This window comes from Etheostoma spectabile, chromosome 11 (genome assembly GCF_008692095.1).
Source record: "Etheostoma spectabile isolate EspeVRDwgs_2016 chromosome 11, UIUC_Espe_1.0, whole genome shotgun sequence".
In the NCBI taxonomy this organism is placed as follows: Eukaryota; Metazoa; Chordata; class Actinopteri; order Perciformes; family Percidae; genus Etheostoma; species Etheostoma spectabile.
This window is the reverse complement of record NC_045743.1, coordinates 34,083-176,559: the sequence shown is the minus strand read 5'-3', so window position 1 is coordinate 176,559 and position 142,477 is coordinate 34,083. Positions and strand designations below refer to the sequence as shown.

Below are 142,477 nucleotides of genomic sequence, written 5' to 3'. Positions count from 1 at the left end.
ACATGTTAATGTCAGTAAAAGACACGTTTAAAAGAGAGAATAAAAGTTTCCTTTGAGATTAAAAATACTCATTGTAAATCTATTCAAATAATTAACTGCTACGCGCCTCTATCGACAGACAGCATCATAATCCTCCTGGACTCCACTCTCTCCCTCCGGTCCCACATCAACATCACCAAGTCTGCCTTCTGCCCCCTCAGACACATCTCACAACTCTGGCTTTTACTCACACATTCAGAAACTGAGACACTATGCCTTCATCACCTCCCGTCTGGATTACTGCAATGGTCCCTGTCTGGACTGCCCCCCCAAGGTCCTTAGCAGACTCCAGTATGTCCAGAAGTCTGCTGTCAGGGTTCTGACCCACACTAAGCCCTGGCACCGTGTCACTCCCGTCCTCCAACAGCTCCACTGGTGCCAGTCAAGTCACATTTCACCTACAAGATCCTCCTGCTCACCCACAAATCTCTCAATGGACTCTCACCAAAATACCAGATCTCCTCCACCCCTACACTCACAGTCCCATTCCCTGCGGTCTTTTGACAAGGACCTGCTGGACACTCCCTGCACCAGGTTGCAGACTTTTGGGGACAGGGCTTCCTCTGCCAATGCTCCCAAACTCAGGGACATGCTACCCCTCCACGAATGCTCTGCCCCATCCCTGTTCATTTTCAAAAAGCAACTCAAAACATTTTTCACTAAATTCTTTGACCCCTAACCCCCCCCCCCCCCCCCCCCCATTTTTTGTTAACTGACCTTGGGTACCTTGAAAGGCACTATATAAGTCCAATTTATTATTATTATTATTATAACTCCACTGTAGCAGAGATAATTTCTTTGTAGTGTTGTGCATGGGCTTGAGCAGAGCAGTCTTTCCATGCCGAGCTCCATTGCAGAGCCCTTTAACCCCCGGTTAGTGCACTGAATCTAAATTGGACCAGCTGCATTTTGTGACGACATGCTGGGATTCATTCTTAATCGAACCTGCATCATTGACTTCACGTAGAGACATTTCAAAGAACGCTTTTCAACAGTTTCCTAAGAGAAGATACTCACCCAATGTCAAATTTCAAAGGGCGTGAGGGTTTGAGTACACACTTAGAGAGACCTTTCCGTGAGTCTGCATCAATGCAGACGTCTCCCATAGGGAATTACCCACAGTTCAGAGCAAGACCAGAGGGAAATCCAGAAATTACAAAAGGTAAACAACAGCACTACACATGACCACGGAACAGAACGGACCTGCTGTCCAGCTTGTAAAACAAGAGTTTGAAAATATTTAGAAGCAGTCATCTCCTGAGCCTTGGCCGTGTGGAAAGCAACAAACTTAAAATGAAAACACCCAAACCGGCAAGGGTCAGCAACATCTTTGTTACTAAACGTCGCCAAGGTAACATGTGATCTCGGGAAGTGCTGTCCCAATCCCATTTATACCTATCTGAGCCCATGTGGCCTCACACACCCACTCACTTAGCACCTGAGATCAATTAAGACTGAGTCTTTAGTCCTTAATCCTCGGGGCTCACTTTGGGATTGGGCCATTGGCTCTGAAGCCAAAAACACAGACTTCCTCATTAATGTTTATAAAATCTATGTAGTGTCATAACATTTCATAAGCTTTCAAACTGGACTTCTTGGTTCATATTTCATCATCTTCGATAGTATACTGTAGCAGCAAACCCACATCATAGAGACCCTCATTGCATTGTTAGATTGAAACTAAGTGCACTCAGTTTCAATTCAATTTTATTTATAGTATCAAATCATAACACTTTTCTCAAGACACTATACAGATAGAGTAGGTCTAGACCACACTCTAATTTACAGAGACCCAACAATTCCAATAATTTCATTGCCCCACTGCAACAACAAGGTGCAACATGATGCACATCCTTATCCAGAACAGGTGCATTGAATTGTAGTAGTAGTCCACTTACATACTGCGTCAAACAGCATGACATCAGTTTTTTGGACATGCATCAGAGCCATTTCACAGCCTGAGAAACTAACTAAAGTTGTAAATATGGGAGATAAAATGGTTCTGAATATCTTGAGGTAAAATGTTGTGGTTTGATGTTGACGTCAACTCTTCTTCAACTCCAGGGAAGTGAAGTGACCCCTGATTAACGGCAGCCACACGGCACCTTTACTCAGATTTCTGAGGCTGAAGGTTAAGTGTAAAGAGGCCCTCACTTCCAGGGGAAACACTCTCCCTCCTCACTCTTCTCCTGAGACGTTTGATAGCGCTCCTGCATTCCTTCGAGTGGAGCGGAGGGACTGAACGCCAAAAAGGCCCAGTTGGGAAATCCACCTGATATTTCAACATTTCAACGTGAAGGCACGCGTTACGTAACCACAGGGCTGTACACTTGGCAGAGAAGAATTGTATTGTATTACATCTAAAAGTTTATGGCACTCTTTACTTCATTAAAAACATTCCTGACTGAAGGAGGCAGAGCAGATTCGTACATCTGCCCCACATCCGTCTGTCTGCCCTCGATTCTGTGTTTTCTCGCACCCTCTCAATGCCACCTCAAAAAATTCCTTCATGTGTCCACATGAACTGTGTGTTGTCCTGTGCATTACGCTGTGATGTTTGTATTACTATGTTGCTGTCTGCATATATCATTTTCAAGGAGTGCGTGTGGCGGCGCTTTTATTAGTAGCGGCCCGGATGCATGTTCCAAACGGTATTTCGTTGCCTTGTACTTGTACATGTGTAATGACAATAAAGTTATCATCTATCTATCCGAGTGAAGTGGCAGTGAGCAACACTTGCTGAGACCCCAACGTATTCCTACTCTGCGTTAATACAAACTACAATACATCCTCTGTCCCTCTGCTTCTTGTGGATGTCTCACACATTCACACAGTAGGGGTTTAAAAATATATCGTGGCACAATATATTGCAACACAAAAATGTGAAAATAGGATAATGGCAATAAAAAAAACATCCATGCCATAAGTGTCAATTGCTTCCTGTAAATCTTAAGCTTACAGAAGTTGTCCTTTACCTAAAATGACAGTTTTGTGAAAACACGCCAAAAACCTATTCACCCAAGCTGACATTTGTTCTTTTTCATTTCCTATATGAGGACATTCTCATCCATTCACATTTGTATTAATTCATATTTTACTTTAGTTTAATGAGATGAAGATAAAAGAACCTTTATGTTTTCAGGAATTTTCTTTAGGAAATTCCATCATATGAATTTTCAGTGCATTGTAAAGTTTAAAAGATAATTTCATAAATAAAATCTCCAGTTGGAATTTGTTTTTTTGTGGCTAATAAAAGTTAGAAATTCTGTTAATATAATATTGCAATAAAGCAGACTTACTCACTGAGTTACAACATAGCTTACGAAGCACTAATACCAACCCAGATATTAAAGGGATGGTTAGACTGGTATAGAACAGTTAAGAAGAGCGCAGCATCCGAAGAACATCCTCATGAACAAGAGAGGACCATACAAACCACACACACAAACCTCTCTCTCTCTCTCTCTCTCTCTCTCTCTCTCTCTCTCTCTCTCTCTCTCTCTCTCTCCTCTCTCTCTCCTCTCTCTCTCTCTCACACACACACACACACACACACACTCACCTGGTCACAGCCGGCATTAACCAGCTCCTGCAGCATCTGCCGGTTGACCTCCCCGGCACCTGCAGGGTGCCCTGACCCGGAAGATGGACCAGACTCATTGGCAAAGGGCATGAGGGACCTGCGGATTTCCCGCAAGGCATTTTGGTAGTTGTTGAACTTCTGCGGGGGTCGGATCTGCTGCTGTCGGCTGGCTGCGTCTTTCCCGCTCTTGCAGTCGGCCCCTCTGCCCCCGTCTGTCCGGGAGCTGACCCCATGCAGGGCCTGACTCACCAGCTTTGCCGGCTGCTTCAAACCCTCCTTGATCTCCTGAAGCCTCTGGCGTGTGTTGCCCACATACGGGGCTGCTGGGAAAGTCTTGGGCCTCATGGCCTCAGTGCCCAGGACAGGCACCTACTATAAAAGGGAAACACACACACACATATATATATATATATATAATACACATATACATACACACACACACACACACGCGCACTCCCACACACCCTCCAAAAGATCCTTTTCAAGCTGGCTGACCTAAATAGTAAAGAGTCTCCAGGAGCACAGATTGGAGGCAAAGATTTGGAAGTCCTCCTCTGTGTCCCTTATTTGTTTGTGTCTCTCTTTGTGTTTTGGATTCCTGCTGATGCTGGTGGGCGGGATGAGGGGAGGTGTGGTACTACAGGCATTCCATGGTGGGACTTTCAAGGCTCAGGTTCCAGCTTATTCCAGGAAATGCAGCCGGTCACCAGGGCGCCACAGAGCCAAACCATGATGCTGCCAATCTTCGCCTGTGAAGAAGGGGATGGAGTTAGAGTCTGGAGACGGTGGTCACGCATTGTGTTCATGTTTTGGTTTTTTTGCACAGGAAAGTTGTGTATTTAAAAAGGACCAAATATGTAGAGGTGAACCAGATAGGACACTGCTGAGGGTCTCAGCTCTTCTACTGTAATAGAAGTTAAATTTTAAATATGTTGGTGGCTCAAATCCTTCTACTTTTAATGTATCATACACGTTGCTATCAGTGCATTGCAGGAAGATATTGATTAACAACACCAATATAACATGTGTTTTATATTTAAATGAAAAGGTTTTGAAATTTGGCCACTTGTATTCACTATCAGGTTTTAACAACTTCTTCTGTGGCATCACATCACACGTGCATAACGTCAGCTGTAATCTAGTATTTAAAACAAGCTCTATCCCAGCCTGATATTAGAGTAACCTTACTTTTAAACTTCACAACAAAATGACTTGAGCTTTAGTAATGGTTACAGAATTTGACAAACGTCACATGGGACCGTTGTGAGACTGGTAAAACCTGGAATTCTGATTCAGTTTTAGTAGTGCATGAGCAATACTGGTGCATACTGCATAATTCAGGAATTCTAGGGGTCATGAAACACCACCTGCCCCCATCCACACCCAATCAATGCATAGCAGTGGTTGCACAAGTCAGCCCGTCACTACATACTTCTGCTACGTGGTCATTGGTAAACACCCTTGTGACAGCGAGCTCCGACATGGGGTCAAAACCAGTCAGCGGCCCTCCCTGCAGCTCTCTCTGGCTGTGATGCTCCCCTGTGATGAGACATTTAACACCATTTGACATTTGTCTTATCTGGAGGGGCATACTCCGCATTCTGCCACAGCGGCGTCGCTTCTCCAGGGCAGATGGGATGACATGTGGAGTAAATGCACATGTTCCTGTCACGAGCCTCACGTGAGGACCTGCAGTCCCATGTGGAACACTAACACAATGAGATGTCGGGGGGGGTTGTGAGATTTTTGCTGCATTCAAAAAGAGAGAACGAGAGGACGGGGATCAACATTATTAAGCTCCAAATTCCCAACAGACACCGACGGACAGCGGCGCAAGTTATATGTTGTTATAATCGTGAATCTAGAGCTCATGAAATATGACAAAGATTGAGTGTTTCCCACAGGAATTTACTCTTGTCTGGATGAAAAAGTCTCTGAATGATACGTAAACCATTGTAGGGCAATAAAACTCCCCAATGACACAATTATCTTAGTGGTAACAGCAGCAGGATGAAAAAGAGACTAAGAATCTACAGCCAAGCTAGTGGCTCTGTGGAGCTAGTTGTACTTAGGCACAGCTGGTTGAGTTACTTCCATTTAAACCAAAAAATGTCAACCTCCTGTTGAGTAGAAGTCAGAGGATCACCAAATCAAAAGGATTTATCTTCTGCCCCACACGAGAGCGTGTACAAAAATGGGCAAATAAAGATAATTAACTGCCTAAAAATGTTTTGTTTGTTTGTTTTGGTCAAATACTTTACAAATGTCTGTCAAACCTGAGATGCCATGGTAGGTTTGATATTTGCTGTAATAAGGGAGTGGACGATGGGGCAATGTTAGACCACACCTGATCTTCTCAAAAGGCCAAAATCCTATTTTATTTATATATCTGTCACTACATGCCCATCGTTAAGATTGATCAACAGCTTGCATAGTAAGACAAAAAGGAGATTATGTAATGTTTGCATTTCTAAGTTAATGAGCTTGAATGCAAGTGATAAAACCAAACCTGAAAGAAGAAGAAAAGATTTAATCTTTGCATTCACTTTTTAACCATTTAATTATTTACTTACATTTGGGATCCACTAAACTAAAGTCCCACTTTAACCAAACCCCTGCTGCTGCTGTTTTGCTTTGCCCGTTTGTCAGACTGGGGTCCGCTTCAGGAAGAAGATTTAACAAACTCCGAGTCTAACCGTGAACTCTGGCTTATCCTAAAATGGGAAACTTTTTTGGAAAAGTTTTTGGTTGCAGAACAGCTGATTTGAAAAAAAAAAAAAAAACATTTATAGCCTGCCTAACACAGTTAATAAACCAACCTTGATTTTTTTTTTTATTCATGCAGATAAAAAAACTGCACCTGAAACAGAATGAATGAATTAATGAGGAAATTAAAGAGTGCTGTATCAGAGGGAGGAGACTGAGAGAAGAAAACCTGCTCCTGACCAGCTTAGGTTCACAGGCTCAGTTACCATAGTAATAAACTCTGAGGTTTAAGATATATCTCTTTCTAAAAACGGGCTGGAGTTCCCCCTCTCTCTCAGGTTTGATTATCCTTCCTTTCTGAAACAGAAAACCCTAAGATCCCCTCATCTCAGGGTTAACCCTCATGTTGTCCCCGGGTCAAATTGACCCGTTTTCCTATATCAATGTTCTTTTTAATTCCCCAAAATAACATGATTGATTCCCCACAACGCTCTTTGCCAAGTACACATCTCTACTTTCATTCATTCTTATTCAGTCTTATTCAATTTCATAGCATTTTGAAAAAAAAAAATTGAAGTGTTTTTGAAATAGTGTTGAGTAAAAGTTGACATATTCCAGTCTGGGATTATCATCAACATCCATTCCTTTAATTCTAAATAATTCCTAATTTTGGTTTTCTAACTCAGACATTAGGTATAATTTCCTATAAATGAGGTTTATTGACCATAAATTCCAAAAGTAACTGAAACTAAAGTTAATAAGTTAGAGTTACGCAGTGTTGAACATAAAAAAGTGACAAAAATTGAAAAAAAAAAAAAAAAACATCAAAAGTGTTTAAAAAAGGGACATTTTTTTTTTTTAATTTAACACAAAAAAAAATCAATAACGATTACAACAAAAGTGTTGATTTTCAATTGTGACGGGAAGACAGCACAAGGGTTAACTAACTCAGAGTGCCTATAATGGTAAAACTGCCAGACGCAGTCACATCTTGGCAGGTTTCGACACAGCTGTGGTTCGTCTGCTATTTCAAGCATTTTGTTAAGCGATTAACATTTAAATGATCCGGTTGTATTTCAACAAGTCTGATTGGCAGCTAGATTAGTAAAAGAACTTTTACAATTATCCTGCCACGTGAAAATAACGGATGAGTGGAAGACGTTTCCGCCACCAATCAGTTTTTTTTTTAACCCTTGTGTTGTCCTCCCGTTAACAATGAACTTGCCCTTCCAGGTCAAAATTGAAAGTGAATATTTTTTTGTGCTTTCTCAATGTTTTTGTCGCTTTTTCTGATTTATTTGTCACTTTTTCCAGCTTTTGGCGCTTTTTTAAAAACCTGAGCTGGTTTAATGATAGATTTCACAGTTATTCTTGGAATTCATGGTCAACAAAACCTCACTTATATCCAATTATACATAAGTTTTTAGTTAAAAAAGCAGAAATTATGAATTATTTTGACTAATAGTTAAGATCAGAGGATGTTGAGTGGAGCACAGACGGGTAGATGTCAAAGTTTAGTCCGGATACTGTTTTGAAACCATAAAAAAAGAATTTAAATGCTATAAGATTAAATAAAAACACCCCAAAAATTCAATAGAAGTAATCATTCATTTTACCTGATGAACGTTGTATGAAATCATCCATGTTATTTTTGGGCAATTTGGGTTGAAAGACATCCATATTTCTGATATAAAACACTTTGAAACGGGTCAGTCTGACAGTCAGTCTTACACCTTTTCGTGTGACACCATGCCGACAGCCATAAAGATAAGCCGTTAGTCATTTTTCAAACTTGTTTGTAGTCTGTTTAACCCGTTACTTATATTTATTAATATTTTATAGTTACCTTAACTGCACATAGCAGCTGCAGGAAGTTCTCTCAATCCCCCAACAGTGATTCAACTTTCTCCAGACATTGTCGCAACACTGTTTTTGTGCGACAACTAGCGGTTTAATATGCCTTGCACAGTGATTTACAACGGTCGTTAAAATGTTGACTAAAGGGCTTTTGTTAGACGGTAAGACACACTGATCAGCGGGGTCTCACGGGAACAGACAGGTAGACCAGGCGATCGACGCGTGGTAACCATGGGAATTCTGACGTGAAGACGTTAGCCGACTCTAGCATCATATATCCCTAATCATATGTTGACTCATAACAACTTGTGTCAATCCTAGTCTTTCCTAACCACAGACCGTTATTGGTGATAGCTAAAGTTAGCTAACGTAGCATAGTCATGAATTAATTCTCTAGCCTCATTTAAGTTCAAACGTGACATTACTCAATAAATTGCGTCTGAAAAGACCTTAATGCGTACGGTTAAAACAGATTTATCGGAATTCTGCGAGCCAATCAGCCGATCAGCCGATCAGCCAATCAGCCGATGTTGTTGCCTTGTGCAGAGTTACTAAGTGGAAGGAGTTATTTTGGTTGTACAGGTTTCCGGAAATAAAAGCAATTCAATGTCGCTAGCTGAAAAATAAATCTAGATTCACACCTTTGACTGGCTTCTTTTTTATAGCAAATGTCGGCTGAAGCACATGGATACTGTGGTATTTAGAGCTACTCACCATGCCAAACATTAAAAACATGATTTCTCAGAAAATAAGTTGAAAAACGAAAATAAATAAATTATAACATAACATGGACTAATGGTACAATTACAGTGTCCAGGAGACTCCTGCATGTCTGTGTTGAATAACTAAACTTACCATCAAAAGAAAACTTCCAAATGGGAATTTACAGTGAGTGAAAATGTGAAGATTTTTGGTCTTTTGTGACACCAAACAGTGGAAAACCGTCCATAACAGGAAACATGAATTTGATTACTTTACGTGATTTTGCGTCCATTTACCGTGTTATTATATATTTTCTATAGATAGATTCTCATTAACGACAATCTCAACCATATCACCCAGAGCTTTTCAGTACAAGCAGTACAGGAGATAATAAGACTCCCTTGAACTACACTCCCAGCCGCCTCCGCCCTGGCAGACTTCATCACTTTGGGCTATTTCTAAGACGCACACAGCCCTCACTGTTTGTCCAGATAAAACATCGTATTGATAGAAACAAGTTTCGTTTTTTACATGGTGGGTGGTGGGGTAGGGTGGGGACACGGGTGCCAAGCAGCATAAATGTTTCCCCATCTCCGGGATCTCTTGCCTCCATTCCTGTGATGCTTTAGGCGCCATGTCCAACCAATGAGCCTCCCATTCCACAAGTAACTACAACTCATACCCCTGTGGAATCATGGGACCGTCTGGGACGAGTCTACGCTGACCAAAATAAACCAAAAAAACCAGATGATCTCAAATTTACCAGAAACAAATGTGCATTGCTCTTCCGGAAAAAGAAAAAAAAAACTCATACGCACATCCACAGACAGACAGACAGCATACTTCCATACTTAACCCTAACCTTCAACAACACATACCTAAGACTTATCTTCATATTGAACTATCTCTCATCTTAACTGACTCTAAATTGAACCACACTCGACCTTCAAATAGGCACTTCCATTGTTCAAAAAGACGCACACTTTACACTACAGTTAATGTGCACTGAAGAAAAAGCCCACTTCTGTCTTTTACTCTGATACTGTCTCAAATTCTTGATTTAATATAAAAAAAATCTGCAAATGGATAAAGATAATTTGCCTAAAACGTGTTTTCAAATAAAGATCACATCACCAAATGTTACAAAAAAAAGTCAGTTCAACACTTTTATTAAATAAGTTGACTTGCATAGGAAAACCAGTGAAATAATCTTGTATCCAACTAATTTTTTTTATATTTTGTTTTGGAAAACAAACAGTGAGAGTCATTTCAACCTGCAACTCCTCTGATGGCCACTAGATGTTGACTCCTACTACACTAAAGTCAAAGGAAATGGACAACCTTTTTCTGGCTTTACTTAATAATACCGACTGCGTTAGTGTGTTCATGTTAAAAGGGTACAAATATATGTATATATGGGGTCAATTCTTAGTGTTAGAATGAATATTTCTAATAATGCCCCAGGTTAGAGTGCTCCTTATATAATATATATTGAATATTGAATCAAATTATGACCCTGTAAATTGATTTTGGACATAAGAGGTGGTAGTTTTGTGGGCTGACATTTAAAAAAAAAAAAAAATCTAGATTGAGTGCTTGGTGCCTTGGCTATTTAAAAACCAGGGTTGTGCAGGATGTCCTGTGCTAGTGACGATTCTCTCGCAGCGTTTACCTTCCCTCTCCAGTATCGGCTCAGCTCGCTCGGAACCTCGAGCAAGGCGGTACCAAAAAAAGTGCCAGGTCCTATCCACAACTTTTGCTAATGAAAAACCAAAAAAAATAGCCATTCACGTAGAGTCGTGAAGTGGAGAAGCAGCATCACAAAGGCTGTCACACACTTGCTGTGCTGGTTGCTACACCCTACTCTTCCTCCCCCTTTTCCAAAATGTACTGTAGTCGTTTGTTTTTCTCCCAAAAAAAAAAAAAGACCTCATTATCCCCTTCTGACAAAATGCTGGGGAAGACATATGTTCTGGTATGTTGGTAATATTTGGTAACATTTACAGATTCAAATCTGACCAATCCTGACTGCTGCCGGACTCTACCAGCGCTACCCAGATAATATCTTACCCGTTTAAACAGGTTTGAGAAAATGTGGATGTTTCTGATGCATTTGGGGCCACAGCTAACATGTGTAGTCCGGTGGTGACTTCTCTCTGCAGTCCTCCCTGTAGTTCTTCCCTGAGAGATAACTCCACGCTGCCTGACAGAATCAAACCCAGCTGTGGCCTGATACCCGACCACACACTGTAGCGCCATAGTCAAACTATAATATAGGCCTAATAATTGGTCAAAAAAAATGTGACATCCCGCTTCAGGGGATGGGCTGGCAAGAACACAGTGTCTAAATAAAAACCTGGATGTTATGATTTCGTTTGCAAAACTCAGACCTGCTGCTCCTGCTGCTGGTCGAGTCTTAACAAAACACAAACATCCTGAACTGATAAGACCAATAACACTGCTGGCAATGAAATGTTTGAGCATAGTAGAATTAGTACATCTGAATAAAAACACTTGGTTGCATCAGTGCCAAACTGTGCAGGCCTTTAGGCTTGGAAAAGAGTGAAAATATCACATGATATGCATACATCCTGGGCATTTCTTTCTACTCTTTCTCCTATATTTTCACCCCTCTTATACCAACAGACATGCATACTATTTGACCCATTGTGTTATCTGTGAAAACTAAATGAATTCGGAATCTCTAAAACTTTGAAATGAATGCAAGGTGTTCTGATACACAAAGTATACACACAATATGGACAGCTGGATGTCCTTTACTATACCTCAGTGGTCCCTAACAAGGAGTTTGGGCCCCGTAGAGACTCGTAAAGTAGGGGGTTTGCAACAAAAACATGGGGATTTCAGCATAACTGATTTAACAATTTAGAGGTTTACTTTCCACAGTCGTGCCAAAGCTTTGAAGCTAGAAAACGGTGTCTCACGGTGTGTATCTTTACATAACAGTTCTTGCCGGGGGCCCCTGGCATGCAGACGGTCGGAAACCCCTGTTTTAACGTCCTGTGGCCTTCCCAACTGTATCCAGGCCGGGGCTGGGGGCTGAGAGGAGCAACACCAGAACATTCCTCTGCAGAAAGACCTGAGCTATTCAAGTTAACCCTCAAGAAAAGAAAAAAAAAAATAGCCTATTCTATGTTCTCCTCACTTAAACATACACCATGAACACACCGTTACGGATCTTTTACTCAGCAACAAGTCGTGCAAATAAGTTTAGACCACCACTCCCCTCCACAAAAAAAGTAAGTCTCAACTTACCATGTGATAGAAGAAGCAAGAACAACTCGGACTGAAGAGTAAATCCCGTCAAAGAGTCCCTTTCTCGGCTGATGGGCGCGTGGAAACAACCGAGGAGTTCCGTAGAGACAGAGGAACTAGGTAAATATGATGAAATGAGCCTCCATTTTCTCAGAAATGCAGCACAAAGTTGGACACTCGCTGCATTGTTCGCATTCCACAGGTCACGTGACGGACCGACGCACGTCATCACCGAGCCAAAGATCGTCTATTGCGCTGACCGCTCACTCCGCGAGGCGTTTGGGTTAGTTTTTAGATAGGAGCAACTACTGATCCCCTCAGGGAACTGGTTGCTCACAGTCCAATTTAAGGCAAAAAATAATAGTAAGAAAAACTGCTAAAGTGCAAGAAATAAAAAGGTTAAGTAAAAGTTAGGTAAGATTAGGTTATTATGTTGCTATACAATGAATTGTGCTAATGCTATTTAGATAGATAGATAGATATTTATTTATTGATCCCAAAAAATGGGAAATCACAGTGTTACAGCAGCACACAAAATATACATACATACATACAATATACATGAAATAATAATAATAATAGCAAAATATAAGAATAAAATATAAGAAAATAAGAATATTTAAATATATACAAGATGGGAAAAACAAAATGTGCAACTGTTTAAGTGAGTGTAGTAGTAGCTTATCTACTAGTAGTTAACTAACAATTATGTTTAGTTAAATGTGATATGAGCAGTCGTGAAAGAAGTATTCAATTAGGCTAATAAAAGTTGCAACTACTGAAAACAATTCATTTTAAATCGCACAAACCCAGTGTGACTACCGTTAGGTCTGATCAAAGAAGACGCCAAGAAAAAGGGATTAGCGTTGGCAGTCGGATACAACAGAAGAACATTTCCAGGATGGTTGCCTGACTTCCGGCGCGTGTCCCTCACCTTCAGCTCTCTGTGCCGTTCTCAAACTCAAACTAACACGCTACACGCTAGTTTTGAAGAATATTTGTAATAAAACAGGCCTGCTTGGTTTTTTTTCGGGGAATAACTGTTAAGATTGACAAAGCATCTGTTCATGGCATTGAGGCCTGCTATCTAACTGGGACGTTTTGGGACAGGTGGACGGGATGGCTGTGGACGAAATACGGCGATGCACTCGTATGAGCAAATTATGTTTTAGCCATGTATGTATGTAGCCAATTTATATACGTTGATGTTTTGTGTGAATAGTTCGTCAGTTCATTTAATATTGCATGTTGGGTTTTCTTTTGCGGTGTGCGAATGTTCAACTGAAACTATTTCTTTCCCCGAGACTATTTCCCCGAGCCTGTGTCTGGAGCTCAGTGCCACCCAAGAGGATTGTGATTGGTTTAGAGCAGGGGTCTTCAACGTTTTCCAGGCCAAGAACCCCCAAACTGATGGCGAGATGGAGCGGGGACCCCCTAATTATATATATTGTATAACATTGTGTTATATCAAACTGGTCCTATAGTGCCATGTGTGCATTGATGACTGAAAGACATCTTCTGCCTCCATTTATCTGTTTACTACAGTGTGTTGAATTCATGTTAATGTGTATTTAAAGACATTTCAATTAGTGGAAAAAATTGCAAGGGGGGGGGATATAAAAAAAGGTCTAATCAACCAAAACTTTCGCGACCCCCATGCAGTACCTCCGCGGACCCCCTGTTGAAGACCCCTGGTTTAAAGAAGAAATGCTGTGGAGATAGGTCTGGCAACGCGAGACTATTTAAAACATAACAAAAATAAGCGCACCTTTCGGCCATATCGATATATCGGCATATTTGATGTGTTGTGTTGCCTGTCGTACTTGAATACATATGGAATTTGCACTGACAGTCTCTTGCACTATGATACCACATCGCTCCTTTAACCATGCTACAATCCAACTTTACTGTAAGTGCACACTACTGATATCTTTCTTTGTGTTTTGTAGTGTGTGCGTGGATGTCATAGGTCTGTGTACCAATGTGTATGCATGTTGTGCATAAGCTATAGGACACCTTAATTTCCTTTGGGATAAATAAAGTGTATCTCTTATGCATCGCTCATTTTCTCAAAGCGGACCCGTATAATGAAAAAACAAAAGCCATTATGTGTAGAGTTCTTATGTGACAATATATGAGCTTTGAAATTATTCTAATGACGTAATAAAACAATTCTGGGGTAGCGTCTCGCATCGCTTTCTACCACCAGGGGTGCTAAAGGATGAAACTTTCCAATTCCACACAGAGTGTCTTAAGAAAGCAGAGTGAGAGGTCTGGATTTTTCTTCCTCTCTGACCGCACATATTCTAGGCGGGGCTTCCTGCAATGCATTTCTCCAAAGCTATGATTTCTCCCTCTGATTAAAAAAATATATTAAAAAATCTGTACATTAGTCAAACACTTCTTTCTGGCTTTTTTCTCCCCAATAAGCCAAGAGGCCACAGATCAGAGAAAATGCAAATGAAAGGTGTTTATTGTAAATGGAAAGCACCGAGATACCAGGCAACTTAATTACCTGTATACACACATAGACAACACATAGAAAGACTGCGGCACTTCCCAAACTTTAATTTTTCAGTCACGGAGGCAGTAATGAAGAATATCCAAACAAAAAATGAAACCTTCAGGAGGTAATACAACATCATGGAAGCACATGCACCCGTAACAATAAAGGCAAACAGCATGGCAATAGGAGGTGTGGTGGGAGATAAACAGAGATGACAAAAGTTATAAACCTGTTAGTGAACATGATTAGTTTTAACATAGTTAAGTTTACAGTAGGAGTTAATGGAAGGGGCTGCTTAATGGAAGGAGCGTCACCTTATATAAAACCCAAATGAAAACTAGGGTTTCTTTCTTCTAGAACGGGGGTTCCCAAAACTTACAGCCCATGACCCCCAAAGTAACGGTGCAAGTGACTCGCGACCCCCCCCCCCCCCCCCACTATAAACGTATGTAAACATCGCACGCAACCGCGCACGCACTGTAGGCGCATCCAAACACGAGCATATTGACAACACAAAATAACACGACGTTTTATCTTGTGTTAAAATCATGGCTAACATATGCTAGTCGTTTTTCAATTTTTATTTTATTTCTGGAAATCACTTGCGACCCCCCCCCCCCCCTCTATGGCTCGCGACCCCCCTGTGGGTCCCGACCCCCACTTTGGGAATCACTGCTCTAGAACATGAATGTTTAACCACCATTCATTTCACCGAGCTCTTGCTGTTACCTATTCTTAACACAGGTATTTGTTGGGTCCCCCCTGATAAAAAGTCCTCTAGTATACAGGAAGACGTGTATTTTGCTTTCTTCTTAATCCTTCAACAGACAAGCTCTCAAGTATCCAGAAACCAGTGAGTCAAAGGCATCACTTCAGAAAGGAAGAATGTCTGTTAACCAAAAGAAGCACAAGCCCCACAGAAGATAAAAACAAATACTTAAAGAAATCCTTATTTTTCCATTAACCTTGGTAGTGCCGTTGGTTAGTTCTGGAGCAAACAGAAGACCGACCAGGTAGTTAAAATTAGCACTGACAACCACCATGGCAAGTTAAAAAAAAAAAAAAAAAATGGGGAGACATCACAAGCAGACAGAGGATCAGTTTGATGTTCTTCAAAAACCACAACAGCATACATTACAAGCACATGACAACCCTAACTGGTCAGGAAAGACACAGCGCCGTCCATGGGAGGGAAACATCCAAGAAGGCACGGTCCACTTTGGGCTACCACAGCAGGCCCGTCTAAACTCAACACTCCTTTGGGAAACAACGTATTTTTAAAGCCCAGCACCAGAACTGAGCCAGGTAAGCGTCTGTTGTTGTAACAAGCTTCCCGTCGTGTGAATCTTCCCCCCCCCAATTGATTTTGGGCCCAGCGCCAAAGCAAAAACTCCCAAAACCTTTCTCTTAGGAGATAATCTATGTATAATTACTTGACATTTGGAATTCATACACATTACATGGTAGAAGGGTGAGGACCATAACACAAAAACATGGAAACACGTCTTACTTTACACACACATACAACTTAGTGAATAACAAGGAATGCTGACTGTTTATGCACATTTAGCTTAGCAACCAGAAAAGGGTCTAGAGCAGGGGTCTTCAACGTTTTCCAGGCCAAGGACCCCCAAACTGATGGCGAGATGTAGCGGGGACCCCCTAATTATATATATATTGTATAACATTGTGTTATATCAAACTGGTCCTATAGTGCCGTGTGTGCATTGATGACTGAAAGACATCTTCTGCCTCCATTTATCTGTTTACTACAGTGTGTTGAATTCATGTTAATGTGGATTTAATATAAAAAAAAAAAAGTCTAATCAACCAAAACTTTCGCGAGCCCCATGCAGTACCTCCGCGGACCCCCTAGGGGTCGCGGACCCCCTGTTGAAGACCCCTGGTCTAAAGCATAATTGTATGATGCAAAAATAAATATCTGTAGAAAACACGGGCTGATTTGTAACAGCAGTGCGTGCTTTACAAACTAAGGCACCAGCAATGCAGGGCAACTAAAGCATTAAGTAGGTAAGCAGGGTCTCGTTTTACGCAAGTAATGAGATGTGCTGTATATAAAAACATAGTTTTGAGTTTATGTGACTATATCTAAGCCTGTATCTTAGCTTAATTTGACAAACTACTAAAAACATTTTTTTTTTTTTTTTTTTTTGAAATTGCATTTCAATGGCTTCTTTCTTTTAAAATAGCCTCCAGCCTTGTTCTGTAACCAACAAATGTCCCAAAACACATTAATTCAATTAGAACAGACACACTGAACAAAGCCAATGAGAATTAAAGTGTTACAAACTAAATGTACATTTCCCAAGTACCACATCTGTGAAAGAAACAAAAACATGCCTTTTATAAACACATCTTTAACCCTTGTGTTGTCTTCCTGTCAACCATGATCCCTTTTCCTCATTTTGTCCTTTTTTCCTTCATTTTTGTCACTTTTTCCTTCATTTTTGTCACTTTTTCCTTCATTTTTGTCACTTTTTCCTTCATTTTTATCACTTTTTCAATGTTGTAGGTGCTTTTTTTGTTGTTGACGTTTTGGGTGTTTTTCCCCCCCAAAGGTTTTTGATATTTTTGATGTCTTACTTTGACGGCCCATTTTTTGTGACAAAATGTTTTTTTTTAAATATAAAAACGGGTCAATTTGACCCAAGGACAACACGAGGGTTGAATCACTTCTCCGATACTTTGATTCAGTTTGACGGTAATGAATTGCGGAAGTATTTAAAAGAGAATTTCAGATTTCATGTATAATCCTGTTCCCCCAATATCTGATGTTAGACTAACATGTACTTATAGAAAATGAATTGCAAAACAAAAGTAAGCTTTCCTTCTTCACCTGCACAAAGAACATTGTTTAGAAATATTAAGATTTGTTTAAGAAGGCTTTAACCTTTCTGCATAAAACACTGATGTGGAATAGAAAACTGCAACCCGCACAAACATCTTTAACCACTTGAGTGTGGTAACTATTGACATCATTGTTAAGTATACATCACTGGCTGGAAGATTTTGAAGTTTCAGTTATTTTTAACTCCCAACAGGAGGGCTGTTTATTTTGTGTAGAAAGCATTAATACCAGTAAAGCCGTTGGAGAAAACATCTGCTGCTATACCGAAATGTGCTGTCAACCTAACAACTATTGTTGGGAAAAAAAATATAAAAAGCTGGAAATGAGCTCTGTTTCTACTGCAGATAAACTAACACCAGACTCTGGCCATATGCTGGTGAATTGGTCTGTGGGTGGTATGTTTGTCTGTGCTCACAGGTAGCTAAATGCCCAAAAAAGGCCGAACAGGCAGGAGAAAACTGCTATCGAGGAGCTGCATTCCTACGCATGCTGCTCTTGGAAGTTTAACCTATTTGATATCTTGTTGTATTGCGTGTACCGTTCTTGATTAATAAGCAGGGAAGCAAGAAAACAGCGGGTTTAACCAACAAACCCCCTTTTCTGCAACAGAGGGAGGAACCAATCAGCGAAGTCAGCTACTGTAATACAGTATTTGTTGAGAATAAATTAAAAAATTAAAACGACTGAAGTAACTAGGTTAGTGGGAATATCGTCTGCACCACCCAAACTGGAACTCATATATACCTCATATTTACAAATGGCTAATAAAGATGAATTTAAAGGGACTTTTTACTCACACAGTTGTTAATCAACGCATAAATTAAAAGAAAAAAAACGTTGCAGTTCAGTTGCATAAGTTATTGACATCACATCTAGGAAATGTGGTTTCTGGATTTGCTTTCATTTCCAAGTACAAAGCGACCTAGTTAAGAGGAAATCACACACACTGAAAGTGTAAATAATTAAAGTGGTATGTAGGTATGAAGAGCTGCGAAGATCGATGAGTTCTCAACTACTAAATGAATTGCCAACTATTTTTATAATCAATTAAATCGATTTGAGCCTCTTTTTTTCTGTTCTTTATTTGTTTTTTTAACCCTTGTGTCGTCTTCCCGTTAACCATGAACTTGTCCTTCCCGGTCAAAATTGAAAATGAATATTTTTTTGGGACTTTTCCGATGTTTTTTGTTGCTTTTTCTGATTTATTTGTCACTTTTTCCAGCTCTTGGGTTTTAAAAAAAAACCTGAGTTGGTTTAATAATAGTTTTTTTTATTGTTATTCTTTGAATTCATGGTCAACAAATCTCATTCAGATCAAATTATTCGTCCGTTTTGAGTTAAAAAGGCAGAAATTATGAATTATTTTGACTATTAGTTAAGATCAGAGGATGTTGAGTGGATCGTAGATGGGTAGACGTCAAAGTTTAGTCCGGATACTGTTTTGAAACCATTAAACAAAATAATTAAAATGCTAAAAGACTACATAAAAAAACCCAAAAATTCAATGAAAGTAATGTTGTATGGAATCATCCATGTTAGTTTTGGGCAATTCGGTTGAAAGAAATCCATATTTCTGGTATAAAACACTTGGAAACGGGTCAATTTGACCCAAGGACAACACAAGGGTTAAATAGTTACTGCAGTCCAAATTCAAAATACTGAAAAAAGAGTCCTCTCCTCCGGCCCCTCCTCCCCAGCGTCGAAGTTCATGGGAGTTGCCAAGTTGAGAACGCTGAACCAAACCTCACACAATGTCACCGTTAGCTTGATGCTAGTCTACCCCACAGCGCAGCGGAGCTGCTTGATGCTGCTGTGTTAACGGTTATAAAAGCCTGTGCGCTCGCGGAGCTCTCTACCAGGCTGACAGTCACCTTTTATCGACTAACTAACTGTAACGACGACCGCTTAATTTAGTTCACAAGTAGTAAGTTACGGGTTTGACTGCCGTTCCGAGGGTTCAACTGTCTCCATCTTTTAAATGCATCTCCAATATTTACCCGTGTTTAGGTTTTATTTCGTCTCTGGTCTCGTTTATAAAGAGGGTGGGTCGAATGAATCTAACTCCAGTGATCCCGTTTGTATTTTTGCTGCTTCCATGGCTGCACTACAGCCGTAGCGCACTGGGTTTGGGGTTTTACAGGTATATTTGACAGCTGTCAAAATAGACAGTTGATACCAACACACAGGCCAAACACAAACAGACTTTCCATCACTTATTCCAAAAGCAGGAAACAATGGCATTGGCACGGTGGCCCCACACCCAGAAGGTTCTGGGTTCCAATCCAGGTTGTTCAGGGCCTTTTTAGGTGGAGTTTTGCATGGGTTTCCTCTGGGTGCTCCGGTTTCCCCCACCACCACCACCAAAAAAACAACATACTACTAGTACTAGTAGTACGCACTACATTCTCCAGCCAGTGCCATTGATACTCAAGGCACTGGCTCAAATCTGGAGTTGGTCTCTAGTCGCTGTAACTGGCTGCTCATTGCTCCCTTGGGGGATGGGTTAAATATGTGTATGTGAGAATAAAGTACCTTCACCTTTTACCTATTGTCAGAAAACATAGTATTTCAACTTAGCATGTTTCCTTAATATCTGATGACACATTGTGGTCATTTTGTGATTAAATACAGTACATATGTTACATATTGCACCTTCAAAGTAAAAAATATCTGATTCTATCTCTTCTATCTCTCCCCTCCTATGCGATCGGCTGCGGATCGGCTCCGCTGGGTGACGGCTCCGTGCTCTGCAGTCCGTTAACACCCACCCGTTGCGGATCTGTTGCGGAACGGCTGCGGCTACGACTGACAGCTGAAGTCTCGAGGACCAACGAGATCTCGCAAATTCACGTGGAGTAGAACCACAAAACCAACAACAGTTTGTTTCCATCCAGAGGAGTAGACAACTGTGCTTGAAGCTGTGTTTTCAAGATGTAGCGCAAGGGGATTTATGATCCACTGTGAGCACGTTGTGTTTTATTTTGAAAATTAACCAGATGTTTTATTTTGTTTCTGTGGGCTGAATTGCTGCGGAGCTCTCCGGCAAAAATAGAAGCTCTGCGTATCTGCTACGGCGGGTCGCGGAGCTGGGACGCAGCCGTTCCGCAGTCTGTGGAAGTACACACATTGACTTTAGAGGAAACCAAATTACTCAGACGCCGTTCTGGAGCAGATCCGCAGCCGTTCCGCATCCTGTGGAATTGGGGGGTTAGAGTTGTGGACAAAACAAGACATTTGAGGACGTCATCTTGGGCGTTTGGGAAACACTGATCCATGTTTTATCATTTTCTGACATTTTATAGACCGAACAACTGATCTATTAAAATCGAGAAAATAATCGACCGATAAATTGACAATAAAACTAATCGTTAGTTGCAGTCCTACAGGTATGAATCACTTTTCTAGAGTAATCTACACTGATGACACTGGGATGTACTGAGAGAACAAGGTCTGAAGCAGTAAAGGGAACTTAAGTGACCCGCATTAAAGTTACTGTCCGTAAGATTTTCATTTAGTTAGTCTAGAAAGTATCAAAAAGTGAGTTCAAACAATAGTGATTGAGCCTATGACCCACTGATGAAAGCGCAGCGTATTTGCTGCTTTGTCAAGTAATACAATCTGAGTGTCTGTGGTGACTTTCCCACCCTAAATTCAAATGCAGCGCGCTTAGTAGCGATTTTGTGCCGGTTATGCTGTGTTTTATTGTACTGGTGAATTGGTAACTGCAGACGCGGATAGATGCAGATAAATGGTACGCTACATTTCATTGCTAACTAACAATAGCAGACCAACAGACACAGAATGAAGACCGTTCAACTTTAAGTTCAAATTAAAACCAAAAACCTCACCCACAAGAGGACCGAGCTGATGCTGGCTGAGATGACATGTCAACCTCCAACAACAACCCCGTTATTTAATCATTAAAGGGCATAAATTAGGTATAGCCTCGGAAGTTTTGTTTTACTGCACATTCTGATGCTCAGGTTGGATTAGATATTAGCACTGTTAGCAATGTTGTGTCAGCTAATATTTTAGCAATATGAGGCACTGCACTCGGGTCGGAGGGGATGGTCAGCCTTTTCCTCCCCGGGTGAGTAAGTGAATAAGGGGAAAGCGTTGCTGGCCGCTCTTCCTCGGCCTCCCCTTCATGAGCTAAGGTTATATTGCATTCTGCCTCAGTGGCTAGCAGGGTGTTTGTGTCATATTGGTTAGATTCAATGCTATTGCTACATGGCTAATCGTGCTAATACAAGCAACAGTGCTAATGCAAGCAACAGTGCTAATGCAGACAAGACGGCCTTACTGTGAAAAACACTGCGCCTCTCAGATAGCCTCGGTGAGCTAGCCGCTGCCTCCCCGGATCTTATACCCGACACAGCCCGTGTCTTTATGGATGTATTAGCTCATCTTAGACTAAACTGCTAGCATGTAAAGGCATCGAGCAGGTTAGAGCTGCCAATCTACCAGCGCCACACAGTCCACACCTGCCTGCAATTACATCTTAGCAGCAAAGCTGCTAGTAGAAACAACGTAACCCAAATCTTACGGACAACAATTTTAAGGCGCACTAGGCATTTCTGGATGAATCACTCTAGTGGAGCAGCAGAGATGCACAGGTTGTTTAAGGCACAAGCAACTTGCACAATCTTATCAAAGGTTGAAAGGTTCGACGTGCGCTCGGAGACCGTGGTGAAGGGGCTCTCGACAGGGCCTGTGAGCATGGCGTACCTCTGCTTCACCATGGAGATCACCCTCTCCACGTGCCTCTGCACACTCGCTGTCTCGGAGGAAGTATTAGCCAGGGGCGAGCCTGCCGAGCTCCCGTCCGCCTCCCCTTGGTAGCTGCCAGCGATTGTAAACAGGGCTCCGCGGGCAGCCACAGAATCTGCGATGTTGAGACTGCGACTCGCCAACACGACATCGCCTGGGAGAAGCTTGCAGAGAAACCCACAGCCCTCGGCCAGGCTTTTGTCACTGACGTCTCCCAGCACGCCCCTAGAGACAAAGGTGACGACACCTTGTGGAGCCACACCAATCAGATACTTTAACACATTAGAACTTGTCCCTACCCCTTGACAGCCTGGCAACACCCTCTGCTGCTGGTTGCCCCGGGAAACCGGCTCCTCAAAAGGCACTATGAAACAGTCTATGATGACAGCGCAGTCGGGGTGGGATGTGCGCAGAGCTGCCGGCAGGTTTTTCCGGAGCTCGGCTCTAGAGGGCCAGAAAACAGCTGTCGGCACCAGAGTGGAGGACATGATGTTGACCATTTGGTGCACTGTTCTGGTTACTGTACCGACTTTAACACCAAAGCGGTAAGCCAGGTCCTGGTTGCGTAGATCCAGGCGGAGTCGCATCAGTGTCAGCAGCAGCTGTTGGAACTTGGAGAGCTTCACGGTTTTCATCCCGTCCATGTGAGGTGCCAGCAGCCACATGACCGTCTCCAGGACAAAGTAGTTGGGCAGGCCGGTGTAAAACTTTACTTTCTCTGCATCGTTCCTCAGTGAGTTCTCAGAGAGGGACATTTTGTCCACAGACTCCCTGAGGGTCTGGTTCTCCTTTTTCAGGGCTTTCAGTACATCGTCAAAGTTAACTGCTGCGTCACACGTATGCGCAAACTTTCCTTTCTTGCTGTCACTCATAGATTCATCGTCGTCATCGTCGTCTTCATCAGTGCCGAGGGAAGAAGACGCACTTTCCTCCACAGCAGCCTTCCCCTCCCTCTCCCCAGGGTGCTCGTCCTGGCACCACTCCCCCACCACAGACCGTCCCTGGCCCTGCAGGAACAACAAGGCATTAGCAGCCTCCACTCGTGCTTCCTGCTTGTCCAGGTTCTCCAAGACACCGTGCTCCTTCATCTCTGGGGATAAGGGATCTGACGTGAACACAGAGGGAACATAATCTGGCGAACGTGGATTCTTCACCTGTTTACCTGCATGTGGATAAAGGATGTAGTAAATGGGAAGGTGGTGAAAGTGATGTAGAAAAAAAAAAGGAATTGTCTGTTTGATGTCTGTTTATGGCACTTCCCTAACAGTTCACTTTAGTCAGGAGAGTTTGAGGACAAGCAGCCATGTTTTCCCTCCTACTTGAGGTGGTACATTGTCCCACCTAAAAAAGTAAGCAGCTTAATAACAGCTGAAAGAGCAACTGATTTTTAGGTTTGGGATCCGTCTACTGAGGTTTCTTGTGTGACGTGTGATTTTGCACAAATACAATGTCAACAGTTTATTGTAACTGTATCTAACTTGTCTTTTTCTTAATTAATTTGTCATTAGGAAACAAAGTTTGTGTAACAAATTGATTGTAATGTACCAGATTTAGGCAGAAATTAACATAACAATAAAAAACAATAGATAGTTAATTTTCTAACTTTAAAATGAATAACAGCATGGCAAACTAAAACGATCTGCTACTACACTATGACCCCCCCAGACCTCTCAGGTCATCTGGGACAGGTCTACTTTCTGTCCCCAGAGTCAGAACTAAACAGGGTGAAGCAGCTTTCAGTTTCTATGCTCCTCATATCTGGAACAAACTCCCAGAAACCTGCAGATCCGCTGCTACTCTCAGTTCTTTTAAATCAAGGCTGAAGACCTTTCTTTTTGATGCTGCCTTTCTTTAAATGACTGCTCATTTCTTTAAATTTCTTAAGCTGCACTGTAACTTTTATTCTTGTGTTTTATGTGTCTATTTTTAACTGTCTATTCATGTGTTTTATTGTTTTTTAATGCTTATGATTTTTAACTGTTTGTACCTGTGTTTTATCTGTTTAACTGATTTTGTGTAAAGCACTTTGAATTGCCCTGTTGCTGAAATGTGCTCTACAGATAAAGCTGCCTTGCCTTACCTTGCCTTACAGGCACCATAACAGGCAAATTATGAACTAAATAAGATGTGAAATAAAAAAAAACTACAGTTTTCCCACTCTTATTTGAACTATTATTTAAGGTACATTACAGCCTCGTGTCCTAATAAATTGGGGGGGAGAAATGAGAGTTAGTGGTTTCATATTTAGCAATAAATTGAGTTCAACTGCAAATAGTTTAGATTTCCTGTTAAACATTGTTGGAAGAGATTTCTTTGAGGTTATAGCCTTAGTAAGAGTATGTCATTTAAGACGATTGGATGATAATGTAATTCGATAAATACGATAATGAACATTACTTAATAACTAATATGGGGTAGTTTTCTATGTGGAATTCCAGCGGCATTAATCTGACAAACAGTGGGATGAACTACTTTTTGTTTCCATGGTTTCCTCAGTGACTGCATTCCTACCTGAGAGGAAGTGAGTACTACACAGCCGACTGCCGTCGTTGGGCACCCAGCCCTCCCGGTTCACCGCCGCTATCCAGCGCTGCTTCCTGTCGGGGTCCCGGGGGAAACGGTAGAAAGACAAGGTGGTGCCCGGTGTCCTTCTGTTCCTACAGCCTGCCACCACGCACGTGTGAACCATAGTAAGGCCACTAGAGAAGCGTGGAGGTGTGCACTGCTGTTTGTTGGGCGGTTTGACTCCCAAAATGGTGGCTGCCTAGAGGCTAGAAAAAAAACTGCCCATATCATAAACTGACGTTTGCATTCGCCGATCTAATTGGTCGATCTTCGTGCGACGTCACGGAAAAGCGATCTTTACTCACGCGGTGCTGCAACCTACCGCGCGGTCACCGCTTCCCAGTCAATTCAATGAGGGGTAATAATAAGAATATATATTATTTAAAGACGCCTTTCATGGCACTCAAGGACGCCGCACAGGGAATTCATGAATGAAGAACAGCAACAAAACAAATACTATACAACAGCAAAACAAATACTATACAGAACAACAAATACTATACAACAGCAAAACAAATACTATACAACAGAAAAAACAAAACTATCAAAACAAACAAATACTATACAACAGAAAACAAATACTATACAAACAGAAAACAAATACTATACAGAACAACAAAAATACTATACAACAGCAAAACAAATACTATACAGAATAACAAATACTAAAACAGCAAAACAAATACTATACAAACACAAAACTAAGATCAAACAGCAAAAACAAATACTATACAGAAAACAAATACTGTACAACAGCAAAAATATACAAAAACACAATATATACACAGCAAAACAAATACTATACAGAAAACAAATACTATACACAGCAAAACAATCAACAGAATAACAATATACAACAGCAAAACAAACTAACAACAGACAAAACAAATACTATACAGAACAACAATACTATACAGAACAACCCAAAATACTATACAGAATAAAAAATACTATACAACAGCAAAACAAAACTATACAGAACAACAAATACTATCAGCAGCAAAACAAATACTAACAACAGCAAAACAAATACTATACAACAGCAAAACAAATATATACAGAAAACAAATACTAATACAGAAACAAATATACAGCAAACAAATACTATACAACAGCAAAACAATACTATACACACCCAAAACAAATACTATACAGAAAACAAACATACAACAGCAAACAAATACTATACAACAGAAAAACAAATACTATAACAGCAAAAACAAATACTATACAAAACAAAAAATACATACAAAGCAAAACAAATACTATACAGAAAACAAAACTATACAACAGCAAAACAAATACTATACACGCAATAACAAATACTATACAACAGCAAAACAAATACTATACAAGCAAAACAAAAACAATAACAAATATATACAACAGCAAAACAATACTATACAGCAACAATACTATAAAACAGCAAAACAAATACTATACAGAAAAACAAATACTATACACAGAAAACAAATACTATAAACAGAACAACAAATACTATACAACAGCAAAACAAATACTATACAACGCAAACAAATACTATACAAGCAAAAACAAATATATACGACGAAAACAAATACTATACAACAGCAAAACAAATATATACAGAAAAACAAATACTATCCCAGAAAACAAATACTATACAACAGCAAAACAAATACTATACACGCAACAAATACTATACAAAGCAAACAAATACTATACAAACAAAACAAATACTATACAACAAAACAACTATAACAGAACAACAATACTATACAAGCAAAACAAATACTATACAGATAACAAATACTATACAACAGCAAAAAACAAAACTATACAGAAAACAAATACTATACAACACAAAACAAATACTATACAGAACAAACAAATACTATACAACAGCAAAACAAATACTGAAAAACAATACTAAAACAGCAAAACAAATACTATACAACAGCAAAACAAATACTATACAGCAACAACAAATACTAGACAGAATAACAAATACTATACAACAGCAAAACAAATACTATACAGAAAACAAATACTATACACAGAACAACAAATACTATACAACAGCAAAACAAATACTATACAACAGCAAAACAAAGCTACAGCAAAAAACAAATACTAAAACAGCAAAACAAATACTATACAACAGCAAAACAAATACTATACAAACAAAAAATACTATACAGAACAACAAATACTATACAGAACAACAAATACTATACAACAGCAAAAACAAATACTATACAGCAAAACAAATACTATACAGACAACAATTGCAACAGAAAACAAATACTATACACAGAACAACAAATACTATACAGAAAAACAAATACTATACAGAACAAACAAATACTATACAACAGCAAAAAAATACTATACAGAAAACAAATACTATACAGAACACAAATACTAACAACAGAAAAACAAATACTATACAACAGCAAAACAAATACTATACAGAACAACAAATACTATACAAACAACAAATACTATACAACAGCAAAAAAAAATACTGTACAACAGCAAAACAAATACTATACACAGCAAAAAATACTATACAGAAAAACAAATACTATACAAAAACAAAATACTATAAACAGCAAAACAATACTAAAACAAACAAATACTATACAGAACAACAAAATACTTACAAAACAACAAAACAACAACACAAACAAATACTACAATAGCAAAACAAATTACTATACAGAACAAACAAAAAACTAACAGAACAACAAATACTATACAGAACAAACAAATACTATACAACAGCAAAACAAACTACTATACAACAGCAAAACAAATACTATACAACAGCAAAACAAATACTATAAACAAAAATACTAGACAACAAAATACTATACAGAACAACAAATACTATACAACAGCAAAACAAATACTATACAGAACAACAAATACTATACAGAACAACAAATACTATACAACAGCAAAACAAATACTATCAACAGCAAAAACAATACTATACAACAACAACAAATACTATACAGAACAACAAATACTATACAAAAAACAAATACTATACAACAGCAAAACAATACTAACGAACAAAAATACTATACAGAACAACAAATACTATACAACAGCAAAACAAATACTATATAACACAAACAAATACTATACAGAACAACAAATACATACAAAAAACAATACTACACTGAAAAAAAATACTATACAGAACAACAAATACTACGACAACAAATAATACAACACAACTAAAACACACAGCAAAACAAATACTATACAACAGCAAAACAAATACTATACAGAACAACAAATACATCAACAAAAACACAAATACTATACAACAGCAAAACAATACTATAACAGCAAAACAAATACTATACAACAGCAAAACAAATACTATACACAACAAATACTAACAACACATACTATACAACAGCAAAACAAATACTATACAGAACAACAAATACTATACAGAAAAAACAAATACTAACAACAGCAAAACAAATACTATAAAAACAGCAAAACAAATACTATACAAACAAACAAATACTATACCAGAAAACAAATACTATCAGACAACAAACTATACAACAACAAATTTACAGAACAACAAATACTATACAACAGCAAAACAAATACTATACAGAACAACAAAATACTTACAACAGCAAAAACAAATACTATACAAACAACAAATACTATACAGAACAAACAAATACTAACAGAACAACAAATACTATACAACAGCAAAACAAATACTATACGAACAACAAATTCCAAAACAACAAATACTATACAACAGCAAAACAAATACTATACAAACAGAAAAACAAAAACAGAAAACCCATACTAACAGAACAAACAAATACTATACAACGCAAAACAAATACTATACACAGCAAAACAAATACTATACAGAAAACAAATATACAGAACAACAAATACTATACAACAGCAAAACAAATACTATACGAACAACAAATACTATAACAACAGTAATAACAAAAATATACCACGAAACAAATACTATACAGAACAAACAAATACTATACAGAACAACAATACTATACAGAACAACAAATATTACAACAGCAAAACAAATACTATACAACAGCAAAACAAATACAAATACAACAGCAAACAAATACTATCAGACAACAAATACTATACAACACAAATACTATACAACAGCAAAACAAATACTATACAGAACAACAAATACTATACAGAAAACAAATACTGTACAACAGCAAAACCAAATACTATACAACAGCAAAACAAATACATACACAGCAAAACAAAAAACTATACAACAGCCAAAACAAATATTTATACAGAACAACAAAACTATACAACAGCAAAACAAATACTATACAACAGTAAAACAAATACTATACAACAGCAAAACAAATACTATACAACAGCAAACCATACTATAACAGCAAACAATACTATACAACAGCAAAACAAATATTTCGAAACAAAACAACAACGCAAAAAATACTATAAAACAGCAAAACAAATACTATACAACAGCAAACAAATACTAGACAGAAACAAATACTATTACAACAGCAAAACAAATACTATACACAGCAAAACAAATACTATACAGAAACAACAAATACTATACAACAGCAAAACAAATACTATACAGAAACAAAATACTATACAGAAAACAAATACTTACAGAAAAACAAATACTATACAACAGCAAAACAATACTATACAACAGCAAAAACAAATACTATACAACAGCAAAACAAATATATACAGAACAACAAATACTTACAACACAAACAAATACTATACAACAGCAAAACAAATACTATACAGAACACCAAAACTAAACAGCAAACAATACTATACGAACAAAATACTTACAACAGCAAAACAAATACTATACAAAGCAAACAATACTATACAACAGCAAAACAAATACTATACGACACAACTAAAGAACAACAAAATACTATACAACAGAAAACAAATACTATACAACAGCAAAACAAATACTATACAACAGAAAAACAAAAATATACAACAAAGTAAAAAAATACTATACAGCAAAACAAATACTATACAGAAGCAAACAAATACTATAAAAAAAGCAAAACAAATACTATACAGAACAACAAATACTATACAACAGCAAAACAAATACTAGACAGAAAACAAATATTTATACAGCAAACAAATACTATACAACAGCAAAACAAATACTATAACAGACACAAACAAATACTATACAGAACAACAAATACTATAAACAGCAAAACAAATACTATAACACAGCAAACAACATACTATACAACAGCAAAACAAATACTATACAAACCAAACAAATACTATACAGAACAACAAATACTATACAACAGCAAAACAAATACTATACAGGACAACAAATTTACTATACAACAGAACAACAAATACTATACAACAGAAAACAAATACTATCAGCAGCAAAAACAAATACTATACAACAGAAAAACAAAAACTATACAACAAAGCAAACAAATACATACAGCAAAACAAATACTATACAGAATAACAAATACTATACAACAGAAAAACAAATACTATACAACAGAAAAAAACTACTATACAACAGCAAAACAAAAACTATACAACAGTAAACAAATACTATACAGCAAAAACAAATACTACACAACAGTGAAAACAAATATATACATCAAACAAAACCAATACAAATATGTATATATTATATATATATATATAATATATATATATCAATATATATATTATATATATATATATATTTTATAGAATACACGTCTATGGGCAGTACTGCAAAACCTTCCCGTGCTGAATTTCTGGCGATAACAACCGGTCGACATTAACCGCTTTTAAAAACATGGAAATATAATATATGAGACAGTAGACAGTTGCCAGGGTGCTGTTTAGTTTAGAGTCTTTTTTCAGGATGACGAAGTTTTGCCCCGCCCTACTCTGCCTTTGATTGGCTCACCTTGACATCCTAACTGCCCAAACCTGACCAACCCAACCAGAGCAGGCAGCGGGTGCTGGCCAATCAGAGGGAGAGTAGGGCGGGTCATGCCTTTCCCATGCCTTCGCCATCCTAGGGTAAAAACAGCTAAAATAGATTAGATTAGATTCAACTTTATTGTCATTACACATGTACAAGTACAAGGCAACGAAATGCAGTTTGGGTCTAACCAGAAGTGCAATAGCAGTAAGTGCAGGATATATACACTGGTTTCATAAGTGCATAACTGCGTAAATATGGAAATTAATACTATTATAAACAGAATTTTACAGATGGGTTTGTCCTATGAATATAAAATAAAGATAACAAGTATTGTGAGCAAGATGTACAGCTGGATATGTAGTGAATATAATATACAGGTGGATATTACTATAAGTAGAATTTTTACAGATGTGTACAATGAACATAATATACTGATGGTTTACAGAGTTTACAGGTGAATATGTACTATGAATATATATATATACAGGCGGCTATTATTATTGACAGAATTTCTCCAGATAGATATAATAAGTTAGGCTAAAATGAGCAGTATAACAACGATTTAAGGTAGTTCAAATAAAGTTTGGGCAGAAACTATCCAAATTAAAGTGCAGTGGAAAGTAATTGCATATTACAGTTAAAGTACGGTATTGCAGATGTATATGTAAACAATTGGTACTGTAAATAAACAGTCGGCAGCGCAAATTGAAATGTAAGTAGTGGAAAAAAGATGCAGATATAAACAGTTGTTACTATAGTAACAGTCAGCAGTGCAGGTGAACATTATATAATGGTTAACATTATGATAAATCAATCCAAATATTGTGGAAATCTCCAAAAGTACTAACTTGATACGGTTACACAAGTCAAATAAGACGAGCTAAAGAAAAATAACACAAACATATTAAAAGTATTTTATTATATACTTAGTGGTTGAATGTAAATTCATGGGTTGAAATTTGGGGCCCTAATGTCACCGTGACACACACACACACTAAAGTGAAGGCTACATCTCAGCTTCTGAAGATGCTATTTTTGTTTTTTTATATAATTCTTTTATGTCTTGTTGCATTGAATGCTAAGCTAATAAAATAGCCTAATAATTGTTGGCGTGATCTTAAAAATCATGTGTTAATATTAAAGAGCATTTAGTTGAAAGATTTTATTTGCAGATTTAGAATAATACAAAATATCATCAAAAATAAATGATGTATTCTGTTGAGATAAGACTACTTATCCCAGGGGGTAAGTTCACAAGCTTTTACCTGTAAAGATCCTAGGCAGTTTTTATTGGGACTGCCACCCAAAGCAGGGATCTCGAAGATGCAGAATAAATTTATTTGCATACTATTGTGACCATAATGTATAAAGAGTTATAATTATATAAAGTACTTCCCATGGAAAGATTCAGCTTTCATGGAGCAGCTTCATGAATGCATGGCAGCCACTAAATCACTTTCCATGAGTGATCTGAATGACTTGATTCAAAGGGTTAGTTGCACAATGAAATCCTTTATTTTCATTTTCAAATTTTAAACAAAATGACGATACAGAATTGGACGAGACAGTTTCCCTTATTACCAATTCACCTCACCAACAGTGGTTTCAGAGGCCCTTCTATAATTAACTTTATGAATGATTTGCACGTGAATAGTGTAAATGTGTGCATAAAAATGTACCTTTCTGTGATTAACACGTTATTTAGTTATTTTTACAAACTACTTTACATAATATCCATGTGCCTCTTTTATCAAGCTCCGGACTGCTACAAAGTGATGTAAATAATTTTGCAAAAATAATGAAAAATGAAATGAAAAATAATTTTATAATACAGGAAAAAAAAAAGGAGATGTACGAGCAGGTTCTTGAGAGTCCGGATGACATATTCTCATTAAAACTGTGACGTATCCGAGTCACTTTTAGTTGTGAGTGCACAGTCTGTACGTGGAGTTGTTCCCGACCCCTAACACGTGCTTCAGCCTACCGAGCTCCGTGAGACACAGGACGTACACCGGGGTCTTGGTCCCAACCGAGCACATCGCTCTCAGCTCCTCCATCAGAAACTCTGTCTGTCCTCCTGCAGAGGGCGACACACAACAGAAACCCGTTACAGGCATCAGGCAGCTGCAAAGTACAACAAGTGCTCTTCGTCCCGTGTTATTTGTTTTTAAATTTTAGCTATATCTGGCTCTCCGATTTGTATAATGTACTTAAACTGGAGGGATAACCTTGCTTTGGTATTGAGTGACATGCGATAATTTTGTACATAATGTAACGTACTATTTAACGGATTAAAATGGGAAAGAAATAATCAAATTGATTGTTCTGCCACCAATGCTTGGTTTGAGTTGAACATATAAAATATTTTAAAAAGGCATACAAACAGCTCCTTTTTAACAGTTACACTTGCACACATTAGTAAATTTGTTTATGTGTTGCCCAAGCCTTGTTTGCACTGACCGTATGTGTTCAGCCCAGCTGATGTTTTGTATAAATGTCTTTGTCCTTATGTAACTGTATTGTGGATTTCATTTGTCGAAATCTATTTTGCCACATCGATGTCTTGTAATAATGTCGGTCCTGACGTGCTGTAACCATGTTTTATGTTTCTGCAGAACAGGAACCTGCTGAAAACTTTTTTTAAACTGAGTCGGGCCCGTATTTATGTTGTAATGTAATGTTACTTTTTCTAACTTTCCTGTATAATAAATATATGATATATGAAATTAAATTAAATGAAAAACATTTGGTTGCTAGTGGCAACAGCAGCTGGCACAGTTTCAAAGCAGTTCAACAGCTCAGTGACCAAGGAAATGTTAAAACGGCATTATTAATCTGCCGTTGTTGGACCATTATCTGTCAGAATTGATGTTGGTTATAGCCATTTTGTGACAGTTTGAAGTTTGAGATAATAAATAATAATAATAATAATTTGAGATAATAAATTAAATGAATTAGGTTAAAAACAAATTGTATCTCTGGCCTCAGTTTGTTAACGAATTAGCTAGCCAGTATGCTAATGCATCATGCTAGGTAACCTGAGCCAAGTCAACTGTTAAATTACTTTGGAGCAAGCGGTTGTGTATTTTACTTTTGCAGACTAATGTATTTTTGCTAGATTAATTACACTGTTGTACCTCTCAAGATCTTTCATGGTAATACATTGTTTCTTTCTGTTATTGGAGACAATCTTACCAACTTGACAGGATTAGGAATCCAGTTTTTGTTACTACTGTACTAATTCATTGAAACCCCTTTTGTGCAACTCTTATTTACGGTGTCTCATCTTTTTCGGATTTGTAGTCACCATCATTTAATCTTCAGTTTTATTTAATATTACAGTTTTTCCTTCAAGCACCACTTGCAGTCTGAAACACTGTCAGTCAGTCCGTTAACATACATGATATTAATTATAGCGTAAACCATTTTGGGGAAAAAAAAAAAAATTGATGCGACAGTTGGAATATACCACATGCTTTCTTCTGGAATTGGACTGTGGTTGTTTGATGTAAACCGACTCCCAAGGTGAAATAACCTTGCCACTTGAGCCTTTACAAGCATACGATGCATTTCCAGCTTTTGTGGTCACATAGTGCTGGGGAGCAACACAAGGTTAAAAGGTCGTAGCCAGGTGGTTCCTGATCAGTTGTAACAGTAGAGCGTATTGATCCAGCTGGTGCGGTTTATGCCTGCTACTGAAAATAGGCTCAGTTGCAACTTTGCTACTGAACTTTGATATTTTGACATTTAGCTCATGAATACATTGAACACGGAGAAAACAAGTTAACATGGATGTTCTGCAGCCAAACAAAGCTGGGCAATGTGACCAAAAATGAATGTCACAGCTACTTAAATACCATAAACTTACTATAAATTTAAAAAAAAGGTTAGAAAATATATTTGTTTTTAGCTTCACCCAGAGCTTCCTAACAATTATATAATTTGCCAAAAGAACATAAGAAACAACAGATGCTCAGAAGCTTCTTTGTTGTGAGTGAAGATGTAGAACAAAGTCATGAAAACCTGAAAGTACAGGTCGACCGATTAGTTTAGACGATTTCTGGCATTTTATTTTCATAATCTGCTGATTTAAAAAATAAATACAAATAAATTAATTTTAAATAAAAAAAAGTGAAGACCCACTAAGATTTAGTGTTCAGGTGTTATACATTTTTTAGCAGCACTGCAATTGTTAAAATTGTTGATTTTTTTATTTATGAAAGTTTGCAGATTTGTGTTCTCAGAAGTTTGATAAATGCTGCTAAGTGTACTAAACTTCATTGTTTCATTGAAAAGTTTATACAACAAAGTTTATTTAAAATATTTCTTATACATTATTTGTACAATGTTTTTACATTATACATTTTTAATTTCAGTATACAAGTGCAGATTGGTCAAGTGTTCAATGAATGTTTTTGTTGAGAAATTTTGCTGTATCTTAAGTAATTAGTGTTATTTTATCTTTCAAATAGAGGTTTAAAAAAAAGCACATATCGGCCAAAATACATCGGCGGCATTTATCGACCATCAGCTGACCCTGACTTCTAAAGATCGGCATCGGCCACAGGGAAATCCCTATCGGTCGACATCTACCTAACAGCATAGAGTGGATAATTGACTGTTTGATGTTTTTTTTTTTCCCATTTGCTGTGTTTCTGGAGTATTTAATAGCTGGAAGAGGTCATCAAAACCAAAATAAATGTATTTTTTATAAATCCTAACTTTATATAATCCTTTATAAAGTCTTAAACACTTAAAACACTAGCCCTGACCTCGACTCTCCGCCGTGAATTTGTTGATGTTTTGGATTGCCAGGTTGAGGTTGGACAGAGTCATCTGCCTCATGTAACTGGGTAAACTCTGGAACTCGCTCTCCGACACCGCAGACAGACTCGCAGCTCTGGAAAGAGGACATGTTACAATTAATGATTAGAAAGAAAGTACAGGCATGAATGATACCATGGCTACAAAATGTAAGGAAATAAACATCAATCACAATTAAAAACAGACAAGACAGAAAACTAAACACCTCAAAATTAGCTAATATATTAGGAATATACAAACAATACTACATGTAATGTTGTTTTCTTCAACTCAGCAGTAGTCTGATTTGGTCTGGTCTGCAACTTTAGTAAAATGTATTGCAATCCTTATCTTCAGCATTGCTTCAAACAGAATGAATCTCCAGGTAGAGGTAAGTGGTTTTCTGAGGATCTTTACCGGTTTGGGAGCACAACCGCCATGGCAGTCTTCTTTAACTGAGCCTGGGACACAAGCTTTAAAACAAAATGGAAATCATGAGTGAAAAAGGAAAGCATGAAGAGTACGGCAAAAGGTTAAATTTGAAACATGTTCTGGAACATATGTCAAACAAATCTGAGGTCTGTTCAAGTTGTTTTTAACCACACAGGCATGAAATAAAGGCTGGGAAGTAGCGATGCACCGATACCAATGCCAGTATCCGTCTGATGTTGTGTACTCGCCCTTGTAATCATAAAATGATTACGTTACTTCCACAACCGATACCACCTCCTAGCAACGTGACATTAACTTCTCCATCGAGCAGGTATAGGTGGCAGAAGAGGAGCAATGCTAGACAGTTTGCAGATCTTTGGCTGTAGAATAACAGAGGCCCTTTCCCCAATACATGATTTCACTTGACGACTAGCCATTGTCGTTAATAATACTGGATTTCGACGTCCTTTCAGTGTACTGAAGCCGGGGTATGAGATTCACAGAAACCGCATTTCCAAAGCTCAATGACTTTGGGAATAAGCACATCAGCAGCCTGTTCGCTTCTGTACAGATGTTCCAATATCAGTATCAATATCGCCTCCAATACTGCCTAAAACACTGGTATCGGGAAGTATTGAGTTTATGCACTGATCCGATACCACATAATAAAGCCCTAAATAAAATCTACGTTAAAGTAGTTTATGTTCTTTCAGTTATGACTGATTGTCAAACTGGATAATAAAAGTTCTACAGTGCTCATTGTTTGTGTTTGTTCATGTTTCACAAAGAACTGAGCCAGGCCCAAAACAAATCATATCACATCCATACAGGGACAGTAGTATACAGTTGTTATAACATAATATAATATATGACACACTGGTATTGGATCAGTACTCTGTAACGGCCAATACACAAGTTCAAGTATCGGAAAGCGAAACAAATGGTATCTGTGCATCCCTACTGGGAAGTCAATCTAAAAACGTTTTGCCAGCAAATGTCTATAGTTAATCCGCTAAGAATAAACAGGACTCACTTTACAGATGTCCTGTGTTACAGAGCTGAGGTCTGGCATCTCTGGGGTGCTGGGGTCTTGGTAGTCCATCCTGATGCGAGGTGTCCCCAAGCTGAACTCCTGGGTGGGTCCGTCCAGCTCCAGGTTGTGGACAACGGGCTCCTTGGTCACCTTTTTATGCTTCAAAGTCTTCCTGGGCCTTTTTGCACTTCCCTGGAGGTAGACAGGTTAAAATGCAGGCCAGCATTAAACAAAGAAGAAGTTCCTATTTTTAATACAACATCCTTATTTCACTGTAATAAATACAGAATAGTGATTGATATTGACACTTAGCATTACTTTTTAAAAGTTTTATCAATTTGAGTCGTTGTTCCAAGCACTTTCTTAGCCATTTCCAAACTTTGTGTGAAACGCAAGAGGAAAAAAAGTTTTAAAAAATGGTTATTTTGTAATTTCAGGGCTATATTATCCACCAAAGTATGATGTAAATATGATGGTCAGTAGAGGTCTGTCTTGCAATATATCAAGTTACCATCATTATCATTTTTATTATATCATGAGTGTAATGCAATTGATTTGAGGTTCATTTTCACTGAAAAAGGAGTAACAACCTTCTTAATAAACAGTGAAAACATACAAATAAGTCAGCCTGGCTCAAATTAAATATTGTATCTGTAAATCGCATTTAACCACACTGAGCAATGGATTGGTCAGGCTGTAAGGGAAGAAGATACCGCAACCCTCAAACCAAACAGAAATGAGTTACTAGTCTTCAATCACAAGGATATTTTTAACTAATCTTTCAAAAACAAATTGGGATACAGCAGTGAATTTGACCTGTGGCTAAAAAAAACAGCTTACAGTTTGTAAAGAATTTCCCAAATCAGACTCCAGGTTTGGCATATCTGGCATCTGATTGTCCTCAACACCCATGATGGATATTTCTGGCACTTCATATTCCCATGGGCGTTTACAATGTGTTGAAAGTTCACGGGTCTCGGTTTCCTCGTCAGCTTGCATGATGATCGGCTCAGGCAGCTGTGCACTCTGTGAACACATGCAAAAACTCTTGAGCTGAAAGTCTTTGTGTTAGTTTTTTAGTATAGATGAGGTAATAAAGAAAACAATCATTATCAATGAAATGTTCTACACATTCAAATGCTTTATACCTTTTTGTTGCTGACAAGTCGGTGAACGTATGGGGTTTTAAATGCTGGGATCTCGGGGGTGGTGGGCAGGTTTTTAAGGCGTTCGGGGGATTCTGGGTCACCATTTCTTTGAGCAAGTGGGGAGCGGGGAAGGTTTGTCTTTTTGATCTTGAACCCCGGGGTGCAAAACACAGGTGGCTCTGGGGACTCCAAGTTATGTGCTGCAGATGATATAAGAACACAATGTGATATGAGGGGACAGCAAAACATGTTTCATTTCAGTGTTTTCTTATTTCTTTGCAACTAGGATGGTGGATTTGACGTAAATTCCCTCGGAAAAAAACAAGACAAAAAACAAAAAAACAGTGGTAAAGGTTAATTAAAGATGGAAGCTAAGGCTTCAATTTAAGACGCCAGTTCAGGAGATGAGGAAGCTCTAAGATGTTCTTACCTTGTTTGTGTAAATTGTCCATTAGAGTGTTTTCTGGTGATACAGGCATGTCTTGTGGTGGTCTGTCAAAGAAGAGGACAATAATAAAGCAACAATAAGCGCAGTGACAATTGACTTGAAAGATCTCTAGCAGTACTGCTGCAAATCCGGTGCATTGCCGGTAGAGGTTATATCCTAGAAACATTATGTAATGCTCATTATGCTCTACCTTTGGGGCTTTTCAACATTCTTCCGGAGCAGATCCATAGTGAAGTCGTTCAGACACATTGTGTGCTCTGAAATGCCAAAGTCAGACATCTGAGGTGTCTGTAACTCATCGTCATCCATCCGCAGGGCACATTTGGGGGTTAAGGACATGGGCGGGGGTGCGGGCGTGTTGAGTGAGGGGTGAGGGAGGCTCATTTCAGGCATAGGAGGCACTTCAGAGCACCCGGCCAGAGTTCTCTTCAGCTGCATCTCAGACAGACCAAAGTCAGAGAGCTGCGGCGTTTGCAGCAAGTTAATAAATGATGGCGGTCCCGCTGTCGGAGGCGATGTGAAGTGATTACCTCCAGCCTCCTCCTGGCTTCCCCTCTCTCCTCTCGCTGATTTGGTTTTATTCTCATCTGCTATTTCATCTTCAGTTTCTGACTCCTGACCTTCGGCCTCTGTATAAGAAAGTCACAACAAAAACACATTTTGAGTGCCTGTTGTTTCCTTTAGTGAGCAGTTAAAAATGGTAGACATAGCAACTTCAACACCTTGCACTGCAGTACATATCAATACGTGCATAAACATACAGTTTTATAAAACTATGTTTGACTTCTACCAACACAGCTACAGTAATTACTTACTGGTTGTTCTCTGGGTGTCACTGGGAGCTTGGTAACCATATTTTTCCCAGTGTCCCTTCAGTGTTCGGATGTCCTGAGCGAGCCTCTGTTCCATCACTCTACAGGCCTTAACGAAGTTACTTACCTCCTTTGCTTGTGCTTTCTGCTGAGCAATCTGACCCTGGATCTGCCCCTGTATGATGACAGATCAGAGACCATCACTACTCTCTGAAAAGATAACAGGCCCACAGATCTATAGTTATATGTGCTATAAAGACCGTGTTACAGACAGACTGTAAAATACATTACATTAGAAATGCTTGATTCTTACTGAGCCATTTAGTACTGCTGAATGTTTTCATCTTCAAAACGTTAACACATGGCACACTAGTGCTTGGTGAATCAGATTCAAGTTAGGGTGACCAGACGTCCCCGATTTTGGCTACCTGTCCCCGGCTGGATCTGTCCCCGGAAATGTCCCCGGTTTTTTCAGTGTGACTGAAAGACCCGAAATTGGAATGAAAGAAAGAAAAAACTAACAAAACGGAGCCAATAATCGCACACCCAACACACGCAGGCTCCAGACAGCCAGAGCCAGCGGTGCTCAGAGAGGTTTTAGAAAGCCGTATTTTACGATGCTAAAATCACTGATAAGCAAAACGAGCACTTTTATGAAGGTAAATACAAGCTGAACAATTATCCTATTTACTTACATTGCAGCGATCTCGTTTAATACTGCATCAATGTCAAAAGGAAAATATGTCCTCAGTAGTTTTTTGTTGTATCTGATTCTCAATGAGCTGTTGCAGAAACAAACCTTGAGCATAAAGCAAAGCTGTCAGATAAATGTATTCAGTAAAAATTACAACCTTATGAATATTAAGACTTTCTATCTTAAAATTTTAGGACTTTCTATCTTGAAATTTGGCTTTCTTCTTGAAATATTAGGACTTTTTATCTTAAAAATTTAGGACTTTAATTTTTGAAATATTAGGATTTTTTTATTTTGAGGGGTGTGGAGTAGGAAGTAAAAGGGGGGGGTCTAGCCAAGACCTGGGGGGGGGGTCACCCCTAAAAAAACACTCTGGGTCTATGTCCCTTTTTAATTTTTAAAAAAAAAAACTTACTTGTTTGTAGGAAATACGCTCGACGGAAATGTCCCAGATTTTGTCTAAATTGGGGAAACCTTTAATTTCAAGTGGCTTGGGAGTGTGTGTTTCAATGGGGCCGATAAATATCAGACTAAAAACAGAATCTTGTAAAATCGTCGTTCGTTTTTCCCCCCACGTTTTACCTTCAGGGTCCCACTTTCACTTGATTTTCGTTTTGGTTGTTGCTTTTCCCCCCCCCTTTTTTCCCCCCAAAAAAAACTTTCTTTTTCCTAAAAAAAAATTTTACCAAAAGGGCCAAAAAGGGCCCCCCCCCCTCCCCTTTTTCACCCCCTTGGGTTTCAAAATGCGAAGCCCCTTTCCGACCCAGATTTTGTTTTCTTTTTTTTAAAATTGTATTTTTTTTTTTGATAAATTTTTTAATATTGGCAAAAAAAAAGGCTTTCCCCAAAATAGGGGGTTTTTACTTCTCTCCTTCAGAACCTTTCGTTTGGGGGCCCTTCTTGTCTTTTTCTTCTTCGTCTTTTCTTCTTTCGTCTTCTTCTTTTTCCTTTTTTTTTGGCGTTTGTAACCAAAATTAAAAAGTTGCTTTAGCGCCACCAGGCGGATGTGAACAGAGATTTTTTAATTCAATTTCAATTATTAAATTTCATTTAAAATTAAATTTTTTTATAGTAAAATTCATAAAAAGGGTTTTCCCTCAAGACACTATACAATAGACCACCTCCAGAATTCAAGGACCCCAAAAGTACATAGTCTCCTCCGAGCAAACACTGCACATATTCAGGTGAAAAACTTTAAATTAAAATTTCACTAAGTTTTAGCACTAAGCATCTCATTTCATTTCAATGGTCTGGGGTTTTTGATAGGCTTAATCTTATTTTCAAATTGTGGTGTGTGCAAAAAAGGCAAAATACAGCTTTTTTTCAGTAAAGTCACCCCAACACCCAGTTTGTATAAGCAAAAATATAAAAATTTCAAAATTTTATCAGTTCGGCTCAAAGAAGTGTGGAGGGCAAAGCACATTCGACAGATTTGCCCTTTTTTACACTATCTATTTACATAAGATTGATATATAGTCGGCTTGGCCAGCGTAGCCTTGTTGGGGAAAGGTAATGTTCCTGTTGATGTAAAAACCTTTTAGTAGTTGTTAAGACGAAAAGCGCTATTAAAAAACACACATTTAACAAAAATTTTTTGCATTTTAAGCTGGCATTAAAATCCCCGTGCACTAACTAAAAATTTTTCAAAATAAACAAAGTACGGGAAACTGATCACGGGCCTTGTCCCTTTAAAACACTGCTGATTCAGGGGTGGGGAAAATTTGGGGAAAATAAAGCTGGCTGTAAACTCACTCCTATTGTGACTTCCGCTCTCAAGTGCAGAGAGAGCTGTCGGTGGAGAATTGTTATCAGATTAACTGGTTGCTCAGGAGAGTGTATAAATATTGGACAAACTGTGAAGGTCAGTACAAACGTGCAAACGGAACAACTGCGGTGAGTTGCAACAAAAAGGTCTCAACAGGTTTCAAGGTGGGTCCTGCAAATGGGTGATCAGAGCAGTGAATGTAGATTTACAACAAAGTGGAGTAAACTGTTCCCTTTCTCCATTTGTCAGGACACAGCTGTGGATCCATGGCGATGTTTGGGAAGGTTTTGGAGCCAGTGGGCTACATGCAGACTGTGAGGTGAGTTTCACTTTGAACACGTGCAACAAAACAACATATCTTCCAAACACATTTCTATTCCAAATCCAAAACCCTGTCTGTTTAAATTGTGTATGTGTGGTGCTGGTTAGGGTCCTGGTTCAGGGCATCTGCTCCTATCTGGGCGGCAGCGCCACAGCAGAGGAGAGTGAGGGGGCCAAGAAGAACCTGGACCACATCGATCAGGAGCTGGGAGCATCGGGACACGGCCTGCTGGACGACCAGGAGGTCCACCGGCTGGAGGACGACCTGGCAGTGGTGTACTACCAGCTGGGCACAGCGGTGAGGAAACAATCCCTGGATCTCATACGTGCAGTTAAACTTAGTACAGGCAACTACTTTCATTTGGAGGGGTAGTCTAATATCAGCTTATTTAGGGAAGACTGGAGCGTACCTGCCTCTCAGCGTTTTATTGTGAAGGTTACGGTCGGAGCAGCTGTTCAACAGTCACACCTTCACAAAACTAAAGCTGAACAGTGTCCTGTGACCTGCTGCTGGCTGACAGATGGGTAGCTGAGAGGAGAACAGACCTAAAGAGCTGCAAAATGAATCGATTAGTTATCAACTAGTAAAAAAAGCAGACATTAAAGACACTAATGTAGACATTCTCTGATTCCAGCTTCTTAAATGTGAATAGCTTCTAGTTTCTTCTCTCCTCTGTGACAGTAAACTGGATATCTTTAAGAGTTTTGGACCAACATTTGCGAACGTCATTTTGGGCTTTGGGAAACATTTTTCCCCCATTTTCTGATAATAAATAATCAACAATGAAAATAATTGTTAGCTGCAGCCCTTCATACGTGTGGACAGCTAATTTAAATTGAACTGGCGGTTTTATAAACAGGATCAGGGGCTCCCAAGGTGGAGCTGACCTTGAAGAGTAACAAGCGTGCTGCCAATTTCGCTAAACTGGTGTGTGACTGTGCCTGAACTCATCATGCTGAGCGTATTATGTAAATGCAGATATGTGACCAGATGTATAATTGAACATCTGGTTAGTTCTACCAGATAGTATTAACAGACTTAGGCTTTTTAGTTTCCTCTTTAATTATTTCAAAATGTCACAAAATGTAAAAATACCTTAAATGAGCTCAGAATAGCAGCCATCTGTTTCATGAAGCATTTGAATTTGAAAAAAAAAAATCTTCCTGGATCAGTTTAGCTGAATAAAGTGAACTGAGATCACTGAGTCAAACCGATAAGTAACACAATTATGTTTATACATACTCTCAATGTTATATGATCTGGGAGTGAAATTTAAGCAGCACAAAAATGGTGAAGTGTTACCTTGAGTAAAACATGAAATTTAGCTATAATTCAGCTGTTTGATTGGAATGTTGCCTCAAAAAAAGAGATGCAAAACGACCAAAAAGAGACACAAAACAACATAAAAATGATTACAAAGAGACGCAAAACAGTGACAAGGAGTCACAACACGACTAAAAAGAGACCAAAAATGACTACAAAGAAACACAAAAGGACCAAAAAAAGACACAAAGTTACCAGAAGAGACAACAATTAACTTAAGAGACCAAACACTGCCATAGAGACACAAACTGATTTGGAAGAGACAACAAAAGCTGTGATTTGTAGTTGTTTTGTGTCTTTCAGTCTGGTTGTCTTGCTCCTATGTAGCAGGGGAGGGGTGTCCATGGCTGTGTGCTAAGAATTACAAATAGCGGTTATTTGTTTGTAATATTTCAAGTTCTGGATTTTGCATTCATTTATTCCACTGAATAAATAATGGTAAATAATAATAAATAATTTTCATTGCCATGAAATATAGATTTAAATTGGAGTTTTAACACATTTTTACTTCTAATTCTAAAAAATGGGTCTTCACTGACTCTGGTCCTGCCATTTAAAAGCTTTGAAAACCCACCCCTGCCCTTTAGCACTCTCTCACCCCTGCCTGTTTCAGGTGAGAGCCCAGTCAGACTTCACCAAGAAGGAGACGGAGGTGTTCCTGCAGTACGTGCAGGACTACCGACTGGAGAGGCAGCTGACAGCTCTGTACAACCGTCTGATGGGAGTGTCGGCGCTGACCGACCAGCCCACGCTGCTGGAGGAGCTCATACTGAGTCGCAAGCCTAAACGCTGGGAGCTGAGGGAGTTCTGTGTCAAGGTCGGTGAAGGTGCAGGGGAGGAGGGGGGGGTCTCTGTGTTCAACTCATCCCCCTACAGGGGGTCATTAAAGTTTCATTTTCTCTATTTTACAAGTCATTATACATCCGCACGCACTCCAGCTTGACTACAGCAGCAGGGAGCCTGAGGTAATGCAGCAATCAAATACACACACACACACACGCACACACACACACCACCACACACACACACACGCACACGCACACGCACACGCACACACACACACACACACGCACACGCACACACACACACACATGCACACACACAGGGAGGGAAAATGACAGAAAGAAAAAGGACATTCGGACAAACTTCTTTTTAAACTGGAACTGGAGTGCAACTGATCTGTCATTATTAAATATTGTTAATTGCATCCAATCCAAGAATTAAGAAGGTACTTTAGACCACATTTCATCAAATATCAAACATAATCATTTCCCCGAGGACGGAAGTTTATACAGTAAAAGAAAAGCATTGAGGAGCACAGCTTACAATATTAAATATTCAGTTGTCAGACCAAAAATATAAAATTGAAAGCAAAACATTGTGGTCCTGTGGGGGAGTGAAGCATGTTGCATCTATCTTCTTGGTATGAAAATAACCTGAATATTTAATTCAGCAGAGCTGTGACCTTCTGTTGTCTTTCTTGTGAGCTGAGTTGGCAAATTCCCTTTTGCTTACACTGCTGGTTTGGAAACAAATCCACAAAAAGCAGCTGCTCGGGCTGAGTTGCTCAGGCTTTAAACCTCAAATTAAAACAGCAATTTCAAAGTCTGAATACTGTAGACTGTGTGAGGCTACGTTACATAATTGTGACTAGAATGTCAAACGTTTAAAAACCCACAAAAGCAAGGGTGAGTGCTCATATTTCCCTTTTTTTTTATAGGGTCAAATAGAGCGTTGTCTCCAGTTTCTTACGTAACCCCCCGACCCCCCCCCCCCTTCCAAAAAAAAAGACACCAAATGTCCATCTGTCCTAATGCCCTGGAGCAAGACACACAAAATAACTGCCCACTATGCGAATAAATGGACCTTAATAGACCGTGCAGCAGTCACAGACTTGCTCGTTATGTAAAAGTAATTATCTTTTTCAAACATATTGCAGGCATGACCTAGGTTTGACCAGCATTTGTTACACTCTATATGCACGATCGTTTCCAGGGAAGTCATCGTTCGTGCAAAGTCATTCACCACGCCTGCTGTTGTCCCTGCTGTGAAGTCAGACATAGTTTTCATCCTACAAACTCAAGTCCAGAGTCCACTTATTAAAGGGCTTTAGGGTACGAGGGAGCCAGCCTCAGTGGATTAGCCTTAATGCTGAAGCAATTTCTGCTTGAAATTGCTGCTGAACGAGCGATTTGTTTGCGTTCTGCTCCTTTCAAGGACTTAACATAAATGCTGAGTGAAGCCCGGTGCTACCTCACTGTGCAGTCATAGTCTATCATAGTCAAATTTTCCAATAGATATTTAGATAATAACCACCCTAACTTTTCTCCTGTGTAACGAGCCGAGAGATCTACAGTGGGTTTAACTGTGTGTGCAACATGTCGGACTAACTAGTTGTCAAAGTCACCGCTGTAACTCGTGTCCAGACCGGAGAAGCCGACCTTGTTAACCAAAGGAACCGCAGCTATGTTTCTTTAACTTTTAACAACTTATCATGAGTAAACATGTCGTGGATGATAAGTGTGTGTGTCATGCTGGGTTTTCCCCTCCTGCTGGCACAATAACAAATCTTTGTAAATCAGACCAAAGCCACATTACAATATGATAAATAAATAAAAACAAAAATGATTGTGCTTATCTGAAATTTTTTTAACGCAACTAAAATGTTCTGCAGGCAGTGATTTTGTGCACTGGCCTTAAATAACCTTACATAGCTCTCTTTACAAAGAGTTTGCGACAGGGGTGGTTTATTTTGGTCAGTCCCACAGGGCCAAGTGTTCATTTCAGTTTAATAGAGCGAGCCAAGAGAGTAATAACCAGCCTCTGTCCTGCTGTAACGAGAAGATGTGGAAACACATTTTCAAGTCCAGTCTAGGTGACAAAAATCTCAGATGAGTTGGTGTACTGCTAAAAACAATACAGCGTCATTAACAACAACAAACCTGTGCTAGACATGATTATGACATTAACTACCTCTGTTAAAACTTATGAAGATGCAAAAGATTTAACAAAATTATGTTTTAGTGTTCGGTTCAGCCATTTCTCTGCACACAGGAAGAAAACCTGAAATCATAACTTTTCTCTAAGGAGCTGTGAGCACATGTTTTGTTCAGAGAAAGCTGGACTCACTATTGGTAGATGTTTTACTGCTGTCATCCCCTTGATGTGTTATCAGATCAGCCATGTCTGTAAAAATAAACAAATGTAGTGTACATATGATGTCTGTTTTTGGCCGTAAAAGCTTTTTTCAGGAACTCAAACTTTTTGCAAACTCCAGAAACTGTCCTGCACGTCAAATGCAGCAACATGGTTTCAGTTTTGGTTTCTGGGTCGAAGTTCCCGCCTCTCCTAAAAGCTCCAAGATAGTATTTTCCGATGGTCTAGGAACTTTCAAAGTCGAGGTTGCAGTTGAATGTCACTGACCACTGGTACCCTAGAGCACACATTTGGCCTGCAACCACCCACAGGTTGTTTCTGGGTTCAACAGGTAAAAAGAACATGATAAATGAAACGTTACTTTATTAGCTATTTGTTTCAGCATGGTAAGCTGATCGTTGCTACTTTGTACTGTACAAATACCAATGTGCTAACAGGATCTATAGTTCCTGAAGCTCTTAAATCCTGGTACTACTTGGACAAAAAGTCTCATTATGGGATTTCTGATACTCAAAATCACTTCTATTGGCCAAAAGAAAAGTTGTGAAGCCCAGCTTTAATTTTACTCTAGTTTTGACCACTATTTGAAGGCTCACGCTCTCTTCTTTCCTTCTATTCTCTCAACAGATAAACTTTGTCCTGGGCACTGGTCTCCTGTGCCTCTTTACGCAGGCTTCTCTGACAGGCAGAGACCAGGCTCTGCTGATGAAGACCTGGTCTGACCGGATGGCTGCCCTCTACAGGAAGATGAAGAACACGGGAGGCCGCTGCTTGGGCTACTTTTTGCAGCAGGCGGAGGGGGATATACGGCAGCAACTCCAAGAGGCCGTGCAGAACCGTGCACCCCCGGAGGAGGCAGCGGGGAGCATCCTGAAGACCCTGGAGAAGAACTATGATTGGCTGCGCTGGGCGGTGATGCTCCACCCTGCCGTGGGAACCATGGAGGACGAGAATGACGAGAAGGTTGAGAAGGTTGAGAAGGTTGAGAAGGACGAGGAAACACATGAAGAAAAAGAAGAAAAGGAAGGTGTCCTGCCACAACAGCAGCCCAACAATTTTATTTCGGTGGCGTCTGAAGCACCAATCCCCCACGTGGTGGCGTGCTATCGTGACACGCCCACTTCGTTGGACAAGAGCCGTATCCACCAGCTTATCGTGGACTTGGAGTGGAAGATCCCCAACCCGCCACCTGAGGTGTACGCTTCCATCGAGGAAGACCCAGGCAGAGCGCGGCGCTACCTGGCCTCACGCATGCTGAGGAAGCTGCAGGAGGGGCTGGGATCTGGTGTGTCTGTCCACGTGGTGCCGGGCAGGATGGAGATGAAGTGCAACTTCCCACCAGCCTCCTACTACCTCTATGAGTACAAACACCGGCTGGCCTCGGGCACAGTGTGTGTGTTTGGATGAAACACTAAAGGGCAAAGGAAACAACCTGCTGTTCCACAGAGATGTTTCTTAATCGTATTCAAAGCATTTGTTTTATTTTTCTTGCTTTCACAGTGGCATTGACATGTCTTGTGTAATATAATTTCCAAATAAATGACATACATGAGTTTTTTGTTTACTTTCCTATAAAGCAAAATTCCAGTTTATGTTGCAACTTGGGTCTAATGTCATCCATCCTTAGGACAGTCGGTCGACCACTTTAATGCAGACCGAAAAGTCTCATCAAATATCAGAAGAATTGCATGAACTTTCGTACAGACAGTCATGTTCCCCAGACGATGAATCCTAATGACTTTAGCCTTCCACTGACTTTTTACCTAGTGCCATTATGAAGTCAAACTTTTCTTTGTCTAAAACTCTGATGAAAGTTTCCAACAGCCTCAATTGTACTTTGTGTTTAGTGTTATTTAGCACGCTAAAATGCTACACTGAGCTAGTTAACATGGCTAACATTATGTCTGCTAAAACATCATGTTAATTGTGTTGAAACAAAGTCTGAACGGGGGAAGAAACACAAGAAGTCAGACAATCAGACAGTAAGTTTACAAGTTTTGCCAGATTTTCTGAATAAGGTAAATTTAAAGGTGATAGCATCTCGAACGCTGGTAATAATCCATCATGACACAAGAAAACTATGCTATGAACTGTGATGGATGTTCAAGCAATTTAGCTAACATGAGGGGTTTGCACGTGTTTCTTTCCCAGTCTTTTGATTTTATTTATAGGAATGACGGCCCAAACTACAAAAGTAAAGCCCAAGTTGTATGAAACCAGAATTCCCCTTTAAGACAGATCTTTCTTTTTTTTTTCAATAAGGTATGCATTGACTTTCCAAACATCAATGCTAAATAGCAGCATCAACCACAAAGCAGAGATCAAGCGTTTGACCCGTATTAACTGTTGCGGTCTTTGATTATTGCTAATAACTGATGGATCAGGAGACTGTATAATTACCTGTCAGAATAAAATGCTCTAAAATTGTCCATCTCATCCGTGAATAAGTGTCCAACTGGTGTCCACATGGGGAATCAGCAACAGTCGTACTGTCCATCACATAATCACATTAAATGTCCTGGAAATATCCATATTCCCTGTCCTTTTCATACAGTAAAAATAAAAATGTCTAGTATTTGGTCTTACACAAGTGCACCATCAGAGTTGAGCTGAACCACTTTTTCTAAGTCCTTCTTGACATCTGGGAAGCCCTCCAGCACCTCCTGAAAGTCGTCCCAGGAGAGAGAGAAGCACTGGCAGTCGGTCTGCGCCTTCACTGTGGCCAGATGTTTGCCTTTGGTCAGCACACATGTCTCTGTTGTACACACAGAGGGAACCACAAGAGCGTGGTTAATGAACGAGTGAACCCTAATGACGCAGATGAGGTCTGACAATTAATCCTAAATTAAATAACCGGACTTAGCTGAGTTGTTTCGGGAAGCCTGCTTAATTCTAAACGCTGCGGCGGTTTGCTACCAAAAAGATTAGGACCAGTTCCCACTTAAAGCCTCCCCTCCGTCGCTACAATTGGAAAAGATAGATTTAATCACTTTGGGTTTGACAGTGATGTTTTTTTAAAGAATGCTTATTGCTCAACTATGCAAATAAACCTGCAAATGGTTGTTGTATGCATGTGAAAAAGCAATGAATGCTGAGCAATGTAAAACCAGTTGAAACCTTCAAAATCACATTAAATCGGCCAAAAAAGAAATCTAAATCCATTGATCAGTTACTACCATTTCATACTGAAACAAAAATGCATTTAATTTGAACCAATTAAGATACTAAATGTCCAAATGGCAGTTGCTCAAATAAAAAACACTCTTACATAAATCAACTGCGTGACTTTAAATCACCTAACTCTAGCGCTATCTAGCCATGCCGATGGTTTTGGGTTTTATCTGTCCAGGTTTGACATATCTGTCCCAAGACCAAAAAATGACGACAGCAACATCTTTTCCTAGAAGCATTATCACTGTTACTTTGGGTAATCCGCAGAATAAGCTGTCAGCTGTTTTCATAAAGACTTGTTTCTGTTGTCGAAAGCAGTTTCAGTGAAAAATGCTCACAGTGAGGTCTGAGGATTATCCAGATTGAGACGAAAAGTGACAGATTTATAAATGGAGTTTAGTATGATTTCCTTAAGAGAGACAGCAGCCTATAATGCTCTCTAATCCAGCAGCCCAGCAAAAGATAACCATTGTTGACACCTCTCTTGACATACAGTTGTTTCAACAAAAACGTTTTTGCAACTCGGATTACTGATTTTAATTGAGCTTTAATTGAAAATAGTCAGAGCCATGAAAACTTCTGTGAATTATACAGACAACTTTTCTGGAATTAGATGTTGCTGCTCAGTTAAAAAAGTGTTTTTTCAATGCTTTAATCATAACAAATGAAATTCCATTCCCCTCCATTGTATTGTGGGGGAGGCAGAAAAAAGAGGTGGGTGTTTCAAAACCTGGACAAAGAACAAAAACTACTACGAGATGTTATTTGTTATTTGAGTGGATTCACTGAACTTTTAAAAGTATATTTCCATAGCTCAATAAAGAGGTAAATACACTCCAGTATGATTAATCATTTAAAAACCCTAAACACACATCATAGTGAAAAGAACAAATTAAAACTGAGCAAACCCCATCTGACGAGGAAGACCATGAGATGGGATTGAAAGCAGAAGAAGCTAAAAAATGGACCTTTGGTATTTGAAAGTACAAATTATTATTGTGATAATGCTTAATAAAAAGTGCCTTGATGCATAATGTGCCTAGATGTGTCTAACAGTTTGTTTCCGTTCATTCGTTACAGTCATTATGTAATACTTAACAGCCATTCAACATTTTTGCAATGTTTTTAGGAATAAAAGTTACATAAATCAGGCTCAGAGTCTGAGAACAATTTTTTTTTTTGTTGAGAAAATGGCCTTTAAAAGCTACCGATGCAAAAAGACACCAATCAATGAAAATGTAACTGTAGTACGAGTGACATAAACACCTAAAGTGTATTTGTTATAGACATGTCATGGAAGCAAAACAGCCCACAATCTCACAAAGTGCATGAAAAAAAAACAGTGTTTTTGTGCTGTAGTGTCTGGCCTTAAAGTTAAGTCACTTCTGTGAGCTAAAAACTGGATTTTCAGTGATCTTCTATCTGCTTCCAATCGGCTTTCAAGCTAACCGGGCTTAACACGTTGTAAGAAACGTTGTAAAACATACTCTGGTAAGTTGTATTTCACTTCTTTCTTCTCTCCCCCTTCAAGTTCCCTGACTATTGCTGTCTGGAAATCAATTCCCAGTGATACATACATCAGTAAATCCAACTCACCTCCAAAAAAGTCTCCGTCACACAGTTCCCTCTCGTAGGAATCAGTCTCCATGACAACCTGGCCGTGGTCGATGAAGAACATGCGGTCGCCCGGGACGTTCTGTCGCACGATGGCGTCTCCCTCCAGGAAAACCTCGTAGTCCAGTTTGAGGAGGACGGCGTTGATAAAGTTTTCGTCTCTGGTCTGAAACATTGGCACTTTTCTTAGAAGCCGGCTGCACATCACCATCAGGATTTGCTGGAAAATAAAACATGTTGGTGAGAAATATATAAGTTGTTTTAAAAATTAAATAGAAGATGAACAAAGACGCAAAGGAACAACAACAGCAGATGAACCACAGCTGTACCTCTTTGAGCGCTGAGGACACCGTGTGCATGACGTCCTTCTCCTGAAACCACTTGCCCCCGTAGCGAGCCTGGTAGTAGTTGGTGATACGAAGCTGCAGCTCTGGTGGGAGCTTCATAAAGCCCATGTAATGCTCCAAACGGCTCATCTGTAGGAAGTCACAGTGTTCAGGATCCACTTCCCCCCCCCCCCCCATCACGCTTATACATGAGACAGCATTACAATGCTCAGATCCACTCAAGCTGCAGTTATTAGAATTTTTGAGATACTTCATTGATCCCCAGGGGGGAAATGACATTTTTACACTCTGTTGATATATTACATGTTACACACAGGCCAGAAATACACACACAGGACCTATACATGCATTAATAGGGATATGTCAGACTGAGGGGAGTGCCCATTAAAGGCTCCCCGTGCAGTTGGGAGTTTGGTGCATTGCTCCAGGGCATCTCCACTGTCTGTACTTGGTCCGTACGGCGACTTTGATCGGCAACCCTCCGGTTCCCAAACCAAGTCCGCTGCCCCATATTCTTTTTATTTTATTTTATTATACTTTATTAATCCCACAAGGGGAAACTACACTTTTCACTCTGTTGTTATTACACACAGGCCTGAATTACACACACATGCACAAATGGAGAGATGTCAGAATGAGGGGGGCTGCCCATGGAAAGGCGCCCCGAGCAGTTGGGGGTTCGGTGCCTTGCTCAAGAGTACCTTGGCAGTGCCCAGGAGGTGAACTGGCATCTCTCCAGCTACCAATCCACCACCATACTTTTGGTCCGTACGGGGACTTGAACCAGCAACCCTTCGGTTCCAAACCCAACTCCCTATGGACTGAGCTACTATATCCTCTATCTACTCTGGGTCTTCATTTGTTTATTTATTTCTAATGGCTGTTTTCCCAATGTACAGAATAATCTAACCAAATAATTGACTTATAATGCTACGCCTCAACACCAAGAAGTCATTAATATTTTAGATTTTTATTTGCACTGTGATAGAAGATCAAAACAATCCCAAACAGGTATAAAATGTCTGAATAAATGTACACCTTAGTAGCTGCAGGTAAACTAAAGGAGTTAATGACATCATATTTTTATGTTTTCTAAATCCTCCTTTTCTCTCCCTAGATTAGTTTAAAAGCAACTAAAATATGCTAATAGAATTCTCATTATTACTTATTTCTGTTTCACTGAGTACAGTGACTTGTACTCACTACTACTGGGATGTATTTTCTTACCTTGCTCTTGTACTCCTTGGCTGCTGGGTCGATGTTGGCATCATGGTTGTAGCGTTGGCCACGAGGACGGTGTACATCAGACAGCCGGACACCATGCTGACCATGACGATCCACATTTCAACGTAATCTGGAGAACAAGACACCAACACTCCAGCTTGTTTACTGGGAAATGGTGGGTATTTATATCTGAGGGAGAATGCGATACTTATGCTTTTTATAGCGCCCGATAAAGAAAATCTATAATTCTCACTTGTTGGTGCGTCCATGGAGCCGTAAGAGAGAGCGATCATCTGGGAGAGAGCTCGGAAAACTCCCCAGGAGTACTTCACGATCACTGTGGCATTCTGGAAGAAAATGTGTCATAATTAATGAGACTTTATTAAGATGTGAAGCTTCAAAACAACAACAAATACATGGATTTAAACTACAGCATATGGTATAGATATTTGAAGCACCACAAAAAATTATATTTTGTCATATATGCCCTAGAACAATTTTAGAAATTAGTTATTTAGTAAAATAGCTGATGACTAATTCCCAACTTGTCATACACAACTCCTCATCAACCACCAACGGTGGCAGAAGTATTCAGATCCTTTACTAAAATATAAGTACAAACACCCCACTGTGAAAATACTTCACAACAAATCAAAGTCCTGCTTTTAAAACCTTACTTAAGTAGAAGTTTGTCAGTATTATCAGCAACATTTGAAAAGTAAAAGTCATTGTGAAGTGAAATATTTCCTGTTTATCTGATGTTTCTGGATAAATATGCCTGTTGCAATAATGTGTATGCTGCATTTTACTACTGTAGAAGTTCAAAGTTGTGCTTATTTTAATTACTCTATATACTGTTAGGTGATTTAATCTACAGCAATGCATCATATTCTATAAGATCATCATGTTTGTAGCGTTGCTGTCCTGTGAGAACCACATATTTCTAAAAAAATGTCATGGTGTCAATGAAACCTGTTTTCAGCTTTGTGACAACGCATTTTTCAGCTGATCCAAGAGGCGTTTTAAAGATGTTATATAGCTTAAGGTGTAGAATTTCCTCAACACATATAGGAACATTTCATCCTTCAGTTCATCACAAACATTCAAAATCACCAAATTTATAGATACTTTGTTTTCACTGGACAGGAAGGGGGTGAACAACTGAAAAGTCATTTGAAAAGTACCTAAAGCTGTCAGATAAACATTTACCTGTGAGATGTAGTGGAGTAAATATCTCACATTTGTACTTAAACAAAACACTGGAGTACATGTAGCTAGTTTAATTCCACCATTGTCAACAACCATCATCATTCACACTGTAGTTTTGTGAGTTTAGTTTCACCATCAGGTTTTCTTTCCGGACCCAGCAGTCGGTGGGAAACTCCTCCAGCATGGGAACAAAATACTGGATGCAGCCGTTCCAGTGACAGAGCAGGAAAATCATCATGAACAGAGATAAGATGCGGAAGAAGAGGCGGACCACCTCCAAGTTTGCATTAGACACCTGTCAGGAAGACATGACACGAAAACATGTGACTTTAAGGCATTTGGTAAGCACATCAAACACAGTGCAGGACGTCCCGGTTGTTGGCTGAGATGTGAGTCATATTACAGCAGCATACTGGGTTTAAGCCAAGCAAACAAGTCACAAACATCAACACCTTCCAAGTTGTGTGGAAGTCCATTAATACAACACCTTCAAAACCAGTTTTGTAGAGAACTTCACTGATTTAAGCCGCCTTATCAGCAAGGAAAGCATGACACTAACGGACATCGATGCAAGATTGGGTGAAGCCTGAGGTGTGTTTCTCAATTTCACAACATCTGGATGTTTAAGCAATAGACCCTAAAACAAAAGGTTGTCTACATTACAGCAATGCCAAGTCAATCCTAATGTACCAGGTTTCACCGCAGTGGTCTGGGTTCGATTTCCAGTCAGGGAATACTTTTTTTGGGCACAGTGCCCCCCCAAAAGCTCAGGGAACTGGTCCAGCACTGGCAGCCCACTCACTCTGACATCTCTCCATTTGTGCATGAATAGGTCCTGAGCATGTGTGTGTGTGTCTGTGGGGGGGGGGACTCAACATGCAGGGAGCGATAAAGTAAACAGATTTATCTGTGTGAAATTGTTCAATCAGTGTGAATACAAAAAAAACATTTCCAAGCGAGAGGGTCCAGTTTCCACCTCTACGCTGAAAGAATACACCAGAAACCATTTATTTTAGCAGCCAGTAGTCAATTAAAGGCGTGGAGTTACGCATTAATTCCAGACAACATACATTATGCAACATCAAGATTCATTCCAAGATATATTGTGTTTCATTATGAGATTACCATCAACAAAGTCAGTTTGAGGTGTCGTATTCCTTTATTTTTTGAGTCCAATGTCTGGGCACGTGCAATTAGAAAAAAAGGTCAACTCAAAAGAACTGGACCAATGCATAGTCAGCTCTTGTTTTACAAAAGACATTGTGAACGTTCAAAGTCAGATTTGTCACTGGATGCCAGGTCTGGTGAGGTATCAGCAGTTAGTAAATGTAACTGTGCTGTATTTATATAGCACTTTTCTAGTCTTAACAACTACTCAAAGCGCTTTTACATCTACAGGAAACATTCACACACTGTGGCCGAGGCTGCCGTACAAGGTGCCACCTGCTCATCAGATAAACACTCACACACATCTACACACCTGCTCATCAGATAAACACTCACACACATCTACACACCTGCTCATCAGATAAACACTCACACACATCTACACACCTGCTCATCAGATAAACACTCACACACATCTACACACCTGCTCATCAGATAAACACTCACACACATCTACACACCTGCTCATCAGATACACACTCACACACATCTACACACCTGCTCATCAGATAAACACTCACACACATCTACACACCTGCTCATCAGACAAACACTCACACACATCTACACACCTGCTCATCAGATAAACACTCACACACATCTACACACCTGCTCATCAGATACACACTCACACACATCTACACACCTGCTCATCAGATAAACACTCACACACATCTACACACCTGCTCATCAGATAAACACTCACACACATCTACACACCTGCTCATCAGATAAACACTCACACACATCTACACACCTGCTCATCAGATAAACACTCAAACACATCTACACACCTGCTCATCAGATAAACACTCACATACATTCACACTCCGATGCGCAGCACCGGGGGCAACTCGGGGTTCAGTGTCTTGCCCAAGGACACTTCGACGTGCAGGGCCAGGGATCGAACCACCAACCTTCCGATTGGCAGGCAACCGCTCTACCACTGAAGCTTTGAAGACTTTGTCTGGCGTTTGAACTTACTTTCTCCACTTCGTTGAAGAACCGGACCAGTCTGGACACTCGAGCCAGCCGGATCAAGCTGAGGATCCGCACGAACATCAGTATTCTCATCATCTTGTTGGTCTTAGATGGGTTGTCGTTGTTCTGGTATTGTAAGTCCTGGGATAGTAAAATAAAGACGTCCAATTATCAGTGATATGTTTCTTGTTTAATCTCTTTTCTATTTATCTTTAATCTAATTTATAATTTGTATTATTACTTAATATTACACTGTTAACATGTTTCATAAGGTAATAGCTTAACATGTGCTTTTTTTTTTTTTAAAGATTCTTTTTTGGGGAATTTTTGGTCCTTTATATTCACAGGACAGATGAAGACATGAAAGATGAGAGAGAAGGGGAATGACACGCAACAAAAGGCCGCAAGGTTGGAGTCAAACATGCGGCTGCTGCCTCTACATATGTGCACCTGCTCTACCAACTGAGCTATCCCGGACACATACATATTCTTAACTACCCCTTACTGTTTATTCTATTTATTACCTCAATACATATGTACATTACTCACAGACTGAATTTGCACTCCTGGTTAGATGCTAAACTACCTCTTGTATTTTGTATATAACAACAATAAAGTTCAATGTAACCTAATCTATTATCATTAAATTTACCTTTTTCAAATCATTTTTATTTTATTGCCTTTTCCTCAGTACTGCAGTTATTGTCTGTAAAACACCTTCTTACTGCTCCAAGTGTTACATAAGTTTTTCATTTCAAACCACGAACACATCATATGAAACTAAGTGCATAGTTATTTTGTGAACTGACAAACACTGCAGCACACACGCTGTCGGCGGTTTTCTGTCGGTTCATTATTACCGCAAACAGCAGTATGTAGCCGATTGGGAAAGCTGCTATAACGTCCGGTATGAACCATGTCCTCAGGTAACTGACTCGGATCCGCTTGATATCCAGAATAGCTTCCTGTGAAAGAGAACAGAGCAGCAGATTGAACAGATAGATGAAGATGCTGCGCAGCGCGTGACACGATTAGATGTATAATTTAACACTTGAGCCGAAATAATATTTAGGGCGTTTGTCCAAAAATTAGGGGAGACAGTGGTATCGGATGAGATTAGCAGTTTGCGCAAAGAAAAGCAACATTAAAGGGATAGTTTAGTTTTTTTTAAGTGGGGTGGCATGAGGTACTTATCTATCTATAGCCAGTTTAGAGAAACGGGCAGGAGTACTGGCACCGAAACTAATCAATATACTGTACAGCAAAAGGGATTTTAGTCCCCTGAAAAAGGCCCGCCCCCCAAAAAATCAATATTAGTTTAAGTGCATGCTATATTAGAGACTATTTTCACTGAGTTACCTTTCCGTCAGACAGCGCTTCTCTGCAGGTAACTGAAGCGGTTCCCCATGCTCCTTTCAAAGCCACCAGACTCCTTTGACAAAAACAGTAACTTTACCTCACGCGCGACGGGAGTGGTGGTCTACCGCTGCCTCAATCGGTTAGTTAGTTTGTGTTATTGTTTGACTTTGAAGTTTTCTAGCGTAAGTTCGGATTCACCAAGGTACACAATAACATAAAGAAACTAACCGATCGATGTTGGTGATAGGTGTTCTGCAAGTTAAAATGATTGTTTTTGTCGAAGGAGTGGTGGCTTTGAAGAGAACACAGATAACGGCTTCAGTTCCCTGTCAGAAAGGGCTGTTTGAAAGTAAGGTACAGCAGTGAAAATATTCTACATTTAACGTACACCTAAACAGATTTTAATTATTTTTAGGTGACTAAAATATGTTTAGCTGCTGCTCTCGTCCACAGCAGTACATTGCTTGGCTCCCGTTTCGGCACTCCTGCCTGCTTCTCTAAACTAGGGGCGTACCGGCTGCCATCTACTGTAGATAACACACTGAGTAGGGGGATATGTACCTCATTCAGCCGCAAAATCCAAACTATCTACTTAACTTCAGAGCATCATTGAACCGTTGCTGATGCAAAAACATGAATATTCCAAACAGGCAGAAATATTATTCAGTAAATCTGGCAAAACCAAATGCTTGTGCGGTCCAGAGTAAACACCACAGACAGGAAAAAAACACCACAGATGTGCCATTTGTTATTGGAAGGACAGAGGTCACGAAGTATGAGCAGATGAAAACAAACAGGATATAGTCTGCATAATACTTAATTGGAAATGTTATGTGTCAATACATCATACTCCCTGTTATAAAACCAAACAGTGGGTGCCAATGTCTTTCCTAGGGATGAGGGGCGGGGTGCGTGTGTGTGTGTGTGTGTGTGTGTGTGTGTTAATCTAGCCTTTCGTGTATTGAGTAGATTAGAGATGGGGCAGAGATGGATTGTATGTGCTTGTTTGCACAGGGATTATGGTCTCCCAGATTGTGCCTGAAAATAGAGTACATCAACTCTTACCTCTCCGTCCTCTGCTATGATGCCCATACGGAAATTTAGGGCCACGTCTATCAGGAACAGAGTGTCCGAAAACACGTTAAATCCTTCCCATGCCAGCCCACTGTGTCCGTCCAGAAACGCAATCTCCATGGGAATCCCTATTAGGTTCAGAAATGTGATGGCCATCATACACATGATGTAGTAACTCCTACAGGAGAAGATCAGAAAACAAATGTGTGACTTTCGAGTGAGCCTTAGATCTTGTTTTCCATGTAGGGTTGAAGCAGAAAGTTTCAGTTCATTTGCCAGCAGGGCTCATTAGACAGTCACGCAGCAGCCGGTAAGGCAAGCTCACTTATGCACACTAAATACTCTGATACTGTAACTGCACATGCCTCGTCAGCCAGGGTTCGAATGCCAGGTTCAAATAACTCTGATCTGATCCCTAATTGTTTCATTCCCTCTCCGTTTTCCCTCCATCTGATCACCTTACAAACTAATAATAACAACACTGCATGGATGATGCAACGCCAGATCCTTACAGAAGTCATTTGATCCACCTGGTTTTGTCCTTCTAATCCTCCGGTATCATCTTAAATTCATTTCACAAAACTAGAATTTTATGAGTTAATAGTTGTGAGATGATCTTTCCTATCACTCTCCTTTACTAATTATCAATTATTAGTTGCTCTTTTAGGTTACTTGTTTTGATTTAATGTATTCTTACTCTACATTTAATACCATTTTATACTACATCTATTTTTCAATTTTTGTTTTCACATTTACAAGAGTGCAACACTAATTATTATCATTTTCAGTTATTGCATTTTTACTAATGCTTTATGCTACTTAATAATGTGACATGCAAGTAATATGGAGTGGGGCGGCAACTAATGATTATTTTCATTATTGATTAATGTGATGAATACTTTCTTGATTAATGGTTTTGTCCATAAAAAGTCAGAAAATATCAAAAAATGCCATTCAACGTGATGTCATCAAAATGCTTGTTTCCCCTAAACTCTCCAAAATCTAAAAATGTTCAGTTCACTGCAGAGAAAGAAAAAACAGCAAATCTATAAAATTAGGAAATTGGGACTACATTTTATTTTATTTTTTTTAAATTCATCAAATAATCCACTTAGCTTTTCAGCTCTAATATGGAGAAATATAAATAAGATAGGCCAAATTATAGCAAAGAATCACTTCCAGAAACTTGCAGAAACTACATTACTTTCAAAGAAACAGTGAGACTAAAAGTGGAGGTGGTGTCTACGCACGGGACTGGCCTGAATCTATCAAGTATATTAAATACCTCATGAGGCTGAACGGGTGGATGACAAAGACTCCGCTCTGCAGCTGCCGGATGCACTCCTGCTCCACGGCCATCTCGCTGCCGTACACGTACAGGGACTGCCGGTTCAGCTGTGGAAGAAGCATGGCTCTCCATCCACAGGTGGCTGTGGTGGATCCCGTGGCGGGACCTTTTAGTTTCTCCATGCCCCCGTCTTTGGTCCCCTCCGATCAGCCGAACGCACAGGCCATCCTCCCTCTGCTGCTGCTTCTCGGAACAAGCGGACTCTGATTATACCAGTCCTGACCTCCCCTCTAGGTCACAAGGTAATTTTCCATCAATGCTCCCAACCTCGGGGCTTATTGAAGCTGTGTGGAGCGAGGCGACTGGATACCCGCCTTTCTGCTCACTCCTTCAGTCCTCCCTCCCTCTCGGTCTGCCTCTCTCTATTTCTGCCCCCACCCCTCCCCATCCCTCCACTTCTTTTCTTTTTCTCCCAGCTCATCAACTATTCAGTATCTGTGTCTCATCCCCACATGAATCAAGCCATGTCAAGAGGTCCAGCTCACATTAATACTGAAGACAATGACGCGTGCATGTGTGTGTGTGTGTGTGTGTGTGTGTGTATGTGTGTGTGTGTGTGTGTGTGTGAAGGGGATCACAATTATTGTCATGTGAACTAGACATCTGGCAGCATGTACAGAGACAAGTTCGGTTTGGGCCATCTCTACCAGGGATGTAATTAAACCCTGTACTGTGTAACCTGATGCCGTACATATGCTCGCAGCTCTGAGCCAGCTCCTGTGTTGTTTATTTGCATATTTCACATCATTTACAAAACAAAACAGAAGCTCGCATCTTGCAAATCAAGGATTACAAAACAGAAGATTGGGATTTCCTTTAACTTAATATAGTTGCACATAGTCTTGAAAGGTTTTGGTAGGATTGCAGCAACGTTTATAAAATGTAAAATAGAAATTATATTACAGGATGTAGCAGCATGGTAGGATTAACTGAGAGGTCATGGCGGTGGGTAAAGTGAATTACTGGCAGCTTAGTGCAGGAGATGTGTCTAATAATGTGAGGGACATTTTGTGACATTATTACTCCGCTTTCTATTTATTTTTGGATTTTCTTTCCTGACAGTTTGCAGTAGAGATGTACAGTAAACACTAGAAGCGGGAAGATTAATACCACTGACAGGGTTTGTAGTTCAGTTTGAGGAGGAATCAATGTGTGTGCTTTATGTGTGAGCCTTCTCCAGGTGCAAGCTGTCTCTTGTTCGTTTTACCTGTTAGGCCTTAAATCCAAGGTACTTTTCTCAAATATTGAAAGTGGACTGTGGACCGACTTTGCTGCCAACCCAATCTTCAAAACAGGTTGACAAAATACAAATCGGCTGTTTTCACTGCCTTCCAAAACAACACATATGTCACAGTTTCAAGAACTATTTGTGTGTGGATTCTATATAATGTATCATTTTTTTTTATTGCCATTGCAATATCAACTTGCGCAATATACACATCGCAAAAGGCTGCAACATATGACGGTAGACGCTCACAGATTTTTTTGTGTTAGCTGAAAGAAAATATCTGTAGAAAACTGAAAGGTTCTTTTATGTGGTGCCTTTTTCTATTCAATTCAATGTTTGATCCGTTCAATAGAAGTGTTTTGGAAATGATTTTCTCTTATTTGTTTTAAATTCAACAAGCGATACGTTGTATTTTATCAAAATACTAAAAAAAGCAGCAGAAATGCAGAACTGAGTACACCCTACTATCTGTTTATTTATCGCGGGTAACATCGTTATCGCAATATTCAACAACATAATTGCATATTATCCTTGTATCTTGCAGCCCTAGTACTGGTGGTAGGAGACAGAATGCAAACTATTGTTTTGGGTCGGACACTTTGGACACCAGACCATTCACCCTGGCCTCCTCCCTAAGAGGTTTTGTGGTGATATAACTTTATAGTCAATGCGTCAATGCGGTCCAGCAAAAGTTTGGTTATTGTTTTGCGGAGCCCTGCCTTTCCGTGTTTTGTGTGTTGGTATGTGACAAACTCCCTATAGTAAAAGAAGACATGGTTCCTTAGAATATCCAGTACATGTGAGAATATTCATTTGCTGCATGGCTAACACAGATCAAAGAAAGAAAAAGAGTGCTTACACTTCTTCTTTCCTAGACACTGCTTTGTGCACACATGAAGAGGAGATGACAGACAATGAGGACCTGTGCTGTGGCCCTACACCTCTCCTCCTTCAGGGGGCAGATTTCTACAAGGAACACAAAAAACAAACACAGACTTCAAAACTCAGAGTGAATTAAAGGGTGCGACATCCTGGGAAAAAGCACAGCAAATACTGCAGCAAAGGGTGTTTCAAATGGAGGTACATATCTATCACACAGCACAGAGCAATATGCTAACTTGCTCATTTTTCTAGCACACAGCTGGTCCTCAAGCTAGAGGTAGTGACTCAGTGCTTCTGCTTACGCACTGTTTTGCTATGCTGACGTACTATGGAACCAGTAGTAATGTAAAAAAAACACATTTATTCAGTATTGTTGGACAGAAAATGAAAGTTTTTCAAATTAAAAAAACTCCCGAGCCACTGAAGTGTAAATTATACCCAGCAGCAACTATATTTTACAGCACTGAATATAATGTCCGGTAGGTGATAGTGTAGAAAAACAGCAGTATGTGTGCTGGCTGATGTTTATGTTTTTCAACTCATATAGATCTTTATTTTTCAATAAAAATAATGTAAATATTCTGATATGTTTGATTGCAACACACAACACTGATGTGCTGAAACGTTGCATGTATTGTCTTATAATAATAATAATACTAACAATAATAATAATAATAATAATAATACATTTTTAATTGTAATATTGCACATACTTTATATTGCACATACTTATATTTATACTGTTTCTATTTTTACTTGTCTTCTGTTTCTTTTCCTTTTTCGGAGCTTGCAATGAAATCTTGCTCAACTGTGTACGTTAATGTGCATTTGAATGACAAGAAAGTCTTTCTAGGTTCTAAGTTCATTGTAAACCTAATTTAATTGGGGTTTGGACTGTTTATTAGACAAAACAAGCACGTTAAAGACATCACATTGGCATGTGGGGAATTGGGATGATTTGTCATTTAATAGACGAACAACAAAACAAATGAATATGGAAAACAATACATTTTCAATTTTGATTAGGCTGCAGTCCTTTCACAGTGATCTCACTATCCTGACCTGTGTAACATCGAGTGGAAAAGTTGCACAAGCGGACAATATAACTGTGCTTAAAAACCTTTTCAAAGCACAAGATGAATGAAAGCTACAAATGTCAATAGTCTGGTGATTTTGTTGTTGAACTTGTGAATAATGAACTACTGACACATCACATTGACAGCACTTCTCCACTGACCAAAACAGACACTAACAAACTGAAAATAGTGACACTGAACAGGTAAAAAACAGCAATAAAATGCCAACCTACAACCCACCTCCACAGTCGTAGCAGTGCCTGCTCCATCATGAGAGCTGCCTTTATTTTATTTTTTTCATGAGCTGCCGTGGCCGATGAAGACCATGATGATGATGATGATGATGATGTCACTGCGCAATACAAATTCATACTTTAACTGTCTTGAGGCAATTTCAGGCAGAGCAATAACCGGAAAACACGCTTCACATTAAATGGACCTTGAGTTAAGACATTTTTTGTTTTTGTTTTCAAGGTCAAAATGATATTTTTAGCTCAACAGAAGAACCCCATTTGCTCTAAGAAGCATCACAATATACATTCAACTTACTGTCCATTCATAGACGCTCTGGTCTCTCTATTTGTTGAACTAACGTGTTAGTTGGTGTCTCGCGGAGGTTAGTTACGGTCTCTTGCTGCTAGTGTCATTCTCTTCCCGCCGGTGATACAAAAAACGACATTTCCCATCAGCCTCTGTTGACACTTTGTGTTCACGCGAGTTTGTATCAAAAGCGAACGCGTGAGTTCATGTCAGCTGGCTCCTTTCTGAAGGTGAAGCAGTCACGTTTCCTGCACCGGAGCCCTTCGCACGAGTAAGTTACTGGACATAGAGTAACTGCTGCGTTAGTCAAGCAGCTGTTTTAAAGTGGCACGCTACGTTTTCTGTTTCCGTGATATATTCATCCGCCGTGACACAGGTAATGGTAACGAGCTACACGTTAGCTACTAGCTTACTTTGTTAGCTTGCGTGAGTGTTATGCAATGTCTCCAAACCAAACTGTTGGCTCGCGAAAGCACAACACAGGTACAGGCACGTCGTGCTTCTGTTTAGGTTTGTCCCCCACTACTTTACCATGAAGGCTTTGGTATTTATGAATGAAAGTATTCCTGTTGTGTTCAGCCTGGTGAACGTGCGGATGAGTTGATGCTGTTATCTAAGCTAACGTTGCATCAGTCCAGCCCACTCCCTTGTCTCTGGGTACAGCTACTATGAGGAAATTGGGATTCTACGTCTATAATTAACCACCAAACGTATCAACTCTTTAACGAGTTACGTTTAACAACTTGTTTTGTGCTATAAAATATCAACGATTTGCAACGAACTTGGCGACTCTTTCAATGTTTCAACTCAAATACGTTTTTAATATTCCCTGCTTAACACGTGGTTTAAGAGTCAACTCACTTTAGACGCAAACATGGCAATAAAACATTTGCTCTGATTGTGGCTAATTCTTCCTCCTCTGCAGGAACTAGCATGCCTGAGTGGTATTGTTAACTTAACACCACATTTTATTTTGATGCATCTACATTTGTCACATGCTTGTGCAGACGTTTGACTTGTCATAGTAGGGAAAAGCACAGGCTTGGTGTCTCCTACATGGCCGAGAAGTGGGTTGATTAGCTGAGGTAATTGCAAACGTCTGTGAATGGATAAAGGCTTGTCTTCTGGGAAAATGAGAGGCAGAAGTAGCTGTACACATTACAAAACTGAGTGCCGCCACTCCTCATCCTAAGTCTACTGTGACTTAAAGCATTCATATTTTTTTTATTTTAAAATCTCCTTTTATTCAGAAGATGTCAACCGTGTCTGCCGCCAGCGTGGAGTCTACCGCTGTGATCGAGGCCCCTGAGAAGAAGCCACTGAAACCATGCTGTGCTTGCCCAGAGACAAAGAAAGTCAGGGATGCTTGGTAAGCACCTGCACAGAGACAGAAACCCTTTCCTTGTTGTTGCATGTGAAAATATTTCAATGTTTTGTTTTTTCCCTCCAGCATCATTGAGAAAGGAGAAGAAAGCTGTGCAGTCCTGATTGAGGCTCACAAAGATTGCATGAGGGCACTTGGATTCAAGATTTAACTACTCCCTTTATTTTTGTCTGTGTGGTAAGTATAGTAAGTAGTTGTTTTATTGCTTATTGTACTAGGCCGTTTGTATCCCTCAGCTGTTACTGATTTATATTGCGTACAAACTGGAACTACCAGACTCGAACACCAGTGCATCCTTTCAAATAACTGAAATCAGAGTAATGCAAAATTGATGTGTGTTGGAGCTAGATTACATGCATTTTAAAATGATGGTCTTGTAGGAACTTTGTCCTGTCTACACACAAGTAACTTCTCTCTCTCTCTCTTCTCTCCTCATCTCCTCTCTCTCTCTCTCTCTCTCTCTCTTCTCTCTCCTCTCTCTCTCCTCTCTCTCTCTCTCTCTTCTCTCTCTCTCTCCTCTCTCTCTCTCATATATATTGTTATACTAATGAGATTTTCTGGAGGCAACAGTTGTCCTTCAAAACATCAGACCTTGAGTTTGTATTTTGCTTTGGAGTGACCTCAAACCTTATTTAATTGGTTACCTGGAAAATTAGAAATGGAACTTGAACACAGTTTGCGTGCCTGTACTAGTGACGCGCTGCTGCCTAATGCGATCTGACAACCTAAGGCCAACATGAATGGAGTCAGTGTGGTGTGCAAATGAGCATCCACCTTTTGTGAACCATGTGAAATGCCGGCATCGTTTATTTAACCTGGGAATTTGCAGTGATGAAGCCATTTGTATTCTCCATGCTCGCTCTCACTTTTTTTTTTTTTTTTTTTTTTTTCTCGCTGGGTCAATTGTGTCTCTTAGCTATTTGTGCCGTATCTGACTAGAACATCATGTAACAAGGGTAATAGGAGAGTGGGGGGGGGGGGGGGGGGATGGCGGATGGGGTGGTGAAGTGAAGGATGGTGGAGAAAGTATCTTCTGTGCTCACATGAAACATGCCTGTAGCCATGTAGGTCGGTTCACGTTTCAGCAGCTCAATTAGACGTCTGGCATCACATAATTTTTTTTTTTTTTGGCATTGTATATATTTCAATCACACTTTACTGGTAATCTATATATATATTTTTTAATACATTTTGCACCTATCTTTTGTATATTTGTACTCTTTAAACTTTTGTTTTGCAACTGCTGCACAGCAATTTCCCCGCGATGCATATCTATTTTTAGGAAGGAGCAAGTACGACTGCGCTGTTATGTAGTAGGTCACAGTACTCCGATTAATCACAACCTTTTCTGCTTAGTAAATGTATAACTAGGCCTCAGCCTTTCAGTTGATGTTGGGGGTCATTATTTCTTTGGGATTACAATTTTGCAAACACTGGTATGTATTTAATACATTTTTTTTTTCTCTCTTGCAGTGTGGTGCTGTGCAAGGTGACCCTGGGTCTTCCCCTGCTTATTTATACCTCAACTGTAAGGGAAATGTACTTCGGCTCTGATAGTGTGAAAATGTTTTCTAAATCTCAAGATTATGAGAAATGTGTGAAATCTAAAATGTTGTCTGATAAATAAAAGTCCTATGCAATACGACTCTGTCATAATGTGGCAAGGCAAGGCAGCTTTATCTGTAGAGCACATTTCAGCAACAGGGCAATTCAAAGTGCTTTACACAAAATCATTAAAGATAAAACACAAGTACAAACAGTTAAAAGTCATAAGCATTAAAAATCAATAAGACACATGAATAGACAGTTAAAAACCAAATAGAAACATTAGGACACAAACACAAGAATAAAAGTTACAGTGCAGCATAAGAAAGAAATGAGCATTCATTTAAAGAAAGGCAGCATCAAAAAGAAAGGTCTTCAGCCTTGATTTAGAAGAACTGAGAGTAGCAGCGGATCTGCAGGTTTCTGGGAGTTTATTCCAGATATGAGGAGCATAGAAATTAATTGCACTTACTAATTCATGCACTCATCTTGATGTTCTAGTAAAGGTCCATTCTGTGTGACCGGTTGCTTGCCACAGTTGCTGTCGCTGGTATGCACTTAGGCTTAAAAATAACTTCTGCCCCTGCAAAGTCAATACTTGGCATATCTGCATTCTTCCTCTGTAGTGTCCCTGTTGTGAAGTGTGCCTGACGGGGGACATCACGGTCAGAAAACCAGCTGGAACAGCTAAGCTCTGTTAACTGGTTTCACTTTTCATGCCACAAAGTGATAGTTGTACACTGTACTTCAAATCCTCCAGTTCATAGTGACCTTCATGTTGCCAAAAAGCACTTCATTGCCATTATGTTAATATGGAAAAAAGATGTTACAAACGCAAGGAATCTTAAAATTGATGGTAGTGGTTGTCAGGTATAAGATCTTAGTGTTTACAAAAAAACAAGACCACTACAGAAGCGAGTGAGATACATTTTCCTCCTGCATATTTGATAACTTAATGCATTAATTGTTAGACCAAGAATACTGGTTCTTGTGTAAATACACGTTGGCTTGTAGATTCATATTTTTGCATTTAAATGTACTATTACTGTTTCAATAGCTAGTTAAAAATAAAGCAGTGCAGAATTTGGGTTTAGACTGAGATGGGCCCCCTGTGAGTCCTGGCTGATAGGAGAGCTGGATGGTGGGTGTTTATACCTGAAATCTGACCTGGGCTGTCATTCCCCTCATTCAGTGTCTCTAAATATGCTCCTGCAAAGTAAACTGGACCCTTGAAGTTTGGGTAGAGGAAGAACTGTGCTGGGACGCATTTATAAAAAAAAAAAAAAAATTGAAAAGTGTGACACTCTCTCATGGATTTTATAGTCCCTGTCCTCCCTGTTTCCTGTCTCTCTCTTTCTGTTATGTTAAGTACCGGGCCTGCTTTCTGTCCACCACTCTCGCTCCTTGGGTTACAATTCCAAACATGGTTATCCTTCTAGGGCTCTATCAACGCCCACTGTCCCTTACCCCTTCTCTTCCAGCTGTTGGCTCTACAATGCAGGCCGGATGGGTGAGAGAAATAGCCAGAAAAGCCACAGCAAGAGACACGACAGGGAGACTCAGAAGGGAAAGACAGGAGTACAGAGAGAGGGAGGGAGGGACGCATAATGAGACAAGACGAAGAAACCCATTCCAGCTGTTTTTCTATAACAAATAGAGCCGTGAGAACTTTATATTGAAGAACTTTCCACTGCACACCAAGGGAACAAACATTTCCTTCTGACATTCTTCTGGCAGTAATAGTTGTTTATTTTTGATCAAACAAAACATCTAGTTGTACATGTTGATGGGACAGAAATAGAACCGAAGTTCATTGGATGAGAAGTGTTTTGGTCCTCTTGTTTTGTGCATCAGAAAAGTCTCTCCGCAACTTGTCTTTTAAAGAGAAAAATGAGCACAGACAACTCGACTCTGCTGGACAGCTTGCTCTTTCCCCCTCTGTGCAATGGCTGGACCAACAACACAGAGGGAGCTATCTACCATTTGGGCAACACCATGCTGTTCCTGGGCTATATGGGAGGCAGCGGGGCCTACGGGTGTCTCTTCATCTTCGGCTTCCTGACTCCCGCCTTCGCGTTCATGAGCCTATGGGGTTGGCTTACAATGTGCGGCCTGGATGTCTTCACCTGGAATCTTCTTCTGCTGCTGGCCTGCTTGTGTCAGATCTGCCACCTGCTTTATCGGCTGCACCAGGAGGGCATACAAAGTGAAGAACTGACTGCCCTCTACCAGGCGGTGTACCTGCCGCTGGGCGTGTCCGTCCAGGTTTTCAAGGAGATCGCCAGTGCCTTTGAGAACAAGGTGGTGGAGCTGAAGGCAGGAGAGACGTACGCTGTGGAGGGCAAGACGCCCATCGACCGGCTCTCCTTTCTGCTGTCTGGGAGGTGGGGAATGTGTAAATGTGTGTGTACACCTGCACACCTGTACCTTATAATGCAAGCCACAACAGAATCGTCACCACAACAATACAAGACACTTGTGTAAAGTACATCATTGAAAACCTTTCTTAAAACTTTCCTCTGCCATTTGGAGGCCGTGGAAACAAGCTGTAAACACACAGTGTCATTACCTTTAAAGTTGACATGGCAAACATAATGGCAAACAGTTGCTTATTTACAACAGCAACATTAGCATCTATTTGTAGTCGTGTTTAAGGCCTGTTGATGAATGCAATCCAATAGTCACTCTCCTTTTAGCTTAGTTTTTGGTCTCCACCAACGTCTGAGAGAAACATCTGGCTCTTTAGCTGCTAAATGCTCCACTATGTTCGCTGGCTTGCTAAAGCCATGCTTCCACTGTATGATACGGCTCTGCTCAACTTGACTCAACCCACTTTTTGGGTTCTAGTACTTTTCTCCTTTCCTTTTCCGCTACAGATAGAAAAGGGGGGGATTCTCAGCTGGTCGCCATTGCACGTGACACTGCCACGACATCATCTTTAACGTGACACTCGCTGAATCCCTTTTATTGGCAACCAAACAGAAGAATTTTTGCACGATTGTTAGTGGTTTTGTGCCATTTTAAAAAAAATCTGGGTCGAGGGTTTAAAAAACCTGCAGTTGCTATTCACAGTAGCTTGGCTATTTAGTAATTGTGGGTTTGTACAGGACGCTAGGACTAGCCAAAATATTTGCTAATGGAAAACAAAAAAAGAGTGGGTCAAATAGAGTTGAGTCAAGCCATACCATGCTTTGGAAAAGCTGCATCATTTGTCCGTCTGCCACTTGGTACTGAGTGAGGATGACAAATGATAAGAGCAGTGAGAACGAACTTGAACAGTAAATTTGTGTCAAAAACATTTAAGCAAAGTACAAGTACCTCAAAATTGCACTTTCAAGCAGCGACTTACACTTGTCTGGAGACACTCTCCACAAAAACTGAAAACAAAAAGCTTCCCGCAGTGATCTATTTCCAGGCTGTTGCAGTAGTTTACAGTATTGTACAGATGTTCATATTATGTTACATTATGTAAGGGTAATGGTAGTTCTTCTTACTTCTTTCCATTTTAATTATAGTTATAAATAAGTTGCAGGATTCAGTGTTATTGAAATTAAGACTAAAACAAAAGGTATTCATTCATTTATACCACAGATATATATATATATATATATATATATATATATATATATATATATATATATATATATATATATATATTGTAGTATTTATTGATTTAAATTCCTCAGCTCACTCATTGTTTGAAAGAAATCTCCTATTTTAACTGACTACGGCAGAACTGGATTCCTATTTCGGGCTCTTTCATGCTGTTGGCAGTGTGCAACCGTCACAGGAAATGTATCCTCTTCATCCAAACATCCTCAAAGTAGAGCTGCATTAAATTTCACAGTCCTGGATCCTGCACAAGAGAAATGTAGTAAACAGTATTTTTGTCTGCAACTCACCAGGGTGGTGTCCGTCTGGACTCTGCCAGCTGGTTAAATGATATCTTTGCATTATGGGACAGGAGTGGACGCTGATGGCTCCTCTTAAATTCATCATTGTAGATTAAATGTTGACCACTCTTCCGACAACTCATGTGTACGAGCCAAATCTAAAACAAAAAAACAAAGAAACAGAAATCTAATAATGATTTTTGTCATTTTATATTCTTGTTCGTCCTTAATTTTCATTCAGATTTAAAGTTTTGCATGATGTAATCAACATCTGTTTTTGGTGTTTTACTACTAAATGTGTTGATTTAGACATTTCCATCAATCAACAGTCTCCTGTTTGGTATATTAATGTCCACTATGTGGCCAAAAAAATGTGGACACACAAACACGTGATTGCTGGGACGCATTCTCATCTCATTCCAAAACGTCAATAATCTGCACCTGTAGACTTTTCATAAGATGTTGGAACCCGGCTGCAGCAATCTGCTCCCCATCAGTCACAAGAGCGTTGAGTGATTTTGGCCACTGATGTCGGCAAAAAGGTCCAGTTTATCTCAAAGGTGTTGGATGGGGTCGAGGTCAGCTGTCAACCATTGGTAGTATGCAGTATGAAACTGTTAAATCAATTCATTTTGTAGTATGCTTGGCAAGACTTAGTTCGTTTCTGGTTTTGGAAGTAAACAAGTTGTGGCCGTTCAAGTGCTTTGCATTGTGGGACACAATAGGCATGGGACACTGCTCCAATGTATACTCAAGATTTAGCCAAATCAGTACGACATCTGGGTATGGGCGTACATTTTTCACATTGTCGGGCTAAAAACATAATGACCTTACAGCATGTTGTAATTCAAGTGGTCTGAGAGGAAACTAGACTACTGCACCTCCTCTCGGCTCTGTTTTAACACTCAAGATAATCTAGCCTGTGACGAGAGACTTTGGCCAATCACAGGTCATTTCAGAGAAAGAGAGAGCGTTCCTATTGGCTGTTCTGCACATGCAGAAAGAGAGAGGATAGGGAGAGCTGCAGGACTTTAAATTCAGATGTTTTTTTATTTTTACTTACTGCAGCTTTAAATCCACAATGTATAAAGAGTAAAAGTACTCGTTGTGGAGAATGGCTCCTTTCACGTTGTTATATCCAGGTTTAGGGCGTAGAAGAGAACATTATGTAATTAGGATACAAAATATTGAACTGTATTCCGTTAAAGCTATAAAGAGAAATGTTTATGTAAAGTTACATTTAGTAAAAAAAGGGGATTAGCAGGATTACAATTTTAGAATACATTTTAAAATAAAGAATGATATACTGACATTACACTTCATGAGTGTCACACACACACACACACACACACACACACACACACACACACACACACACACACACACACACACACACACACACACACACACACACACACACACACACACACACATCTCCAGTGAAACATATTCATTATCATGGCCTCTATTGCTAGTGAAAGTACAGGGAAATTCAAATTCTGCCCATAATTGGTATTGTGCTATTAAAGTAATCCAAAAGCAATGGAAAGTAATTAATTCATGGCTTTAATAATATGATACCTGGATTAGGTTACTGAGTACATTTTTTAACAAGTAGTTAGTAACTGTATTGGAATACATTTTTTTAAGTAATCCTACCAACCCTGCTGTAGAATATTTTCTTATTCTGTTTTTATTTCTAACAAATACATATCAGAGATTTTTGATGTTGTACTTTGTCAATTTGGAGCCAGTTTTAGATACATCACTATGTATACTACTGGATAGATTAGTATTGTACTGCATCATATCACAAAAGCATATCTGTTGTTTATCATATAAAGAGTAACTAGAAGTGTCAAATAAATATAGTACGGTAAGAAGTATATTAACTCAAATGCAGCAGAGTAGAAGTATAAAGCAGCATAAAATGGAAATATTCAAGTTCTTTTCACTACTGTACTTTTTAAAGGAACTAGTCAGTCTGTTCATAGTTGCTCTAGCAGAGACATTCATGCTAACATTTAGTTTCAAAGCTACCTCAAGCTCTCATTATCATTATCACCTCTCTCTCTCTCAGGATCAGCGTGTCGTTGGAGGGCCAGTTCCTGCATTACATCCACCACCACCAGTTCCTCGACTCTCCAGAGTGGGAGTCTCTCAGACCAAACGAGGAGGGAACGTTCCAGGTACCGTACACGCAGTTAATTCATGAGGCTCCAAGTCCCGAGTGTGGCAGTGAAATGTTAAATTAACTTGAAGGATTTGGAACAAGAAACCAAGACGTGGATATCAAGTTGTCTATTGTTTCCCTTCCTCTATCTGATAAGATGAACAAAGCAGTTGTCCTCTTCTTTTCCTACGTAGCCTATCCCGTTGCTCTAGATTAGTTCCGTTAAAGTAGAAACGAGGCCTAGAGGTCAGGTCATGTTTGTCTCCAGGGCTGAACAGGGTTTCAAACAGGAAGGCTGTGTTGGATATTTTTATCAATAAGCTGCATAAATAGAAAATATAGCTGCAACAAATGATTATTAATCCGTCTAATTCTGTTCACTTACATTAATTGAATCTTCAATTTGACTATAAAATGTCAGAAAATAGTGAAAATGTTTATGTTTATTAGAAATTAATTTACCACAGTAAAGTGAAAACCATACCCCTGTGTCAATTACCAGAAATGAAATGTAAAAAGTAATAAACAACACTGAAACATACACATAAAAAATTTAAAGAATTGCAATAAAAATACTTAAAAATAAAGATTTTTTTATTTTAAAGGGGACATGGCTCCATTTGAGAAAATACACAGTAACTTCCAAAAATGTACCTCCACAGTAAAAAAACTAAACACTTGAATATTCAGGTGTTTCCTTCTCACTACCCAGGTGACCATGACAGCAGAGGAGGACTCCCGCTACATCTCATGGCGTCGCCGCCGCCTCTACTTGGTGATGTCAAAGGAGCGTTACGTTGCTCGTGTCTTCTCCGTCATGCTGGGCTACGACATCGCCGAGAAGCTCTACAACCTCAACAACAAGCTCTACATCAAGAGCGGCATGCTGTTGGACATCCGCCTGCCCAGCCTCTACCACGTGCTGACCCCCTCCTCGCAGGGCAGCGAGGGGGGCAGTGGCAGCGACGGGGCAATTAGCAAGGAGCATCCGCAGGGTGAAGACCCGGCACCGGCCTACCAGATGTCCGATCCAGCCCAGTTTCAACCCCACCTGCAAGGACCAAGGCACCCCACCCAGGATGAACACCAGGCCCCCCAGCACGGCCGCTATCAGCACCCCTGGGCGTCAGACGGCGAGCTGCCCACTGGTGAGGACTCCACCAGCCTGGTCCTGGAGGACTTTGCTGATGTGGCGGGCTCCTTGACCGATTATGGCAGTGAGAGGGATTATTTGAGGTAGAGGGGCAGGGTGCTGGAGCTAACACACTGGGTCACCACTTAAGCTACATGTAAGTACCTCACCTGGGCGGAGAGGGACGTAGGGGGGGGGGGTGTACATGGGTGGCTTGCAGTGCACAATTCTTACTAACCTGGCGTTTTGGATAATATGGATAATGCAACGGTGGAAAGTTACTAAGGACATTTCTTCAAGTACGGTACTTAAGTAGCCTACATTTTTAACATCATTCTATTTTGAGTATTTCCATTTCCACGTCAGAGGGAATTAACGTTATTTTTTAATTGACAACATTCACTTTATAGTTACAATGCAAATTTAGCTCTCATATCATCTTAAAAAAATATGATTAATATGATTTAAATGATCAAGTACAAACTCAAACACTCTGAAAGTGTTATATTTTGCATAATGAATACTTTTACCTAACTTAAGATTTTGCTGGTAAATGCTTATGTACTTAAGTATGTATTTACTTAAGTCAGATTTTTTAAATACAGGATTTTTACACGTGTATTACTACTTAGAATAGATCTGTAAAGTTAGAGTTTTTTTATGTAGTCTACTTCCTCCAGCACTGGACAAAATGCATACAGGATTTAAATAGTCAGATTGATTGGACTGAGTAAATGTACTTATTAACATTCCACCACTCTGTGTGTGTGTGTGTGTGTATGTGGTGTGTGTGTGTGTGTGGTGTGTGTGGTGTGTGTGGTGTGTGTGTGTGTGTGTGTGTGGTGTATATGTGTGTGTGTGTGTGTGTGTGTGTAGGGATTCAATACTGTAGTTTGTTGGAGCAGCTGTGTTCTTATGTGATGAGGAAAATGCAGTACTATAATAATCCAGATAATAATGATCCAGAGTGCTCACCCTTTGGCTGTCTGTTCTGTGCCTGCCTGTTACACCCCCCCCCATGCCTTACCACCATCCCAAAAGCAGCCTTCGCCCGGTCACAGGTAGAGGATCACATTTCATAGCTGGGTGGTGTCAGTCGGGTTTGGGTTGCAGGGCGGCTGTGAAGCAGTAGGTCAAATCTAGCGCGGACAGTAACACAGCTTCAGTTCAGACATAGTAGGCCTATGCAAATCATAGATCTGCAATCATAGATCTGCTCAAGATGGCAACAGATATCTCAAATCTGCAAAATATGATTCAAGAACTTTCCTTAATACAGTTCGCCCCAAAGACAATCTTGCATATATGAAGAAAAGTCCTCTGTTAAATGCTGAAACTTGATATTTAATGCATTTCTGGGTCCATGTTTGTGAATGGCTAGCAAAACGTCAGCTGTTACAAAATAAAATATATATGCAACAGCTGCTTGGTTTTGGCATGAGTCCCACAGAACATAAAAGCAAAGGGTGTCTTTCTAGAACATTCAACCCACGCACACTCATGTGCAACAGATTTCTTATGTGAACACACAGGCTTGGGGAGTCACAACAATAAATACCCACCTTTAATATTCAGTTCAAGCAAGGTGGGGTTACCAACACAAAATGGTGTCTATCCAATTATGTGTGCCAAAAATACAGAGTCTGGGAGATGTTTTATGATATCAATGAGAGCCTGTCAGTGTTAAAAACAGCACTTTTAGAGGAAATACACTGAAGCTGCATATCCTATTATTACAGGATTAAGTATTACATTGCTGCCCGGTTAAAGCATTCTCGCTCAATACTGGATCAATTGGATGTTCACAGACCTGGGGTCACTGGCCAAGGACCCCTTTACTGAAATAGAGACAGAGGACCCCAGGGACCCCCTACTACATATATTGTATAAAATGTAGTGACATAATAAACTGGGTCTACAATAACGTGTAGGGCGGCCTAAAACCCTTTATACTTACCTTCTTAGTGCATAGCACACTAAACTATTAAAATAGCCTAATAATTGTTGGTGTGATTTTGTAAATCTTGTTTTAATGTTAAACATACAGTACATGAAACCTTCAGGCAGTTTTATGGTTCTGCGTAAAATAAACGCCGTTGCTACGTGCGTAGGTACGTGAAGACAAAAACCTGCATCGGGCCGTAGCATGACTTGCACCTCCCCAGATTGTAACTAGCCTACACGTCGACGCTCGGCAGTGGCTTTGTAGCGCTGCAGCTTTGTAGCCCCCCCCCCCCCCGGTGTCGCCTTCTCCATAAACAACATGAAATCAAGGAGAGGGTTAACTTTTCTGCTAAAGATTTCCTAGCGTGGTCAGAAACCACAGGGGAGACACTTTGTTCTTGCTCTCACTACGACTCCAGAGTCGGTACTTGCTCCAAAGACAATCGCTGTCACACACACACACACACACACACACACACACACCACACACACACACACACACACACACACACACACACACACCACACACACACACACACACACAGACCCCAATTTAGACACAAATGCATGGGAGAATAGCATCCAAATTAAAAATAAATATATATATCACAATTCCCTGTAAGGCAGCTCCTGGATTTTTACGTTATCTTGAGGGACCTCTATGTCACATTGTAATACTTTTGAAATGACTGTTATGAATATTCTTAAATAGTTTTCAAAATCGTTGGGTCAGAGGTCTTAATTAGGGCCCGTGAACATTGCTAGAAGTAGCTGACTATTAACCTTAGGTGGATCGCCCATAGGAAGACATTGGGAATGTATTGGACATTGCTACCTTTGTTTAATGTAATAAAACAAATAACAATGTTAGTTACAAAGAATATACATATAAATTCTATATTATCTGTACATTAAATGATTGGTCATGCACTGCTCCACAGTGTCATCTGGAGGAGCAGTACATGACGTGGCAGAATGCAAAGATGTCACTGCAGTTGATGCATCAAGTTAGTTTTTTTTTTTTTTTTTTTAAACACGTTGGATTTATATATTTAACTGACAAACAAGCTTTGTTTCTATTCTTTACACAACACAATTATCGCCGCACAACAAATCTGTGAACTGACATTTGTGTCTCAAGTTGTTTGAACAAATTACAACTTATTTGCTCCCAGCAGCACAACATGTTTCCACTGGCTGTCGTGTTGGTTGTCATGACGTCAGTAGGGTTTGTTGTGTGATCATGAGAACCCTAACGAAGCTTCGATGTTGACTCTGCAGGAGGCGATAGTGACGGGGATCTACCGCCTCGATTCCAGAGGGGCAGAGCGCCGCTGGCTCCCACCGACACTCCCAAACTGTGAGAAACCTGGAAACCGTACGTTATCTACTGTTCAGCAGTAGGATCGTGTCACAGATCCATTGTTATGTCTCCTCCTCGCTCTGTGTCCCTGTTCTCACCTCACTTCACTCATCTGTAGTCTAGAGCATGAAGACTCTGTTCTCTCTATTTAAATTGCAGTTTTAATGGTGAGGCAGCTAATACTGATGTCTTTCAACGATCGCTACTGTTGGGGCTGATATTTATCATCGTAATAACTTCTATTAATTTGATGCCCACAAATTCCAAGTGCTTTGGGTTTTCTCAAGTTTTCGTGTCAAGATTTAAAGTCTCTGAAGCAGCATTCAGGCCACCAAATCCTAAAGACTTTAGTAAAACTTGTATGTTTTAGCATTTCAACGAACATGGCCTTTACAAAATCTTTAATTCAACAACGGGCAAACCAATAAAATGCTTAAACAACATTTATATTGTGTGTTTACTTAGCTGTTATCAGGTAATCATTAATGAAGGACATGTTGCCTTTCAGATAGACTGTATCCAACGTTTAATAAACTGTCCACAATCTGAATTAAATCCTAACTAGACCATCATCTTAAAGGACAATTCAGGCGCAAAATGAACCTAGGGGTTAATAAAAGATGGGTACAGAGTTGACCGTTCTTTGGGATGTGTTTTCATGCTAAACGAATGTGACCAGTTTTAGCGCAAACCGCAAATTAGCTTGTAATGCTAGTAGTCGATAGCCTGGCTCCGCCCTCCTATGTACTTCGGCTTAATTTTCATTTTCCTTCAGTACTCCATCTTTGTTTGCGGTAAATTCTTGATATTTTCTCAAGGAGATAAGCGAGCATTCACAAAGCGTAGCTCCTATGCCGCCATTTCAATGCTACCAAGCACTCACCCGCAGTTAGCATTTCCTTGACTGCCATTTATTTTGGCGCCACTTTGACAGCAAATAACTTTACATGTGAAGTGTCCACTGTTTATTTCTAAAGAAACACCAATGTATAAAAGGCTCCGTTACCTTGTACCTCACGTTATGGCTCCGTAGCAGGCGTTTTTTTAAAAAATAGGCTAATGATTGTGTCATGACCAAGTGACTTGCGGTTGCATAGTCAACAAATCACTGTATTGTCAGGAGAAGCATGCAGACAGTTTGGACTTACATTAGCTGTTTAGGTTTAATTACTAATGTTAACTAGCATGTTAGCAATAATTACCTTGTGCCTATGTTATCTCTTAACATATAGCCTACCCGCGCTCTCCGTCTCTGCAAGATTGGGAATGATTGAGATTTCTCTTGCACAGCTACCAGTAGACTTACAACTTTCAGACAGGATGGTCACATCAAATCTACGTCGTCAAGCTTAGCTGGAGGCCGCACCGAAACGCTCAGCCATCACTGGAAAAGTGCTTCTTAAGCCCCTGACACACCAACCAGGCGGCCGAACCTCGGCAGAAAAGGCAGTTGGACTGATCAGTCTCTCCTCACACCAATCTGATAAAATGTAATATGTCTCCAAAACTTAAAACCAGCAGCTGATTGGATGAACACATCACGAGGGTCTAGCTTCTACGGAAATTCAAAGCCAGACTGTCATGTCGGCTTGTTCAGAATATGATCTCATATTTTACTAGTAGGTCACTGAAAAATGTTTCCTAAAACACTTTAAGATGGGAAACAGTCCATGCAGTTGCTGAATCTTTCATCATTTCAGATCGACAAAGGTCAGTTTAAAAGATTTTCATCCGATTTTGAGAGACTGTAGTCACGTTCATTTCGCTCCTCGTTTCCGAGCTAGTACTCTACCAATCAGATTGGTCATTTTGAGTCCAACTGCTGGCAGTGCTTCCGATTGACCATGTCAGGTCGGCCAAAATGAAGGATGACGGCCCCTCCGATGGACGACGGCACGGAACACACCGAACAGACTCGGGTCACTGACCTCGCCAGACTGTCCGACGGCCGATTATCGGTTTAGTGTGTCACGGCCTTAATGACCTTCACTGGTCTCCGTCCAGAGCAATTGGATCTGTTGGTTCATTTCTTTCACTGTCTATGGATTTTCTTCGGCCAAAATCTTTGGCCGTCCAATCAGCAAACAGAGGGAGTGGCTGAGAACGATGACGTCGAAGTTCAGTCACCTTTGGTGAGTTACAAACTAATGGTGGCGGAGAAAGATGTTAGCAAAGGCTTTCAGTCCATTGTGGCAACGCTGCCTAATACCCAGAAGTTAAAGCCCGAGCAAGAACAATCTTTGTTGAGTTTTATCGGTGGCCATGATGTTGTGGCTCTGCTCCCCTTGGGGTTCGTGAAAAGTTTCCAGCTCGCTCCGTCTGTGGTGAAGGAGTTAGCCAAGGCTACCAAAACGTTTGAGATTGGTTATTGTAGATCCGGAGTGGCTTGGTAAAAATTCAATAGTCTTAAACTTCAGAGTACTGAGTAGTTCAAGGAAGTTAACACTTGTCAATGGAGAGTAGCCAGGCTAAGTAGTCGGGGCACTGGTAAAATTAAATCGCCATTTCTATACCACTAACAAGGCTCAAAATAGCACCTTCCACGCTAGCACAATGAGGGTCCCTAAATGTAAACCGAAACATTATTAACTTTTTAAGTGTGTAGACAGTTTATTAAATAGAGTTTATAAAGACTGTATGTACCGTTTGCGTATACAGGCAGGCGCCATAATGGAAAAACTGTCATGACCAGTTGACCCACGAACGCCGTGCAATCAGTAACCATTAACGTGTGCATGTGACCTCTAGGGTCATTTTGCGGGGCAATTGTCCTTTAAGTGGCACCGAAACACTACGGACAACCTTCACCTTACCAGCACATTAAATGTCTGAAATGGTATTTTTATGTAATAAAAAGTGGATTCTGTGATACTGAAACAGATGAAGTTGGTTTTCATCTCACTTATATTTGGTGTTAGAACTATGACCGTTTGATTTGGACTTTACATGATTGAATGTAAAATTTTTGATGTTTGTTTTTTTTCACAACTCATACTCAGTGTTACAAAGAGTATTGATTTATCTTAGTATGATTACACATTTTCTGGATCTGACTGATTTGAACAGACCTGCATTGTACTATTATAATTCTTAATCCTTTCAACATCTGGAAAATATTTAGTTTTGCATACTTCTTGAGAACTTTCCAGTTGTGTATGAACACTTACAAAATGTACAAAACCTGCAACTTGGCGGTTTAGATTTCACTTTCATGTTTAGTTTATTTATCTGAATGCACCATCGATGCCAATTTCATTTGGAGGACAACCTCTTACTTTAATTTTGGCGATAGATTGAATGCCTGTAGACTTCTTTTTTACATTTTCCTTTGTAACTGAGAATTTAATACACACATGTATACTGTGAATTGTATTATTTGTCCCATAACTGCTTTGCTAAAATACAAGATGGGACTAAAATTATGAAGTCAGTGTTTTTAAAAAATATTTTCATGGGCCAAGATTTCTCCATAAAGCTCTTTGTGTGCAGTGAAAATGTAGTTTGTTTTCTGTGAATGTCTACTTCCTGTCTGTCACAAGACCACTCAACACTGCTGTTATAGCACCCATTATTAATGCATCAGATGAGAAAATCTCCAATTGTGCTAATCTTTGATCACAGAAGGATCTTCTGACATTTTCTCCAGCATGTGATGAGCTGCAGTTTTGAATCTGCAGTGCTGATAATTTTTGTTTTCATTCCAGTATCGAACACACAAATTTCATTATTTAGCTCCCAAAGAACACAGAAAAAGCAGTTACTAGTTTATTGTGTGGCTTTAAAGAAAAACTAAGTACAATATTGAAGTCAGTACAATTAAAACCACAAGTCAGAAAATACAGAAACCTTAAACCTTTCAGAGCTGCAAACCCAAATAACAAAAGAACTCTGGCACTAAAGTATGACTAGGCTGCATGTTTTCAGTTAGCTGTGACGGTCTCTATCATATTAGCTTTGTCTCCAGAATAAAATGTGGTTCTTTGGCTCCCTGATCATTTAACAAGATGGTGAAAATGGGACTTCACGTTTAATGGATTCATTGTAGATGCACTAGGGGAGAGAGTAGGCCTCCTTTCTTCAGAAGATGCCACACACCTGCACAAAGTCATGTGTCCACGGAGCTCCTCGTCTGATGTTGATGTTGTTCACGCACAGCGGCTCCTCTTTCCTGAAACAGAAATGTAAATGAGATTTAAAGGTTTAACTTTTCCTGAAAGTGGGGGGAAAAGAAATGTTAAAGTACAGATAAGATATCTACAGAGAAAATGGAACTGCGCCAAAGTTGTTTAACCCTTGTATTAATATGTTAATTGTTTTTCCTTTTATCCCTTGACTTTTTTCACATTCTGGCTTGTTAAAATTTTATTATTGATAAAAGAAAACAAGAAACATGTGGAGAGAGAGAGAGCGAGAGAAAAGAAACAAAGGGTCCCTAGCTGGAATTGAATTGACATCTGATATTTCATAAGAAGCAAACTACATCTCCTTCTGTGGCGGCTCAACAGAAACAGACCTGGAAGCTGTCGATTTATAGAATATAGAAGAACAAAAATCCACCAAGAGGAGGTGTGGGTGCTTGAACAGAACAGTATGTGCGTGCACGACACGTTTTAGGTAACGCACCCGGCAGAGGGGAACTCTGAGAGGCAGACAGACTTGACGTGGATGTCTCCCTGTCTGTAGAAGCGAGCTCCGGTGTTCTTCAGCTCGATGGAGTCAACCTCACACAGGGCGGCAGGGTGAGACAACACCGTCCTGTACACTGTTGTATCTTTCTGACTGCAACACACACACACAGAGTTAGACTAACTATATTAAACTTAACAACCCTTCCGCCCCTGCATTTTCTGCTAGGGGAGGGAGGGGGGGCTGGCAGGTAAATAAGGAGCATATATATTTTAGTGAAGCATTTTCCTTATTTTATGAGCCCACTAGCACACCGAATGCCATTCTTTAAACCAAGACCACCATCTACTTACAGCCTGAGCCGCTGCTCTGTTCCCAGGTTCTGCGTCTTCAGTGTCAGCTCCACCTCAGCGCTCTTCTCCAGAGGAGAAACCTCCAGCTGCAGCAGGAAGTGGTGAGCTGAGCAGAACAGGAAACATGTATTTACTGACCTATATCTACACACAACATAAAACCTCTTTGGATTATTGGCATCAAAGTACGACACAATGAGACATTAAGTTTACTTCATTTGTTGTGCGTGACACACACACACACACACACTTTTAAACTGGTGACAAACCAAACAACCAAAGCAACTTCATGCTGACCAAAAAGGTGTAGTTTATAACACCTATCCTTGAATTAAACTCCTTTGACCGTTATACATCTTTGTGTTGCATTTATTCTAATATTTGCTTTTGTAAACATACAAATTCCTTTAAACCCGACGCAGTAAAATACCAAACTTTGAGAGAATGTAAAAATCTTTGTGTTTAAATTCTGTAACAATCAACATGAACATCTCCCCACAAAAAAGGACAAGTGCACACTCACAGCAAAAAGGTGGCGAAGCAGTTGTGAGGAGGAAGAGTTTCTGCTCTGTGGGAACTGGAGACATGGCTATCCCACTGTTTTCTGCTAAACCTGAAAACCACACACACACACACACACAACACACACCACACACACACACACACACACACACACACACACACACACACACACACCACACACACACACACACACACACACACACACACACCACACACACACCACACACACACACACACACACACACACACACACACACACACACACACACACACACCACACACACCACACACACACACACACACACACACACACACACAACACACACACACACACACCACATCAGCGTGTGTTGGTGTATCGGGGGGTTGAAGTGATAAGAAGCCGCCAAAAGCTGCCATGTGACGAGAGCAGACCTTCTGCCTGAGTGCAGCCTGATGTAAAATCAACTAGTGATACTGAGACTTAACAGAGAACAAAAGGTTTTACAATGATTATTTACCGTAGAATGGACAAAATCACAGGAGTTCTCTTAAAAATGTGTTTACTTGCAACAAGTAGAGTCAGTTTACACCTCTTCAGCATAAGTGGTCTACAGAAAATGACTGTCATTGTCTTTAACAGGAGCTTTATATGGGGAAAGGAGAGTAATATCACACAAAGAGAAGCGTTCCTATCTCTGGCTTGACGTGTCCTCCACATACCCTGCCCTCAGGGGTTTTCTGTGCTTTCCACAAAGTCAGTGATAATTACGATTATCACAACAGAAATGGATGCAGTTTCTTATGCAAATAGTTTCACACTAAAATGAAGCAAAGACTATAGCAAGCATAACTTTTCTAACACAAAGATACCTAATTTATATGTTTATTTTTTTCAAGGATTGGACGTTAAAACATCTATTACTGCGACTCAGTGGTAGATGCAGAAAGTGACAGATGGATGTGCCTGGATTAAGTTGAAGTGGGCCTGAATCTAGGGTGTCCCGAAATCAAAGCAGGAAATATGAGGCTCTCTTTTAAAAGAAAAAAAGAAGCTGTTGTAGTTGTGAGAAACTCTCAATCTGACAGACCCCAGTGTGCTGGGACCAGTGGTGTAGTCTAATGTATTGTAGTGGGTGTACTGTATATGTATGAGCCAGTGTGGGGGGGTCCTTGTGTCCTCCCCCATGAAACTTTTGAGTGTCTAAGACTTCATTTCCTGCATTCTGACACTTTTATGCGCCAATTTATGATGGAAATACCTTTAATACGCCTGTGCAATGAACAAAAACAGATGATTCAAACATAGCAAAAATAATAATGCAAAGTAGGAAATAAATGTCTCTTGTTTTTTGTAAAATGGACCATGGATATTAGAGCTCTACATAGTTGATTTCTTGCATAAAAAAGCCTCAGAAGTGAATTTATTGACGAAATAGCAGACGAACAACGTATAAAGTTTCCAATTGTTGGAAACAACAGAAATCCATGGTTGTTGTGATTGTTGCAGCGCTTTGCACACCAACACACTTCTGATTGGGCGGACCAGCCCACCCACAGCTCCGCCCCTGCTGCAACTTTCTGCGTCTTTTACCAAATCCTGCATTCAAAACCCTTCAGCAAAATGTACTTAAAGTTAAAAATACTCTTTTTAGTAAAATGTTGCCTGACAGTGTTTTCCTATTCTGATGTTTCTGGATTAATATTCCAGCTGCATTAATGTGTTTGTTTCATTTTACTACTGTAGTCTAGATGTTTAAGGTTGTGCTCATTTGAACTCTTTTATAAAAGGCCTGTTGGGTGGTTTAATCTACAGCAATGCATCCTATTCTACAATATAATTTGTAGCGTCGCTGGCCTGTGTCAACCACGTAGGCCTATCCCTAAAAAGTTTTAAAACCTTGTAAACAGCCCTGTTTTCAGCTTTGTGACGATGCATTTTGCAGCTGATCCAAGAGGTGTTTTAAAGACTTTGTTTAACAAAAGAAATAGGAGAATTTTAACACTTAATCCTTCAGTTTTTCGCAAACTGTTAACACATTTAGAGATACGTGGTTTTCACTGGACAGATATGAGATGAAAAACCGTCATCTAAAATTTTACTGAAGCTGTCACCGACAAATGTAGTTGAGGAAAAAGTACAATATTCACCTCTATGTAATGGAGTAGAAGTATAAAGTTAATACTCAAGTAAAGTACATATAGCCTACAGCACTTTAGTAACTATACTGGCTATTAGAAACAGTACATAACTATTTAAGTGTAATGATTTCATTATAAAAAGACAGATGACATGAACAACTTAGTCACAAACATCATGTTTGAGGAGTGTACTTAAGATAATACTAAATATTGATAATGCAGAAAAAAAGGATTTTATGCAATGCAGTTCTCTTACCTATAGTTGGACATCTCCCCTTGAAGACGTCACAGTCCACGCAGCGTCCCATCAGGAAGTCCTCATAGCTGAAGCACGGGATCCCCATTAACGAGCACGAGCCGTTCAGCGCGCTCATGTAGACATGCAGCGCCCTCATGTGGTCACATATCACATAGCCATACACTGGGAAGTAGACAAGAACTGACAACACACAGAAACACTAAGGGTGCCAAATGTCTGTAGAAAATTATAGTTATTTAAATGGGTCTGCATGTAGAACTGGGTTAAATGTATTCACGTATAATTACATTTTCTTTATTTATAACTTCCAGGAAAAAGAAAGTAACCTGAGCTATACTTTAGAGGACACAGCAGCCAAGTTTAAAAGCAACAACCACAACTGTGCTGACTTGCTCCATCTTTTAGATTTTGTGTGCTGAAGTACTCAGATCTCGTGGTTAAGTAAAAGTAGCACTAGCCTACAACAGTGGAGAAATACTTGGGTACAAGTCCTGCATTTGGTATTTGAATTAATTAAGCACAAAATTATTAGCATCAACATGTACTAAAGGCAAAAGTAAAAGCAGAACGGCCTATTTCAGAATCATATAACTGATATTACAATTATAAGAAGGCCTATTAATACATTAAATGTGTTAATCACAGCTGTTGCTAGTTTTAGGACCTGCAGCTTTGACGCTACCCTCCGTTTTCCCCAACTCTCTTGTCCTGTGTCCTGTCTCCCCGTCTGTGCCGGTGAGAGGCTGCACGGGGCCAATCCGGTTCCACTCGCCTGCCTGTTCAATCAACCACCTGTAAGTCTTCAGCTCTGATTGCCACCTCCACCTGTGCAGGGTCTCAGGCCCTGTTTACATGTACATTGTGCACTTTGTTTACACGCAAACGGAGAATTCACCCCTGAAAACGAGTTTTTCTAAAACCTGTTCGAGTCACGATTCAGTCTTTAAATTGACTCACGAATCGCAGGTCTTTAGTATCATTGAAGCTGAACAGTTGAGTCCTACTACAAGTCAATCTAAAGTGATAACGGCGCCACACACAAACCTCTTGCAACATTAGCTACTAGTATTCCTAGCCATCTTAGCTGAAAAAAGGCTTAGAACTTTTCATTTTGTAGGCAGCAGCAACAACAACAACAACGCCACAAGTCAACTCAACCGACTGAGTCAGAAGAGAGACAGTCCGACCGCAGACTCAGAGCCGAAAGATTGGAGACCGTGGGATTCACTCGAGAACTCACAAGCCCTCGATGACTCGTGAGTCCTCCATGGCTCGTGAGTCCTCCATGGCTCGTGGGTCGATGCTCACCCATGTCAGTCAATCCCGGCTGCGATGTGAGTGGATCTGATTCAGACGAGTGAGTGAAGTCTCTCCTCAAGCTCATGATAAAGCAGATCCACAACAAAAGCCATTCTTTCACTTCTGAAATAACATACAATGTTGTGAAAGTAGCCTAGCTAAGCATAGGCCTACTGTATGTTTGGTGTACACATGTAATATTAAAATGCAATTAAGTCGGACAGTCCGAAACATTGCAAGCTCGGCTTGCCTGTAGATCAATACTGACTCAAGTGACTCGCACAACCCGTTTAGTGAGTAACTTAGAATAACCTGAATCCTTAAAAGGAAATCGCGTTTGCCAGGCCTTCAACAGAGGGAAGATTTTCTAAATCTTCACTTGCATGTTAACTGAGACTAAAAGAGGTTTAAGCAGCCGAGAAAGTGGGGACGAGAATAGACAGGAAGTGATTCGTTGCTGTTGCCATTTCAGGATTTTGATGGGCTAACACGGGCTTCAGCTTCTCGTAACACTGCCACCTACAGGTTTGACAAACACACGAAAACTTCCAGGTGTGCACGTTATTTTTGAGACCAGCCGGCCACGTGTAAACGTAGTCTCACTCTCCATGTCTCGCCAGTTTGTTGTTGAAACCTCAGTAATTTCCACTAACACTTTTTGTCTCCTACCGGTTCAGATTGTCTCTCTTTGCCTTGAACCTGCTCGGCTGACCTTTCGTTTTTTTGTTCCCTCTAGCACTATTTGTCTGCCATGCTCAGCCTTGTTCTTGTTCTCCACTTTCCCCGCTCCACCACCCCTGGACACCGGCTCCCTGCTACTCAACTCCCTGCCCACCAGTAGTTCACCTTTTTGCACATTTACCTTGTTTTTAATTTGTGAATAAATTGTTAAACATCTCCCAGTGGGTGTCTGCATTGTGGGTTCTGTTTTTAAGCATAGGCCTACACTTAACACAGGATCAATAAGGTTTTATCTTAACTTATTATACATAGTTAATTTGTTGATTAGTATTTATGAATTATTCTGGGGATTATTAAGGTGACAAAAATGTAATGCAGTAAAAAGTGCAATATTTGCCTCTGAGTTGTAGAAAAATGGAAATATGCATTTTAAAATTGTACTCAAGTAACAGTATTAAGTGGGTGCTGAACTTACTTGAAGAAAACCTAGAGCGAGCACATCCAGTCTGGTCTTTTCCTCCGTTCAGAAAGAAGTCCACATGACCGACAGGGATCGAAATCCCAAAATCTGATGCAGAAGAAAATCTCATTAAAGCTATTGTCATTTTGTTGCCCCAATGGTGATATTTTACTCTTTACTGTTAACACATAAACCCTGGGCTGATAGGAAAAACATAATTAGGACAGCAATCGTCTACAGACTTATATAGTAGATGTAGATGTCTTTGTTTTTAGTGCTGTTCATTATGCAGACATTACATGTCTTCTCCCTGACCACATTACCCAGTGAAAACATGACAAATGCACATTGGATTTTCCCAAACATGACAGCCTGTAATGACAAAATGGTTATAATGCCTCAGTGTGACGTTGGTGTTCAGTGTTTTTTGTACTTTTACCTACTGTTGACCTTTTGTGTACAGAGGAAAATATACTTTTCCAAAGCTTATCTTGTAAACGCAACTAGTATTTTGATGGAAATGGAAAGAAATCAGAATTATTTTAAAGCTTTATGGTATTCATGTAGTCTCACAGTCAGCATCTGTGTGGATGGCGTCAACAAACTGAGCGTCGGACGGGTCCAGCCGGTCAAAAGTGTCGGCTCCTTTAAACATGGGTCCAGCAGGGTCAAGAGCTGGGCGACAAGGACAAGGAAAACTCAGTTTGAAAAGTGAGACATCAACTTCTTTGGCAATCATTTCCCATCAGTACTCTGATAATGAAAGTTTACTTTGTATTACCCCACTGAAAATGTGATGGAATTTAAGTAGACAGTGGTTTGTTGTAGTCCAATGTTAAAAGCATCCCCACCCCCCCATAACATGAGCACTTTAGTAGCATTTTTGATTCAAGGAGCACGATTTTATGCCGTAGGTTGTGGTCCAGATAAAGTCTCTGTGGCTGATGTCAGTTGTTGACATGCAAAGGTTTTACAGGTCTGAACATTACTTTGTGAGAATTAAAGCTGCTGATTTTAGAAAACAGATGCATGGTAGCAAGACAACTATTAAAACAAAAAGAAAATGGAAATTCAGTGAGTAAAAAAAAAAAAGGAATCCAAACTATGAACATCAAATTACTAAAATAAGGATTAAACGATGGATTTATCTGCCTCATTGTTGCCACACACATTTTAATATAGAAGTCCTGCCGCATAGCGAACCGGCGTCTCAACTAAACCAGACTGTTTCTCTTTTGATGAGATATTCATGGGGAAAGCAATCCCAAATGCACTCAGGGCTGTTACTTAGAAACAGTGTCGTAGTCAAGTCATCAACTGTCGAGTCAGAGTCCCCAGCGTTTGAGTCTGAGTCAGTGAAGAAGAATCCAAGTCGAATCAAGACAATAGTGAAGTCCAGACCATAGCGACTCGGGTCAGACTCGAATCCAAGTCCATCACTAGCCCCTGCATGATACTGTACAGACCAAATATACTGCATATCAATGTCTTATATCAAATGTGTGACCCATTACACACAAAAGTAGTCAGAAACGTCATCTAACTTCCGAATCCTATATCATGAATGCTCATGTGCGATTTAAAAAAAACAAAAAAACAAGTCAAAGTCATCAATGCACAAGTCCAAGTCGAGTCATCAGTCCAGAGAAAAGCAACGCAATCAAACTCATGTCTGAGTCTAGGACTCCATCACTGCTTAGAAACTCCTAAACTTTCTGGTATTAAATAAAAAAAATAAAGAGCTTAGCTAACCTCTACCAGCAGCCAAAATGTGATAGTTTGGTCATATTAATTTTGCACAATGGTATTCTTATTAATGTTTATTTATTAATGACCAGATTCCCGTAAGCAGCTGTGTCTCATCTTAACTTGCACTTTCATTCAAATTTGCACCAGCCTCTCCACTCAGACAAAAAGACCCAATATAAACCAGTGAACAGTGGCGTATTGTGTCGGCTGGGTTTTTTTTTTTTTTTTGGGACAAGCGTCTCCAAACAGCTTCAGAGAGGCTCTTATCAAAGTGCTGTTGTCTTTTGAAGAGCCTGGCTGATCGTTCAGGGTCCCACTGAAACCCATTCACAGCCTCAGTGGGGCTCTGTGAGAGACTTCATTGTCTGGCCTGTTCTGCAGCAGAGTAACAGCAGCTGAGGCACCTTTTATTTTTACGTTCACCATTTCAACAATATTGTAGTCCTTCCTCATGTATTTTTTTTTTTTTTATATTGTAAGGGAGGATTATTCTTCAAATTGAAGTGGAACACAGGTGTAGCAGGACTTTAAAACTTTGAATTACGGCATCTAAATGTTTTCTTCTTCACAAGAAGAAAAATCTACAATCAGATAATAGTGTAGTTTCCAATTCAACGGCTTAAAGAAGAAGGCTTTTATGTTCCTTATGCATCGATCTGTCTGTAGACACGATGGAGGTGGTTTGGACACACCTGTGATTCGTCCTATCTTCCCCTCGAAAAGAGTCCCCACGAAACCAGCGACGTGCGCCCCAAGACTGACCCCGATGAAGTGGAAAGACTCTAGCTTGCATCCGTGTTTCTGTTGGACGAGACAGTTGCACTCATTATTTTCATTTTCACCTGCAGCTGTTTCTGTGGGAGCTGGGAGTTTATTAAATCACCCCTGATGTGTTTCTCTCACCTGCAGCTGGTTGATGAGGACCGAGATCTGCAAAGCCACCTCCTTGTAGTTCTCCACTGCCATGTTGTAGGCGAAGGAGGCGCCGTAGACCCAGTCCACCACCAGCACGTTGGCATCCTGCGCCCTGAGCAAGGTCTGGGCCAGCTGCTTCACCCAGGATGGCTTACTGCCCAGGATCCTGCGGTGGTGGGGTAAAAGATGATGGGGAAGGATGTAGGCAGGGGCGGATTTAGTCATTTTGAGGTCTAAGGCAAACACAGGCATGGGCCCCTCCACAACCCTTGATCTCCCCCTTTTTTTTCTCTCCATTGTATAGGAGCCAAAACCTGCTTATCTTTTCTCCATTTTTCATTTGCATGTAATAGTTACTGCTTGTAAATCTGCGCCCCTCTTGATTTCTTGGAAAAAAAAACTCTGTCCCTGACTTGTTGTGGTCCCCTCGGCACTATTGAGCATTGCTCTCTGTCTGACAGCTGATTGGCCAGAGTGCCGGATCATCTTCAATCATGGGGGGGGCAGACAAAAAGCTGCGGTAAAGTCGGACAGTTTCCAGCCGGTTCCAGACGCCTTCAGGCTGGACAGGAAGTGACACAAACACTGTGGTGCGATTCAGATTTAATAAAATATAATTAGACCCACATATCAGCTGGTACCAGTCTCCAGTTGTTTTAATTATGACAGAGTAGCTGTCATGATGTTCTACATGCGATGTGTTGCTGATTTTAATTAACAACAGACTGGAGATGATCAGTGATCTGATCAGATTTAGTCTCTCTGACGTCTAAACGTCTATCAGCCACAACATGTGTTCTGGACAGAATAAAGTCTTTAAATCAGACAAACAGCATTTAAAATTGCTCCGATTCAAAAATAATAAAAAGTCTATAAGAAACGTCATCATGTTGTAAACCAATCAGGTGTTAAATCAGCTGAGAAGCCGGCATTTCCCAGCATGCCCTGGGTCCACCTGGCCCTTGCAGTTGGTGAAAAGCAACTGTGCCAGCCCCCTTTATTTATTTATTTATTTATTTATCATTTATTTGTTAGTCAATAGGCTCGTTCGAGATGAACTGCGCCTCGCCTGTAAAGTGGACGAGAGCAGGCGGCAGCAGCGGGGGGCGGTGACAAAAAGCTGCGGTAAAGTCGGACAGTTTCCAGCCGGTTCCAGACGCCTTCAGGCTGGACAGGAAGTGATGAAAACACTGTGGTGCAATTCCGAATTAATAAAATATAATCAGACCAATATATCAGCTGGTACACAGTCTCCAGTTGTTTTAATTATGACAGAGTAGCTGTCATGATGTTCTACATGTGATGTGTTGCTGATTTTAATTAACAAGAGACTGTAGATGATCCGTGATCTGATCAGATTTAGTCTCTCGGACTTCTAAACGTCTATCAGCCACAACATGTGTTCTGGACAGAATAAATCTTTAAATCAGACAAATAGCATTTAAAATCGCTCCGATTCAAAAACAACAAAAAGTTTATATAAAACGTCATCATGTTGTAAACCAATCAGGTGTTAAATCAGCTGAGAAGCCGGCGTTTCCCAGCATGCCCTGGGTCCGCCTGACTATTGCAGTCGGTGAAAAGCAACTGCGCCAGCCCCCTTTATTTTATTTATTTATCATTTATTTTTTTCTATTTTTTTTTTCTCTCATTTCTTTCCTCTGAATTTTAATTTGATATGTATATGCTTTTATGTTTTGACTTGTTCGACCCGAGGCAAATGTTGCTGTTTTTTGAAATTGGCTTGATTTTTCTACTGCCTTGTTTGTTTGTGTTGTATATATATTTGTATTTTGAATAAATATTTTTATATATTTTTTATTATATATATATATACATACAAAAAAAAAAAAAAAAAGCAGCAACTGCGCCGCCTGCGTCTCAGAACTGCGGCCGCCTTGCTCTCGTGAGATTTCCGTTGCCCACGTGTGCATGACGTCAGAGCAAGTCGGGATCAAGTCGGACACAAATCCAACCGGCATGCAACGGGCGCCGATCGCCGGTGATCGATTCTGCGCAGACCTGGCTCATCTCGAACGAGATCGTGCAGTGTCACGTGCAGTTCATCATTAAATCATCTGTGCATGCGCGAACATCTTGCACATGCGCAGAACGGATTGTGCAGGCAGGACGGATCGTGTACCGGTGGCTGCTACTCACGGGGACTAGTTCCAACGGTTGGTAGCTCCTCAGCGTTAGCATTGCTAGCTCAAGCCCCGGCTCCTTGCTGCTCTTTAGTAACGTTAATGTTCGTGTTGTCAGTAGCCGTTGTGAAAAAGGTTGTCACCTTTGGAAGTTTTGCTAAAAACTTTCTGCTTTCTTCCCGCTTCTTCTTCCTTTTTTCAGATCTACTTCGGTAGCGTCGCTTCGTTTTTCAACCGTCTGTAGCCTCCAGCTTACAGCACGCGCTGAGCCGTTTGTTTACAAACACGCGCAGTAGGATAATGGAATAGTCCAATGTAGTGGGGACTGGGGGGAGTTTCTCATGAATTAAACAATCGGATAGCACTTTAGCGTATCATTGTTTAGAGATATAATTAACTGGTGAAAAGTAAGACAACAAATCGTAATTATAAGTGTATGAGGCGTTTTACGGGGCCCTTGGTAGCTTGGGGCCTAAGGCAATTTCCTACCTTTGCCTAATGGTACGTCCGCCTCTCGATGTAGGAGAGGCCAGACGGTGGCGTTGACTTGTACACCATAAACCAAAGATCAACTTTGTTTAAAATTAACAAAAAAAAAAACTAAAATCTGGTTCCTTAAAAATTGAAATGTCTTATAGTATATCCTAAGGGAATTATTAAGTTAAGGCTGGGGGGGGGGGGGGGGGGGGGGGGATTTGGTGATTCCACGTTAATATTAGGGTTTTCAATTCTGGTATGTTTTTTTTTTCTTCTTTGTATTTTTTCATATCATTGTTAATCTGTTTAGGGGGTATTAATGTTTAGAGCGTACATGATCAAGGAGATATTTGTGAACTTAAAATATTTCACACATTTATTGTCTGATGTTCAAGCCATTAGCCTCATTTTTTTTTTTCTTATGTTACATGTTGGCTCAGGATTGCCTGCAGATTAGTGTAATGTTCCTTTTTCTTCTGAACTGTATCTTGCTTTTATTTCAAGCTATAATTAGAAGAACTGTGTTTTCACTTTGTGGGGGACTTTCCCAAAAATTACACTTTTTGTGAATTTAGGTTCACTGTAGGTCTTGGGTTTAGAAGGATTTGAACACTTGGAATTTCTCTACAACATTAAACATCTAAAACAGGGGTCTTCAACGTTTTCCAGGCCAAGGACCCCCAAACTGATGGCGAGATGGAGCGGGGACCCCCTAATTATGTATATTGTATAAAATTGTGTTATATCAAACTGGTCCTATAGCGCCATGTGTGCATTGATGACTGAAAGACATCTTCTGCCTCCATTTATCTGTTTACTACAGTGTGTTGAATTCATGTTAATGTGGATTTAAAGACATTTCAATTAGTGGAAAGAATTGCAGGGGGGGGGGGGATATTAAAAAAAGTCTAATCAACCAAAACTTTCGTGACCCCCATGCAGTACCTCCGCGGACCCCCCAGGGGTTGCGGACCCCCTGTTGAAGACCCCTGATCTAAAAAGGTTAAAGAAGCATAAAGCAAAGTTAAAAGGACAATTCCGGTGAAAAATGAAACTAAGGGTTAATAACATAAGTAGTGAGTCGACTGCTCTGGTATCCGTTTTCATGCTAAAAGAATGCGTCTCTTGCTTAGAACAAGCTAGCGCAGACCGCTGGTTCCCGTACAACACTAGCTTACGGGGCATGGGTAAATAACTCTTTTATACCCCTAACAAGGCTCAAAATAGCACTGTACTTTAACGGTAGCATGATGAGGGTCCCTACGTGTAAACCGAAGCATGGAGAACTTTGTAAATGTACAGATCGCTTATTAAAAAGATAGTTTATTAAGACAGTAGCGGACATGTTTACATGCGGGCGCCATCTTGGAAAGCAGTCTAACGATGAACGCCGCGCGATCAGGAACCGTTAGCGTAGCTCAAGCACAGCGTTCGTAATTCGACCCCTAGCTTTATTTTGCTTTGTCCTTTAACCCTTGTGTTGTCTTCACGTCGAAATTGAAAATCAACACTTTTGTTGAAGCTTATTGATGTTTTTAACTTTTAAAGTTGTTTTCCCCTTTTTTAAACACTTTTGATGCTTTTTTTCAATGTTTTATCACTTTTTTAACACTAACTTATTAATTTTAGTTTTACAGTTATTTTTGGAATTTATGGTCAAACCTCATCTATAGGAAATTATACCTAACGTTTGAGTTAGAAAAACAGAAATTAAGAATTATTTTGACTAAAATTAAAAGGAATGTATGTATGATGGATAATCACAGACTGGAATATTTCAACTTTTACACAATAATATTGCGATACCACTTCAAATTGTTTTTCTCCAAATGCTATAAAATTGAATAAGACACCCCAAAATAAATGAAAGTAAAGATTTGTACTTACCCAAGAACGTTGTGAGGAATCTATCATGTTATTTTGGATAATTACAAAGAACAGTGATATAAGAAAACGGGTCAATTTGACCCGAGGACAACATGAGGGTTAAAAGATGGAAAAAGATGTTAGTTTCTGTTTAAAACTCCGCTAACCCGCGTCATCAGAACCGTGTGGGTGTGGTTCGATTGGACCAAATGAACCGACTCCCAACCGTGATCACGTTCTCATGCAAATATTGCTAAATCCTGATTGGTGCACAGAGATTCATGACATCATATTTTTTTCCATAATTTATTCCACTTCAAATGTCGTATGAAGAGCACAAACAAAAACATAAATATGGAAATATTCGAGCAGCCCATACATGGAATACCATATCCACAGGTGGTCTTTCCCTCAACCATGAAACGGTGTTTTTAACACCATAAATCGCTTTTTCCAACATTTGTCACTTTTTCAATGTCGTGGGAGCTTCTTTTCATATTTTTTCCAGTTATTTGACATTTCTAATGTTGACATTTTCAGCACTTATTTTGATTTATTTAAAAACAACTGAAAACGGGTCAAATTTGACCCAAGGACAACATGAGGGTTAGGAACATCAAATTTTTTCAAATCCAAAAACATTATTCATTCACCAATTAAATATGCTGCCATAATCCGTAACAGTGTGTTAGTCTTTGCCGCTATAGTAGCGTCTCTGTGTGCGCTTCTGTGTTGTTGATATGCTTTAATGTTAATGTTAATGTGTGCCTATGGACTTTTACCCGTCTACTGTATATGCTACATGTTATCCCCCCCCCCCCTCACACCATCAACCTGCCCGCTGTCAAAATCTGGGATAGTGGCTTAGTCATTTTACTTGTCTATGCCTGTGTTCTTGTTTTATTTTATTTTATTTACATTGATTAAGCCATCAACCAGCTAGAGACTGCACATGAACATTAGCCTGCATGGCTAAATCTGGCTCAATTACATGTTGGACTCCATGTTGATTAATGTGTGTTGTACCTCTTAAATAAAGAAAAATAAATGAAATTAACCAAGAGGGTTTTAACTTGTAACAAAATGTTTGAGTGTTCATGTAGAAACCAATCGATCAGTCTTTGCTCCGTGGTCTTGGAATAATTTGCAAAACCTGCTCCATCTAAATGATCTGGTCCCGTTAAATGAGTTTAAGGCCGTGTTAAAATGTCATGTGATTCAAAAATGTAACTGCCACATGTGACATGTTCCTTTCCTCTGAGTGTGATCTTGTCTATGTTGTGTTTCTGTGTAAATTGTGACTGGTGTGCCGTCTCGGCCAGGTCTCCCTAAAAAAAAAGAGATTTCAATCTCAAGGGACTTCTTAGTTAAATAAAAGGTTAAAAAAGAAGAAAGAAAATCAGTCAGAGGCTCATGACAATGAAAACAGGGTCTTTAAGGATCCTGTCCTCACCTGTAACCATGGATGATGACCTTAGTCGGCTGGGAGATGTTGAAGTAGGATGACTGCTTCTGTGTTTCAGTGAGAGACTCCTGGTTGAACATCTGGGCACAGTCCGTGTTCCTCCTCGTGAGCAGCAGGTACTGCACCTGCAGCTTGACTCTCTGCTGCCGGTACTCCAGCCAGGTGGTGTTGTTGAGGTCAGCGCACTCCTCATCGCTCTGAAGTTCCTCCACACCTGAGAAGAACGGTGTATTAGTGTCGTATTGACTGAGCTTGAAGGTCGAATGGGTGTTGGTCCCGTGCATCACACAGCAGCCAACATGTTGAATTCAGACAATAACACACCTCGCGGATTATTTTACATTATTTAGATAATGTTTTTGTCTGTGTCATCTGGTGTCAAATGCACAACCTGTCATGTTTTATTAGAATAGGATTATTTCTCTTGCATTTGAAAACCTTATTGGTAATAACCCACATTCTGATGAAACGTGACACGTTGTGTATTTGACACCAAACGAACGACAACATGTTAACTTTTGCCATATCTTTCTTCTTTGTCTATGATATGCAACACCACAATAAAAAATATACATGTCAAAAGAAATAACTGCAACTGACACATGAGAGCCAATTTGTTTTTTGTGAGAAAAAAAAGGGATTTAAGTGATTTGTGACAGATTTTTATTTTTACAAATACTCTATCAGTGTTTGACCATAAGTATATGTAAAATAAATATATAAAATTGTGATTTAATGTATTTATGTGGTGTAATGTCAAAAATTAGACAATGCCCTTAATGTCCATCTAAAACTACACAATTCATCCCTTTCTGCAGTTAAAAATGACACATTTTTTTAAAATTATTATAGGAAAGACAATCTTTATCATGAGCTTCTTCACTTACCCACCACCAGCGCTGTAATGCAGAGTGTCAAGACACAGGAGAGGATCGGTTTGAGTTCACAAGGCATTTCTGTTAAACGACAGAGATGAGAGTAGCTGCCTGGGAGCTTTAGTTAGTGCTTAACGGTGATCAGCTGCTCTGTTTAGCTCCCAGATTGCTGAATGGAGATCAGCTTTCGGCTTGAGAAAATCCCGGCTCTGTGCAGTGTTGTAACTCTGGAACGACCACCCTTGAGCAGTCCAAATGTTTTTAATTATGTCTCTTTTCTTGTAAAGCTCCACTTCTAACAGCCATCACATTTGTCAGTGGGTGTTGTTTTTTCTTTTCCCAGACTGGGCTTGTACTGGGCCAACAAGCGGTTGCAGCTCTTTGCCAGGCGGTGAATCCATGCTCTCATTGGTGTTCAATGGCTGTTTGTGTGAAATGCTGGACTCTGGCCTGGCTGCTCTAGTTTGTGTGTGTCACAGAAAATGAGGAGGTGCTCACCCTGTTGCGTCTGAGTGAAATCAATAATTAGCTGATTGTTCCACTTTCAATTCTCTTTTAAGTTAATGCATGCTCTTTGTAATATGCTGAAAACTATTCTGGGGAATTCCACTGCTTTAACCAGTTTTCTTACTGAATTACAGTAGGGCTCAAAAGTTTGTGCACCCCAGGTAAAAATTTGTATTAATTTGCTAAAGAAGCTAAGAAAAGATGGAAAAATCTTCAAAAGGCATCAAATGACAGATTAGACATTTGTATAATATGTCACAAAAAGTTAGATTTTATTTCCATCATTTACACTTTCAAAATGACAGAAAACAAAAAAATGGCATCTGAGAAAGCTTGGGCACCCTCTGTAAACTGAAGGTTTTGACATGGCCTTCACAATTTCCTGACCTCACCATAATTGAAAATCTATAGACCTTAAAAGAGCAGTGCGTGACAGGCAGCCCAAAAATCTCAAAGAACTGGAAGACTTTTGGAAGGAAGAATGGGCAAAGATACCTCAAACAAGAATTGAAACACTCTTGGCTGGCTACGAGAAGCGTTTCCAAGCTGGGACACTTGCCAAGGGGGGGGGGCAGTACAAGGTATTATCTCTGCTGGGTGCCCAAACGTTTGCAGATGCCATTTTTTTGTTTTCTGTTATTTTGAAAGTGTAAATGATGGAAATGAAATCTAACTTTTTGTGACATATTATACGAATGTCTAATCTGTCATTTGATGCCTTTTGGAGATTTTTCCATCTTTTCTTGGCTTCTTTATGCATATTAATACAAATCTTTTACCAGGGGTGCCCAAAACTTTTGAGCCCCACTGTAATGTGCTGCTACAGTGCTCTTACAGTCATCCTCTGGCTGCAATGACATTGCTTAGACTCAGAGAGTGCAGATATGGAAAAAGATCAGTAAACACTGACCAATCAGAGCAGACAGGGCTTTTTCGGGGGGGGGGGGGGGGGGGGACTTAAAGAGACAGACGCTAAAACAAAGAAACATCCTAGACAGAACCTATACGCCCGAGGGCTGCCTAAGTTTTGCACTTGAAAGTCATTTTTTTGTTAATCAAATAGTAGAGCTTTAATATGATTACGAGCTCTTTACTTTAACCAAACAAACTGCTGGAAGAATACATTTCCGAATGTCTGCTTGCTTCAAATCTTAAAAGTGCTGCAAAGAAAAGTTTCCTTTAAAGTTAAATTAACTGATGAACGCACAGTAATTAAATATATAAACCATGTTTAAATGAAAATGTACAATGAGTAAGGTTTTTTTTCTCACCATAAACTTTAATAGTAGGAAAATATTGCAAGGACAGTCCAGGAACATCAGGTGATATTGACATGAATCAAAGCTACAAGACCTAGACTTTTGTATTTAAACTTTTAGTGTGTTGTGAGTCCAACCCTCCTCTCCCTCATAGGGTTAAGTTAACACTGTTTACTGTACTGTCTACCTTACATCATCTCTCCTGAGGTTGAGGCAGTTATCTAAAAAGCCAACATTAAAAAAAACACACTTACAAAGTGGAGCTTATGTAGCCTACAATTAAACCCCATATGTGAAGGAATCTTTGGCGACTCCTGCTGGAAATATCAGTCAAAAAATAATACAAACTAAACTCTTTACTAAAATGATCAGAATAATGAGGCAACAGTGATGATCACCTTGTTTTGGAATGTGTGCTGCCATTCCTTTCACTTAACTCTTGTTTTTACAGTCGCTGTAGGAAGATGGTGTAATTCAAACACTTCTTAGAACTAACAACTTTATGAATTATTTAGCAATTAGTCTTTCCCTCTCCTTTGGCAGCTCGGACGCGAGCCATTCAATGGTGCGTTTGCGTGCTTCCTCCCAGGTGTATCTGGGGACGTATCCCAGATCCCTCTTAGCCTTCTCATACGAGAAGCTGAACGGCGTGTTCAACATGGTGACGAGCTGCCGGTTCAGGGGCGGGACGATGCGTACGAAAGGTCGCACCATCATGCACAGCATCTCCATTAAGAAGCAGACCATGTAGAGGAGGCGGAGCGGGTACATGAGCTTCTCTTGAATGCTGAAGCCCAGAGGGGACATCAGGACGTGGCTGAAGTCCGAATAACTTAGAAGTGGCGTGTCATCAGAAATTAGGTAAAACTTTCCTCCGATAGCGTTTCTTTTTTGTGGATCCTTGAGGCTGCGGGCTGCTTGGAGGTGGGCTATAGCCACGTTGCCGACATACACAGGATTCACTCGGGCCTCCGGTTGACACATACGAAACAAAATGCCCTTGTTTCGTATCCCGTCGCCCATGTGGCCCAGCAGGAAGCGGCAGCCCTCCCCGTAGATGTACATAGGTCTGAGGGCGCAGGTTGCCAGCCGGCCTCCGTTATTGAGCACCTCGCTGTGGGCCTGCAGGGTTCTCTGCTCAGCCTCCTTCTTGGTCTTGCTGTAGGCAAACTTCAGAGAGCAGTTATAAACTGTGTCCTCGCTGCCGTTGATTATGGGTTCACCGTTAGAGTTTGGTCCCATCACCTCGATGGTACTGGTGTAGATGAAGGACACCACGTTCTCTTGAATACAAGCCTCCAGGAGCAGCTGCGTTCCTGCAAAGCAAAAGGTGTTCTCGAGTTCGTATGAGTTAAAAGATATTATTAAATCACCATTTATCTTTTCTCAGAGGAGGGCAACAGGAAAGTAAACAGATTAAATGAAACAAAAGCTGAAACTTTTAATGACAGGAATGGTTGAAGTTGAAACTCTTCATGTGTCACACACACACACACACACAAACATACGCACACGGTTCAAGAAATTATAATCAACGCTTTTCAATCTGTAAGAAAAAAAATAGTGTGACATTGAAAGAAGTTAAGGCTGTCAAAGGCTGTTAGAGTGAAAGTGTTGTGAGTTCAAATTTTAGTTTAAGTGTAAATTTTGAATAGCCTACAGTTCAAGCAATGAGACGTTGAAAAGTCAGTTCAAATTTGCTTAAAAAAGGAACTGAAGTGTCAGTTGAAGTGTAAATGCTTAAACAAGTTCATGTCAGTGAAATGTGAGCAGAGAAAGCAGCTGAAGTGTCAAAGTAACTATTTCTTTGGAGGATGAACCAGCAGCTAAAATGTCAAAGTCCGGAAAGCAGTCTGAAAAGGCAATAGGATGCATAAGCACTCAGTCAGTTGAAGTGTGAGCAATCAAGAGTTCCTCTTCATCTGTCAGTGCATTAAAGAGACGGCCTTACCTTTGACATTGACACTGTATAGCTCACTGTCCTCCACTGAGCCATGAACGTCAATGATGGATGCAATGTGGAAGACGATTGATGCACCTCGGCAGCTTTTTCTCAGGAAATCCCCGTCTCTGATGTCCCCCTCCAACACACTCAACTTTGTGTTGCCTCTACAGTCTGACACACATGGAATAAACAAGAAACTAAATCAATTTACACAATACAAGGTTTGTTTTTTTTGTTATGTAAAAGGATGTCTTCAGTGTTTCATATAATATAACTTTGTATAAGTAGGTGGATCCATCGTGCCTTGTTACCACTGTGCAGGCTGGTGGTGGTGGTGTGATGGTGTGGGGGATGTTTTCTTGGCACACTTTAGGCCCCTTAGTGCCAATTGGGCATTGGGCAACCTGAGCATTGTTTCTGACCATGTCCATCCCGTTATGGCCCCCATGTACCCGTCCTCTGATGACTACTTCCAGCAGGATAATGCACCATGTCACAAAGCTCCAATCATTTCAAACTGGTTTCTTGAACATGACGATGAGTTCACTGTACTAAAATGGCCCCCCCAGTCACCAGATCTAAACCCAATAAAGCATCTTTGGGATGTTTCAATAGATTTACATAATTCAACTGCAATACTGTGGAATTGTGACGTGGCGTGGGTCCGTGCTGTATGGATGAGATGGTAAAGACACGTGGTTCTGCTCGTATAGAGTGATTACCGTAATGGTCAACATAGTTTGGGTTTCCACAAAATGGTTATTGCGCTCCGATGACGTGTGTGGGACAGCGGCTTATACACTGTCCCATACTAGCAGCCTAAAATCTGCTATTTCATCTGCTTTTTAACTGTTTTGAACTGCTATATAACGTTTTATTTCTTATACATCAATGTAAATTTATTTTTGTACTGCATTTTACTGTCACTGTTTTTAACTGCTCTTTAATGTTTGAATTCTTGTACTGCAATGTAACTTTTGTTATTTTAATTGTTTTTATGTGAAGCACTTTGAATTCCCATGTTGCTGAAATGTGCTGTACAAATAAAGCGACCTTGCCTTTAGCTCAGTTACCAATGATATATACATCGTTTATGGTTCATGTTTGCGATTTACGACTGTGAGATCACATTTATGATCAGATGATCATTTGTTTTTTCTGAGAAAAAGGAAATTGGTGTGGCGTACAATGTGCAGTCATTGAAAATAAAATAAGTTATTTGTGATGTTCTTAACAGAAAATGAGCCATCGCCAATGAGTTAAAGGAAATTAGAAAGAGCATCATTTTACTTTTACCAAACATTGAAAACAGAGGTTAATTACCTTGATGAAGCCAATATGACTTCAATCCACTATCGGTTTATTGGACTTAATTGGGACAATAAATGACTAGCCCTGTTGTTCCCGGTGGCCTGTGTACAGGCAACATGGCAGAGATGACATTGCTCGACGATTTAACAAGCGCGCCGCAGTCTCACAACCACTATATCATCAAAGTCAAAGTCAAAGTCTGCTTTATTGTCAATTTCTTCACATGTCAGGACATACAAAGAGACCAATTAGACCAATTAGGTCCACAGACAAACATAACATTCAAGTAAACAATATAAAAAGTAAAAATAAGAAGACATATACAATGAGGAAAATAAGAACAGCAAAATTTGAGTTAAAAATCTACAATTATGCATACAATAGACAGTCAATATAATATAATAGTGCAATAAGTCAGGCGATAGCATAGTGGTGCCAGTTAAGTAAGAATGTAATATCATGTTTTTTTCCCATTTTTTCCATTTCATAATTGGCCATCAAGGACTCCGTTACAAGGCTGGGGTATTGATAGATTGACATGGACCTTATTAGGACAAATATGGGACGGCCTTGGGAGGAACGTGAGGCTCGTGCACGATCACAGAAGTTGATGCACGTACTCGTTTTTATAAGAAGAAGTGTCTGTACAGGTGTGCGCCGCATGGTGTAGAATGTTATTTTTGCGTAAAAAAATTCTGACTTTTTGACACACGAAATTGTTGCAAATACAATCCACGCAGAGTTTTATAAATAAGGTCTCTGGAGTTTATTTAAATAAAACTCGTCTGATAGCTTCTATTCTCTGCTGCTGCCGCTACCTCGACGTCACTTCCGTGATTTGGGAAAAGCCCGTAAATTTGGCTCTTGAAAAACAGATTTTTAATCTCAAAGTTTGTAGGAAATTAAGTTTGAATAAAAAAATAATTGAATTGCTGGTATGACAAAGGGTTCCCATAAGCATTTTTAGTTTTAATTCCTGATAATATTAAGAGTAAATACTATGTTCATATTTATACCTTAATATTCAAGTTTTTCAATGTGAAAGGGATGTACACAGCACACTATAACAACAAACTTCTCAATATACTTTTAATGTCTTTTATGAATGCTGCAGAGGAAAAAAAGATGAATCATTTAATTGTAAATAGACAGGTTTTACCCTCCAGAGAGTCTAGAAGTTGTGGCTGGATTTGTTTGTCCAGCAGTCGAATCTCAGCCATTTCCTCTTCCTCCAGCAGCAGCCTCACCAGCCTCTTTCCCAGGAATCCACCGGCTCCCGTCACCACACACACTTCCCCTCTCAGAGACATCGCAGTTCAATGTAGGGACAAAAAAAAAACAACTTCCAAGGGAACTCTTGAAAAGGCTTCTCAGAAGAAAAAAAAGCTCAAAGTAAAACTAAAGAGAACACAACTTTTGGGCCCGTGGATGTTTTCTGTTCTGTATGTGGAAGAGCGACGGTACCTTCTGCCCTCCCAGGCTCAGCTCACTTTATGTAAAAAAAACCCAACAACAATTTATTTGCTCCAAGGCTGTGTGAAAAAAGGGGTCGGACCACTTCAGGGCAGAATGTGATGCTTTTAATTGGAGCTTGCCAAAACTGGGGGGCTGGAACTTTTTACATCCCAATGAAAGTTATTCTTTTATTTAAGTGGGAATAGCACTCTGCTACAGGTGGAGAAAAAACGTGGCACACAGCTGAGGGGTGATGGGACCTTCTACTTTTAAACATGCACGATTCCCCTAGATGAAATAACTGATGGAAGAAGTGCTGAGATATTTTAAGTAAAGGCAACAATAAAAAAAAAAAAGCTCTATTACATGTAAAGGTCTTGCATTAAATTTTAAATATTGGCAGCAAAGGATTTTAAAGAGGAAAATCTTACCTATTTAATCTAAAACCATAACAAGTTACAATGTATCTTTTATAACTATATTATACTATATAAATAACATTATTTATAAATAATTATAAATAATATTTAAGAAAAAAGAAGAAGAAGAGTGGTCTCGTCTCATTGCTGCATGACTCTACATGACATGCGGACTCTCCCAGTGTTGCTGCTGTGCAGATCTTCCTGTATTTTTGACTTCTGTTGCCCTGACAAAGACCTCCATTAAAGACACTTGGATGTTATTCTGTGTCCTGAGTCTGAGTCTGTGACACCACTGAAGTAGAAAGATAAATTATCATAAAATGGAAATACTTAACTATATATATATACTATAATAATCCGCTGTCAAGTTGGACACCTTACAGTCATTTCAAGCAGCCTTCAGGCTGAACAGGAAGTCACAAAAACACTCACAACCTGTTGGGTCCGATTTAATAAAGTGTTATCAGACCCATATATCAGCTTGCACACAGTCTCCAGTTGTTTTTTATTAAGACAGAGTAGCTGTCATAATAAACATGTGAACTACATGCGATCTGTTGCTGATTTTAATTAACATGACACTGTAGATGATCCGTTATCTGAACGTATTTAGTCTCTCCGACTTCTAAATTTATTTATCAGCCACACAACATGTGGTTTGTAAAGAATAACCCTTTTAAAATAGCAATTCAAATCCATCCAATTCAAAAACAAGAGAAAGTTTATATTAAATGTCATCATGTTGAGTTGATTCTGAACCAATCAGCTGTTAGATCAGCTGAGAGGCAAGCGTTTCCCAGCATGCCCTAGGTCCGCCTGGGTCTTGCAGTTGGTGAAAAGCAACTGTGCTGCCTGCGTCTTAAGGGCGGCGATGCATTGGGCGGCGAGCTGATCGAGTCTGCGCAGACCTGGCGGGATTTTAGACATAAAAACTACTCCAGCATCGAGGTTTGGGTTCAAATCAGAAGTTACCTTGCTTTGCTAGCATGTGGCCCGGAACGTGACATGGCTCCATTGGTCCGTTAAGGTAAACAAAAACTCCCCAGTTACTTATATTTTCTAACGGGACGTGAACGCCGGTCTCCTGGGTGAAAGATTGTTTGACACATCCAGCAACCCAACCTCCTAACACTGAAATTATCGGACATAAACATGAGAAAAAACACATTTAAAGTGAGATTTTGAATGCTGGACTAATACTTGTAAATTGTGTTCTTTTACACTGTGGTTTAACTAGCCTACTTGAATTTAAATTAAAGGACCTAAGTAGGCTACTCCTTCCACCACTGCCGATGGTCTCCTTGGGAAGGCGTTGTTGTTGGATTTTACATGCTTTTTTTAGACCATTCATGTTCCAGTTGGCTGCTAATGTATTTAACACTTTTCTTCCATTTGAAGCAGTCTCTCAACTGTTCAAACCTGAAACGGGCAAAGTTTAGAGCCATGTCCTTCCTCATTGGACAGCAAAGATGCGCTCAACATGTCACCGTGCGGACCAATGAGAATGGATTTGAATACACCAGGTGAAAGGGAACCGCCCCCAGGTGCAGGGAATGAATGTGTGTGATTTATAAATATTCAGGATTGGTCTCATGTGACTCCATCAGGGAGAAGCATGAATCAAGTCCGCTGTCGGCTGCAGTGTTATCATGTTTTGTGTTGTTTTGTCTTTGTCTTATCATCTTCATCATGCTGTTTTCGTTAAACCTTTCCTTAATTCTCCATTGGAACTCCAGCCTCTCTTCGTCCTCGTCAAATCTGAGAACACGTGATAGTTAATTTTTTCCAACAGTAACATTACTGATTCCTTTGTACATTTTAAACCTTTGTCGTCAAAGTGCTCCTCATCAGCAGAAGACAAAAGGGAGACATTTGCTTTACAAGCACGGACCATTTGCTTTGTTTAGAATCTCAGAGGAACAGTTTTATGAGAATCCTTTAAAAGGTCAGGCGAGTAGATCAGATGTGTACTCCGGCACGTTAATTAAATATCTTCCACTCCTGAGGACGATACAAGGCTAGATCAGCCAAATAAAACAAGATTCAACATGTCAAGGTGACATGTGTTGGCCAAATGGCCGAACATGTTTTCCCTTGCACTGGGATGAATGATGGTTGGCCATGGTTTGCTCAGTAATTGGTAAACGGCAGCTGTGTGGTGAAAACTCCGAGCGCTGCGGGGTTTTTACAGTCTCTAACCAGGATTCTCGTGATCGTAATCATAACATTTCCTGTTCTTCAGTTTTTAAGCCAAAGCCCAAAATATTCAGTCTCTTCATGTTGAGCTGCAGGCTCCTTTCCAAGTTCTTTTCTATGATGATTTATCTGAATTAAGTGGACAAGTGAGTACAATGAAATTAGGAAAAGGGACTGCTTTGGGCCTCTTTTCTGTGTATAGTAGCTGTCTGCTTTTTTGTGTTTGTAGTCCTTGGCATAGCAGTTGATACCACAGCTGTCTGGTGTCTTATCTGGAAGGTGAAGGATAAAGTCTCAAGGGTAGTTTCATCGTCATTCACTTGCATGAGACGTGCCAAAGAGTCTGTGTGTGTGCGTCGTATGCATGTGCAACTGTAGCTGTTAAAGAACTACATAACATCTTTTCTTGTTGTCTTAACGGCTAATGGGTCTTCGCTGACAGTGAATAATGTGATTCTTAGTGTGACATGATGATCATAATCAAATATTTTATTTTTTTAAAAACACTTTATAACACTGCATATCAATAAAATATACAAAACCTAACCAATGAAACATTTGTCCATCCATTTTTGTACATTACTGCTGGATGTGTGCTCTATTTAGCTCGGTTTTATTATGAATTGTGTGGCTTTCTGTGTTAGTCTGTGTCATAATAAAGACATGCTGTCTTTATTGTCTAGCATCATGTGACTGATTATCATGAAACAAATGAGATGAGCCTCAATGTTGCTTTTGACACATTCCTTCATACTTTAAAATTATACAGAGAGATCAGCTGATTCTTCTCAGCTTGTGTGTCATCCCAGCGCTTGTTAGCAAGATAGCGTCAGGGTTGTGTTTGTTCTGTATATGAGATTTTTAGAGAGTGATGAAAAGATAAAATAAGCTTACACCATATATAACTCTGGTTATGCCAATTCTTTCAGAGCTTAATCTTTTCCTTTTTAATCACTTGGAGTCTCAATGTCCAGGGAATCAATGTCCAGGGAATCAATGTCCAGGGAATCAATGTCCAGGGAATCAATGTCCAGGGAATTTGAGAGGGAGGGTGGGTACGATGTATAGTGTCCTTTAACCCTCTGAGGACAAAAGACGCATCTTTGAATCCAAGCGATGTTTGACAACTCCTACCCAAAGTGATTTTGTAAAATTTTATTTTAGACATTTTGTTACTATTTTATTCAGATATTACGCTACTTTTGTGAACCCAAGACTTTCTGTTAACTAATTTCAAGCACCAAAACAAGTGAGTGTTGGTATGTTTTTCGCAAGAGATTTGAGAAATATTTCCGCTTTAGGGCCAAATGATCTATCTGTAAATTTCTCTGGAACAATTTTGATGTCAATACACAGAATGACGAGTTTGTGCTGAACATTTTGACACGAAACACATGGGATCATGTTATGTGCAATTACCCTTAAATGGAGAATATAGCAAAATATTTAAAAATCCCCTTAGACCACAAAGGGTTAACGTACTGAAACTGCAGAGTGAAAGCACACAAGCAGACGGAGCAGGACGGATGCTACATGGCTGACGCTAAATGCAAGGACAGCAAACGGCACTAAAGATACAGAGCAAAGTAGAGAAGTGTATCATTTTCTATGTGTTGAATGCTAACGTTAGGTAGCTGGCCACGACAGCTCGTGTTTGCAACCCACGCTGTTTCCTGTTTTGCCTTCTTTCTCCTCACAGCATGCAGGTCATTTTCTTCTTGCCAATTCTGGTCTGACAGAGTTGGAAACCCCCGACGTCTGTGGTGCATGATCAGCTCTTCGCTGTTGGCAACGGGCACTCCTGTATCTGAGCTTCATCCACTGACCCCTCTGGCAGTGTAACTGTCATTGTACAGGCACGAATCCCCCCCAGAGGCTCCAGCACGTTGAACACCTGGTCCCACACATCCTGTTCTGGATCATAACGCTGCACAATGTCAACCATGCATCTGCTGTTCCAGGAATACCCTCCCACCACGTAGATCTGTCCGTTAAACACTGTCACGCCGACATCGCTCTGGCCCCTTGACATTGGCGCCACCACCGTCCACTGGTCTGTCTCCGGGCTGTAGTATTCGCAGCCTAGGACGTCGTCGTAGTCGCTGCTGCCTCGGAAGTGATTCCCGCCCATGACGTAGAGTCTGTCTCCTACGGTGCACATGCAGTGTAGGCCGCGGAGCTCCACCATGTCGGCTCGACGACTCCACGTGTCGGCGATGGGATCGTAACACCAAAGCTCCTTCTGGAACGTGTCACGGGTTATGCCCCCTGTGTGACAAAAGAGAATCCAACAAATGTTACAGTATGTTAACATTAAAAGGTAGCTACATGACATGTATATACATGACTATTACACTTATGTGGCAGTGAACATGAACCTTTCCTAGGGTGAAAATGTGGTTGATTTTAGAGCTGCAGTTAATTATCAATTTTATTGTTGATTACGGTGATGATTTTTTTTCAATTAATCAATTATTTAGTTGATAAATGTCAAAATGAAAGCATTGATCTTAGATTTTTCATTTGAACAAATGTTTGCACTATCTACTGTCGAATGAGGCAACACAATGTTGATTGAGCTGATCAAAGCTCTTGCATTTGCAGTATTAGGACCTGGGTGTCTGTGGTGACATTCATGGGGAAAAATCCCAAGGGATGCACAGCTAGTGATGCGTTTTCCATCAACTAGCAGTGGTTTGTTTGCCAGTGAGGGTAGGCGGAGCTAACGCAAAAGACTCGCTTGTCAACTAACCTGTGTGTAAAGCAGCGTAACGTTTTTTTCTAGTCTCTGCTGGCGTTGCAAGTAAACGGTTACTGGAACGCAAAGGAGCGATGCAGATGATGAAACTTTCAAAAACACACCTGCAATTACTGCTTATTGCCATAGGTGCCACCAAAGAGCAGTAAACAAAGATCTTTGAGATTGTAACTTTGGTAATAATTAAGTATAATTCATACGTTATTCATCACACAGAGTAAATTACAATGTTTTCACTTTGTTGTTATTACACACTACAAACAAGCCTGAAATACACACACATGCTCAATACTTGAAAACTGAAAGACTATTAAATAAGTGGAGACCACTTGTTGTTTTTAAGTGTGAAAAAGATAAAACAGATAAGAGATACGATTTCTCTTCTGCTTGTAATACTCATGTTAAGCTGATGATGCAAGACACAACACTTCAATAAGATGAATGTTCACTGGTTTGTATTCTGAATCTTTCTCTCTTAGTGGTCCACAGTCACACAGCACTTAATGTGTGTACCTTTGTATAGATGTGGCAAAATGTACTTTCAATCAAATCAATTGTCCTGCAACTTTAAATCTTTTACTTTGTATCTTTTTTTAACTTAATACTGAGCCTGAGTTTCAACTTAAAAACTGGTGGAATGAAATTAATCTATGATTTAAATACAGTAAATTGTGCATTCTGGTAAACATCATCAACACATTATAGCTTATGAAAGCTGTGGGTTTAAAATGTATATAAACCCACTTCCACCACAGGTCTAGTTGTGTTTCCTGCTGCTCAGTCCTGCGTGTGAAACTTATGTTTTGGCTCTCAACCTGAGAAGCTGGTTTCCTGTCCAAGGTTGCTAAGAAACAGAAAAGAGAGCAGCTCATGAGAGTCTGCTGCTAAACAGGAAGTGGTTTTAAATCGACCTGCCACCCAAGCTTTGTCAATAAGTCATCTCGTCAAAAGGGACGCTTTTTGTCGCTTGTAGACAATTTTGCAAAAACTGTTTTTAGAAGTGAAATAAAACATTCTGTCTTGAGGACACTAGTCAGAGCTCCAATGTGGTCTGAGTCCTACAAGCTGCTGAACTGTTATGCCGTTTTTCCACTGCATGGCCTCGATTCTACTCACCTTTTTTGGTTTTCAATTCATTTTGGTTTACAAAAAAAAGTCCCTGGTACCTGTTACAGGCACTATTTTTAGTACCATCTTAGTCGAGTTCCAAGCGGGCCGAGGCGATACCGAAAGGTGACGTAAAAACTTGCAGACTACTGATTGGTCGGAGAGAATACACTATTCGTTGTTCAGGGTGTCTTGAACAAACCCGCCATGTTTCAACAATATTCAGTTTTTTCTTTTGCTGCCTTAAGCTTCTTTTGAAACTAAATTTGCCTTTGATGATCAAAAACCATAAACCTTTGACATCATGCATAAGGCAGAACTGATCTGCAATGGAAAAAGGAGGACAGGGCACCGCAGGCAAGTCGAATCGAGCCAAATTGAGCAGGTACCATTGATGGAAAAACACCATAAGACTCCCAATCGAATGTCAGGGCTGAGTGAGTTTCCCTGCAGGGTGGTTGTGGGTGATTCTACTGTCAAGGACTAAATCCTAAATCCTCTGTCTGTCCTGATAGGGTAGATAGATAGATAGATAGATAGATGATAGATAGATAGATATAGATAGATAGATGATAGATATTTATTGACCCAAAAATATTGGAAATTACAGTGTTACAGCAGCACACCAAATATACATACATACAATATACATGAAAAAATTAAATAATAACAAAATAGAATAAAATTAAGAAAAGTATTTAAACTATACAAAAATGGAAAAAAAAAAAAGTGCAACTGTTTAAGTATGAGCATGCTAAAAAAGTAAATGACCCAATCGGGCCGGTTGCCCTTATTGTAATATTTTGGTGTCTCGAGTCTCATCTAGCCCCAGGATGACGTGTTGAAGAGTTTTATTGTTGAGGTAGGAATGATTTTCCCGTAGCGGTCCGTGCGGCATTTAAACTGTGGAGCCTCTTAGAGAAGCTGCTCCTCTGTTGGACCAGTGTGGGGTGGAGAGGGTGGTCAGGGTTATCCATGATAGATAACAGTTTGTTCAGTGACCTCCTCTCCACCTCCATCCAGTGTTGATTCCAGAGGGTTTGTGATGTTTTATAGCACGCCCATCAGGAAGACGCATCATCATTCATTTGAAAGGTAGTGTTTGCCTTGTGCACACACTCTGTGCCCCATTACTAATATATTAGCAAGGTTAGTAAGTCCAGAATTATGGTTTCTAGTTTTGTTTCAGACTGAAGGTTTAGAGCTCTTTTTTTAAAAGCTTTTAAGTGTTCACATCAGGTCTTCTTCTGCTTGTGGGAAATTTAATTCAGTTTTAACAACAATTTTAATCACTTTTGGGGAGTGTGAAGACTTTTTTTTGTTTTTTTAAAGAGATGGTATCTGTCACAGCTCAGGAAATGCAGGACCCAAATGCAGAAAAGCAGACTGGTAATTTGTTGAAACACTTAAAAATACCTTTGCTTGGGTATTATTCAATAATGACTGTCAAGTTGCATGCAAGTGGGGAGAAACCTTATTAAGGAAGTAAATTTGGATGCACAGGTGTGCCAAGCGCGTTGTGTCATAACTGTGTGTCAAAGTTGCGTCCTCCTACGAATAGTCAATGTTGATTTCTTTTCACACAAAGGCAAGCTTTCTATATCTCCAACCGTGGCTGTGATGTTTTCCTAACCACATAGTACTAAAAGCCAGACCTTTACCTTAGAGATAGCAGAACAGAAAATGAGAGTCATCACAGCGGTCGTAGTTGTAGGTTAGGGAGTCGCTGACTTCTTATTTAGGTATGAGGACTTCACACCGTTGTGCATCATCCATTGTGCCTTTTAACACATTCTGAAGTAGTTTTGGGTCCATCTTATTAAATAAGCAACTTTAGCTCTGTGCTCGTGTGCTGTTTGAAAACATTACATTTACTTTGAACCACTGCCACCTTAGTTTATTTTATAAATTGTGAATTTGATTTCATCTTTTAGCTCTTTGGTACTTTACTTATTGCTGTGCTATGAAAACAGAAGTCAGCTGAACAATTGTTTTCAGACAATGTGAAACAAATTGTTATATTTCATCATGAATGTTGTATACATAGTCAATGGAAAGACTACGGTGCAAACGATGATGCAAAGGAGCGTCCGATCACAGAAGGCTTGTATCATGTGGTGGCGCCGGCAATTTTGTTGCCATCACTTAGAATTCGTCATGGGGGCAACAGAAACCATGCACTACAAGATAAACCCTGAGTGTGTGTTAGCCTACCTTATGGACCATGAGTCTAATAATAAAGGCTATCTTACCTGAGATGTACATTAGATCCCCGTGAACTGTTCCAGCGTGTCCATAGTGAGGCTCCACCATGTTGTTCACAAAGGTCCACTCATTTTTCTTCAGGTTGTAGCACTCCACCGTGTCTGATCAAAGTGACAGAGAGATGTTTGGGGAAAAGCAGAATTTTATTTAAGTATCGGGTCTATTTTTACAAGTGCAAGCAAAGAATCCAGATTCATATATTTCTTTTTTTGCCCAGTTAAAAAAAATCTCCAGTAGTAGTGACTGCAGTCATAGCAGCAGCATTTTGAGTATACTGTAAGTTCTGGTTTTAGAACTTTTCTTAAATTTTTTTGTTGATATGCTAGTTGAAAAGGGATATAATCTATGTTTTTACTCAACTGAACAATGGGAGAGGGGTGGCTCCTATCAGCCTTCTGAATCACTTGATTCTACAGCTCCCTTCAGCTTTAAACACTTGACATTAAGTTCCAGTTCATTGTTTAGCTGTCCGGCTCACCACTGTACTGTTTTGTTTCACTCTTACTGCTTTCAAAGTGTAATTTTCAGCTGCAGCAGGCTGCTGTTTTCAGCCAAAAAGCTTTAAAAAAAAAAACTGTACACTACCTGCTATGCACTAAACAGCAGACAGTTAGGGACTTACAGTTAGGGACTAGCTAATCAACATAGTCAGGTTTTTTCCTCAGGAGTTTGGGGTGACCAAAAACAGAGCTAAAAATGATTGAACACTGTACATTCATCAGGTGGCCAGAAACACAACTTATGAATAAATGTCAGCCTACAGTATAAAAGCAGTACTGACTGCAGTGGAACAATAATTACCAATCTCTCCTGAGGCGTTCCTTCCTCCGACTGCAAACAGTTTCCCCTTCAGAGTGCTTAGGTGGAAGAAAGTCCTCTTTTCGTTGAGTGAAGCAATCTCCAGCCACTTGTCGAAGCGCGGGTCGTAGCGGTAGGCGCTGTCAATGGCCGTCTTACCCTTGGTGTCGTAGGTGCTCTGGCCTGTGAAGTCAACAAGAATCAGAGTTAATCAAAGCGGATGGGGGATGCATTCTTATAAAATCAGTTATTTATAGTTCTTATTTTTTAATATAATTTGGCATTACTTTGATTCATGATGCACGAAGTACCATGACTTTTAAGGACTTTAACTTGTAAAAAAAAGTCCTGGTCCACAGTTCCCATTTGCCAAGCCAACAATGGCTGGGTCACAGTATGTTTCTGTACTCTAGGATTTTCAACCATGGAGAACATACTTCTATTATTTAAATGGACCATGAGTGCCATTTTGTCATTTTAGCTTCCTGTATTTGGTGCATTTTTGAGAGTGTATAGTGTGAACTGTAGGTGTTCTGACCTCCAACAATAAAGAGGAAGCCGCCTAGAAGAGCCACTCCATGCTGGTAACGCGGTGCCTCCATAGGCTTCAGCGCCCGCCAATAGCCCGTCTTTTCATCATACAGCCTCAGCTCCCGGCTCACCACCAGCTGCTGCCGCATCACACCACCCAGAGCCAGGATGTGGGTGTTGTTTGAGCGTATTTGTGTGCGATCAGTCTGCAGAGCTGGCTGCATGAAAGGCATCATCTGGTAGTTGCTGGCCTCCAGCAGGAGGTTCACACAGGCTGTCTCAGAGCGCATCATGGAGTCTCCTCCCTCTTCTTCTTCCTGGGAGATCTGAATCAGCTCGCTGGGGCTCATCAATGGGAAGCGAATATGGCGCATCAAGGCGTAGACAGAGGAGCGGCGACTGGGGGAGTTGTGTTCAAGCCATCCTTTGGCGATGTGGTAGAGGTCCATCTCAGAGAAACCCTTTAGGGAGTTGTTGGACAGAGCTTTGGCCATGCTGGTTTCAGAGAGCTGGAGGTAGCGGCCACACTCCACCAACGCTGAGAGGTTCTGGCTCACAAACTCACCTAGGGTTGATACAACAAAGAGGATCAACATCGATAACAATGATTCTCCATCATCATCATCATCCAACATGGTTAATTTTAGTTTTTGAAAAAAAAAAACGGTACAAATAATGGACCATATTAGGGATTGTAAATGTTTAATTGAAGAGAATCTGAAATGTTGAAACTTCCAATACAGAGGCTCCAATCACATCTTCCAACTCATCTACATATTAATTAACATTTAAGAAAGATTGCACTTTCAATGCTGTGCTCTGTTTTAAGAACGCTCACCTATATTCTGCTGAACATCCTCCAGAAGCAGGTCTGTGGCCATGTTCTCCACCTCCACACAATTATCAATGGTGATCTGCATTGAAGAACAACATTTAAAGGGAATGTATGAAATTAATGTAAGTAAAAAAAATATTCTTGGCACTGCATTGAATTTCTCTATTTTGCAGCTGCAACTGTTAACAATCAAAAAGGTCACTCATAAATGTCTTTCATTTTGTACTGTATAATTGAAACACTAAGGGAGAGAGAGGGCATTAAAGGACAGGGAAGCACCCAGGGGGAATCTGGCAGCTTGATAAGCTAGACCTCTAATGAATTTATGCAACATCATAAAATCCCTCACCTCACTGCTCAGAAGCTGATTACAGAAGCTCAGGACAGGCATGACCTGCAAGAAGTTTGCAGCCTCCAGCGTGTCCTGGAGATTACCCATGTCCAGGCTGACTTTGGATGTGTAAATGAAGTCTATAATGTTCTTTAAACCCGACTTAGTGACCCCATGCAGCTTGATCTCTCTCATCTCCTGCTCTCTCATGCCTCCTGAACAAGAACAAAACAAAGAGACAAAGACAAGGTGAATGAATTGTTTCAGAAGAACTGTCTTGTGCAGGGAGGATGCCAAAGTGCACATTCAGCAAGACACAAAGACAACTCTGACACTGTAAAGCCTGGCCGCTCACACATTATATGGGTGAGGATATTCAAAGCACCGTGGTTAATTATGTTTTCAAATGCAGAAACCTTCTGTGAAGCTCAAACTGAAAGGAAATTAAACGCAAAGTGTCTTTACTTTACTATTTGTGAATGTTTATCTAAAAATGAAAGTATGAGTGGCGCTCTGATAACAATAAAGAAGTTGGTATTTTATATTTACCTCCATTGAAAAGAGTAGTAGTAGACTAATAGTAGTAGTAGTATATTTTAGCAGAACTAGTAGTAGCTGTATTGATAGCACACGCTAAAGTTAGCATGTGAGCATGCTAATAATAGCCTGACAAGCTAAGTCTTAGATGTTTTTAACCTTAACTGTATGTAAAAACATGGCTTTTATTTGTGGTGATAATTAGCAAATTTTAGCATGTTATCATAGTAATAAAGATGGTCAAAATTGTTAAAATTGTACCAGCTACTGTTGAGTTTTAAAAAGTAAAAAACAATGTAGCCAGGTTAGGATAATATTCTTTGTCTCTGTGAAGAGGTCAAGACAGGCCCTGTTGTCCCTCACCTTCCCTCTCTGGTCCTCTGTCTCTGAAGAATTGATAAGGCCAAATCTATCAGTTAACATACACGAGGCAGCTCACTGTCCCCACAGGAAAGGTAATGGCTGTCCCAGCCTTTTGGGACTTGATTGGAACAAAGCATATGCATTCAGTAGTTTGAAAATAGGTGACGCTGACTTGGATCCTGTGGCCAGGTGTGGTCTAATTTGACCAATAAGGAGAGTTTTCACTTGAGGAACCACCCTCTACTCTAGGGAATACATGTGTGTGATTTAGAAATTTTCAGGACTGATCTAATGTGACTCCATCAGGGAGAAGCATGGATCAGGTCCGCTGTCAGCTGCAGTGTTATTACGTTTTGTGTCTTATTGTCTTTGTCAAATCATCTTCATCATTTTGTTTCATTAAACCTTTTGTTAATTCTCCATTGGAACTCTGGCCTCTCTTCATCCTCATCAAATCAAAGAACACGGGTTGGTTAATTTTACCTAACACTATAAATCAACAGCATTTTAGCAGGAGCATGTTTGCATGTAGCTTAATGGAAGACCAGCTCTCAGAGCAGCTAGCATGGCTGTGGAATCTTGTCGATACTGTGGTCTGTGGTGGATTCTTGAAATGTGTTTCTAATGTCCTGTCCATCCAAATGTAGTGTTGTTGTCACATGCTAATGCACTTGACACTGTGTGTATTTCACCATGTCTTGAACTTAAAAGCCCAACTGTCCTAGATTGTCTGTTTTCAACCCAATGAAACCAGGACATCTCACCTGTGAACATTGCCTTGAAATAGTCACTGCACGAAGCCATGATGACTCTGTGGACTGGGAAAGTGGCTGTGCTGTCCCCGGGAACCAAGACGACATCACAGAGAGTCTCATCTGCCCGAAAAGCATCAAAGCCCTGGAGGAAAAACAATACTTCTCATGAACGGGCTTCACATGTTGCATTTTTTTTATATCAGTTATTTGTCATGATAAAGGTATGAAATTGCTGAGGGGATTGATGCTCCTACTAGATTCTTCTTTGTCTCTTTAATGGTGTTGGATTTGGGGGGTATATCACAAACAGTATGCAACAGTAGGAGGACCAGATCATTTTAAAGATGCTTTTACCTTCAGTTTAGTGTGAGACAAATTCTTTAAATCCCCATCATAACATAAGGTATTATGTTTTAATCTAATGTGGTTCTTATTTAGAAGAAAAATAGACTATAGTCAAATGAATTGATGATTAAAATGATAAATTGAAGTTAAAAGCTACAAAAAGTACCTTTTCTGTGTTATTGGCAAAATTGAAAACCCCACACCAATTCCAGGGATTTAATCAATGTAGAGAACGTTTTGCTTTCTTCTATATTTGTGTCCCCAAATAAATTGTTGTTAATAAGAAACAATACCTGCAAAACCGCTGCTCCATGGTCAGTGCTGCTGAACACCTTGGACAGCGGCCGAGGGGGAAGTTTGGGCTTTGTGGATTTGTCTGGGCGCTTAGGTGGCATTTCCATGGGTGGAGGTAGCGGAGCTGGAGCAGGAACCGGAGCTGGAGGTGAATGTGGAGCAGGGGCTGGTGGAGAAGGCCTGTCATCTGTCAAACCCAATTAGAGAACAGATATTGAAAGATGAGGAAAGACATGATGCTGTTGTTGCTGCAGGTGCTTGGCACTGCTACACTACTACACTTTGGACACAAACCTCACGTAAATTTCTTCTTGTCATCATATCAGATAGGATCAATAATTTGTAATAGAAATCAAAGCTACAGAGAGCCAGTGAGAACACACGCACAAACCTTGTTGAACAGGTCTGTCAGGTGGAGCAGGAAGTCTCTCCGGCTGAGCGGGAGGTCTCGGAGGATCCCTGGACTGATGCCTGCTGCCCAGGCGAGACAATCTGAGGCTCAGCCTCCCTGGCCCGCTGTCATCTCCACTGCCCCTACAGAGGAGGAGAAGGAGGAGGAGAAGGAGGAGGAGAAGGATGAGGAGAAGGATAAGGAGAAGGATGAGGAGAAGGACGAGGAGAAGGATGAGGAGGAGGACACTTTCAAGACCAGCATGTACTTCATTCACATCATTCATTCAAACTTGAAGTCAGTGCTACCAAATTTCACCAGCATGTTTCTTGTCACACCAGAGGAAACAAAACTTTAGACCATGTTTACACAAACATGGCTGGAGCCTACGTCGCGACACCCCTCCCCCACCTGGGACAGTCAGATCACCTTTCTTTGTTCCTCACCCCCAAATATGCACCTCTCATCAACGCGTGAAGCCATCAGTGAAGACCATCAAGGTGTGGCCTGCAGGAGCAGATTCATCACTTCAGGAAAGGTTTCTACACACAGACTGGAGTACGTTTGCTACTCAAGCCACCAGTGGCTCTCACACGGACATTGACTGCTACACCTCCTCTGTACTGGATTATATTAACACCACCATAGACACTGTTACAACCCAGAAGCAGATCACCACATACCCAAATCAGAAGCCATGGATGAACAGGAAAGTGCGACTCCTATTGAAGACACGCAATACTGCCTTCAGATCAGGAGACGCACAGGCCTATAGCACATCCAGGGCAAATCTGAAAAGGGCATCAAAGAGGCCAAGCACTGCTACAAGCTGAAGATAGAGGGACACTTCTCCAACGCTGATCCTCGACGCATGTGGCAGGGCATTCAGGCCATCAGTGACTATAAACCCACTCACTCCACCCCGTAGCCACTGATGTCAACTTCCTGAACGAGCTTAATGACTTTTATGCTCGCTTTGAAAGAGACAACAGAGAAACTGCCACCAAGCTCAAACCCTCAGCTGACCACCCCCCCATCACACTCTCCTCCACAGATGTCTGCAAGGCACTGAGCACGATCAGCACGCACAAGGCTGCTGGACCGGATAACATCCCTGGACGCGTACTCAGGGCATGTGCGGAGCAGCTCGCTGGAGTTTTTACAGACATCTTCAACCTGTCTCTTGCCCAAGCTGCTGTACCAACATGCTTTAAATGCACGTCCATTGTGCCAGTGCCAAAACACTCCAGCCCGAAGTGCCTTAACGACTACCGCCCTGTAGCACTCACACCCATCGTAATGAAGTGCTTTGAGCGGCTGGTCCTGGCACACCTAAAGGACTCGCTACCATCAACATTGGACTCACACCAGTTCGCCTACCGTAGCAATAGGAGCACAGAGGATGCGGTTTCCATGGCACTGCACTCTGTGCTCACACATCTGGACAATAAGAACACTTATGCACGAATACTGTTTGTTGACTTCAGCTCAGCATTCAACACTGTCATCCCGGCTAAGTTAATAGCCAAACTTGGAGACCTGGGCATCAACACCTCCACGTGCAATTGGATTTTGGACTTTCTTACCAACAGACCCCAGAATGTTCGATCAGGCTCCAACTGCTCCACGTCCATCACACTCAACACTGGTGTACCACAGGGCTGTGTGCTGAGCCCGTTTCTCTACTCCCTCTTCACCTCCGACTGCAAGCCTGTGTACGAATCTAATTCCATCATCAAGTTTGCGGACGACACTACGGTGATTGGTCTCATCAGCAACAACGATGAGACTGCCTACAGGGAAGAGATCCAGCACCTGGCCACATGGTGCACTGAAAATAACCAGCTCCTCAACACCACCAAAACCAAGGAGCTCATCGTGGACTTCAGAAAGGAGCCAAGAGGCACGCACGACACCATCCACATCGATGGAATGGCTGTTGAGCGTGTCTCCAGTTTCAAGTTTCTGGGGATCCACATCTCGGCGGACATGTCCTGGTCAACCAACACCTCCTGCCTGGTCAAGAAGGCTCACCAGCGCCTCTTCTTCCTGAGGACACTGAGGAAGAATCAGCTTTCCTCAACTATCCTGGTGAACTTCTATCGCTGTGCAATAGAAAGCATCCTGACAAACTGTGCAACAGTGTGGTATGGGAGCTGTTCTGTTGCAGAGCGCAAGGCACTGCAGCGGGTGGTGAAAACCGCCCAGCGCATCACCGGGACTCCACTGCCCGCCATCGAGCACATCCAGAGGAAACGCTGTCTGCATCGAGCTCGCAGCATCCTGAAGGACTCCTCTCACCCAGCCCACAGACTGTTTTCTCTCCTGCCCTCCGGCAGGCGTTCAGGGTCCTCCGAACCAGGACCAGCAGACTAAAGAACAGTTTTTTCCCCAGAGCTGTCTCTTTATTGAACTCTAATCCTCATTGATCCCACTCCCCTCATATACTGACAGACTCTCCTCTCCCTCCTCACACCTGCCTCCATTTTGTTATCTGCAATATTATAATGTTCATCTGCACTGCTGACTGTTACTATAGTAACGACTGTTTACATCTGCATCTTTTGCACTACTTACCTTTTTGCACTACCTACATTTCATTTGCACTGCTGACTGTTTATTTATATACAGTACCAATTGTTTACATTTACATCCGCACTACCGTACTTTAACTGTAATATGCAATTACTTTCCACCGCACTTTAATTCGGATAGTTTCTGCCCAAACTTTACCTTATTTCATTAGTATATTATGCTGTTTGCACATATCTGTAAAAAATTTGCAATTATAGTAATATCCACCAAATTCCTAGCTGTAAATCTTGCTCACAATACCTGTTATCTATATTTTGTATTCATAGGACAAACCCATCTGTAAAACTCTGTTTATAATAGTATTCTTTTCTATATTTATTCATTACATATCCATGTCTTGCACTTACGGAACCATTGTATATATCCTGCACTTACTGCTATTGCACTTCTGGTTAGACCCAAACTGCATTTCGTTGCCTTGTACCTGTACATGTGTAATGACAATAAAGTTGAATCTAATCTAATTTTGCATCCTCAACATCAACAGAGGCATCAGGCTTTCAAGAATTATAATGTTGAGCCTGCATCCATAACAGTTTGTAAGAATTTAATGTTTTAGATTTAAGATTTTTTCATGTTTTGAGTTTGATGAAGTGTAAGGTTTGTTAGCTATGTATTAAAGGTCAACTGAAACACAAAAGTCTTAAAGGAACATGTTCTACACAACACAGGGATGTGTGAGGTACAGTAACATGACTTATGAATTTTAGGAGGAACTGAACTTGAAACTGAAAGGTACAGCACGTTTGTAACATGCATGTCTCAAATATCTCCTGTCTGAGGAGAGGAGCTAATGTCCTTTTGGTGCTTTATAGATTGTATATAAGGACAGATCTTCTGAAGGCACGGGAGAAGACGCCAATGTTCTCTCCCGTGCACACGTAATGAAGGTTTTGATTCATCACACCGAGCGACTCTGCACTTTTTAAGACAACAAGATGAGAAATTTTATGAAAAGCTTCATGGTCTTTATATTGTCAACCTATTATGTACGATGCATTTATTGGAAATGAGGGTAAAACTAAAGCAGTGACAGTAAGCTTACCAAACTTTTCCATTAAGTGTTTTGGAGTTTTATCACTCAACACTTCCTCTTAGGTTGTGTACAAATACCGTCTTCCTTCAGCTGACTTGGCAGACTCTACAAACACGGTGAATTTACCCATCTCTAATCCGAATCATTTGATTAATGAAATGTCCTCAAAGAAGCCCTGCAGCAAACAAAAGTGCCTTACTGTATCTGTTTTGTACTGCATGTCCTGTGATCTAAAAAGGAGGAACCAGTGAATCATGTTCAAGTCAAGCACTCCTTCCCTTGAAACTGTTTCCTGACATGTTAAGTCTGGGTCAAAAACGGAAACAAATATAAATGTGAAGACATTATGTAAAACAAAGGCAAGAATGTGTTTAAAATGTTTCAGTTTTAAATTCAGAGAAAGAAGGTAAAGCATTTTCTCATTTTTGATTAACTTTTCGAATTGAAATATACATGAAAAGCATTAAGGATAATAATAAGGAGCCTAGTCCACCACCAAAATATTGATAACACAGGATTGGAACCTGCTGTCATTCTTAAATTGATTGACAGGTCTCGTAATACACAGAACACCACTGGAAAACAAGTAAATCTATCTGAATTCTTTGTTTTTCATGCTTTTTAAGTGTGTTTCCGCACAATTTAAATTCCAAGCAGTTATTAATAGCTTTAATCGTTGTTTAGAATTGAATAGAATAGAAGTGTGCAGTGCAGAGTATAAATGCCTAAATATTCACATATTTAAACATATTTCAATGCTTAAAAAATGTAATCTTTAAAAAACACAGCATGTGGATACTGTCACTCTGAGCATTACACACATCTTAGGGATGCAAATGGTTGATGCAAAATGGATGTAGGCTGAAAGGTAAGAAGACAATAGGGAAATCCAACACTTTAATGTTCTGTGATGTTGTTTCAAAGCTCAGTACTCCAGTAAGTGATGAGACCAACAACCCCCTTAACTATTAGCACTGGTATATATTATACAAGCATGTTGAATTATTGCAAAAAATGTGAAATATCAAGAGGAGAAATGTTGAAAAACACCTCACCCTCAAAAACACCTTACCCCATTTCATTGGCCTCCTCTGGCTGAGGATGCTGGTTGTTCCGCTGGTGAGACTTTCTACATGGAGACATGATAAAAGCTTCAGTGAACACAACATTACTTTTTAATCTTTGCAGGGTTGTTTGGTAGTAGAGTGTGTAGAGTGTTGTTTTGACCCCAGAAGAAAACATCTACAGGAAATGTTCATTCATGCTGATTTTTTTTTTACTTCTTCTCTAAGCCAACTCATCTTTGACAATATTTGTTGTGTCTCTCTCAACAGTGTAGTCTGATTTATCGTTAAGTTTCCCCTGTATCAAGTTATTCATCCTGTTGTGATGTTCTCTTTTCTAAATCTTTTTTAGCTATTTCTCTTTCCCTGACAAACAGCATTAATGTCTCAATATGCCGAAGTCTGTCGGCAACGACAGTTCGAGGAAGTTTTGTTTACTGCGTTGTGGTTTTTCTTCTAAATCAGCTGCAGCGATGTTTGGTGTAACTTTTAATGTACTGCAAACACCTGTACTACCCGGTGGTATACCAGTATGTAACTGTATGGCATTACATCCTTGTCATTCAAGATTCAAAACACCGAAATGTAAAGCATGAACGAAATACCGAGCATGGCTTCTTTTAAAAACACAGATAAAAATAATAAGAAATAGTCGTCTTCTCCACACTCCATAATTATCTTTTATCTATGGTTATTTGTCTTTTCAGTTTCCACTATATATAATGAGAGTAATATCTTAGATTTTTATAGCTTGTTTCAGGGGAACCAAGAATGCTTCACAGGAAGACTGTTACAGTTACTATAACCACGGTACATTGATATGGTATTTATTGGTATATTTTTACATTTCTGTGATCATATTTGTCATGATCTTATTTGTTTGAACAGGTGTTTGCGCACAATAAAAATGGTGACAGTTGCTGCCTCCCACACATTATACAACTGACAAGTGTGTAAATGACTTTGTGTCCTTTTTCGACAATACACAGTAAAAAAAAATGCTTTTGGATAAAGAAAACGCTTGTTATTGATATTTTACTGTTTTATTGTGTAACTGAAATCTGACTTCTGTCATCTTCACCTCCCACCCTCCCGCCGTAATGGTGCAACTTTTATGAAATGTAATTTACTGTAAAACCACTTATTGTTGCATCTTCGCATTATTTGATAACCTAAAAGCATTGGTTAAAATATACCAAAAATGTATAAAGGCATCTAGGTAAAGCTTTTCCAAATTTAGCTTTTATCAACTTTAGATCACCTCTTACATTAACCAAAGTGAGACACAGTGACCGCACTCAAGCTCTTTCTCAACTGACAAGTGTGATAACGAAAAGACAAAGTGTCACATATGCTTTCAAAACTAAACGAAATGCATCACTGCACCCTAAATGCACCTTCCTGTACAGCTGAGTGAAGTGTGTACACACATGTGAATTTGTGGAACTTTAATGTTCTCTGATGGAGCCTCGCACAAAGCTGGATCTGAAATATGTACAAACACCTGTGGGTGACCTACCTGGAAGAAATTCTCCTCAGCAGACTGGACCCTAGACCTCCCTCCAGCCTGTTCGTCTAACAAACCAGATCTCCGAGAGGAATACAGAAGAAAACGCCTGCTGCACTGCGCCAGCTGGTTTGGAGAGTCGAAGCGTTTGGGTGAGCATCAACGTTTCTTTGCCTCAAACGAGACCTCAGCCACTTCCTGTGCTACTTCTCTTTCTTGCTGTCTGCGCCTTCTTGCATCTCCCAACTCCACTGTGACACACTTGTGATACTGTTTCACAAGCTGTTTTTTTTTATGTTTCGAGATGAGCATATAGGCAAACTAGCAGGCCTTCGATTGCCTGTGTAGATAAGCGTGATAACCCAAATGGAGGAATGAATCATCTGATATTGTCATTCTTATATTTCTTGGTATTTTGATGTATTTTGCTGGATGAAAGTTGAAAACATCAAAATCTCCAACACTGGGCAAAATGATAAATAGCACTACAGGTAAGGATTTTAGGCTGAACTGTCCCTTTAAAACACAGAATGGAGCTTTTTTTTAAAACACTGCACCTGTTACTCCGCTGCATTAAAACAGAATGTCCAAGTATAAAGTTGGGAAACAAGAAGTGAAGTCAGATTTCTGCTACACGGCATGCTCACATGTATAAAACAAAAAAAGGCCAACAGATCTTCATCCCCTCAGTAGACGTTTATTCAACCACTACCCCGTCAGCATCTCAAACTGTGGTGTGTGTCATTATAAGTTGCATTTATTAAAACAAAACCAAATGAAGTTTGTTGATTTCATGAAAAGTGCCTTCACCCCTTTCAATCCAAAAGCAAAAAAAAAGAAGAAAACACTTTCATTATTCACTTCCTGAACATCTACTTTCTCACTTGTACACTCTTGCATGAAACGGTTTTGCATGTTTTCTAACATGATAAAGTCACGAGTTCTGAGGTGAACATATTTCAGTTTCTCTGTGCCTCAGGCTCTTGTTCATCACTGTTTGTTGGGTGCAGTCCCGTAGAATCCTGTCCACTGGGTGTCCTTACGATCGTCGGTGCTGCACTCTGCTGGCCAGTCAGAGTTTAGAGCACTGAATGAGGTTCCGGTTGATTTCTGCCACGTTCCTGCAACCTGGATCGGATACATTTAAAAACGTCAGATGTTTTAGTTCAGACAAGATATTGCTTATTACTCATTTTGGCACAACACATCACAACACTTCTTTTAGTTTTAGTGACTTGACCTCACGTCTCTCACCTGATAAAGCCATGGACAGACGGAACTCATCATTTAAGATTTGCAGCACTTCCCTCAATCCCTCCTCACCCTGAAAGATCACACAAGACCCATTATTACTATAAAAGACACACTATCATCTGGGATCCTATAATCAAAATCAAAATCAGTCATCTTTTGTTTTAAAGATGCAATTGTTCTTTTCAGAGAAACTTTCATTTCAATTTATGTTTTTCGCAGCCAAAGACATCACATCCCACACAGTAAGTCTGTTAGCAGAAGTGCATCAAAATGTTAGTTTCTGTTACAGATTTTAAAGAGTTCTTAAAGCATGGCAGCTCCCAAGTTGCAAATTATAACTTAACAGTTTAAAATCAAGAATAGATTTATCTGTAAACCTTAAACCAAGGCCCTACAGCTCCAATGATGTCAACAATGACTTGCAACAGTAAACCTTAGCTGTCAAGGCCAGTGGCTTTGCACGTGCAGCCTGTACGTTGTGGGTGGAGAGGAAATCAGTGGAGAGAGCCAGATAGTTGTCAGCAATAATATTTAAATGAAAAGAAACACCAACAACACACACATGCGCATTGCGCACACATGCACGCGCGCGCACACACACACACACACACAGTGCTGCTGTTTGTACCTTGTATGCAAGGCCCCACACTGCTGGACGGCCAATGAAAACACACTTGGCTCCCAAGGCTAGCGCTTTCAATACATCACTTCCTGTCCTGATGCCTCCGTCCACATAGATCTCGATCCTGCCCTGAACTGTGTCCACGATCTCCGACAGTGCGTCAATCTGTTAGCAGCAAGGACGAAAGATGTAACAAGGCCAGCTTACTTTAAAGATGCAGTGCACTTACTTTAGGTGTAGATATGTTTCCGGCTGGCTTTTCGTACTACACTTCACACTTTAGGTTGGACCCTGTATGTTACGTAACACTGGCTACATTTCAATTTAATTTAATTTTTTATTTTTATTTGTTCCTTTAAGAATTACTGATTACTGTAAGTACCGAAGCTGGGCCTCCGTCCAGCTGTCTCCCCCCGTGGTTTGACACAATGATGCCCTGGACACCATGCTCCACAGCCAGCTCGGCGTCCTCCTTGGTCAGGATTCCCTTGATGATAACAGGCAGGCGGGTGATGGACTGCAGCCAGTATACGTCCTTCCAGCTGATGGAGGGGTCCAAGGTGTTGGCTGGGATCCCATACTCCTCTGGGGCTGTAGTCTCCTGCTTTTTGTGCATGTGGTACAAAGCATAACTTCATATGCAAATGTACTCAGGACTACTGCTACTTGTATTATTTACTGATAATGCCTAAATTATTGTTACGGGGCATCTACGACCCTGCTGGTAAATGGAGGTTAGATGTTTTGTATATATGACTTTTATTATTCAAAGAAAAAAGCAAAAAACAATGCCTGCAAGCACTTGCCACCGCTGCATTGATTATTTGGTTGTCACCATATCGGTCACAAGAACCTTTCTCAAGACACGTAGTAGTTGAAGTGTGTGCAATCAGCAGTTATATTCGGGACAAAGTACTTCGATAAGCAATAATTGTATCTGAAGTTAACAATGTAGAAATGAAATGGCGGGAAATGTGTAACAATTCATTGGTGGAAGAATTATTTAGATCATTTACTTAAGTAAAAGTGCTAATATCACACTGTATTAAAACATTGTATTTTATACAGATGTGCAAAAATCTTAATGTGTAAAGCAATCAGTAACTAAAGCTGTCAGAAGAATGTAGTGGAGTAAAAAGTACAATATTTTTCTCTGAAATATAGCAGAGTAAAAGTAGAAAGAAGCATGAACAGAAAAGACTCAAGTAAAGTACAGGTGACTCAAGTATTTCTTAATGACAATACTTGAGTAGATATACTTAGTTACATTCCAACACTGATGATTATGAACAAGACATCTAGAACTTTAAATCTGATGTAACAGTACAAACATAAGGTATTGCATCAGTGAAGTAGTGAATCAAGCAGCTCTGGTTTAATTTGACCTTGTTGTCTGTTGTCTTATCTTGATTTTGTCTTTTAAATGTCCATGCTTTTAGATTTTTAAAAGGTGTCTTGAATGTGTTAGGGAAATTACCTGGAACACTCCATCAAAGTTCTTGACCTTAAGGTGTGGCGGCAGCTTGAACTGGTTGCGGATGTCGTTGCGGCGCTTCCCGGTGTAGGGGACGTCGACCGTGAGGACCAAGGCCTTGTAGCCCAGCGCCTCTACGCGGTGCACAATCTGTTCGGACAGCTTCCGGTCACGGTAAACGTACAGCTGGAACCAGCGGTAACCGTTTGGTGCTGCTGCCACAATTTCCTCCACTGAGCAGGTGGAATAAGTACTGGTGATGTAGCAAGTGTTGAGAGCCTCAGTGGCTGTGAGACAGAAGTCGAGAAGTTATTACTGTAGTCAGGGAAGATGGGATTTACATTTAGATTTGATGAGTTCAGTGTCACAGTACGCTATGACATTTTTTGGATACTCATGCACCTCAGACTCTCAGAAATGAAAGAAAAGGGGCTATTATTATTGTTTGTACAAATCAAAGAGAAACACAACATTATTGCAATCTTATGCCCCCATCCACCAGTGGAAATGTATAATAACAATTTCATTGGATAAAAACTAGTGTCTCCAAAATACAAACTTTTCAGAAACAACATGATTTCTTCTGAGTCGCCCCATTTGAGAAAGGGTTTTAAAGGCTTTATGAGACTTTGTGACGTCGTGACACGGTCCTCACCCTTAGCGGTGGCCACCTCTCCTTCGTGCCAGGCCAGGCAGTGAAAGGCAGTAGGTGCGATACCAACTGGAAAGCTGATTTCTGTCCCCTGCACCGTGGTCCGTGTGTCACTAACCGACACATCCCGCAGGATACGAGGCCTCAGACGGATCCTGAGTGTGAAGCACAGATGAACATGTAACAATAACAGTAGGTACAGTAAGGTACTGTAGGTGAGGAGATTCAATCAGCTGAATCTGGCCAATTTACTCAAATTCAAAAAAAAGGAGCAAATAATGGGCAAATATGCATCAGACCCTCTATCATGATATATGTATTTTTATATCACAATATAAACATATACTGTATAATTTATATAGTGTCTAACCTGACCCAAAATGACCCAGCAAACAAATCCTTAGCAACAAGAAGAGTTCTGACAATAAAAAACCGTCATGACCATTGGTTGATGCAACGTTTAAAACAGTTCCTTATTAACTACACAACGGTGCTCGGTAAAGTTTAACTGCCTGTTAGTGATTATTAGGCATCCCGTTCACATAATATAGCCTATATAGAGAAATTGTTAACAGCAGTCCACAGAAACTTTCAGTTACGGCCCTTTTACAGGCTGTGTCCTCTTGATCTTTTGTTTTAGTATCGAAACTATCTTAAAATAAATTATCTCAACCCCCAATGGCGAATCGTAATGTCGTTCAGCACATAAATACACATAAGTTAAATTAAATTGTGTATCTGTGGTGAGCTTGAACATCTGGGTAAACTTTTATTTTTCCCACTGTACCTTTTGTAAGCCAGTAGATTGTCGTCCCTGGTGCAGCATTCGTCGGCTCCAGCTGCGTAATAATCCCAGGAGGCCTTTGAGAGATGCTCCTTAGCATACTCCTCAAAGTCAGTCAGGCATACCATAGCCATCTCTGCACAGCGATCTCCCTCTCTATGTGCAAACAGAGATAATCTGTGTTCAATATGATGCTCGGTGATAGCGGCATGCACAATAAAACATGCAGGAAAGGAAGGAGATAATCCACCATCAATAGAAATTATTACTTCTTATTGAAATACATGTCAAGATAAGTCATTTTACCATATGCATGTGAACTTCAGCATTCAAAATGTCTATTTACTCAATGCTACACTGCTGGTTTTGTTAAGCATAATTCATTTACAGTCACTTCTCATTTATTAAACCATGTGTCATCTGGAAACTCGATTTGCTCCTTGCAGTTGAGACAAATAGCTGCAAGCTCCAACAAAGCAAATAGACACTTCACCTTCAAAATGAAAAAAAAAAACCATACTTCTCCAAATGCAAGAACTTTCAGCTTCAAGACTTACCATAAAAATGGATCTTTCATAAACAAAATCCCCCACCCTCACATGACAGTGCCTCCATCAAGCACTGACGTTGCGACATCACCCCGCAAATGGAATCTGCCCTTGTTTCAGCAGCTGTAGCGCAATCACGTCGTCAACAACTCACCAGTCAAGCTTCCACACTTTGACATCTGAGCAAGTAAAACCACTCTTTTACTTTTTAGTTTTACTTTTTGGTTTGAAACAGAGATGAATCCTTGTGTCCACGGTGTTGCTTTTGTGTCAGACAGAATCAAACTTTCACAGAGCCACTGTGAAAGCCACTGACAGTGTACGTGACCAGAGAGTGACCCTCGCTCTTATTGTGTTTACACAAGCTGGAAATGTGCTGATGGTGACTCCAACTATAGTGAGGACAAGAGGCGTCTGACACAGTGCTCTGTGGTCCAGATGGACCACACAGTAGTACATACGGGCATACACATTTACATGCTGTGTATGCAGGCCTACATGCTAACACATGCATACTGTACATGGGATACTCATAGGAAAACTGCTCTTTTAGTAATCTTCACATTGGTAACCCTTCACCAATCACTTTTATAGAATGCTATTATGCTATGTTGTAAAACAATGAGTTCAATCTGAATAATATCATTGAGGAATAAATAAAAAGATAATCATCATCAACAACCACCACACTTTGCTTTATGCAGATGTGCTCACACACACAACAGCTGGAGAACATTTAGTCAAATCTACCTAGACCTGAAAGAAGTACTCAGGTCAATATGCAGATTATCTATCTATCTATCTATCTATCTATCTATCTATCTATCTATCTATCTATCTATCTATCTATCTATCTATCTATCTATCTATCTATCTATCTACACTCTTAGAAATTTCTGTTTATTAACGGTTGTATGACTGTATGTTTTCTAAGAGAAATTGTCCATAGAAAGTGATTAACAGTTGTTTTGGTGTTTATTTATAATTCAGATTGCATTATAGGAACTTTATCTGTGCTCCGTCTGCATTTCACCAGCAGGTTCCTGGATAAGGGAGCGTCAAAAGCCTCAAAAAAGCATCAAAAGTGGAACAAAACGCGTTGAAAATGTGTAAAAAAAAAAAGCACCAAAAAGTAAATAAGAAGCGTTGAAACAAGCGTCAAAATCACTTAATGCGGCAGTTTTTACTTCAGCTGCAATTTTTTCTTCAATTTTTGTTTTTACTTATGATTAATGAGCTGCCAGAACTTTTTTTTTCTGTTATTTTACGGATTTATTTCTTAGAGTGTATAAACAGCTGGAGGGTTTGAGAGTAAACTGTACAGAGGATTTCCTGAGGAAAGCACCTTTCAGTTGAATGCATGAGTGACTTGAAAAACAACAAACATTATTAAATTAAAAGACAGTACAGGGCACCTCTTCCAGTGACAGTCCACATGTGTGGTGTGTAAGCTGTGTTTCATGATTTTATGTGGTCTTAAGGGGAATAACATAGTAATATAGTTAGTAGACACATTTTGCTTTGATCCGAGCGTTCACTAAGAGATTCTAAAAAATCTATCAATTCGTTTAAAATCTACAACTGATTGATAAATAATTAATAATAAATGAGTTAATAGACCATTTTGTAAATGTATTGATTAATGGAAAAAAAACTACATACTACTACTACATATACTACTAGGCTACTACAAACTACATAGTTAAGTCGGTAAAAAATCTGTATAATTTGTAGTAACAAGGTTTATAAAATGAAAAAATTGAAGAATGAAAAAGTTGACAATATATCTCTTTGTAATTTAATGACTGAACATGTTGAATGATTTTTCAAGGCAAGTGGAAAAAAACAATTAATAGTTTTATCCGTTTTTCTTTTTTTTCCAATGGGTAAACAGGGAATCGAGGAAATGTTTGTTAACCTCAGTAAAGTTTACTCACCGATTGCAAACGTTCATTCTTTCTCAGCAGAACTTCTCTCCTGACATACTCGTAACCTGTAAAAAGTCCACAACCAAAACAAAAAGCACTGTTACTGCCACTGCTACTGCTACTACCACAAATCCTGTGTCACAAATGGTGATACCAACACAACTATAAGATCTGCTGCTGTACATACTGATGATGCACAGATAAACAAACTTAAATATTAAAAGGGTTGAAGGAAACTGAGGCCCTCTAGAGCATGGGTCTCAAACTCGCGGCCCGGGGGCCAATTGCGGCCCGCGGGATGATATTTTGTGGCCCCCTTCTTGACATCAAAGTTAAGTGTTAGTGCGGCCCGCGCGTTCTGAAACTTTTTGTCATTGCGCTTGTCACTTATGGGCTACCGTAGCAGTCTCCTGACAGCGGCGTAACCGTTGTCAAGCTAGCTAAGTACCCTTTGCGGCAAATGCCTGAGGTTTGACAATGTGAGGTCTGTTGTTGTGAAATGCACCAACCATATCAGATCTAGGGGTTTAAAGAACCGGCAGTTCCGCGCCTTTTTTTGAGGAAATAGAGGTTTTTTTTGGAATACTTGATGCGGCCCAGCCAAACCCAGACTCTACTTGCAGCGGCCCCCAAGTAAATTGAGTTTGAGACCCCTGCTCTAGAGGGTAAAGTTTAAAAAGCCTTCGATGTCTTCTTGACTAAGTCAGTTAAACATGCCTCCGCATTTCAGCCATTAAGGCCTTCATCGGGGCAAGTAAAAAATGGTCGCCTTTGGGCTGTCTTTTCTAACTTTTGGCAAGTGACAACATGGTTAATATGCATAGGTATGAAGTCACATGATCAGTGCAAACAGGTAAAGTCACATGACAGACTATTGTAAGCAGAGGAAATCTCACATCAAAAGTCACAATATAAGGCCAAATAACAAACAACAAGCAGAAACATGTAAACAAAACATTTTTAAACTCAATCTTTACGCAGAGCAGCCTATCCCATCATGCATCAGGACAAACACAAAATGGTCGCCCCCGGGCGTACCTTTTGGTCCTGCTAGAAACTACTGTTATTACTGTGCCTAATGCAACAAGAACTACTACCACCAATGCTACTCTCAATACTACCTTCAGTTTATCAATATTCAAACCAACTTGCTGTTATCATTTCCATAACTATTATTAGTACCACCATAAGTTGTACCACAGTGCAGAAGATGTGTTGGGATATATCTTTAACATTTAGATTTCATACAAACAGAAGACTGCTGATAAGAAAACCTCTGGCATGTGTGTGAAGTTGTTTGTGCACCTGATGTCTCTGTGCATACGTTATATGGCAGTAGATCTGTACATACACACTAAAAGAGTGCATATACTTTTAAGAGTGTATATACTGTTGCTGTCGGGCGAAAACCTTGTACCGTATGTCCAAAACTGTTGCTTTTCACAAAATGAAAAAAAGAAATGTTGTATTGGGCTATTGTTATCAGACAAAGTCAGATGAAATTGCCTAATCAGTGTTTAAATATTTGTAAAACCCACAGACCAACACAAAGGGTAACCCCATGGATTTATTTAATTTGTTCTCACTATTTGATCAACTATTTTCAATTTTCATTTTATTGCCTGACCTTTCTAAATCTTTGTAAATGCTCATTATGACATATATAAATACACTATTGTTTATATTTATTATGTTTACTATTACTTTTACTGAAAGGATTTGAAGTTTTACAGTTACAACTACAGTTACTAGGAGTAAAACAGTGGAGAAAGACAGTCATAGTGTGTACTTCATTAATGTATTTATATTTGGGCATTTGTGTTAATTTTTAATTAGACGTAGTACTGCAGTACATACAGATACCGTCATGCTGGAATACATTTCTGGTTATGAACACTGTATAAGCTTTCAACAGTGAACACTTGAGGGCAGTGCAATACTGAATGAAGCTTCATTCTTAAAGCGCCATTCAACATTTGTAAAGCAGGACAGACACAAACAGACTTTCAATTAATGTTAGTACTGCACAACACACGCTCAGTGTTTCCAAAGAACAATTAAAACCTCTGATGTCACACCTGTTACAGTAGTAAACACAATGTTACACTACGTGCACATTGCACAACACTCTACTCTTCATACATCCCAGCTTCCTGATTCGTGTGGGCTTTTTAAGGTTAAACCCGAATGTGTTTTAAAAGAACATTTAAAACCTCAGTTTTACTGAGCTTAGAGTTTTGAAAGAAAAATCCTTTTGTGAGTCTTTGAAAACAGTTATAATGATGAAAAAGTTATGTCAAATGATAGTTTTCCTTAAACATTTTCTTGGAAACACAATTTTTTTCTTTCACTTTAAATTCATGAAATACAAACTGCACTACATGTTTATGACATTTACGTAGTACTGCTACGAGTTATCATTTTTCTCAGTGGAATATCATTTTCACTACTGACTGTGGGTCTTCTGTGTGGCTGTGTGTGTGATGAATGTGAGCCTCTGTCCTGTGTCGGCTGTGTGAGGTGTCAGGTCATTCAGACAGACTGAATGGCTGCTGAGAGCATATTGTCCAGGTGAATTTCCAGAATACCTGGTGTATCACATTTAGCGTGCGATGCTAAACAAGTTGAAGATTGAACCAGCTTCTGTTAGAGATTATTTTGTTTTTTGTCACACTGGTAAGGTGTGCTGCTCATCAAAATAATTGTTTGTTATTTCATGTATATTGTATGTATACGTATATTTTGTGTGCTGCTGTAACACTGTAATTTCCCTTATTTTTGCAATCAATTAATATCTATCTATCTATCTATCTATCTATCTATCTATCTATCTATCTATCTATCTATCTATCTATCTAAACAAGTCCTGATGCTTTGTTGCTGTTATTAATTCATCTGGTGGAAACACACTTGGTGTCAACATTAAGATAAACAACTGAAAAAGTAGAATCCCAAGTGCCCACAGTGTGAATGAATAGTTACTGAAGTGGATAAAATAAGTGACTTACCTTCTCCTTAGCTTTTAGGCAGGCCTACGTGTTGGTTCAACCTCTCATATGACAGGGTCATGTCAGAGGGCAGTCAAGCCCCCCCCCCCCATCCGACCTCCCCCATCCCACCCACCTCCCCTCTCACAGCGTGATGCTCCGCCCACGGTGGCTCAGCCCCAGCTAAGCCTCTCGTCAGCACTCTGACCCCCGGCCTCTCTGTGTGCCAAAAAACACCAAAAGCTCGACCAGGTCAACTGTACGTAGGAACAAATACTTTCTGTTATGTCTTCTCCCTTCCGTCAGCTTTCCTTCCTCTCATTTTTTGATCCTCCTTCATTCCCTCCCTTGCTTCATCTTTCCTCTCTCTTTTTATTTTCTCCATCACCGGGTCTCCTCATCCATCATTCCTTCCTTCTTACCTTTCCTCCAATCCCTTCATTTGATTTTGTTCCTTTTTTCTTTCCTCTTTAAATTCCTTTTTCCTTCCTTTCCGTCACTCTTCTTTTACCTCCCTCCATCCCTTTCCCCCTTTCTTGTCTCCTTCTCTTCCTGCAAACTTCTGGTCATCCTTGTGTTTTTGAAAATTACTAATTATCTTAGTACTTATCTAGTTTTAAGTTTCTAACAAAATAAACAACATTTTTAATGCCCTTGACAAAATACTGTGTTTCATTGTTTACTAGCTTGCTAAAAACCAGTTAGTTAACCTGAGCTATTCCTTTACAAAACATTGCATTGTTTGCTAGCTTGATAAAAAACCAGTTTTCTCCCAAAGAAACTGAGGGTGGTTCCTCAAATTAAATCCCTATTGGTCAGATGTTTTCTCAAGATCAAGTCCCACCTCTGAATTGTCCGGTTTAGTCCAGGTCACAGGTAAAGGTCTTTCATCATGGTAGTGCTAATTCTATTCAGGTTTACTGGGATATGCACATCCTTTGTTCTTAGTCAAGTCTGGCCCTGCAGGGGCGGTTCCCAAAAAGCAGGAACAACAGTTACCTTTCCAGTGGGGACAATGAGTTGCCACATGTGTGCTAAATGATGATATGACCCAATCAATTCTTTAGAGACAGAGGAAGAGAGGGGGAAGGTTTAGAGACAATGGGGCCATCTTGACCTCTTCACAGAGACAAAATGCACATTTTCCTAACCTGGCTGCATCATACATAAACAGAAATACATTGTTTTCAAAACGTTGTTTTTAACTTTTGATAACTCGACACCTGAGCTATTCCTTAGAAAACCTGTCATTGTTTGCTTGCTAGCTAAAAGCCAGTGGCTGTGGTCATCCTGCAGCTCTTCCTAAACAAAACAAAACATGTCATTGTTTGCTAACTAGTAAAAAAGTCAGTTAGCCTAACGTTATTTGGCAGAGAAACTCAATTTTGGGCTTCTCCCCTGATAGAAATTCTTAATGTGAGATAGGTTAGACAGTTATTTATTACCATCCCTAGTGTGGCTTTGAGACATTATTGTACCAAAGTTAACTTAACTCTTCCTAGTTCAAGTTATCTTCATTGCACAAGCAAACGAACACAGCTAAATAAACAGCAGTTTTTATTTTGATTATAACTCATTAGATCTGTTTCCCTAGAGCTTGTCAAGCGTGAATGACTTCAATTTACGTTTTAGTTGGCCTATGTCCCTCACAGATAGATTAAGGAGTCTTGGAGTAGCCTATTAGATGTAATCCAACTTTGATCAAACATACTGTAAAGAGACAACAAACATTCTGTGAGGTGCCAGGACTCTTTCTGGAGATGTCAAACTTGTCAAGTGGAGTGTGGACTTGGACAGGTGTTTTCAGGGTCTTTACATATAAAACACAGATGTCCCAACCTTTGATATCATGAGCTTGTTATGTTAGGGTCCCCACCCGTAAGTGATGGATCGATGGCAGGATGTAAGAAAAAATGGTATGAATGCCACAGTGTCTCAGTTCACCGCGGACGAAACAAAACGCCCCGAGAAGTTGTTCAAGCATTTTAAAACAGCAGTGGGGTGCAGTGATGTTAAATTAGATTCTCTCGCATTATGTCATTACGGCTTTTGAATTGAATTCACTCTTTGTAAATGTAATATCTTCGGTTTACAAAACCTGGCTCCTTGAGAGACGTCCGTCTCTCTGTGTTTATCTGAATTTGTGTTTTTTATTTTGGCTTTAACACAAAAGGCTGTGAAGGTGGAGCCAAAGGCCATATCTGACCACCTGGACCTCCATGAGGATGTGCGGGTGTTACCTGCACCGAGAAAAGGTGCAAATTGTGTTAATCCACAGCTGGTCTCGATGCCTAATGCCGTAGAGTTAGATCTGGCTCCGGGGCCGCCGTACTGGAGGTACTGAACGTTCAGCTGAGTGGAAAACCTCTTCCACATGCTGGTTGAGGCTCTGCCCCCAGGCTGCGGCCCAGCACGCTGCGGCACATGTGTATTGAATTGTCAAGGTGTTATCATGCCCTGGCGAGGCTCTCAGCTCCTCCACCTCTGTCTCTCCTAGGTTTATTATCAGACTAAATACAGCAGAGTCCGCGGACATGGGCCGCAAATTCATGCAGCAAATTTCTCCGGCAGGAAGGCCTGAACCCGATTGCGTCCCATCATCTTTGACTTTTAAAACGCAGACAAGAGAAGGGGAAATTTGATCAATGTATTTTCTTGTGGGAAAAAGAGCAAAGTAATGCTAAAGACATTATGTGCGGTGGGCCTGACTCAATAAAAACCTTTTATCTGCATGTTTCCTGCTTTCCCACACAAGTTAGGACAAAGGAACAATACAAAGATAGACAAGACCAACAGCAAACAACAAAAGTAACAGGGTGAAAGTATAAAGGATAAGACTGGTCTGTTCTTGGACCTTTGATTTTCTATATTGAGAGTCTCAGGTCATCGGAACAGATGTTGTCATTGTCTTTTTTTTGTCTTGGAAAATGATTGTCAAAATTAATTGTTGGTGTGTGTGGGACTGCAATGTATTCTGACTTATTTTCATGTATTGGAGTTTCTTAAGCTGGTGAGGCTGACATTTTAATACGTGCATGCTGGAAATACCATATTTATTTGGGCTTACGTATGTCTCTGTGGTATTGTTGCTTGAAAAGGATAACTTTAAAAGGCCTGACATGCAGTTTTTCTTATTTTGTGTTGTTATTTTTATTTTGTTCTTATTTTCTTATTAACACCTTGATAATAAAAAAATATTGCTTGTAAAACGTTCTTAGTTAATTTGTGTTAAAATCAATGTGAAATATCATCATACCTTTTGGCTGATTTTTCTGTTTTTTTCTCCTTCTCCAGCCTAAAATTAGCATACATCTTGTAATTGTATTTTTAAATAAAGGTCTCTGTATTTATAGTTGTTGGAAATGAACTGCTTCTCTTATAGAGCGATCTTTACACCTGAACACAAGATGGATGGATAGTTTATACTTTATGATGTATGTGGGATCATCATGCTACAAAAGTACATGTACCTAAAATATTAACAGTATTTCATAGTATATTTTTTTGATTTGTTTTTAATTTAAATATGACTAATAAGTTTAAGCTCTTCCTTTTTTAACGGATAGAGTAGACACCTATATAGCTAGAATTACAAGTTAACAGAATTTTGAGTTTTTCTTTTTCATGGAGATGCTGAGTAGAAAGATTTCTTTTTTTATATATATCTGGGAGTAAGTAGCTGCAGCATTGTCCAGGGTGCCAAAGCAAAGGAAAGCGAAGGCAAAGGAGAGAACACATCCGGGGCTGTAAATGTCATGTAGTGGCTGAGTGATGGATGTCCAGAGCATTTGATGTCTGGGAGGCGTAACTCCGTCTGCAGTCACGCCATTTCAGACTATTCTGATTCAATCCATACAGCAGCGCATGATTTGCTCACATCTAACAAAGGGGTGGTGGGCTTGAGTGACAGTATTTGTGTTTGTGTGAACGTTTCATTCCTCCCTGACGTGCTTGAAGCTGTTGGGATGACTTTGAAGCGAGTGCATTAATACATTAACTTTCACTTTGGTCTGCATGCTGCCCATAAACGCCATTTCCTCCTCCTAACTGCTCCTTTTGGTAGACTGTCTGAGTTTGGCTTCTTTGGGGAGTGTTTATTCTATTACATTATGTAGTGCTTCATTCATGTGCCCAGAGATCGTATGGAGCCCATTCCTGTGTAGTTATGTAAAAAGGAACTGATGTCTTCAAATGCACAAGTCAGAGTACAAGTCAATGTTTTCCAGGAAAGGGTTAGTTTGACATGACATTAGACGGGAAGTAAAATGGCTCATTGAAAAGTACGAGTGAGGGAGTCGTTGTCGTGACTAGAGGAGACATTTAAATGATTTAAATCTACTTTTGTTACATTTCCATCTATCGACAACCGGTTTTCTAAGTTGTCCCTCTTTAACCATTAGCAGAACTAAAGCCTGACTTAAGTTATTTTAGTTGCTTATAACAGACTGATGAAAATGGCACTTTGCTTGTGTACAATGTGTATTATGAGTATTTTGTAGAGCAGCAGTGGTAGTGTGCACATCCCCACCGATGAGGTGCGGGGCAAACAGGAGCTGGAGTGTGGGTACCTCATTCTTTTATATATGAGTATTTTGACACAAGGCTCATTTTGCTAAATTACATGAGGCTATATTTAATATTTGTCATAAGGACATATATATTTATTGATAAAACGCACATCCTGAATTTGACTTTGAATTTGGATGCACAATAGGTAAGCAATGATGTATTTTAAAGTTAAGACACCTAAAAGCTTAACTAACTGACTTTTTTGTGAACAGTTTGACTTGCTTTATTTGAATTTCCATGTCATTACGTATTTAAATTATGCCTGATTTGTATTATCATTTTAGTGTTTTATAGATGCATTCCCATACATGTTTCATTCACTTTCACTGTTTGGGAGGATGTATGATGACCAGGTGGAGGAGACCCAGAGTGGGGGTTCTGTCTTGGAAGCAGTTTTTTCTCCCGAATAGTTCACAGTCCCCCCCCCCCCCCCCCCCCAGACGGTACCTAAATGAGACATGTGGAGGTGTGCACCGGGTTGAACAGGAAGGGATAAGGGGGAAGATGATGGATGAAGAGGAGGGAAAGGGAGTGTGGGTTTCTGAATCCTAATTCATATCTTGCAAATCTTTTAATCTGGAAATCCCTTGCCTCAGTTATTATCGTCATTGTTTACACACGCAGTTGCACACAGAATTGCGTGGTTTCCTGTGTGCACGTGTGAGGAGTCACACTTTGTGGTAGCTCCATTGCTCATTTTATCCATTGTGATGGATGAAGGGTGAATCCACTCATAAAGTGCAGCACCAGACCAATTATCAACCAAATGTTTTTAATAGGAAAATCCCAGAATGCAATACTGGGACTTTTCCAATGTCATCAGAAGGTTTAGTTCTGTAATTTTAGTTTTAAGAGGAGCAAAGTTTTGACATCTACTTTGTAAATCTGTGGCGACAGGAGGCTGAAAGTCAAGACAGTTGGCAGGTCTTTTGTTTGTTGTTAATTTACCGTCATCTCTTATTAATACTTAATGATATCTCGTTTGTCATGAATTACTAATCTGAATTAGAACGTGCAGAAATGGCCTGAAGGAAAGTGTGTGTGTGTGTGTGTGTGTGTGTGTGTGTTGTGTGTGTGTGTGTGTGTGTGTATGTGTGTGTGTGATACACCACAGCTGGCTGTGTTGAGCAGCTTCTGCAGTGTCTTGTTTGACTGACAGCAACTAAGGACAAAGAAGAGAAACACTACTTCTTCACCTCTGTCTCCACCAGTCAGTTTAGTTGAAATTGCAACATCAGGTCATTTAAGGGAACAAATCCAGCACACACATAGATATCTGTAAGTAGTAGAATATCAGCATCCAAAAATGTAAATGTGGATCTGCCAGACATCTGACTTGAAAGCACTAAACGTCCTGATGAGGACCAGATCTGGTTGATAATGTTAGTCACAGTTTTAAAGGTCCCACATTGTGCTCATCTTCAGGTTCAAACTTGTATTTTAGGTTTGTACTAGAACGTTTGGGTAAACACTAGAACGTTTACATGCTTTAAAGTTTTCACATTTTCTGAAACGCTCTGTTTAAGCACACTCTGTTGTCCCGGCGCTGTAGCATCCTTTTTCTGTCTACATATACATGTCGTATAGTCGTGACATCACAACCGCAGAAGTCACAACGGCTCTTTTAAAGACACAGTTTTCTAAAAGCGGGCTGTGTGCATTTCTCTGTGGATGGAGTATTTTATAACCTTCCCAGTATTTCTGTAGAACTTTGACTTGTTTATATTCAAGAAATACATGGAAATCTCACTTTTTACACTATGGGACCTTTAATGATGAGGCTAATTTAATAATTTAAGACTAGACTTAGTAAACAAGTGAATTAAGGTTTTTATTTGTAACAATTACAATAGATTCTTGTTTTTGCATTTTGGATGTTGATTATATGAAATTAATCTCCAGCTCAGATTTAAGTTATTAAGTTATTTAAGTTTCTATGTTCTTATTTTCTTATTAACACCTTGATAATAAAAAAAATATTGCTTGTAAAACGCTCTTAGTTAATTTGTGTTAAAATCAATGTGAAATATCATCATACCTTTTGGCTGATTTTTCTGTTTTTTTCTCCTTCTCCAGCCTAAAATTAGCATACATCTTGTAATTGTATTTTTAAATAAAGGTCTCTGTATTTATAGTTGTTGGAAATGAACTGCTTCTCATAGAAAATAGAACTTTGACTTGTTTATATTCAAGAAATACATGGAAATCTCACTTTTTACACTATGGGACCTTTAATGATGAGGCTAATTTAATAATTTAAGACTAGACTTAGTAAACAAGTGAATTAAGGTTTTTATTTGTAACATTAACAATAGATTCTTGTTTTTGCATTTTGGATGTTGATTATATGAAAGAAATCTCCAGCTCAGATTTAAGTTATATAAATTATTTATTTGAGTACTGGTACTGGTCCTACCTGGAGGAGTTTGCATTTTATGTTAGGGGATAAAACAAGAACAATATCTACACAAATACAAATAAAATATTGATTAATAGTTTTAAGCTGGGATGTAGCTGAGTTTTGGGGCAATTTGTTCTTCAGAGAATGGAAACCTAACACTTAAGGCTGGCATAAATGTTTGTAATGAAATGAATCAGAGCAGCCAGTAAAATGATGGATTTCATGTGAGCATAGATTCAGGTATTGGAGAAGCAGCAACAACCATACTTTCAATATTGCAACTTTCTTGCCTATTCAGGGCAAACCAGACAATTTCCTACGTTCTTTTAGCAGTGTGGAGTGACAGATTACTCATTAAATCACTGTTGAACGTGATGTGACTGATAACTTGGTGTTTGCAGTGTGGGCCCAGATGAGGACAGTGCCTGCCAGCGGCTTCAGAGACTGTTAGTGTGTCTGCTCTTGTCATTCTGCTTCTCTCTTTCTTTTAGAAAAACACTGCAGAATTATCACTTATTTTCTCCTTGAGGAAATAAAGTTCCATATTAAAAAAGAAAACCTTTGAAGTTGGGGGGGAACAAAAGCTCGACTTGTCTAATAACCCGCTAGAAACTTTGTGTCCTCATGCCTGGCCGTGTGAACCCTTTTACTGGGGTGAATATTTGAACCTGACATTCGCACACAAAGACTTGTGTGAAAATAAAAAGACACATAAAACTCATGGAGTACAGCTCTTCTTATGTAATAAATACTTTGGAATGATTCTTTCTGAGCATTGGCAATCCAGCAAGCATTGATTGAATGTCTCTATGAATGGAATAACAACACTCTTCAGCTTGCCCTCTTCGCCGCTTTCTTTTCTCTCTTCCAAGTCTTCTCTTCTTCTTTTTTCCTCGTCATCTAAAGACTTTTCCCATGTCCTCAAGGCTCTTTTTTTCCTATGTCCTGAAGCTTCATATCCAATCACTTGCTGCTGAAATGTGAATCAACTGTGACATTTTCTCTAATCAACTCTCTCCAAGCCTTTCCCTTCGTAAAAATTATGCAAATCACAAAGTAATAACCTGACCAATTAGAATCAAACCAAAGTCAAATCTGAGCTGGTTCCTTGTGCTTTTTTGTTTCCGTCTTGAGGAGAGAAAGGGGCCACAACTGCTACATCGACTGCAGGATATAGCAAGACGCTGCATTGCCAATATTTAAATTGGTTGTTCTTGTCTACATCTGCTAGTTGAGTGGAGAGTCTGATCTTTACGTTTTCTCTCAGCTGAAAACTGGACAGTGTTGAATAGAGGCAGCCAGGTATGTTAATTTGTGGGTGGACACATACATGCATACACCTATGGCAACATGTACACACATGCAAATAATACCTACGCTTGCACAT

The 142,477-nt window shown here is 39.9% G+C and overlaps 11 protein-coding genes and 1 long non-coding RNA gene across 22 annotated transcripts in view; 3 read left to right on the top strand and 9 right to left on the bottom strand.

Annotated features, from left to right (window-relative positions):
* The window catches only part of lats2 (large tumor suppressor kinase 2), a 28,996-nt gene extending 16,618 nt beyond the window's left edge, over nt 1-12,378 (bottom strand). The window contains exons 1-3 of the mRNA XM_032529972.1: nt 12,164-12,378; nt 4,118-4,371; nt 3,602-3,994 (exon numbers count right to left, since the gene is read on the bottom strand). Coding sequence (XP_032385863.1) covers nt 3,602-3,967 — 366 coding nt within the window. The 5' untranslated portion in view covers nt 3,968-3,994; nt 4,118-4,371; nt 12,164-12,378. The remainder of the gene's footprint in view (nt 1-3,601; nt 3,995-4,117; nt 4,372-12,163) is intronic.
* An 8,124-nt stretch (nt 12,379-20,502) lies between these two features.
* Nucleotides 20,503-25,178, bottom strand: LOC116698250 (uncharacterized). Of its 3 annotated transcripts, none has more exons than XM_032530069.1 (2): nt 24,820-25,178; nt 20,503-23,413 (listed from the first exon to the last, which is right to left on the bottom strand). In XM_032530069.1, the coding sequence occupies exons 1-2, from the start codon at nt 24,995-24,997 to the stop codon at nt 22,125-22,127; spliced, it is 1,467 nt and encodes a 488-aa protein (XP_032385960.1). In that variant the 5' UTR covers nt 24,998-25,178; the 3' UTR covers nt 20,503-22,124. The 3 variants fall into 3 exon arrangements, with proteins under 3 accessions (XP_032385960.1, XP_032385961.1, XP_032385959.1); XM_032530070.1 differs by having other exon boundaries at nt 20,503-23,398; XM_032530068.1 differs by having other exon boundaries at nt 20,516-23,470; nt 24,820-25,175.
* A 7,114-nt stretch (nt 25,179-32,292) lies between these two features.
* Nucleotides 32,293-42,265, bottom strand: ska3 (spindle and kinetochore associated complex subunit 3). The gene is made up of 11 exons (XM_032530292.1): nt 42,207-42,265; nt 40,815-40,869; nt 39,542-39,713; nt 38,917-39,355; nt 38,709-38,770; nt 38,279-38,478; nt 37,971-38,156; nt 37,131-37,322; nt 36,083-36,138; nt 35,635-35,762; nt 32,293-32,939 (listed from the first exon to the last, which is right to left on the bottom strand). The coding sequence occupies exons 1-11, from the start codon at nt 42,263-42,265 to the stop codon at nt 32,782-32,784; spliced, it is 1,707 nt and encodes a 568-aa protein (XP_032386183.1). The 3' UTR covers nt 32,293-32,781.
* Nucleotides 42,215-48,473, top strand: LOC116697661 (uncharacterized). The gene is made up of 4 exons (XM_032529019.1): nt 42,215-42,316; nt 42,427-42,616; nt 44,256-44,459; nt 47,426-48,473. The coding sequence occupies exons 1-4, from the start codon at nt 42,264-42,266 to the stop codon at nt 48,203-48,205; spliced, it is 1,227 nt and encodes a 408-aa protein (XP_032384910.1). The 5' UTR covers nt 42,215-42,263; the 3' UTR covers nt 48,206-48,473.
* Nucleotides 48,474-51,698: 3,225 nt separating this feature from the next.
* Nucleotides 51,699-60,622, bottom strand: hcn5 (hyperpolarization activated cyclic nucleotide-gated potassium channel 5). Its single transcript, XM_032529025.1, has 9 exons — nt 60,230-60,622; nt 58,936-59,122; nt 57,372-57,476; nt 56,515-56,652; nt 54,497-54,658; nt 53,408-53,501; nt 53,158-53,284; nt 51,913-52,059; nt 51,699-51,803 (listed from the first exon to the last, which is right to left on the bottom strand). The coding sequence occupies exons 1-8, from the start codon at nt 60,412-60,414 to the stop codon at nt 52,056-52,058; spliced, it is 1,002 nt and encodes a 333-aa protein (XP_032384916.1). The 5' UTR covers nt 60,415-60,622; the 3' UTR covers nt 51,699-51,803; nt 51,913-52,055.
* A 1,763-nt stretch (nt 60,623-62,385) lies between these two features.
* On the bottom strand, nt 62,386-64,259 carry LOC116697667 (uncharacterized). Its single transcript, XR_004334024.1, has 3 exons — nt 64,028-64,259; nt 63,719-63,830; nt 62,386-62,486 (listed from the first exon to the last, which is right to left on the bottom strand). It is a non-coding gene; the product is annotated as an uncharacterized LOC116697667 (long non-coding RNA).
* Nucleotides 64,260-65,259: 1,000 nt separating this feature from the next.
* cox17 (cytochrome c oxidase copper chaperone COX17) lies at nt 65,260-67,044 on the top strand. Its single transcript, XM_032529026.1, has 3 exons — nt 65,260-65,387; nt 65,469-65,579; nt 66,876-67,044. Exons 1-2 carry the CDS (start codon nt 65,272-65,274, stop codon nt 65,551-65,553), a joined length of 201 nt encoding a protein of 66 aa, XP_032384917.1. The 5' UTR covers nt 65,260-65,271; the 3' UTR covers nt 65,554-65,579; nt 66,876-67,044.
* Nucleotides 67,045-68,407: 1,363 nt separating this feature from the next.
* popdc2 (popeye domain cAMP effector 2) lies at nt 68,408-77,895 on the top strand. 3 transcript variants are annotated; one of them, XM_032529022.1, is made up of 4 exons: nt 68,453-69,331; nt 72,921-73,029; nt 73,726-74,161; nt 77,371-77,895. In XM_032529022.1, the coding sequence occupies exons 1-4, from the start codon at nt 68,838-68,840 to the stop codon at nt 77,451-77,453; spliced, it is 1,122 nt and encodes a 373-aa protein (XP_032384913.1). In that variant the 5' UTR covers nt 68,453-68,837; the 3' UTR covers nt 77,454-77,895. The 3 variants fall into 3 exon arrangements, with proteins under 3 accessions (XP_032384912.1, XP_032384913.1, XP_032384911.1); XM_032529020.1 differs by having other exon boundaries at nt 68,454-69,331; nt 73,726-74,302; XM_032529021.1 differs by lacking the exon at nt 77,371-77,895 and having other exon boundaries at nt 68,408-69,331; nt 73,726-74,527.
* A 3,309-nt stretch (nt 77,896-81,204) lies between these two features.
* On the bottom strand, nt 81,205-97,664 carry pla1a (phospholipase A1 member A). 4 transcript variants are annotated; one of them, XM_032529016.1, is made up of 11 exons: nt 97,277-97,664; nt 96,378-96,603; nt 90,426-90,603; nt 90,215-90,323; nt 88,347-88,448; nt 87,789-87,881; nt 85,331-85,513; nt 82,955-83,044; nt 82,432-82,537; nt 82,076-82,231; nt 81,205-81,620 (listed from the first exon to the last, which is right to left on the bottom strand). In XM_032529016.1, the coding sequence occupies exons 1-11, from the start codon at nt 97,341-97,343 to the stop codon at nt 81,530-81,532; spliced, it is 1,401 nt and encodes a 466-aa protein (XP_032384907.1). In that variant the 5' UTR covers nt 97,344-97,664; the 3' UTR covers nt 81,205-81,529. The 4 variants fall into 4 exon arrangements, with proteins under 4 accessions (XP_032384907.1, XP_032384909.1, XP_032384906.1 ...); XM_032529018.1 differs by having other exon boundaries at nt 85,331-85,495; XM_032529015.1 differs by having other exon boundaries at nt 81,205-81,630; nt 82,080-82,231; nt 97,277-97,663.
* Nucleotides 97,665-99,024: 1,360 nt separating this feature from the next.
* Nucleotides 99,025-104,162, bottom strand: hsd3b1 (hydroxy-delta-5-steroid dehydrogenase, 3 beta- and steroid delta-isomerase 1). The gene is made up of 3 exons (XM_032529023.1): nt 103,446-104,162; nt 100,982-101,146; nt 99,025-100,346 (listed from the first exon to the last, which is right to left on the bottom strand). The coding sequence occupies exons 1-3, from the start codon at nt 103,594-103,596 to the stop codon at nt 99,538-99,540; spliced, it is 1,125 nt and encodes a 374-aa protein (XP_032384914.1). The 5' UTR covers nt 103,597-104,162; the 3' UTR covers nt 99,025-99,537.
* Nucleotides 104,163-108,052: 3,890 nt separating this feature from the next.
* On the bottom strand, nt 108,053-124,124 carry si:rp71-68n21.9 (kelch-like protein 9). Its single transcript, XM_032530032.1, has 11 exons — nt 123,884-124,124; nt 122,373-122,429; nt 117,670-117,812; nt 117,278-117,465; nt 116,649-116,781; nt 115,003-115,199; nt 114,657-114,732; nt 113,826-114,383; nt 113,291-113,470; nt 112,477-112,590; nt 108,053-108,627 (listed from the first exon to the last, which is right to left on the bottom strand). The coding sequence occupies exons 2-11, from the start codon at nt 122,375-122,377 to the stop codon at nt 108,131-108,133; spliced, it is 2,091 nt and encodes a 696-aa protein (XP_032385923.1). The 5' UTR covers nt 122,378-122,429; nt 123,884-124,124; the 3' UTR covers nt 108,053-108,130.
* Nucleotides 124,125-124,546: 422 nt separating this feature from the next.
* hao2 (hydroxyacid oxidase 2 (long chain)) lies at nt 124,547-134,219 on the bottom strand. 4 transcript variants are annotated; one of them, XM_032530079.1, is made up of 9 exons: nt 134,142-134,219; nt 131,143-131,198; nt 128,661-128,813; nt 127,877-128,028; nt 127,225-127,508; nt 126,130-126,351; nt 125,754-125,912; nt 125,126-125,195; nt 124,547-124,999 (listed from the first exon to the last, which is right to left on the bottom strand). In XM_032530079.1, the coding sequence occupies exons 2-9, from the start codon at nt 131,157-131,159 to the stop codon at nt 124,944-124,946; spliced, it is 1,113 nt and encodes a 370-aa protein (XP_032385970.1). In that variant the 5' UTR covers nt 131,160-131,198; nt 134,142-134,219; the 3' UTR covers nt 124,547-124,943. The 4 variants fall into 4 exon arrangements, with proteins under 4 accessions (XP_032385970.1, XP_032385971.1, XP_032385973.1 ...); XM_032530080.1 differs by having other exon boundaries at nt 126,130-126,348; XM_032530082.1 differs by lacking the exons at nt 131,143-131,198; nt 134,142-134,219 and adding an exon at nt 129,360-129,560.
* Nucleotides 134,220-142,477: the final 8,258 nt, after the last annotated feature.

Excerpts from the sequence above, each read along its gene's own strand:
- LOC116698250 (XM_032530068.1), bottom strand. The coding sequence starts at position 24,997 with ATGGTTCACACGTGCGTGGTGGCAGGCTGTAGGAACAGAAGGACACCG. Across the intron at positions 23,471-24,819 it reads TAGTACTCACTTCCTCTCAG|GTAAACAGGTGAAGAATCCA; the intron begins GTAGGAATGCAG and ends ATCCACATGCAG.
- LOC116697661 (XM_032529019.1), top strand. The coding sequence starts at position 42,264 with ATGGCGATGTTTGGGAAGGTTTTGGAGCCAGTGGGCTACATGCAGACT. Across the intron at positions 42,317-42,426 it reads GGCTACATGCAGACTGTGAG|GGTCCTGGTTCAGGGCATCT; the intron begins GTGAGTTTCACT and ends GGTGCTGGTTAG. Across the intron at positions 42,617-44,255 it reads ACTACCAGCTGGGCACAGCG|GTGAGAGCCCAGTCAGACTT; the intron begins GTGAGGAAACAA and ends TGCCTGTTTCAG.
- ska3 (XM_032530292.1), bottom strand. The coding sequence starts at position 42,265 with ATGGATCCACAGCTGTGTCCTGACAAATGGAGAAAGGGAACAGTTTAC. Across the intron at positions 39,356-39,541 it reads TGACACCCAGAGAACAACCA|AGGCCGAAGGTCAGGAGTCA; the intron begins GTAAGTAATTAC and ends TTTCTTATACAG. Across the intron at positions 36,139-37,130 it reads TAACACAGGACATCTGTAAA|CTTGTGTCCCAGGCTCAGTT; the intron begins GTGAGTCCTGTT and ends TTTGTTTTAAAG.
- hcn5 (XM_032529025.1), bottom strand. The coding sequence starts at position 60,414 with ATGGAGAAACTAAAAGGTCCCGCCACGGGATCCACCACAGCCACCTGT. Across the intron at positions 57,477-58,935 it reads TCATAGCAGAGGACGGAGAG|GAAGCTATTCTGGATATCAA; the intron begins GTAAGAGTTGAT and ends TCTCTTTCACAG. Across the intron at positions 56,653-57,371 it reads GCTACATACTGCTGTTTGCG|GACTTACAATACCAGAACAA; the intron begins GTAATAATGAAC and ends TTACTATCCCAG.
- cox17 (XM_032529026.1), top strand. The coding sequence starts at position 65,272 with ATGTCAACCGTGTCTGCCGCCAGCGTGGAGTCTACCGCTGTGATCGAG. Across the intron at positions 65,388-65,468 it reads AAGAAAGTCAGGGATGCTTG|CATCATTGAGAAAGGAGAAG; the intron begins GTAAGCACCTGC and ends TTTTCCCTCCAG.
- popdc2 (XM_032529020.1), top strand. The coding sequence starts at position 68,838 with ATGAGCACAGACAACTCGACTCTGCTGGACAGCTTGCTCTTTCCCCCT. Across the intron at positions 69,332-72,920 it reads TCCTTTCTGCTGTCTGGGAG|GATCAGCGTGTCGTTGGAGG; the intron begins GTGGGGAATGTG and ends TCTCTCTCTCAG. Across the intron at positions 73,030-73,725 it reads ACGAGGAGGGAACGTTCCAG|GTGACCATGACAGCAGAGGA; the intron begins GTACCGTACACG and ends CTCACTACCCAG.
- pla1a (XM_032529015.1), bottom strand. The coding sequence starts at position 97,343 with ATGCCTTGTGAACTCAAACCGATCCTCTCCTGTGTCTTGACACTCTGC. Across the intron at positions 90,324-90,425 it reads TCCTCATCAACCAGCTGCAG|AAACACGGATGCAAGCTAGA; the intron begins GTGAGAGAAACA and ends CTCGTCCAACAG. Across the intron at positions 87,882-88,346 it reads CATCCACACAGATGCTGACT|ATTTTGGGATTTCGATCCCT; the intron begins GTGAGACTACAT and ends CTTCTGCATCAG.
- hsd3b1 (XM_032529023.1), bottom strand. The coding sequence starts at position 103,596 with ATGTCTCTGAGAGGGGAAGTGTGTGTGGTGACGGGAGCCGGTGGATTC. Across the intron at positions 101,147-103,445 it reads ACTTCTAGACTCTCTGGAGG|ACTGTAGAGGCAACACAAAG; the intron begins GTAAAACCTGTC and ends CATGTGTGTCAG. Across the intron at positions 100,347-100,981 it reads ATACAGTGTCAATGTCAAAG|GAACGCAGCTGCTCCTGGAG; the intron begins GTAAGGCCGTCT and ends TTTGCTTTGCAG.
- si:rp71-68n21.9 (XM_032530032.1), bottom strand. Across the intron at positions 116,782-117,277 it reads ATGGAGCAGCGGTTTTGCAG|GGCTTTGATGCTTTTCGGGC; the intron begins GTATTGTTTCTT and ends TTTTTCCTCCAG. Across the intron at positions 115,200-116,648 it reads TTTCAAGGCAATGTTCACAG|GAGGCATGAGAGAGCAGGAG; the intron begins GTGAGATGTCCT and ends GTTCTTGTTCAG.
- hao2 (XM_032530079.1), bottom strand. Across the intron at positions 126,352-127,224 it reads ACTTTGATGGAGTGTTCCAG|CAGGAGACTACAGCCCCAGA; the intron begins GTAATTTCCCTA and ends ATGCACAAAAAG. Across the intron at positions 125,000-125,125 it reads TCTGTCCATGGCTTTATCAG|GTTGCAGGAACGTGGCAGAA; the intron begins GTGAGAGACGTG and ends TATCCGATCCAG.